Source organism: Asterias amurensis, chromosome 6 (genome assembly GCF_032118995.1).
Source record: "Asterias amurensis chromosome 6, ASM3211899v1".
Taxonomy (NCBI): domain Eukaryota; kingdom Metazoa; phylum Echinodermata; class Asteroidea; order Forcipulatida; family Asteriidae; genus Asterias; species Asterias amurensis.
This window is the reverse complement of record NC_092653.1, coordinates 24280326-24415241: the sequence shown is the minus strand read 5'-3', so window position 1 is coordinate 24415241 and position 134916 is coordinate 24280326. Positions and strand designations below refer to the sequence as shown.

General features: G+C 38.6%; 4 protein-coding genes, 1 long non-coding RNA gene and 1 pseudogene across 6 annotated transcripts; 4 read left to right on the top strand and 2 right to left on the bottom strand.

The window, feature by feature from the left end:
• Positions 1-57999: 57999 nt before the first annotated feature.
• LOC139938616 (trafficking protein particle complex subunit 11-like) lies at positions 58000-88772 on the bottom strand. Of its 2 annotated transcripts, none has more exons than XM_071934210.1 (29): positions 88687-88772; positions 86926-87318; positions 85582-85754; positions 85388-85458; positions 85016-85130; positions 84300-84399; positions 83514-83587; positions 83299-83395; positions 82640-82773; positions 81651-81792; positions 81083-81253; positions 80594-80672; positions 79778-79832; positions 79167-79247; positions 78719-78783; positions 78443-78504; positions 77809-78017; positions 76784-77015; positions 76013-76197; positions 70795-70920; positions 67721-67770; positions 67129-67223; positions 66092-66289; positions 64858-64965; positions 63006-63054; positions 62330-62438; positions 61617-61842; positions 61074-61241; positions 58000-59789 (listed from the first exon to the last, which is right to left on the bottom strand). In XM_071934210.1, the coding sequence occupies exons 2-29, from the start codon at positions 87262-87264 to the stop codon at positions 59760-59762; spliced, it is 3543 nt and encodes a 1180-aa protein (XP_071790311.1). In that variant the 5' UTR covers positions 87265-87318; positions 88687-88772; the 3' UTR covers positions 58000-59759. The 2 variants fall into 2 exon arrangements, with proteins under 2 accessions (XP_071790311.1, XP_071790310.1); XM_071934209.1 differs by having other exon boundaries at positions 86926-87315.
• A 777-nt stretch (positions 88773-89549) lies between these two features.
• LOC139938667 (inositol oxygenase-like) lies at positions 89550-101064 on the top strand. Its single transcript, XM_071934274.1, has 11 exons — positions 89550-89984; positions 91052-91162; positions 92848-92943; positions 93493-93585; positions 93733-93802; positions 94952-95019; positions 95523-95632; positions 96528-96595; positions 96966-97015; positions 97968-98080; positions 98808-101064. The coding sequence occupies exons 1-11, from the start codon at positions 89973-89975 to the stop codon at positions 98914-98916; spliced, it is 900 nt and encodes a 299-aa protein (XP_071790375.1). The 5' UTR covers positions 89550-89972; the 3' UTR covers positions 98917-101064.
• An 861-nt stretch (positions 101065-101925) lies between these two features.
• On the bottom strand, positions 101926-111916 carry LOC139938123 (integral membrane protein DGCR2/IDD-like). Its single transcript, XM_071933503.1, has 8 exons — positions 111725-111916; positions 111093-111188; positions 110558-110980; positions 109933-110163; positions 109186-109305; positions 107914-108034; positions 107324-107508; positions 101926-106869 (listed from the first exon to the last, which is right to left on the bottom strand). Exons 1-8 carry the CDS (start codon positions 111768-111770, stop codon positions 106706-106708), a joined length of 1386 nt encoding a protein of 461 aa, XP_071789604.1. The 5' UTR covers positions 111771-111916; the 3' UTR covers positions 101926-106705.
• A 377-nt stretch (positions 111917-112293) lies between these two features.
• LOC139938122 (peroxisomal membrane protein 2-like) lies at positions 112294-119284 on the top strand. The gene is made up of 5 exons (XM_071933502.1): positions 112294-112511; positions 113948-114049; positions 114765-114927; positions 115765-115884; positions 117084-119284. The coding sequence occupies exons 1-5, from the start codon at positions 112405-112407 to the stop codon at positions 117153-117155; spliced, it is 564 nt and encodes a 187-aa protein (XP_071789603.1). The 5' UTR covers positions 112294-112404; the 3' UTR covers positions 117156-119284.
• Positions 119285-121823: 2539 nt separating this feature from the next.
• On the top strand, positions 121824-129949 carry LOC139937968 (uncharacterized). Its single transcript, XR_011786106.1, has 3 exons — positions 121824-122018; positions 129401-129492; positions 129861-129949. It is a non-coding gene; the product is annotated as an uncharacterized lncRNA (long non-coding RNA).
• Positions 125218-128232, top strand: LOC139938106 (uncharacterized; annotated as a pseudogene).
• Positions 129950-134916: the final 4967 nt, after the last annotated feature.

The following is a 134916-nucleotide window of genomic DNA, read 5'->3' as shown; positions in this document are numbered from 1 at the left end:
AATTCATCACTCCAAAAACCGTTAGATTTTTATAACAGCTCAGTAGCGCAGCAGTGAGAGAGAGTGCTTACAGAGTGGAAGGTCCCCGGTTCAAGCCCTACCCATTTTTACTAGAATTTAAAAAAATTCTTTATTTTAATGGTAAAAGGGTCCTGGAGAGGATTTGAACCCACCCGGCTCACAGCCCCAGGATTCTGGGGGCTGTGAGCTAGCCCGCTGCGCTACGGCGGCTCTTGAAAAAAATCGCTCGGAACTAATATTTAAACCTTAGGATGGGGGGTTCCAAAAAAATAAAAAATTTAAATGAGATGAGACCTATGAACTTTGACATCACCAGAAAAGCAAATGAGAGAAAAAGGAAATTTGAAGACATTCAATACTTTTAAGAGGATCTTTATTCACCAATGATAAATACAAATAATTAGAAGTAAAGAAGATACAAATAATTATGGGTAAATTTAAGCATTTATACAAGTATTTAAAATAAAAATAACTCTCATTTTCTTTAACGAAAATTAATTAATTAAATAATTAATTAGTTACTTAGAAATGCTTAAAATTTAAGGCATCAGTTTCCAGCCAGCCTACTTTTCAAAAACATTTTTAACCTTATTCAAACGCAAGCCATGTTTATACTTGTTCTACAAATTTAAACTGATTTTGGAAAACGTATAAAGAAATTGTTTCTTTCCAGTACCTCATTGAGGTTTTTATACAACACTGTATGATACTTAATGAATCGTGTACATGGTATAAAGATGTTTTGCATCCTTCACTTAATAGCACGCAAATCAACATAAATAAAGTGTTTAAAAACACTGATGTTTTTTAACGTTATAGTTGCCAATGTTTTGGTAGAAACCCATGGGATAATTAGCGCTTATAGATTGAATACATGGCTCTCTTTAATATATAACTTTTATTAATATTTGTCTACATACATATTCTTAATGTGACTACTTCTACCCTTGCGATTAGCAACAAATTGTTCAGCTTGACACATTGGGGGGGGGGTCATACTATTATCATAAGGGGCGTCTTTTGGACACCTTAATTTTGAAATCTCGGCTTGAAATTTGTACATGTTACTTACTGTATTGTAAGCAAACAATTTTGTCCCCCTGTTGTTAAATTTCCAGCATATTTTGACACATTTGTAACCAACTGTTTTTCGCTAAAACCTTGGGGGGGGGGGTACAAGGGGATGCATCATTTCTTTCTGGGGCGCACTTCTGGTAAATTGAAACCATTTATCTTCAGTAAGCCGTTGTGTTAGCATTATTTGTTTTTTCTCAAGATAACCTGAGGTGGAGGTAAATGGAGTGTTTTAAAACATTAAAGTTACTACAAATATCGAGTTTGCCAACTGCGACATTTACATCCAGGAATTGTTTATTTCAAAGGCCCAGAGTTCAAATGGGGAAGGGGAGTTGCATTGACACCAAATGAGGGAGGGGGCACCCCACCCCCTTGTTACACCACTGTAAACCACAGTTTGTTTAATTAGGCTAATTAAAGTGTACACAAAAATATTTAATCATAGTGACTGTATACAATATCCACAATGCTTACAACATTTTATTGTGTTTATCAATTTTATTACAATATCGTGGGCCATCATGACAACATGATCACACAGACTACCCTCACCCATCATAATACCTAGGGGAGGAAGACTCGCCCTTGGTCTTACTAACAATTTCACATACATTATGTTTCTTTTATCTCTATGCCTAAATCTTGCTAGATTCTGATACTCAAACGTGCAAATCATAAATTTTTCTCAACTTTAAAATGAAATGTACCCCTCGTTCCGGAGCCATGCTTGAATGACAGTGAAAGAACTGCAGAGCCGTGGGCTCATGACAGTGATAGAACTGTAGAGCCAAGGGCTCATGACAGTGATAGAACTGTAGAGCCAAGGGCTCATGACAGTGATAGAACTGTAGAGCCAAGGGCTCGTGACAGTGATAGAACTGTAGAGCCAAGGGCTCATGACAGTGAAAGAACTGAAGAGTCGAGGGCTCATGACAGTGAAAGAACTGTAGAACCAAGGGCTCATGACTGTGATAGAACTGCAGAGCTGAGGGCTCGTGACAGTGATAGAACTGAAGAGCCAAGGGCTCATGACAGTGAAAGAACTGTAGAGCCAAGGGCTCATGACAGTGATAGAACTGCAGAGCCGTGGGCTCATGACAGTGACAGAACTGTAGAGCCAAGGGCTCATGACAGTGATAGAACTGCAGAGCCAAGGGCTCATGACAGTGAAAGGACTGTAGAGCCTAGGGCTCATGACAATGTAAGAACTGTAGAACCAAGGGCTCATGACAGTGATAGAACTGCAGAGCTGAGGGCTCATGACAGTGATAGAACTGAAGAGCCAAGGGCTCATGACAGTGAAAGAACTGCAGAGCCATGGGCTCATGAAAGTGATAGAACTGTAGAGCCAAGGGCTCACGACAGTGAAAGAACTGTAGAACCAAGGGCTCATGACAGTGATAGAACTGTAGAGCCAAGGGCTCATGACAGTGAAAGAACTGTAGAGCCAAGGGCTCACGACAGTGAAAGAACTGCAGATCCAAGGGCTCATGACAGTGATAGAACTGTAGAGCCGAGGGCTCATGACAGTGATAGAACTGTAGAGCCGAGGGCTCATGACAGTGAAAGAACTGTAGAGCCAAGGGCTCACGACAGTGATAGAACTGCAGAGCCGAGGGCTCATGACAGTGAAAGAACTGTAGAGCCGAGGGCTCATGACAGTGAAAGAACTGTAGAGCCGAGGGCTCACGACAGTGATAGAACTGTAGAGCCCAGGGCTCATGACAGTGAAAGAACTGCACAGCCAAGGGCTCATGACAGTGAAAGAACTGTAGAGCCAAGGGCTCATGACAGTGATAGAACTGTAGAGCCAAGGGCTCATGACAGTGATAGAACTGAAAAGCCAAGGGCTCATGACAGTGATAGAACTGAAGAGCCAAAGGCTCATGACAGTGAAAGATCTGTAGAGCCCAGGGCTCATGACAGTGATAGAACTGTAGAGCCAAGGGCTCATGACAGTGATAGAACTGAGGAGCCGAGGGCTCATGACAGTGATAGAACTGCAGAGCCGAGGGCTCATGACAGTGATAGAACTGAAGAGCCAAGGGCTCATGACAGTGAAAGAACTGTAGAGCTAAGGGCTCATGACAGTGAAAGAACTGTAGAGCCCAGGGCTCATGACAGTGAAAGAACTGTAGAGCTAAGGGCTCATGACAGTGATAGAACTGAGGAGCCGAGGGCTCATGAGAGTGAAAGAACTGAGGAGCCCAGGGCTCATGACAGTGAAAGAACTGTAGAGCCAAGGGCTCATGACAGTGAAAGAACTGTAGAGCCCAGGGCTCATGACAGTGATAGAACTGTAGAGCCCAGGGCTCATGACAGTGAAAGAACTGTAGAGCTAAGGGCTCATGACAGTGATAGAACTGAGGAGCCGAGGGCTCATGACAGTGAAAGAACTGTAGAGCCGAGGGCTCATGACAGTGATAGAACTGTAGAGCCAAGGGCTCACGACAGTGATAGAACTGAAGAGCCAAGGGCTAATGACAGTGAAAGAACTGTAGAGCCCAGGGCTCATGACAGTGATAGAACTGTAGAGCCAAGGGCTCACGACAGTGATAGAACTGAAGAGCCGAGGGCTCATGACAGTGATAGAACTGTAGAGCCAAGGGCTCATGACAGTGAAAGAACTGTAGAGCCGAGGGCTCATGACAGTGAAAGAACTGAAGAGCCAAGGGCTCATGACAGTGAAAGAACTGTAGAGCCGACGGCTTATGACAGTGAAAGAACTGTAGAGCCGAGGGCTCATGACAGGGAAAGAACTGAAATGCCGAGGGCTTATGACAGTGAAAGAACTGTAGAGCCAAGGGCTCATGACAGTGAAAGAACTGTAGAGCCAAGGGCTCGTGACAGTGAAAGAACTGTAGAGCCAAGGGCTCATGACAGTGAAAGAACTGAAGAGCCAAGGGCTCATGACAGTGATAGAACTGCAGAGCCAAGGGCTCATGACAGTGTGATGGAATTGTAGAGCCGAGGGCTCATGACAGTGATAGAACTGCAGAGCCAAGGGCTCATGACAGTGATAGAACTGTAGAGCCAAGGGCTCACGACAGTGATAGAACTGTAGAGCCAAGGGCTCACGACAGTGATAGAACTGAGGAGCTGAGGGCTCATGACAGTGAAAGAACTGTATACCAAGGGCTCACGACAGTGATAGAACTGCAGAGCCAAGGGCTCATGGCAGTGAAAGAACTGTAGAGCCGAGGGCTCATGACAGTGATAGAACTGAAGAGCTGAGGGCTCATGACAGTGATAGAACTGTAGAGCCAAGGGCTCATGACAGTTATAGAACTGAGGAGCCGAGGGCTCATGACTGTGAAAGAACTGTAGAGCCAAGGGCTCATGACAGTGAAAGAACTGTAGAGCCAAGGGCTCATGACAGTGATAGAACTGAAGAGCCGAGGGCTCATGACCGTGATAGAACTGAAGAGCCAAAGGCTCATGACAGTGATAGAACTGTAGAGCCAAGGGCTCATGACAGTGATAGAACTGAAGAGCCGAGGGCTCATGACCGTGATAGAACTGAAGAGCCAAGGGCTCATGACAGTGAAGGAACAGTAGAGCCAAGGGCTCATGACAGTGATAGAACTGTAGAGCCAAGGGCTCATGACAGTGAAAGAACTGTAGAGCTAAGGGCTCATGACAGTGATAGAACTGAAGAGCCGAGGGCTCATGACCGTGATAGAACTGAAGAGCCAAAGGCTCATGACAGTGATAGAACTGTAGAGCCAAGGGCTCATGACTGTGATAGAACTGAAGAGCTGAAGACTCATGACAGTATAGAACTGAAGAGCCAAGGGTTCATGACAGTGATAGAACTGTAGAGCCAGGGCTCATGACAGTGAAAGAACTGTAGAGCCGAGGGCTCATGACAGGGAAAGAACTGGAGAGCAAAGGGCTCATGACTGATAGAACTGAAGAGCCAAGGGCTCATGACAGTAATAAACTGTAGAGCCAAGGGCTCATGACAGTGATAGAACTGTAGAGCCAAGGGCCCATGACAGTGAAAGAACTGAAGAGCCAAGGGCTCATGACAGTGATAGAACTGCAGAGCCAAGGGCTCATGACAGTGTGATGGAACTGTAGAGCCGAGGGCTCATGACAGTGATAGAACTGCAGAGCCAAGGGCTCATGACAGTGATAGAACTGTAGAGCCAAGGGCTCACGACAGTGATAGAACTGTAGAGCCAAGGGCTCATGACAGTGATAGAACTGAGGAGCTGAGGGCTCATGACAGTGAAAGAACTGTATACCAAGGGCTCATGACAGTGATAGAACTGTAGAGCCAAGGGCTCACGACAGTGATAGAACTGTAGAGCCGAGGGCTCTTGACAGTGATAGAACTGAGGAGCCGAGGGCTCATGACAGTGATAGAACTGCAGAGCCAAGGGCTCATGACAGTGATAGAACTGTAGAGCCGAGGGCTCATGACAGTGATAGAACTGTAGAGCCAAGGGCTCATGACAGTGATATAACTGCAGAGCCAAGGGCTCATGACAGTGAAAGAACTGCAGAGCCGAGGGCTCATGACAGTGATAGAACTGTAGAGCCAAGGGCTCATGACAGTGATATAACTGCAGAGCCAAGGGTTCATGACAGTGATAGAACTGAAGCACCAAGGGCTCATGACAGTGTTAGAACTGTAGAGCCAAGGGCTCATATGACAGTGATAGAACTGTAGAGCCGAGGGCTCATGACAGTGATAGAACTGTAGAGCCAAGGGCTCATGACAGTGATAGAACTGAAGAGCCGAGGGCTCATGACAGTGATAGAACTGTAGAGCCAAGGGCTCATGACAGTGATAGAACTGTAGAGCCGAGGGCTCATGACAGTGATAGAACTGTAGAGCCAAGGGCTCATGACAGTGATAGAACTGAAGAGCCGAGGGCTCATGACAGTGATAGAACTGTAGAGCCAAGGGCTCATGACAGTGAAAGAACTGCAGAGCCAAGGGCTCATGACAGTGATAGAACTGTAGAGCCAAGGGCTCATGACAGTGAAAGGTCTGTAGAGCCGAGGGCTCATGACAGTGATAGAACTGAGGAGCCGAGGGCTCATGACAGTGATAGAACTGTAGAGCCAAGGGCTCATGACAGTGAAAGAACTGTAGAGCCAAGGGCTCATGACAGTGATAGAACTGACGAGCCAAAGGCTCATAACAGTGATAGAACTGAAGCGCCAAGGGCTCATGACAGTGTTAGAACTGTAGAGCCAAGGCCTCATATGACAGTGATAGAACTGAAGAGCCGAGGACTCATGACAGTATAGAACTGAAGAGCCAAGGGTTCACGACAGTGATAGAACTGTAGAGCCACGGCTCATGACAGTGAAAGAACTGCAGAGCCGAGGGCTCATGACAGTGATAGAACTGTAGAGCCATGGGCTCATGACAGTGATAGAACTGAAGCGCCAAGGGCTCATGACAGTGTTAGAACTGTAGAGCCAAGGGCTCATATGACAGTGATAGAACTGAAGAGCCGAGGACTCATGACAGTATAGAACTGAAGAGCCAAGGGTTCACGACAGTGATAGAACTGTAGAGCCAGGGCTCATGACAGTGAAAGAACTGTAGAGCCGAGGGCTCATGACAGGGAAAGAACTGGAGAGCAAAGGGCTCATGACAGTGATAGAACTGAAGAGCCAAGGGCTCATGACAGTGATAGAACTGTAGAGCCAAGGGCTCATGACAGTGATAGAACTGTAGAGCCAAGGGCCAATGACAGTGAAAGAACTGAAGAGCCAAGGGCTCATGACAGTGATAGAACTGAAGAGCCAAGGGCTCAAGAGAATGATAGACCTAAAATGGAGCCAAGACCATAACAATCACAGGTTTTGTATATGGAAGAGAAAATTTGATTTTCCCATTGTCTTTTGGTTTACGTAGTATATCAGAATCTAGCAAGAATCCTTAAAAAATATTTTAATAAAAAATAGCACATTATGGGATTTGAGGCATGGTGAGGTATAAATATATATACTTAGTATACACTTGGTATAATTTGCACATTTTCTTTAACAATTTTTTAATGTTTAGTTTCAGATCTGAAGACAGTAAACCAACCTCAAAATGAAAACACAGTAACTCACATTGTGTAAATAGAACATGTAAATATCACGCCTATATTTAACACTAAGAATAATATACCAAGCACACTCTTGTAATGGATAACAACTGATGACTATAAACCAACCTCAAAATAAAAACAACATAGAAATTCACATTGTGTGAATAGAACATGTAAATACCATGCCTATATTTAACACTAAGAATAATATACCAACCACACTTTTGTAATGGATAACAATTGTTAATTTTCAGTCAGTCCAAACTTGTGAACAGCTGATTATAAATAGAAGTACCCAGTTGATTCAAGAGGGGAGAGGTTACCAGCACTTCACCCTCAGCCAAGATCCTCAGCATCTGGCTGTGAAATTAAACCAACAAACTTCAGTTTTAACACCAAATGAAAACATGACAACAAGTTCTAATTGGTCATTAGAGGGGAGAGGTTACCAGCACTTCACCCTCAGCCAGTATTCTCAGTATACGGCTATGAAATAATACCAGATTTTATGTAGCATGGTTTTAACTGCCAAAAATGGGAACATAGGGACCTCACGGTGATATGCGCTATATAAGAATGGTTTTTATTATTATTACTATTATTATAACATTGTTATAGTCATTACAGAAATATACCTTGTACATTTAGGAGGGGAGAGGTTACCAGCACTTGCACCCTCAGCCAGTATCCTCAGCATACGGCTTTGAAAATAAACAAATAAACTGGAGTTTTAAGATTCAATGAAAAAAGTAACCCAGAAGTTCTTATTGAACATTTGAGGGGAGAGGTTACCAGCACTTCACCCTTAGCCAGTATCCCAGTATACAGCTGTGAAATAAAACCAATTAACTTGAGTTTGGAACAAAAACAGAAAACAATTGTTATCGAACATTTGAGGGGAGAGGTTACCAGCACTTCACCCTCCGCCAGTATCCTCAGCATACGGCTGTGAAAGTAAACCAATAGTCTGGAGTTTGAACACCCAGAACCAAAAGGTTATAATAATTGATTCTTTGCTGGGAGAGGTTACCAGCACTTCACCCTTAGCCATTTTATTCTTCAGTGTACGGCGGCTTGTGAAATAATACAACTAAACATTCATAATTTAAAAACAAAAACAAAAAAACAATGAAGTTCTAATTGACCTTTGAGGGGAGAGTATCAACACATCACTCTAAGCCAGTTTTCTCAGTATTCGGCTGTGAAGTTAAACCAACATAACTCAAGTTTTGAAATCAAACTGATGCTGCATGCTGCTTCACTATTGGTGAGAAGCTTGAATGATGCACGAAGGCGGGAAACTGGAGTTCGATGATGTGTGGGAATGTTGGATCCTAATCCGTGTCAATAGGAACAAACATAGGGATATGGAGCCTAGGGGGCTGAGGGTATAGATGACCCAAAGCAGTCTAAATGGTGGGTGACAGGAGGAGACTAAAGGGAGGGGGTACCTAGGGAGTGACCAAGGATATAGGAGATCCATTGGTCAGGAGAAGGTGTAGAGATGTCACTAATGTGGAAGCTGATGCCTTGAAGTACGATGCCTAGGTGACTGAGGGTATAGACGACCCAAAGCAGTCTAAATGGTGGGTGATAGGAGGAGACTAAAGGGAGGGGGGTACCTAGGGAGTGACCAAGGATATAGGAGATCCATTGGTTGGGAGGAGGGGGAAAGATGTCACTGATGTTGAAGCTGAAGTCTTGAAGTACGATGCCTAGGTGACTGAGGGTATAGGCGACCCAAAGCAGTCTAAATTGTGGGTGACCTGGAGGAGACTAAAGGGAGGGGGGTACCTAAGGAGTGACCGTGGATATAGGAGATCCATTGGTCGGGAGAAGGGGGAAAGATGTCACTGATGTTGAAGCTGAAGTCTTGAAGTACGATGCCTAGGTGACTGAGGGTATAGACGACCCAAAGCAGTCTAAATTGTGGGTGACCTGGAGGAGGCTAAAGGGAGGGAGGAGTACCTAGGGAGTGACCGTGGATATAGGAGATCCATTGGTCGGGAGAAGGGGGAGAGATGTCACTGATGTGGAAGCTGATGCCTTGAGGTGTCGTGTTTGTGGATCTAGCCTAGATGCTTCTCCGATGGTCTTTTATGAGTGAGTGTTTGATGATGGCTCCTCCAGTTAGCATTTTCAGTAGAAGGCGAGATGGACTTTAAATGCAACCTGTGCAGACACTCGATGTCATCCAAATCAAATGAAGTCACAATTTCACCAAAGATTTTAAACAGGTGCAACACAAAATATGCACAAATATTGAAGCAGAATTTAAAATTTTGCTGTGAAATTAAACCAATAAACCGGAGTTTTAAAACCTAATGAAAAAGTGGCGACTTTTAATTAAACATTTGAGGGGAGAGGTTACCAGCACTTCACTCTCAGCAAGTTATTAAAGGCTATGAAATTAAACAAATAAACTGGAGTTTGGAATAAACACAGAAAACAATTCCTAATTAAACATTCCTAATTAAACAAAGTGACTAGCACTTTGCCCTTGGTCAGTCTTCCCAGTATACGGCTGTGAAATTAAACCAATAAACCCAAGTTTTAACACCAAAAGAAAACATGACAACAAGTTCTAATTGAGCATTTTGAGGGGAGAGGTTACCAGCACTTCACCCTCAGCCAGTATTCTCAGTATACGGCTGTGTAATTTAACCAATAAACAGGAGTTTTGGAACAAAAGAAAAAAAGAAGTTCTAATTGAACATTTGAAGGGAGAGGTTACCAGCACTTCACCCTCAGCCAGTATTCTCAGTATACGGCTACGAAATTAAACCAATTAATTGAATTTTAGGATGCATCATACAGTATCGAGTATACAATGCTAATCACACATCAGTGTTAGGGGTTAAACCAATATTCTGTTTCCCAGATTCAAAATTAACATCTCTTAAAATAGAAACATAAACAGAAGGTCTTTTTAAACATTTTGAGGGGAGAGGTTTCCAGCACTTCACCCTCAGCCAGTATTCTCAGTATACGGCTGTGAAATTTAACCAATACATCGTACAACGGAGGGAGAGAGAGAGGTTACCAACACTCAACCCTAAGCCTGTTTTCTCATACCACTCCTTAAGTGTCCTAGAAGCAATAAGATGTAATTGCATAAGAAAAGCGAGAGGTTACCAGCACATAACTCTCCGATTAGTATTGTGTTGAGTTGGGATGATTCTGACTCAACATTTCGATCACTATGCTGTGATTGCCCTGATGCTGCATAAGTACAGGTGATGTGAATAGCTTGATGATGCTCTAAGTCAGGAAACCGGAGCTCAATGATGTGTGAGAATGCTGGATCCTGAGCTGTGTCAGTAGGAACAATTATGGAGCCTAGAGGACTGAGGGTATAGACGACCCAAAGCAGTCTTAAAAAGAGGGATGACCTGGAGGAGACTTAGGGGGTACCTAGGGAGTGACCGTGGATATAGGAGATCCATTGGTCAGGAGAAGGTGTAGAGATGTCACTGATGTTGAAGCTGATGCCTTGAAGTACGACGCCTAGGTGACTGAGGGTATAGATGACCCAAAGCAGTCTTAAAAAGAGGGGTGACCTGTAGGAGACTTAGGGGGTACCTAAGGAGTGACCGTGGATATAGGAGATCCATTGGTCGGGAGAAGGGTTAGAGATGTCACTGGAAGCTGACGTCTAGATCGAGGTTCGATGTGGAGGAGACTAAGTAAGGGGTTATCTAGGAAGTGACCATGGATATAGAAGATCCATTGGTCGGGAGGAGAGGAGGCCCGATGAGTTCTGCTGCTCGAGTTCTGCTGCTTTCCAGTCAACTTGTTGGTCTGTAACGATGGCTCAGTCACCATTCTCAGTAGAAGGATGGACTTCAAATGCCGCTCAAACACTTGATGTCATCAAAACCATGAAGACACAATTTCACCAAAGATTGTCATTAGGTGCAACAAAAAACATGCATAAATACTTTTTACAGTTTTTCCCCCTTAAGACCAAAGTATGCTCATTGACATAATGAGCTGTTTCATCACCTGCTCTTCATAGAACCACAACTTAAATATAGACAAATTATTTACTATAAAATGTGGTGTAACCATAAACCTTATTTTTTAACTAATAGGGCCATGTCACACAAGACCATTTACAGGCAACCTGTTCCAGGCAATCTCCAAAAAGAAAGGCATTTTTATTTAAGATGTTCAAAGATTTCGATTGGTGAGCGTAAGACATTGTTTGAAGAAAAAAAAACTCACGATGTGCTACCAAAGTGGTCATGTAGCATGCACTGCAGTAATTGGTTTCATGTTTTTAGGTTTCAGGATTATTTCTACCATAAGGTAGTACAATAATAAGGGAAAACTACTTGGTTGCCTCCAAGTTGCCAGGAAAAGTTGCCTTGTGTGACAAGTCCCTTAGTTCAAGATTAGTGTTCTTGTAAGATGAGGTGATACACACTGGAGCAGCTCTATCTCTTGCACAGCATTCTTCTGAAGATGATCAAATTCATAACATTGCATCTTTAAGATGCACCACATCTCCAAATAAGATTTATAGTTGTACGCGAAAGTCTAACCTACAGTTTCTCTCTATCTCTTTCTGATGTACTTCGGTAATGTTCACACAGTTCTCTAATACATGATGACTGTTGATCACACTCTGTCTTTGATGGTCACTCTTCTGCCGTCACTTGATTCTTGAATGTCCAGAATCATTACGAAAATAATAGTTTCTTTCCATCTCTGTTTGCTGTGCACTAGTCTAGTGTCCACACAGTCCTCTGAAATATGCGTTGTCGATCGTTAATCACGCTGTCTGTGACTTAAAAAGTTCCGAAATTGTTCAATGCTGTACTTTGATTCTTGAATGTCCAGGTTGTCAATGAACTTGAAAAAGTTGATCACAAAAGCTCTCCGTGAAAGTTGAATAATTCCAAAGAGTTCATCAGTGTTCTGAAAATAAATAATTTTTGTTGAAAAAAGTCAATACAAAAATCAGACTGACACATAAAATACAGTATTCACTAAAGGTTTGAACAAGAATAAATTACAAATCATCGAGCTTAGTCACATTTCATGGCTCTGTTTATCGCTGACATTCTGCGCTTATGATCACCGTTCTCAACTTATTGAACAAGCGCAAAATTTCTGCGCTAGCTCTTTATGCAAAGAATGCTTATAAAGTAAAGTATGCACTCGCACAAGCAAACATTCACTGCTTTCCAGTGAATATGCTTGGCGTAAGCACAGAATTCCCTGCCTCTGTGAGCACCGATTCTTTGCTTATGCGGTAAGCAGATACATGGAATTGGGCCCTGATGACATACAGCAGCAATTGTTGGAGGTTCATCATTTCTCTAAATAGAGCCTCCTTTACTTTTTGTTGATTTGTAAGGCATAATTAAATTAAGTATTTTTTTTAATTAATTGTTTCAGGGATCTTGGAATTTAAAATAGAGAGAGTTTTTTCTGAAAGGACAATTTTTTTTTTAACTTCTTATTAAAAGATCAGAAATGATTACAACAACTTTCCCAGAAAATTCCATTTTGTTGCGGAAAAAGGGGGACAATCCTCTAAAATCTTACCAGTGTAACTAGAGTCCACGGCTCCATATACCCATCACTAGTAATAAGAATACATCCAAACTGTCTTTACGGCTTCTGCACAAAGTTGGTGACAAAACATCTTATATTAAAACTGAAAGAAATTTCATTCGTATGAATTTGTTGGTGTCAGAACCACACTAGTACCCAAACTATCTTCATGGCATCTGCACAAAATTGGTAACAAAACATCTCATATTAAACCTGAAAGTGATTGCATTCATATGTGTTAGGTGTCAGAACCACATGCCTCATATAAACTACATGTAATGAGATGATGCCTGTAAGGTTTGTCCCATCATTCTTTGCCACTGTTTCAGCAAAGAGAATATTTAAAAGGAAACATGTCTCGCTGATGCCTGTGGGATCCAAAACATCCACAAGGAAAAACACATGTTGTAGACAGGTTTTTAAAAAAGGTAATTTCTTTTGAACTTGGTCAATTTAAACTTCAAAGGAAGGTAAAAGAACTATACAGTAATATGAGGCTTGTAAGATTTGTCACGTCATTCTTTGCCGCTGTTTAAACAGAGAAAAGAATCTTTAAGCAAACATGGCCTGCTGCTGAATCCAAAATATCCACAATGCAAACCTACACATCATCTTATAGACAAGGTTTAACAAAGGGTAATTCTTTAAACTTGGTCAACTTTAACTTTAAAAGAAGGTAAAGAAATTCCACCAAGATCAAAGTACTTACTATGTCATTCAATGGCTGTTGCCCGACTAACACATCACAACTGGTGCCTCATCATCATTAAGTGGAGCGCCATGTTAGTGGCTCGGTGTATCTCGGGTGTTGCATAAATTGTCTAACTCAAGATGAGGAAGAAGTACTCATTGTCAATTGTAGTAGCTCGGTGAACCTCAACTGTTGCGTGAATGCTGCCTTGTCTAACTCAAGATAAGGAAGAAGTACTCATTGTCCATTGTAGTAGTCAGTGAACCTCAACTGTTGCATGAACGCTGCCTTGTCTAACTGAAGATGAGAAAGAAGTACTCATTGTCCTTTGTAGTAGTCGGTGAACCTCAACTGTTGCGTGAATGCTGCCTTGTCTAACTCAAGATTAAAAAGAAGTACTCATTGTCCATTGTAGTAGTCAGTGAACCTCAAAGGTTGCGTGAATGCTGCCTTGTCTAACTGAAGATGAGAAAGAAGTACTCATTGTCCTTTGTAGTAGTCGGTGAACCTCAACTGTTGCGTGAATGCTGCCTTGTCTAACTCAAGATTAAAAAGAAGTACTCATTGTCCATTGTAGTAGCTCGGTGAACCTCAACTGTTGCGTGAATGCTGCCTTGTCTAACTCAAGATGAGGAAGAAGTACTCATTGTCAATTGTAGTAGCTCGGTGAACCTCAAAGGTTGCGTGAATGCTGCCTTGTCTAACTCAAGATGAGGAAGAAGTACTCATTGTCCATTGTAGTAGTCAGTGAACCTCAACTGTTGCATGAATGCTGCCTTGTCTAAATCAAGATGAGGAAAAAGTACTCATTGTCAATTGTAGTAGCTCGGTGAACCTCAACTGTTGCGTGAATGCTGCCTTGTCTTAAACTCAAGATGAGAAAGAAGTACTCATTGTCCATTGTAGTAGTCGGTGAACCTCAAAGGTTGCGTGAATGCTGCCTTGTCTTAAACTCAAGATGAGAAAGAAGTACTCATTGTCCATTGTAGTAGTCGGTGAACCTCAAAGGTTGCGCGAATGCTGCCTTGTCTTAAACTCAAGATAAGAAAGAAGTACTCATTGTCCATTGTAGTAGTCGGTGAACCTCAAAGGTTGCGTGAATGCTGCCTAATCTAACTCAAGATGAGAAAGAAGTACTCATTGTCCATTGTAGTAGCCGGTGAACCTCAAAGGTTGCGTGAATGCTGCCTTGTCTAACTCAAGATGAGAAAGAAGTACTCATTGTCCATTGTAGTAGTCAGTGAACCTCAAAGGTTGCGTGAATGCTGCCTTGTCTAACTCAAGATGAGAAAGAAGTACTCATTGTCCATTGTTGAACATCCTGATGATGGTGAAGAAGTCAAGCATTGCTCGAAGAATTCAAGATACCCACCAAGTGCTGTTAAGAATGTAAAAACTTTCGGTCAGAAATGATAACTATTTACTAACATCCTATCTATGAGCCTATCTTTTTTAACTCTCTTTTTAAAACAAAGAGCAATTTGAAGCAATAATGGTTAAGTGTCTTGTTTAAGGACACAATTGGCAAGACCAGAACTCCGAGCCCACACTCTGTTGTTCAAAGAGTTTGGGCCAATTTCAAGGCGCTGCTTAATTACTAAAGAATTCTGCACTTAGGCCCCCAAAGAATCACACATTACACGGTGCACTGTATGCAAGGACAGTTTGGATCAAGTTTGAATTCTGCACTTTTGGCCCTAGCAAGGAATGACACACTACAGTGTGCCATAAGCACAGAAGTTTGTGGTAAGCTGTATTACATTGCGCCCCGGTTGGGGGTTGGGAAAGGAATATACGGGTCACCTGTTGGAAAAAAAGGCCTACATGTAGTAGGGAGCAAGGGTTATAAACGATGTAGGCCTACATTAATACTCACTATGGTAAGTAGGCATTAGGTACAATATACAGCTCTCCATGTGTCCAGACCTCCATCCAAAGACACACACTCAGATGGCTTCCTGCAAAACTGACAAAACAAATTGTGTTAATCACCATTTCAAGATATTTCTTTAGATAGTTCCCACTTGACATCACACAGAATGAAATGTCCATTTTTATAGCCAATAATTAATCGTTTGAAAGCACATTAACTGTGTACCAAGCATAAATTTTGCATGGGGTAGGCCTATTCAGGAGTTCAATCAAAACTGGCTAAAAACTGCTCAAATTTGGCATCTATTAGGAACTAATCATTCACAAATTTGCCATTTGTCATAAAGTGCTAAAATAAAGGAAGCATTTAACAATGTTTTTTCAATGGCTCCGCAGAAGAATTATTATAAGCTATAATATAAAAGGAAGGTCATAAAAGTATTGATGTATTTTTTCAGTTAACTGTTTTTAAGGATAACAAATTGTACACAAAAAATAGAATAATAAATTACTTTCAATGAATTTCATTAATTCTGTCAGGGCATTAAGTCTTAAATTGCTACAAATCAATGTTTTATGTTTTGATGTCTTGTTTTATGTTTTAAGTCTTGATAGAATGCAACCCAAATCCTTTTCGTAAAAATTATAAGCTCATGCAACACCCTTAAAACAAATCTTATGTCTAAAAAATCTATAACTCATTATATGAAAGGTAACCTCTATTTGAGTTATTGGATACGCCCACTGCAACTCTCATTTGTAACCTTTCAATTAGTGAAGAAAAAAGAGGAAATAATTGGCTAAATACATTCCCTAAAAAGAAAGGTATATGTTCGATAATCGCTCCAAAATTTATAACTAATTATCACTCCTAAATCTATAACTCATTATATGAAAGGTCATCTGTACTTGAGTTATTGGACACGCCCACTGCAACTCTCATTTTTAACCTTTCAGTTAATGAAGGAAAAAGAGGAAATGTTTGGCTAAATACATTCTCCCTTAAAGGGAAGGTATTTGTTCGGTTATCACTCCTAAATCTATAACTAATTATCACTCCTAGATCAATAACTAATTATCACTCCTAGATCAATAACTAATTATCACTCCTAGATCAATAACTAATTATATGAAAGGTCATCTCTACTTGGATTATTGGAGTGACTTTCATGCACTTAAGCAGGGTCCCTGACTCCAGTATAATAAGGTGCATTCAATAGAGTTACAGGTATAGAGCTACAGTGTGGTCATACCTGGTGCAGAACATGAAAGATGAAAATGGCATATGAATCAAGTCTCACTGCTTGAAAGACCATCAATCCATCATTCACCAATAATAAAGACTATACTAGAACCAAACAAATCCTGCAGGGTTTAGTTTCCAAGCATTTGAAACTGTTTGATGATAACTTGCAACAATGGCATCAACACTCTGGTACATGTACATCACCGTATTGATAATTTTGACCAGTTGTGAAGCTAATGCAGTGTCATGCAGCCGTCGCCGTTTGCAGATGAGAGAATTTCACCCGGCCGGAAACAAAGCCTTGCAAGGAGTGTCCTATCGGCAAATAGTCACTCGATCTCATGTGCTGTGTGTGAGTTACTGCCATGCTGATCCTCAATGCCAATCGGTCAATTATAGATACAACACCAATACTCATCTGTGTCAACTCAACAGTGCTACAAAGACCTGGTGGCCGGATGCATTCATCACATCATATGGAAGCATTTATTTTGATGCTGATGTGAATACACCACTTTCTTCAGTGCTCTGTTTCACAAGGCTAGTTAGTAGCCAGAGTACCAGCCAGAGTCCCAGCCAGAGCCCCAGCCAGAGTCAAAGCCAGAGCCCAAGCCAGAGTCAAAGCCAGAGCCCCAGCCAGAGCCCAAGCCAGAGCCCCAGCCAGAGCCCATCCCAGAGCCCATCCCAGAGCCCAAGTCAGGCAGCAGTCCCCATCCCAAAACTACAGAGCAAGTTTAGAAGCGTTAAGCAGTATTCTACTTGGTGTGAATAGAGTAAAGTGCCGACCTTCTCAGCCATCTTCAGAAACTCTGATTCTCATCGAAATCTCATTTTCAGGAACCTCCATTTTGCTTCAGCAGCAAACACATTGCAGAAGTATCACCAAATGGTGAGAGTGTAGACACTAGCTACATGCAAGTTGAAGCAGCCTATAACTCCTCTGGATGAAAAACCTCACCTTGCATTAAAAGCACTTGGATTTGGTGTTCCATTAAGCGAGGATATGAATCTGTGTTCATCGTGAATCGTAAAACCTCGACCTTAGTCACTGCTGATCATCTATCATGGTATGTGGGAGACTTGCATTCCAGTATCATCGTCCCCTCCTTGTACAAGGAGTATTAAGTTCTTTGTAACAGTGTTTTAATATCCATTTTGCACACAACTGGTTATTACATAAGTATGGGGGCTTTTTTAGACATAAAAAGTGCAGGAATGCTCCAAGGTATGACAAACAGAGTAGGTAATACATGGTGAAACAGAAAAGAAAGTCTTTAACAGGGGAGATTTATTTTAAAAACTGCATGTTTAATATCAATTGAACAAGAAGAAGTTCACATATTTGTATCAGTTACATGATTTATTAGTTTAATCACTTTGACAAATTATTAACAAGAATGTCTTTTAAACATAAACAAGCCAACAAACTTTATCAATAACTTTTTTTAAATTTTGTTATTTATCACACAACGTCTCATTCTTGTTCAAAATCAGTAATTTTTTTAAACGCAATAAAAACAAATGTAACACGGTTATATTAAAATAAACAATGAACAACAACAAAATCAGAGAAGACTCAGACAGTGATAAAGTCCATTTTTATTACTAATTTGATTAACTCAAGTAGGTAGTTTACGAAAACAAAATATTTTAGTTTGAAACAAAAAAAACTATTCAAATATATACATGACTAGAGCAGTAGAATTATATTGGTATAAATCGGAAAACAACTATTTAAAGGAAAACAAAGAGTTTATTTGATGGAAAAAACATTGCTTCTTTCATTTTAAGATAGCATATTTGTGTGTACAGCAAAACCTTAAAATCTTAATTTTACAGTCCTTCGGTATAAGCTATTCCGATGAAAAAATAATGTGACCAATGACCTGCCAAAATTTTCAACATTTTTGAAGACACATGATTTTTGAGGCCATGTACTTTTTCTTTCAAAATGTATGTACATTAGACACCTTACAAAGTTATACATGAAAACTGACTGACTGAGTAAATGTTTAATACATTTTAGGTTCCAACTAAGCTAATTAATAAAAAGACTATGCAGAGAACATGGCATACAAGGGCTATATTCTATTGGTGTTTATTTTAGGGTTCACTGTTTACAAATACAGCACAAGAATTATTTAACTAACACATAATATTTAACAAGGCACACTTGGCAAAACTTCACACATCATATACATTTTAATATATGTAATTTATTCTTTAGCAGGTTGTAACAAGCGAAGCATTCTGGCCATTTCAGAAACATAAGATATATAATTTGAATACAACATCTTACAACTCTTTTCACAGGCAAGAAAACAATTAATTTTGAAACAGAACAAAGACAAGAACCTCAAAGAATTACACTCAAACACTCATCGGTTAATGGGTTTATTTGAAGAGAGATAGCACATAATATACAAATGTAAAAATTGTAAACATGTAAAGACCTAGTGTTTAGGGTACAGTTCTAAGACTTTACGTGAAATAAATTTTAAGGTTTCGTTGTGTCAGGGCAAAAAAGATTTATCTCATGAAAAAGCACTTGTGTTGCACAAGTCAAAATGTCGCATGATCTCACTTAATTATAGAGCCAGATGTACACGCCCATATAAAACATTTTTTGCACAGAGTATTTTCATGCACGAAACAACTTTTGGCAAAGTCAAGATATAATAACAAGGTTTTTGCACTGTCATGTCAATAAGACACATGTAGAACTCTTTCATTAAATCCAGTCTAAGTTTTGCACTGTATTTTAACATTAAACCTGGTTGAAATGAGTACTGAGTTTGTCTGAATCATTATTTGTGTTACTAAGTGTTGATAAGTCTTCAATGGTAGATGTATCTTAATCACTGAAAATGCAAGTAACTTCATGAATGTGCCTAGTTGAGATGACAGTACACAATTGAAGCCCAGGGGTCTCTTTGAAGTCTTGGCAGGACGTTCAAGGGTTACCAGAATACGCCTTTGTTATCAGAAGTGGTTCAGGATAAAAATGTCAGCCTTTGATTTGTAGAACAGTCCTCATCCAGGCATCCGTGGTATTGGCTGTCTAAGACATGAAAGCTGCCACTCTAGATTTACGTGTCATTATGCATAGAAGCATAGTTCGCCTCAGGAACACCCTTAAGCAACAGTAAGAGCCGTAACTGTAGCCGCCCATTCAGGAAGAGCCTTTCACTGTTGGGATGTGAAAACTGTTCTTGAAGATGACTTGACGTCAGGAATGCCAGTCATGTGTGTTGAGGTGTTGATACCCAAGCTGGTGAAAATGAGTGAGCCTAATGGTAGTAGTTGAGGGAGAGGTTGTCTTCCGCCGACACTTTCTCGGGAACCTCTGATGGTCGCCTTTCACGCATCCTGCTCCAGCATCAGTGTCCTCAGCGCAGTGGTTTCTCGTTGTGTTGCATCGACAGGGTAGAGGCCCACCGGGTGCCTTGCTTTTAAGTACCATCTTACTACATCGTGGAGCAACACCAGCGAGTTGTGCGAGAGGTTGTCTTCAGCTGACGCCATCTCGAGAACCTCTGATGGTCGCCTTCTACGCATCCCACCCCAGTATCATCAGTGTCCTCAGCTCAGTTAGGCCTATAACCCTTTGTGTCCAAACGTAACGAGGTAGAGGATGTCATCAACCGATTTCCTCATCACCGACACACGCTCCAGTTTATATTAGATGGGGGTAGCATGGGGGAGGGGTGCACAACTTGGGGAGAATAGTGAAATACACAACAGACAAAACAGGACAGAAAAGCATTTAAAACAAACCACAATTTAAAATAAATTTGTCATGGTTTATGGTTTATCCTTTATTTATTTTACAAAAAGACATAGCAGCATACCGCTGAGTTGTGACATACTTTTACAATTGTTAAAAACATAACAATAAAAAAGGCTTTGGATAACACAAATTGATTGTTATCCAAATAACATCTAATGGAATACGAATAATCTACAATTAAAAACCAGAATCAGAGAACAGTAATATAATTTTTTGTTATTTAAAGGTTCAGAAAATTAGTGAAATAGTGCAAGGGGCTGTTTCGAAACCTGCTCGTCCTGCATTGAAAAAGCCAAAATTAGGCTGTAGGTGAAGTTTCATCGTTGAACTGTACTCTGACACAGAACACCGCCAAGAAAATCTCACAGAAACGCTCGGCATATTACTCGAGTGGGATTCAAACCAATGACCTTTGTAATTCTAGAGCAGTGTCATACCAACTAGACTCATGATATAGAAATGGTTTACTTACCAACATCCTTGTATAACCAGTCAGCTTCTCTGAGAGATGAAGACTCCAAACGGCACCACTCGAATTCCCTCTTCACTTGTGGCAACAGGTGTAGAAGGCCCAGCTCAGCGACGACCTCTAGAGGCAACTCTTTGTGGCAACAGTTGAGTCAATGCTGCTGTACGGCGCTGGAACATGGACCTTAACTGTACAGCAAGTGATATCCCTTGAAGCTGTGGTCTATACCAGGGTGCTGCGCACGGCACTTGATGTCACCTAGAAAAATAGTCCTGAGTTAGTATAGGATAGAGACACATAATTGTATTAGAGACACAACATGCCCCTTACCCAGAGAAAAACCCTTGGTGGCCATCTCTTAATGAAGTCTGTCCAATGGGATGAGGCAATTAAAGCCATTGGACCCTTTCGGTTCAGACAAAAATAAAAATGTTCACAGATTTACAAATAACTTACAGGGTTTACAGAAGGCAATGGTGAAAGACTTCTCTTGAAACATTATTCCATGAAATGCTTTACTTTTTGAGAAAACAGCAAAACAATATAAATTCTCGTTAACGAGAATAATGGATTTATTTGAAACACATGTCATGACACGGCGAAACGCATGGAAACAAGGGTGGGTTTTCCGTTGTTTTCGCCCGACTCCGATGACTGATTGAGCCTAAATTTTCACAGGTTTGTTATTTGATATAAAAGTTGTGGTACACAAAGGGTTGGCCTTGGACAATACTGTTTACCGAAAGGATCCAATGGCTTTAACATGGGCTTGAGGGGGATTCAAAAGAGGGCACTAAGTTTGTAAAAAGTTTGCCGAATGGGGAACAGAATCACCTGCCAAACCCAGTTAATTAATTGCCTTTTTCAAAAATAAAGCGTGAGGCCTTACAATATTTTGATTTTTGTTTTGAACAATGGCAGGGTATTAAAGGATTTTATTGAGATAAATGAAATATCTGGATACATTATGTCTATATCAACGGCCTGTAGGCCTATGCTTTGTTTGGCAAAGGCCACCCTATGTGAAAATTGTACATTTCTACTGGAGCATTTTAAAGGCACCAAACATGGAGGCAATCCCCTCTGTTCAGTCCTACTACTTGCCGTGAACTCGCCATCAACTCACTTGTGCCGTCAACTTGCCGCTACTGGTATGGATTAGTCTTGACCCAAGTCGTTAGCGATCAATTTACACGAAGCGCAGTACATAATACACTATGCGGTACCAAAAATTGACGTCTTGGGCTAAGACTAAATTCCGTTTTCCAGAAAGCGCCCTCTGTTGTCCGTGTTGTACAAGCTCTGTGAAAAAGCAAGATGACAGCCGACGGCTTTGCTGCTTCGCGATAATTTTTTCACGAGAACAAAAACTAAATTAGTAGTAAAATAACCGAAATGTAGCCTCAAACTTATGAAAATTATCTTTTAGCTAATACTTTACAGTTTGATGCCTCTTTTTTGGGATTTTAAATGTGTATTGGTTGAGTTGACAGCGATTGACGGCGCCAAGTGAGTTGCAGCGCCAAGTGAGTTGACAGCACGTTGACGGCAAGTAGTAGGACCCCCTCTGTTGCCTCCTATTATGATACTTACTTTGTCAATGGAGTTCCTCCTGCCAGATGCAAAGAAATTGAAAGGATCCAAATCCACATCCAGCATCAGTTAGTTTAAGTCCACTCTCGTGTCCTCAGTTGATCCTTATCTAATGAAATTACAGCATCTCATTTGGGTGGTGACTGAACCTAAAATGAAATTCAGTTCAAATGTTGATATAAAGATATAAACCTGGTCCCAAATTAATAAATCTGTTTAGCAAAAAAAATAATGCTTAGCAAATTTCTAAATGGGTTGGGCACCATTCATAACAATCAAGACACAATTTCAATGTTAACTTTAATTTTGAAGTTAATTTTGAAGTTCAGTTCCACCCCCGTGAAGTGGACAAGTTTCTGTATGGCACCACTCTAATATACCTCAATAAGGTATCCCTTTTTGTAAAAATGTGTGAAGAAGTGGTGGCGTGATAAGGAAAGTTATCCGACTTTGTCTTACTAAATAAAGGCTCTCATATTAAATCGTACACAACAAATTCAACCATGGAAAACCACGTGAGTTTTAGATAAAACAAAAATCACAGTAATTTCCCTTCCCAGTTTTTACAACTATTTACATTGAATTAAGCCGACTTGATAACACACACTGAAGAAGAAGAATCATTAGCACAATCTTATCATGCCAATGTGCCGATAATTTATTGACAAAGTGACAAAAACTTACCAATTATTTTGGCCATTTCTGACTCAAGGATTCCATGTTTTCCGCAACTATAGCGCAAGGCATGCTGGTCTTCGTGAAGAAAGACAGAGTGACGTCACAAACTGGCCGTTTTCGAAACCACGGTTTCCGCTTTGTATTCAGGCTCCATTCTCTCGTCTGAAGCCCTGAGCACGTACGTATAAAGCACGCGCAACTGTCTAAACAACCGCGGGGCCAAGCTAGCCTGAACCGAGTCTAGTGCTGGCTGAAGCCGTGGTTTCTCAAGGGCCGCAGTAACCGAAACGTCTGCGCGGTAGTTTCGAACATACTATTTTTAGGGCGGCCGCCCCTCTCTGTATGCCCGTAACCACTGTGTAAAACGATGCATCGAATTCGTATCTCAAGGCCGGGGGTGACACTTACGAGAAGGTCCAAGGTCTGTAAAGATGTTTATCGAGCAGGGGTGCTCATTTGTTTACTCCAAAAATTTGTCAATATTTTGTGGTGTTGTTTTGTAGACTTTTAAAATACTGTTGTCTAAAGTTCAGAAAATAATCAAACATTATGAATGAATGAAATGCAAGGCCTAATGACCGAGTTACTTTTATAACTTGATGTGATGGGCGTGTAGAATGTTCGCCTCAAGAGGGCGCCACACTGGTGTACTCAAAGGCAAAAGGCCCTTTTCGAATCCACGGCTTCGGCTCCAGATTCGGTTCAGGCTCTACTTGGGCCCTCGCGGAATTGTTGTGAAAAGTGCGCGTGCTTTGCGTTGTCGGCTTTTCAAAAAATATCCAGGGTTAACTGAACTCACAATGATTTTCATGTAAATTCAATTAGAGACAGAACTCATTTTGCCTGTAGTGTAACCATATTTTCGTGTCTTTTGACAGCGGCGTCTACAACCATACAACTCGGGGTATCAACATCGTCGTTTGCAGTAAAGAGTATCTCTCAAGCAGCCGTCATCAATACTGCCCTCTGTTGCCAGAAGCGTCCATTTTCGGCCAAAATTATGGTTTGGGAAAAAAATTCTGCCCTCTATTGTATTTGTACAATGAAACGGCGTTTTTTTCCGGGACAGTGATTGCTCCGATTGGCTGAAGGTGGGAACTCAATATGTGAACGAAAGAAAAACAATTATTGGTTTAAAGCGGCACGCTGAAAAGTGGGCTCCCTCTTCGACAAAGTGTTCGTGAGATGGCGACCCTCTGAAGCGGAAACTCCTAAGTACTAACAATTATTTTGAGTAATTAGTGTCAACTGCTGTTTGGTAGTTGTGGAGTGGAATAGGCCCTGCTCTCCCCTCTCCCGATGGCGAATAGCAGTCTCATTTTCTTAAAGGAACACGTTGCCTTGGATCGGTCGAGTTGGGTCTTTGAAAAGCATTTGTAACCGTTTTCTATAAAATGCATATGGTTGGAAAGATGTTGTAAAAGTAGAATACAATGATCCACACAAACATGCCTCGAAATTGCACGGTTTTCCTTTTACCTCGTCGACTAACACGGTCGGCCATTTATGGGAGTCAAATTTTTGACTCCCATAAATGGCAAAGTTGTGTGCTTTCAGATGCTTGATTTTGAGACCTCAAACTCTAATTCTGAGGTCTCAAAATCAAATTCGTGGAAAACTACTTCTTTCTCGAAAACTACGTTACTTCAGAGGGAGCCGTTTCTCACAATGTTTTATACCTCTCCCCATTACTCGTTACAATGTAAGGTTTTATGCTTATAATTATTTTGAGTAATTAGTAACAGTGTTCACTGCCTTTAAAACACAATCTAGTCATCACGGAACTTATGCGTGATTTTAATGATAAGAAGATGCCACCTAGCTAGATACCTTCTTTAGATCATAAGGAACAAGAAAATACATGCTGGCAACTCTTAAAGGCAGTGGACACTATTGGTAATTAGTCAAAATAATTATTAGCATAAAACCGTACTTGGTAACGAGTAATATGGAGAGGTTGATAGTATAAACATTGTGAGAAACGGCTCCCTCTGAAGTGGAGTAGTTTTCGAGAAAGAAGTAATTTTCCACGAAATTTCGAGACCTCAGATTTAGAATTTGAGGTCTCGAAATCAACCATTGAAACGCACACAACTTTGTGTGACAAGGGTGTTTTTTCTTTCATTACTATCTCGCAACTTCGATGACCGATTGAGCTCAAATTTTCACAGGTTTATTATTGTGTGCATATGTTGAGATACACCAACTGTGAAGGCTGTGAAGGCAATAGTGTCCAGTGTCTTTAAAGTGTGTCAGATGGCGGCCCTGACTAATCACGGTGCATTAAGAAGGGACTGAAGTATCCAGAGATTTCAGTGCCGTGTTTGTGGATGAACCAATTTCAAAATGGCGCCAATGTTGGCTTTTATACAGTAGTCCTTGACCGGATCTTCAAATCAAATCATCTCCATCAATTTCGATCTGCCTGACCATTCCACCTGATCACAACACATCCCTCTTTTATACAAGGTATCTTATCTTAGTTTTTATCCAGGTGCTCGTTTCAATCATGTAGTTTTTCAAGATCTCTATCAAAAGACTACTGCCAGATTGTAATCAACATGGACGACCAAAAGTACCTTCAAAAACGCTTGAAGGCGCAACATGGGGCAAACATATTTTGAGTTCTTACGTGCACCCTTCCTATCATGTGGCACCCAGTGGCACCTTTTATTTTAATGACCTTTCTCTTGAATTAAATAATATTTTTGCTTGTACCTTGCTGATTTTGTTCTTTACAGATTTCAGAATTGCAAAGATTTCCCCTTACTCCAAAGTTACAAGTAGTTCTCCTTCCATCATGTGGCACTTTGTGGCACTTTTATTGTTTAATTAGCTGATTTTAATTCCCCTTATATAGAGTCAAACAATAAAATTTTAAGAGAAACGTGGTTTATTTGTATAAAATTTAATTCTTCCGCAGGTTTGTGTTTGTACTGATTTTGTTCTTTGAATGTTTCAGAATCGCAAAGATTGTCCCCTTATTTTAAAATTACCAGGAGTTCTCCTTCCGTACCATGCATCTGGCACCTTGTGGCGCTTTTTTTTAATTAGATGATTTTAATCAAGAGAGCCCTCTATCTTATTTGTATAACATTGCGTTCTTGTAGCAGATTTTTTTGTAACCTGCTGATTTTTTTTTCTTGGAAGATTTCAGAATTGCAAAGATACCCTTCCATCTTCAATCAGTGGTTCTATAATTATAGAAATCCTGATGTTCCTTTGTGGCAGTGTCACATGTGCTTGTATGTTGCTGATTTTGTTCTTTGCAGATTCCAAAATTGCAGAGACTGTAGCCTTACTAATTCAAAATCACCCGGTGGTTCTATTTATAGAAATCCTGATGTTCCTTTGTGGCAGTGTCTACGCGTCTATCGTCTGCAAGTTCTATCAATGGTCTGCCGTGGATGCACAGCCCTTGCTGAACCCCTGTGTTATTATACTGACTGCATCTGTCACACTATTAACCCCATCTATTTCCATCAACCCGCCCATGTGCAACCTAACCTTGAACCACCCTCTTACCATTCAACAATCTGCAGAAACAAAAAACCTTCCCTAAAAATCACACTGTTCCTACAGGGCCGGGGTTTCTGGAGGGCCCCTCGTGCCACGGCAGCCTACCGTGAACTCGTCATTGTTCCCCCGTGAGTGGACAATGCGGGGAGACGGCCCCGTCGGAAGTTGTCCGTGTAATTCGACTAATTCAAGATTACGGACGTTAATTCGCGATGACGCCATGGTATACGTAGTGTCATGTTCATTTTGGGCTATCATGACTGCATGCCTTGGGCGCTGCCAGTGCATCTACCTGACGGCCATGTCTTTTGATAAGCGTGTTGCACCCTGTTATTGATATTAAAAATTCTAAAGAAATTGCCCCCCTTCTTAGGCCAGCCAGAGTCTTGCTGGCGACCATTCTAATTTTTGGGCTGAATTTTACTCCAATTAATTGCGATTACTAGACTGCGGTTTTGATGCATGTCTAAGTTATGGTCTTGCTGATGATGATGCAGTGGAAAATATTATTGGGTGACTTTAATGATGACAGTGGTACTTTATCAAGATGAACGGGTAGATATTAGGGGATAGTGGTGATGGTATAGGTGTTGGTGAGATGTTGAAAGATATTAAGAGATGGGGATGATGCAGAACCTGGGATAGCAATAGTTATGATGGAAACTCAGGTTGAGGTGGTAGTTATATTGATTTGGGATTGGTAGTGGAGGTGTTGACAGATTTGGATGATAATGGTGATAAATGGGGCTATGGCGATGATATGCTGCTAGGGGGTGATAGCTTATGTGGTGATGGGAGTGGTGAAAAATTTGATGGTGGTGATATTCGGTTAGTGGCAGAGATATTATGTGCTGGCAGTTGTGGTGAAAGATTGGGTAGCGGTGGCATGATGGTGATGATTATAGATTAAGTGGTGTAGGTGATGGTGGTGATAGATTGGGTGAAGATGGTGATATATTCGGTGGTGTTGGTTGTGATGGTGTTGGTAGTGATACTTGGGTGGTGGTGGAAGTGGTAAAGGGTTGGTGTTTGTTGGTGGTGATAGTTTGAGCTAAGGTGGTAGAGGGGTGTTAGTTGCTATTGTTGTGGTTATGGTCATGAAGGTGATGAATATGAAGATGATGTTGACATCTGGAGAGGAATCAAAGAGGGGTGTTTTGGTGAAGTGGTGTATGGCATGATGGAGACTAATAGAGAAGGCAATGAGGTTGTAAATGATGGCAATGGTATGGCTGTGATTATGGAGGAAGCATTCTTATTAGTCCATGATCGCATCCTCCATGCTGTGATAAACTGATCCGCATAGAACTAGAGGAGAAGGTTGGTGCGGTTGATCCTCAGAATAAAGATCAGTAAGTTGGTTGTAGTGGTGTAACTTGTGGTGGTTGTGGTTGGGTTGGGATAGGGTAATCTGGCAATTGTGGTTCTAATAGTTTTGTAATAATACCACAATACAACAATCAACGTCGAGTTGAAATCAACGGTTCTGCTCTCCAGAACCATCCCAACTCATTTAGAGATAGTCATTAAAAGGTGTTATCGCAAACCTTTCCATATTCAACGATTTACTTCACTCATAGTCATAGTCACAATTTTGTAGCTAAGAACTAAACTTCCATGTACATCATGATATTATCCAAGGTCTTAAAGTTTGGTAAGCATTTTGATATTGTACCCCATTATTACCTACCCCATCTGCAGCTTTTAATGGATTTCTTCTGATTCGCTCCAACATGCTGTAAATAGCCAGACATGCCAAATAAGTTTTTCCAGTGGCCCTAATTATTCTGCGGTCGTGTAGGACCTTGTGAACCAACCTGCACTTGTTTTTCAAGTGGTTTTTGTGTAACGAGTGCAAGCGACAGCAGCAGTGCAAATCAAACGACTGGTAACAATTACATGTGTAATTATTTCCAAGCGTCCAATATTTAGCGGAGTACATTTTTTTTAATTCATGTAGTTCCACCCATTGACAATAAGTGATTTGTATAAGAACCAAGGCTTTGGCTGTTTGATTGGGTCGTACAGTATACATTCAATCATGGTCTATTGTTTGTCGAGAAAAATATTGTACTGTTACAAGAAATTTAGTTGTGTGTATATATTTGATCTCATGGGCCGCATCCCTTATATAATAGGGTTCACAGCAAGAGGTCTTGAAAGAATAGGCCGTGTCAGCCGGTCTGTTGTAGGGGGGGATTGGGTACGAAAGAGCCCGTACACAGTAAAATGGTAGAATGAGCTAGCAATCTGCTGATTATGATGTAGAATACAATAAAATGTCTTTTATACTCGTTGGTACGATTCCTGCTGTGTGATTCAACGGTAGAGACGGAAGTGTGGTCGGACGAGCGCACCGAACACGCGCTGGCGACCACAGCGCCTCGCCAGCCCAACCGTCGCCCGGCATATCACTGCACGCCTCACAGCATCTTGTCACTGTCACCGCCAGCGCGTTATTTTTGTTGCACGGTTGCTTTCATTTTGTTCTCTATTCCCCTTGTAATACAACAAACAAAATATGGCAGCCAGGGCTGGTTGTTGTTGTCTGACTAGCAAGTTCACCATTTTCCAAATGCTTTTTTAGTCTTTAGACGTTAATCAAGACACGAAGTTGGTTACGTTGTCCTGTAGACAGGACATCTTGTAAAGGACGAGGCGCTATGGCAACGTCTGAAGTACCAATTCGAAGACAACCTATCGTCACACACCCTTGTACTTCATGGAGACTTGGGACAAAAGGGTTGGTCCACCGCTGCACAATAAGGGGGAGAGAAAAGAAGAAAGACCTTGTATGGCCGTGGGAACAACCTGGACCGGCACGGACCATCAAATGCTGTGAAAATCGTCACTTTCGAGTCGCTCGATTTATAAAACGGCTGCGATTTCGTTCGACCATAATGGAGTGTCAAAACAGCCCCGACCTACATAGGCTGACAGCCTGAGCATTGGCATGCAGTTGTGTGCCAACCTCCAGGAATACATGTATCAGGGTGCTACTGAACCACATGGTGGAGCACACGATGCTATAACACTACACGCATCCTCTTTTAGTTACAATCGCCCAGATGATGTGGTGAAACAATGTGGCCAACAGATGCTGAGTTCGATTTTTTCCTTCGAAGGCGAATTCTTGGACAGAGTTTTTATTCCATATAACAAAATAACAAATCTGGACACCTGGAAGCTGAACAAGTCGCACCTGATGCTATAAAACGATGGGATTCGTACAAAAATGCATCACATACGCCCGAGCATCGGCATGCTGTGAGGACATCTGTGGCCACCGTGAGGAGGCGATGATTCCCCCACGAGCCGTCTGTGCGTCACGCGGTGAGAGTCCAAAGCCGGCAAACCTCGTGTTATCCCGTGTAATTGCAGAAAACCACCAACAAAACCCCATTTCCTCTCAGTTTACGTGGATTCATAGTACTCAGTAAGTTATATTTCATTTTCTTTTCAAATCAAGTCCGTATAATTACATACATTCTTTTCATCTCAACCACAAAATCAAAACGAGATAAAATTAAATTTGCTTCGAGGAATTTTTCCAAGCTGACTCCATCTTGTTTTTGAAATTGTCGTTTCAATTTGACATTGAAGCACACATACTAAACCTTACGTATGTGGAAATCAAAATAGAGTGTTTGCTTTTTCGTATACAGGCTTATGTCTTTCGGAGGTTGGATTTATCCCATCCTTATTCATTTTAGGGAAAACCTTGTATCTTTAGACATCCTATGAGAGAACATTTTCACTAGGAACTCCAATTCATTATAATTAAATGAACAAGTCAGTATTATGTGTTCTCCAAGTTCCGTTAAATGGTTATCATTTACATCCAAACAACAACAAACATGCGTACTGTAGACTTGTGTAGATGGCACAGTAATAATTATATTAAAAAAAAAATCCTCATTCCAATGATTTTAAAGGCAGTGGACACTATTGGTAACTACTCAAAATAATTATACGCATAAAACCTTACTTGGCAACGAGTAATGGGAGAGGTTGGTAACATTGTGAGAATAGGCTCCCGTTGAAGTGGAGTAGTTTTCGAGAAAGAAGTAGTTTTCCACGAATTTGATTTCGAGACCTCAGATTTAGAATTTGAGGTCTGGAAATCAGGCATCGGAAAGCACACAACTTCGTGAGACAAGGGTGTTTTTTCTTTCATTATTATCTCGCAACTTCGATGACCGATTGAGCTCAAATTTTCACAGGTTTGTTATTTTATGCATATGTTGAAATGCAGCAAGTGAGAAGACTGATCTTTGACAATTACCAATAGTGTCCAGTGTCTTTAAGCGATCTGTTTGTTTCAGCATCTAACAAATATATCACTCCATTTAGCGTTAGTTTTAATAGAAGGATAAACTAATTAAAACCATCAGTGCAATAGCTTATTGAATACAACATATATTTTCACGGCTGGCTGCATTTTTATTCCCCGGTTATTGTGCACATTTCACGGATGAAGTTAACAAAATTTACATGTTGTAATACAGGTCGTGATAATCCGACGCCCCATTTTAAATTAGGAGGGGAAAAAAGAGTTGAATCCTTTGATAACTCGCTTTTCTAAACCAATAAAATGACATAATCGTTGTGGGGTAATAATGTAGTACTCGTGTTATGAGGGTATATTTTATACAATCGGTTTATGATGTAATGAAGACATACCATGTGTTGTAGTTTTCCAAATATGTTGTGGAGTATAAGGTAGGTTGATCAATTCGTCCAGCTATACGACCAAGGTTAATATTTTGCTATTTTATACTTTTGTTCAAAATCCATTTGGGGAGTTTTGTGCCACAGCATTTGAAATGAAGGTTTTACTAACTTTAGTCTGAAGTATGATTTTTGAAATCAGTTTCCAGACGATCTGGAAACTGATTTCAAAGGGTACAGTGCACATACACTGAATTTAAAACAAGTTATACTTATAAACTGTAGCCAACGAATTATACTTACATTCCTACCAGATACAGGTTGGTATTGGTAAAACATGCAACGTGACTTTTCATTACATATCACAATTTAACACCCTTGTTAAAATTATAAACCAAAACTTTTTAGACTTAAACTTCTATTTGCAGCTTCAGTTCATCTTTTTATATTGATATTATGATATCAAGTGAGTAGGGTAGATCGCCTTAGCTTTCGATCCAAACCGGACCTTCTTCAGAGGCATTGACAAAACAATATCAAGATTTTTGAGTGAAACACCAATGCCGAACATGAGGTGAATGTTATGTGAGATTTCTCGTCAGATATTTTATCATGAGTCACAAAATCTTGTCTTCTGAAATAGATTCAAAACAAACAATTTATCAAGCTCGTTATCTTCGCTTGAGTGGTTTTCACGCATGGTTACGATTTACCGGTGGTTTGATTAACGATCAAAAAGAGGCTGTTTTCGAGTAATTTATTGAGATGTTATTCAAATCAATCATCGTTGGATACAAAATTATAAATATATTTTATGGAGTGCGAAATCTCGCATTCAACATGAACGAATGGGCACCCACATTTACCACGGGTTAAAACGAAATATTGAAATTGAAAATTGAATAATGCTGTATATTTGCACAATTTTTCACCAAAGATTATGTGTCTTTATATAAAGTCCTTTTCGACCACATGTGGTCTGTGCTTCGCCCATTAATTCCTCATCTATCAAATGTCAAAGACAAGTATACAAACTGTTATTGAACAAATTCTGACAATTTGTATTCAACAATATAACCATCAAATACCTTTCCTAACACCATGGCGTTAAGTTCGGTTGGGGAATTTTCTTTTTAACTTTTTGTTGTTGAAAGTTCTGTCATAAATATAGTTGCCTGTTCAAGCTCTCCTCAAATTTATACAAAACGCAAATTCGTTTTACGCTGTTTCATTAAACGACCACATACTATGACATAATGCGCACATGTTTATCTTAAAAATGTTGTTTAAGTACCACGAAAGTGTGAGTGAGGTTTCCAGAGCGAATATTTTGTCCCTTGGTAGCAGAAACAAAAAAGGCATTAAAAAAAAAAAAAAAAAAAAAAAAACGGAACCGTTTGAGGAAGGAAACTTGTAGGATGCGAATGGGAGTGAGAATTATTTAGATGAATTGAGGACAGAGTTCTCAGGAAATGGTGAGCATCTTTTTATAAAGTGCATTATGGTATTTTGAGATGGGCTGTGCAAGAGCAAGAACCGACAAGGGTAAGAATTTAATCAGTTCTGTTTTTAGGTTTCATTATATTTTGTCAAATTGTTTGTTTGTTTTTTTGCTAGGAGAGGTGAAGCATGCATTCACTTTTACTCCGTAAAAACGGTGGGTGATACAGCGATGGGTAAATTATAAAAGAAATGGTCAGTATTTATCACAAATGTTCGCTTGTTTGTGAAATGAAAGAGACAGCATTGGGATATCTTTCTTGGGATTTAAATAAGAAGAAATAACTTGTCAGAAAAAAAACGATAACAGTCATGAAACGCCGAGGAAGAATGAACACGTGGTTCTACTTGAAACCCGGGTGTGGCAAGTCGAAAGACTGGCCCCCGCTGGAACGTATAATGGGCAATGATTAGAATACGTGGGGGTAAAAGTGACACAAAAATGTAACATTGATGAAAATTAAAAAGCATTGAAAAGTGGGGATGATTTAATGTTCCCTTTTGGTATTATGAAGACAATAATATGTATTTTTTTAGTAAGAATGTAACGGAGGCATTCATTTGAACAATTGGAATATGGTACAAAACGAGAGGCTGTTTGTAAAACCTATGTGCGTCGTCGAGTTACCAGACTGCTTTTTAAACGGCTTTAAAAACGCACGACTCTTTTTGGGGGTGTCCTATGAGTTGATTATTTTTAAGTCCAGATAAATACTGGAAAGAAGCGTTTATAGACCACCAAAATCGCTGTTGCTTGTTTTCGATTGCCACGATTACAGGAAAGCCAAAGAACGTGCACAAAATCCCGGTTAAAATAAAAGAGTTTTCCCTGTTTTCACTCATCATGGTACAGAATTTGATGTCATTTTCAGAGGTTGGTTGTGTGCCTTGAAGTCTATAGGATGTAAATTAATTAATTTAATATTTAAACAAAAATCAATAATACTTTTAATTTGGAGTAACATGGTCATGCACTGCCGAGAGGGGATGTAGTAATGAACTACTTTCGTCTTCGTAAACACAGTGTCAAAAAAGTTCATATAAACTGCACTTAATTATGATATGCCTGCTGCTTTGTGACAATAATACTTTTAAGGAGAGGTTCCGGGCTTTGGGACACACAGTCAAAAATTGCAGTGCTTAGTGATAGGGGAAACTAGCTGTCTGGGGAGCGGAGGGGTTAGTTGATGAAACATGGAAATGATAATCGGAGAGTAGAGATAAGTGTACAATACGGTAGCCATATTGACGTGAACATGGATATGTGAGAGTGTTATTTTATACACTCCATGATATAAAGAGGAAAACCCTATTTTGAACAACATGAGAGTCTTTAATGGCTGTGTTCATTATTTTTTATCAACAATATATGTAATGGGAATAGTAACATTTAAGTAAACAAGACAATTTGAGTTTTTTACGTTTGGACAAATGGAATGCAATCGTTTGATTTGTAGTGGAAACAACACAAATTCTGCAGCAAATACAAATATCTCTGCACTGATTTTCTCCTTTCTTGACCAATATGAAAATAAATGTTGATTGATTGAAAGAGAAATGAAAAATTCACCCAAGAAAAGGAAATTTAAAAGGAGAGCGCACTAAAGTGTGAAGGCTTGATCAAGACATATCCATCACTGCTGAGATAAGCGAATAAAGTCAAAATCTAAGACCACGCTACCCTGACTGACAATGGTTGAGTGTTATAGACAGCCTTGGTCCCATGGGAGATGAGTAGTGTATTATAAGACAGGCAGGACTGAGGGAGCAAGAGGAGTGAGGAGGAGGATTATAGAGGAGGGGAGGAGGAGGAGAATTGCGGGGAGGTGGATGGTAGGAGGGGGAGATGGAGTCACTAAGGGGGAGACACAAAGACATAGTTTCTTTACAAGATTAAGCAGAAAATATTTTTTCTTTTAAAGAATGGATGTGGATGTGTGTAGCATAGGTCAGGATAATGAGTGTTGTTCCTATATAGAAAGAAGCTGTTCAATTGTTTACAGTAAGATCAAGATACCGTCCAATGGAACCCGTTCCATCTCCATGAAGAACATGCGTTCACATTTTGAAAGTTCACACATTTTCTTGGGAATTGAAGACACTGCTTGGAAAATTACTCATGTGCTACCATAGTGATCCTTAGCATACACTGTAGGTTGACTATAAAAACCTCCTCGTGTGAGGTAGTCGCTACCCTCGGGAGGAAAACTGGTGTAAAGTGATGGTAGAATGTTTGTGAAGTAGAAGTAGTAGAAGTAGGCCTACATTTATTTCAACCGTCATTGGTATGAACTTAGACTTGAGAAACATAAGGCGAATCCGTGAAAAGTCCGTCTAAATAAATTGTCGTGATTTTACAGGACAGTGGTATTCACTGTAGAAACCTTTGTGAATGTCCAATGTCAAACTGACTTTATTGTCATGATTTGAAAGGACGATGGTATGTGTATAAATGATTTTCCTCCAGGTAACTGTTTTTATGTGTGCAGTGTAGCCAACAATAACCTATTTTTCTGAATTGAACACACGACATTTAAAATGTGTCGAGCATCCCCTTCTTTTGTTTTTCGTGAAACGACCTTACCCTCAAGTATTTGTATAACTATACTGATTGCATCTTTGTGTTCATGGCTAAATAAATTTCACTAATTAATTCAGTTTCCATTGAGGTTTTTTATATGATATCACAGACAATTCGTTTACCTTTGTGAAGGGTTACACTATTGTTCACAAAATGAAAGATCTTTGTTGCGTGGGAAATAGGTTTAAGTATCAAACAAAGACAATGATGAAACGTGGCCGTTGAAAGGGTAGAGAAATACAGGAAGAAAGCCACCGACTCGCTCTAGAACACGTATCCACGGCTTTTGCAATCCATGACAATTTATCCCGAGTGGGTGGCGGACATTTTGAATTTTGACTGAGTGCATCCCATGGTCAGCAACGCTAGTGATTTATACAACACGTTTAAAGTGCCTGTCTGTTAATTTACATCACATCGATCACATAAGTGTATTGAAACGAAAACAATATGGCGGCACGCCACGTCAATTTCAATTTCATGGATGTACATTTTGACACGGCGCAATTTTAAAGAGCACTACAAATTTAAGACAATTTTGAAAATTGTGTGCATGTTGACGTCTGTACAGCAATGTAATTTTCCTAACAGTATTTTCAAACTAAATTTGTATAAATTGATGTCGATAAAGAGACTTTGGGAATTAATGCCAACTCAAAACACTGCAATCAATATCCACATCACATTGAGAACATCTTGGTCGGTGTAGCCTCAAACAAAAATGTTTTAACGGCACCTAGGGAAAACAAAAAAAAGCCGGCCAAAACACCCCAAAATACTCTCTTTTAGATACAATTGGGAAACACGGAGGCCTAGCCCTCACGTTTTTGTCGAGCATAGACGATGAGTTGCTGTTCTATTTTTATCTCAGCCATTCAATTAATATTTATTCGGGCAATCACATTTACAAGCACATGTTCATACATTAAACATATTTAAGAAAACAAAGTAAAACAACAGTGGGGTGCCCAGTCGGGGCATAAAAGTAAAAAAAAATAATAATAACTATCGCCAAAAGGTGTATGTCTGAATTCATTCTTCTCGTCCCCTTTATCACAACACAACCATATTGTGTTTAAACCAATTCAATTTTACTATTATTCTCCCTAGCCAGGTCATCTTATTGTCTTCGTTTTCATTGTATTAATACATTGTAAATTAGTGTGTAAGTTTCAGGAAAGTTGGAGGTAGGCCTGCCTACTAAGGTGAGTGAAATCATGGCCCCCTCTTTCATAAGCCTCGGTTGGTGCTCCAGCTCCCGGGCTCGATAGCACAACAAATTAAGATTGATCTTAACTGTGAATCACTCTCAATTGCTAAGCAAAGTGTGACGTCATAATAAAAATCTCTATGGTGATACTGACAGCTCATCTTGAGATGAACTTAATACTTTGTGAAATCGGGCCACTAACTAAAATGGAGTCTCACATTGTTGCATGACGTCATGAAATGTGCGTCATCCAAGTTGCCCACTCGAGGGAGTGGTTCGTGATTAGCAGGTTGACGTTTTCTATTTTTCACATCGTTACATTTTTCAGTTCAGCCTTAAGGTAGAAAAGAAAATTAAATAGAACAAATATATGGTAAGTAATTACATGCATGTGGATTGAGGCCCTCAACAAGCATTGCTTGTCACGTGAGGACCCACAGGAACATACATAAACGTTAGTGGAAAGCTTTATTGTGAACAATATCTTATTGAATAACAACAAAAACAACATACATGACACAGTCCAAGTCAAACCCAAAAGGCAGGTTAATTGCATAAAAACATGTATAACTTAGACAGCCATTTGGTGCGTTCTTCCTGAAATAGATACGCTCTACATTGCTATGCTGTTATTGCACAAGACACTACAGCCGATTTACTTTCGTGTGTCGTGATCCATTCTTGACGTGACGTCATCAATACGTCAGTGTGATTACAGAAACCCTAAGAGACCCGGTATATTTGCCATGACAACAAAGTCAAGCGGATTTACCAAACATCGAAGTGCTTTTCATTAACCTTCTGGGGGATTTTGTACTACAGCGATGATACTGGTCTTTGACAATAAGCAAAAGTATACCCCGCCTTTAAACAAAGGGAAATAATAATTTATTTAATTCCATATGAACATTTAAGTCTTTTCGCTTACGATGAGAGAAAACACATTCCAAACTTACAGTCGTTGGTAATTTGTATTTGAACATTTTTGGTCGACATTACAGTATCAGTTGTAATGGAAAACAAACAACCGGCTTTGTTAAGTCATGCGCATGGACACGCCCTTTAACGGTTCAAAGTTCAAAGTTTTCATGTATTATACATGAAGAGCCACGCTTCTGCTTATCCTTATAATCATTTCCATATTATGCAAATGATCACTGGTATGTACACAGCATTTGCATGACAATAATACAACTGGTATGCAAATCAGATAATTAACATGCGTGACATTGCAACTTATTGTATCCGCATGTGAACGCACGCGAGCATGTTCACCGGTTCGGTTATCACATTGAAATTGGCATGGTGTGGAGACGTTGAACCAAAACAACCAGAAGTGTGCAGTTCTATAGTCAAACAATTGTCATTATTTAGCTGGTGCAAGTAGTACAGATTATTTGAAAAGAAACAACCAAAAGGGTAAATTTTTAAAAACAAACAATAAATTGTCATATTTAGCTGGTGAAAGTAACACAGATTATTTGAAACTTCCCTCTGGAATATAGGAGTGAAATTTCAGTTGATTATTAACCATCAAAATCCATTTATACAACGAATGGATTTGGGTAATAAATTGATTGAACAAAATAAGTAATTTCATTGGGAAATGGAATAAGCTTTTGCAAACTGTTTCCTAACAAAAAGGACCTATAGTCTAACATTAGTTAATGGCCTGACGTTTCGACACTAGCAGAGTCTTTCTCGAAGGCTAAATCAAGAAATAAGTTGCAAGGGTAGAAAAGTCAGGCCCAGACAATGTATTGCAAGTTTCATGAGAGAAAGGGTTTTAGGGGGAAAAAACTTAAAGCGATTCGCAGAATCTGTTGCGGGTTGACATGATTTATTTATTTTATTACACACCCTACAGCACAAATAGCGCCACTAAAAGGGTGGGAAGGAAACGAGAAGAATGGTAGGTTTTTAGATGTGGGAGGAAAAAATACAATGGGGAAAACCCACGTAATAGGTAGGGACTGATAGAAAAATAAAATCCATATGCAAGGCTTGTTCAATAGTAAACAACAATGATAAAAATAGGTCTAGCAGAAGTTGTAGCTGCTCATAAAAAATACAAAAGGGAAATAGTTACATGAACATAAGAGCAACCCAATTTTTTTTTAAATATCTTTATAGGCGAACCATTTACTTCGAAGAATGATTTATTTAGAAAATAATTAGTAAACCAAGCTTTTGTGAGAATTTTTATACAAAGGCACCTTTGAAGTAAATTGTAAACAATATGTGAATTGAGATCTTTGGTATACCCGTTATTTAGATGAACATCTTGATTACCAACATCATGAAAACGTTCCAAATGAATTGATAAACAATTCCTATAACTGAGAATCGAAATAATACATACTTCTGATCAGAAATTTGAAAGGCTTGATTTGAACAAAAATCATACCGCTTTGAAAATGACCATCCTGAATCTATTTCTTGTCAACTAATGAACAGCAAAATCGCCTGCAGTAATCTACTATTCTAAACAGTAATTGCAAAACATTATGTACCGTAGATGAATAACTTTCTTAAAGAATTGCGAAAGGGAATCAGCAGAAAATTCAGCTTTTGTTGTTCAGTATCGCTGGGATTCGCACAAAACGATAAACTCATTAGAAACAGTTTTAGTAAAAACTGTCAATGTTTAAATCAAATTAGACTCCACTCAGTCATTACAGCGTTTCTTAATTCATTTACTCCGTAAACACAATTGTCCATGTTGTGTTTTGACTCCCTCTTTGCGTCTATTTTAAACAATCGACTTGTATACTCTCTCATCCACCTCTCACCTGACTCCCTTTTTCTTTTCTTTCCGTTTTAAAATAATCCAACTTGACCGTTTCCCGTGGTCTGCAGGGGAAGGCTGCGTTGCCATGGTAACATGGCGGGGAAATAAAAGGAAGTAATGTAATTATGAACACGACAGCCACGTGACCCTCGGTCAAGTTCACGAGACTTGGAAGAATGCGAGTTTTTGCGACGGGATACTGTGCAGCAGTGACAAAGCTATTACGATAAAGCACGGCGCGCTCTTCCAAGAAAACATCGATTGCGGGATGGAGGTGGTCTATATCTGGATGTAAATGAAATGACAGGTCGAATCTAAAATACGGTAAAGCGTCTGCAGAACAGACAGAAAAAGAGTAAGGCATTTCTGAAAAATGTCATTATTTTACGATTACATTTCGACAGTGACCTCATTCTAGTTGAATTTACGTTAAAAAAAATCAAAATGCATTTTAGCGTGGGCCAGTTACTGAACATTGATTTTCTGCAATGAGAAGTAGTCATTATGTTGTTTCAGACAACTGTTCTGAAGTTCCATTTTCAGACGTTCAGGTACCAGACTCAAAGTAATTTCGCTTATGTAAAAGTTGTTGCTTTTACGTTCTACATGGAATAGACATTTGACATTTTATTTTACAATCTTTGGGCTCGTGAATGTGATTATCTATGCTCCTCACGATTCTGTGCTGTCAAATCACCTATGGGTTTAAATTTGATTACAAGGGGGAAAGGTGATGAGCGAACAGAAATTGTTGCTGTGGTTTTTACTGCAAAATGATGTGAGTTTGAATCACACATCACTGTCCCTGTAGAACAATTGCTCTAACATAACTCGACAGACCCTTATTTTATACATGATGTACATGTACATGTGTGTACATGTACAGTGTACACATTAAGCCCTATTCACACCAGGGCAATTTAGCAAGGGTCTCTTGCTAAAATTGAAGCATAATTGTTAAATTTTACAAAATGTACCTCGTGTGAAAGGACAAGACTTGTTCTATTAATTTGTTTTTTTTTTCTACTGCCCAAGTTCTCTTGCAAAGTCTTGTCAAACATTGCTACATTTTACAACCATGCTAAAATTATGCACCCCAGTTAAATTGTTGTTGTGTGAATAGCACTTTAGCTGACAACTTTGTCCTGCATTAGACCTAGGTCTTCCGTAACAATGCATAGCGTAAGTCACCACTGATTTGGAGAAACAGATATATTTGTTCCTGTCCTTTCTCGGGTTTTAATTAATAATTCCGATTTCCTTTGAGAAAGGCAAGTTGGCACACCTATATAAATATATAAATATATACACCACATATAAATGTATATAAATGTATAAATGGTTGATACTCCATTTTGAAAAGAAATTATTGAATATAATTCCTTTGGGTGACTTAGTTCATTGTATGAATCGCGACAATTTCTACGAACCATGAACACTTCAAGCAGAACCATTTCCAGTTCGCAGGATTGGCAATTTAATCCACTTTGCAAGCTTTTTAATTCAGTGAATTGTAGATCTAGTTTGGGGGATATGGTTGAAGCACGACGAGACAATGTTAAGAATGGTACAATTGGAGTAAATGGGTCAAGTCGCAGTAGGATTCCTACATGGCCTTGTAACAATAGTCATGAACCATTCACGAATTCACTTCATCATAAATTCTCTCTGGCCCTATTGGGGATCTAGCCCTATTGAGGATTCCTACATGGCATTGTAACACTAGTCATGAACCATTCACGAATTCACTTCATCATAAATTCTCTCTGGCCCTATTGGGGATCTAGCCCTATTGAGGATTCCTACATGGCATTGTAACACTAGTCATGAACCATTCACGAATTCACTTCATAAAATTCACTCTAGCCCTATTGAGGATCTAGCCCTATTAAGGATTCATACATGTTCTTGTAACGATAGTCATGAACCATTCACGAATTCACTTAATAAATTCTCTCTAGCCTTTTCAGGACATAAATAGATGAGAAGTCGTCAACATCAAACGATGAAGGAAACAATTCAGTGCTATTTTCAGATGGCAGTCTAACATAAAACAAAATGCCTCCGAAAGTTTTGAGGTTGAAGTCTATTCAATTCAATTCAATTCAAGAAACATTTATTTCCATCCTGACAGAGTGCATAACAGAATGCAGGAGACAACATTGTGGAGACACGATCCTAATAAGCCAAGGCTTGTCGTGGAGTGCCTGTGTGTTTGAAGTATTGCGTGGTTATTGAGGCATTTTTGATGAATCTGTTTCAGTTGGTATTTGAAAAACTATTCACTTGCTTTTTACAACACTACCTTCTTTGATAATCCAATTTCAGGTAAATGGCAATGTGAAATACGCGTTGTTATTTCAATATGTTTATTAAGCCTACACCTTTGAAAATTTGTGTGGTTGAAGTCCTGTGGTTACATGAAGTCTTGCGTGTCGGAGTTTTTTTTAAATAATATTTATTGAGGTATTTTCTTGAATATATGTTTCAATTGGCAATTGAATACCATTCAGTGCGTTTTTACCACACTACCTGCCTAAAGCCCTGCAGCAGGTTACAAGAGTCGACCGTATCCCAGGCTCATTCTCGTTAGCAAGAGCAGCGGGCAAACAGTAGTCACGCGAGCCCTAGAGCTTCCCCAGCAAGTCCCCCCGCTAGCAGTGTCACTTTCCCTCGCACGCCAACCCTCTGAACACACAAATCCACGTTTAAGCATGGTATAAGTCTGTGGTCCAATCATTATTATGTCATCGACTCAGTAACAAAGAACCCACAGGCAAAATAAAACAGAAATTGCAGACATAAATAAACGCCTCTAACCCTTTCTCCCTACAAAATAAAAAGCCCTACGGTTATTTCCCCCTTGTTGTTCACCCGTCAGGGTTTTTAGCTTCACCGAAAACCGCAGGCAACAAAAGAAAATTAAAAAACAAAATCTTGAGAATGGTTACTCTGATGGGAGAAAAAAAAATGAAAAGACGTTAATTCGAGGGGAGAGCGAGCTTAGAATAGCAGGGTAGGACTCACCGACGCACGGGCGGTAGTGCTGGAGGGGCTGTGGCGCCATGAAGCCCGGCCTTGACTGACCTTGTGAGCTTGGTGAGTCATAAGGGAGGAAAGTAGGGAACAGAAAAGGAAAAAAATACTATTGCGTCAATTGCGCCTTAAACAGGCACGAGGGAAAAGCATGCTAAGAAGATGGCATGGAAGAAGATGTTACATCTTATATTTACTGTGGAGCTGGTATCGCTAAAAAACAATACAAAGGTTGAACACAATGGATGCGAATTATTTTACTCTCTAAAATTGTTAAAAAATAATTCGCAATAATAAGACAATGTAAAAGCCATTAAGAAAAACACACATCGTACAGGTTCGTTAGAAGGTCAGGGCTAGTCGTGGTATGAAATGCAGTAATTTTATTTCTAGAAAAAGCCTACTTTAGAACATTAAAAAAAATTGCATTTGAAAGTAGCCTATAGAACCTAGTAAGATTAAATTGAGTCACATCTCAATTTGGTAATAATATAAAGTTGCATAATGGGATTTGAAGAATTTGAGGCATACACATTTGCATTTCCACAAATAGAGTCATTAAATAGGTCTAAAAGGACTTTCATCAACTTCTCGTGAAAACCAATCAAATACTAAACCACTCTGTTCTCCAACCAGCGTTTTTCTTTTTTTCTTGTGGAAGTTTGTGACTTCTTTTTGTGAAACAACATGGGAACAATCATACATCGTCACCATAGACTCAGTTTTGAGAATTACTCCAGCTTTATGGAGCGGTTAACATATAACCACAAATGAAAATGTGCCAGAGACAAATAATTAAGACAGGAAACCTACAATAAATCTGAACGAGAAACAACCAAAAGAGCCTGAGAAGAAAATATGTTAGACTTTAACCATTCCCGCCAATAGCTGCCCACGAGTTGTGTATTTAACCCCAATAACGCCGCCGAAGGACAAGGTCAAGTTAAGGGTCTAACTACTGTGCAATTGCAATGAGTCACATTTGCATAACTATAAAAAAAGGGTTCTGTTTTCTGTTTTGAAATAACAAGTGCATACATTGTGTTATTCAAGTAGTACTAGCAAAATAATACAGACTCTTTTATACTAGCAAAATAGAACAATAATCGTCTATAGAAAAATTTGTATCCAATGTGTATGGATTGTCCCCTTCATTGCATCTGATGGAGTTATTGCTACAAACGCCAATGCAGTTTTTTCATAAAATAAAAGTAACTTTTCAATTGCTTTCACATCCATTCCTTGTTGCATCCAAAAGGACACCGGTGTAACTGCTGGAATGGCAAGAGATATTTAAAATTCCTGAAAATATGCGACAAATATTTGTTGTGTTTACTTCCTTTTACAATTCTGTTTCACTGAAAACTTAACTCGAGGTAAGTAGATGTCTCACGAAACCCAGACGGTGTGCCCATGTGTGGAGGACCTGTACCCCGTAAGGTATACCTCTGTTTGAGTTAATCATTTCAAAACTTAGATACATAGGCCTATAAGCACTCGCATTGAACTTTCTCTTTGTGATTTTTAGATATCTGATTAGGCATGAAACAGTTAACATTCTGACCAGGTAGTTTTTACTAAACAACAACATGTGCAAAGTTCCATTGCTGCTCACGTTTAGGAGGACGCGTATTACGGACCGGGTAGTTTTTACTAAACAACAACCTGTGCAAAGTTCCATTGCTGCTCACGTTTAGGGTGACGTGTATTAGATTCGTTTAACATTTAATGTTCTCTTGAACATGTTATCCTCCTTCACTGATTCCCCTCAGAGATTTGCGGTAGAACCATGTGTAAATCTTTCTCGAGTTGTGTTAGTTCTCAGAACAGCAAAGCCAGTGGTTGAGATGCTAAAAGACCACCTCTACCCAAAAAGAGATTTCCATATGGTGCTACTGCAAACCTCGCCTGATTATACCCCCACCATGCCAAGTTTCAAATCCTATAGACACTATCATGTGTGCGTTTGTGGCCCCACATAAACTTACAAATTGGAAATAAGGTTTACCTCAAATGAGATATAGGCCTTGTGGTTCTGTACAATTTGTGTGTGTTTTCACTAACCTTATACCTACGTTTTCCATTTCGTGATATTCCCTTAGAAGCAGTCAGTGATTTACGTGAATCATTCAGAAATAAAACTCATCTAGAATTCTATATATATATATGCCGCAGATAAATTCTCAAGGTAAGATGGGTGCGGTATATGACTGCGCCGATTTGGGGTTGTTTTTAAACAAACACCAGTGATGTTCCCAAGGTGTCTGGTCCACGTAGTGTTCTTCACCCTGTCATGGGACCACGTCTACCTCACAACGCATAGTCAGAGTTCAAGTACAACATCAACTCAGACTGTTCCGTCTTTTAGAATGAAAGTTTCGCCAATCGGCTCCCTTATGACAGATCGGTGGGACTTTCGTTCGATTAGATGCAGCACAAAAAACACCGTGGGACTTCACGATGGGGACAGCGAGCAGAGCACAGAGTGAGCATCACCGGGGCGACAGAGGCTACAAGACGGCCTTGGGAGATCGATGAAACACGGTGCTGCTTGTTCGGAACGGGAGAGGACAGAGATGTTTCGAATGGGAGTATTCTTGGATACAAGCACAATCTTCTGTGCATCAAAGTGTCTACATGGACGTAAATCATCCTTTTAGTTCAGATAATCAGAGTCACAAGAACATGTTGAAAAGCAATTACTATTTTCAATCGTGATAAAACTATTGTTTCACTCATTTCTCAAAAACAAGCATCGCATACAGAAGATATTTCAAGGGAGCTTTTTCACAATACTACGGTATCCTTAAGGTATGTGTAAATCTGTGAAACCTTAATTTGTTTGTTTCGATCTTATCATTGTTTAATGATCATGCTATACTTAATTAAAGGAACACGTTGCCTTGGATCGGACGAGTTGGACTACAAAAAGCTTTTGAAACCGTTTGTTATGAAATGCATATGGTTAGAAAGATGTTTTAAAAGTAGAATATAATGATCCACACAAGTATCACTCAAAATTTCACGGTTTTCTTTTTACGTCGCGAACTATCACTGTCGGCCATTTATGGGAGTCAAAATTTTGACTCCCATAATTGGCCGACCGTGTTATTGGACGAGGTAAAAAGAAAACCACGCAATTTCGAGGCATACTTGTGTAGATCATTGTATTCTACTTTTACAACATCTTTCTAACCATTATGCATTTTATAACAAACGGTTATAAAACGCTTTTCAAAGACCAACTCGACCGATCCAAGGCAACGTGTTCCTTTAACAAGTAAACGGTTCCCGAGAGATAAACACACACAGCTATTGCTGATAATGATTGAGTGTCACTCTGGTTTATGATTGACAATTGCAATATTGTATATACTTTTATTTGAATTGGTTTGTTCATGTAATGAATCCCTAAATACTCCCTAGAAAGATGTGCATGTTTAGCTTTTATTTAAAGGCAGTGGACACTATTGGTAATTACTCAAAATAATTATTAGCATAAAACCTTTCTTGGTGATGAGCAATGGGGAGAGGTTGATGGTATAAAACATTGTAAAAAACGGCTCCCTCTGAAGTGCCATCGTTTTCGAGAAAGAAGTAATTTTCCACGAATTTGATTTCGAGACCTCAGATTTAGAACTTGAGGTCTCGAAATCAACCATCTAGACGCACACAACTTCGTGTGTTAAGGTTGTTTTTTTTTCTTTCATTATTATCTCGCAACTTCGATGACTGATTGAGCTCAAATTTTCACAGGTTAGTTATTTTATGCATGTGTTGAGATATACCAACCGTGAAGGCTAGTCTTCGACAATTACCAATAGTGTCCACTGCCTTTAACCAGTGGATTTTGGGGTTATGTTCAGCAGCCTCGAGCTATCTGGTGACTATGGGCGATTTATAAACGCTGGTATTTGCTATCATTGAAGCACACGTCCATATTCAAGTTAACGGTTTTAGCAGTGGCTAAATTAATGTGGATTAAAAAGGCATATTCTTCAAGTTGTCACATGCAACGGTCAAAGCTGTAGCCAAAGTCGCTTGCTTTTTGCACTGCCAACTAAAACATTGTATTGGAAAACAAAATGGCGGCACCACGAACAACCCGTCAATGTTTTCAAATACGAGTTCCCCTCAAAAGAAACATGTTTAAGTTTTGCTGTATTTTGTTTAAAAATACTTTAAAAGATGAGCACGTGTTAGAAAAATGTGCACAAAGAAGCAAAAAACACGTGTTCCACTGTTCGTTGTATATACGTAGGCCCTATGTCAACGGTGGCACGTACATATTGAATATTCATTTTTTACAATAATGGGCTATTTTAAATATTAAATGTCATGCTAATATTGGAAAACACAGATCATTATTCACATTGCAATTGGCAATTTACTTCGATTGTTATAAGATTTGAAACTTAGCATGGTGGGAGTATAATCAAGTTAGCGGTATGTGTAAATCTCTTATGAGAAGTGTTTCTTCTGAAAAGAACCGTTGGTTTACAGTTCAAAGTTTCCATCAGTATGCTCTGATCATCCTACTGTGAATGTTTGAATTTTGTATATCAGTTTGATTTATGAATAATTATGCCCCAAGCCCCTTGAAGCCATTATACACTTTCGGAACAGAAAAAAAAATTAAGTTCACAGATTTACAAATAACTTACAGGGTTTACAAAAGGTAATGGTGAAAGACTTCTTTTGAAATGTTATTACATGAAATGCTTTACTTTTTGAGAAAACAATAAAACAATTATCAATTCTCGCTAACGAGAATTACGGATTTATTTTACATGTCATGACACGGCTACACGTGCGGAAACAAGGTATGGGTTTTCCCGTATTTTCTCCTGACTCCGATGACCGATTGAGCCTAAATGTTCACATGTTTGTATTTTATATATATGTTGTTATACACGAAGTGTGGGCCTTCGGACAATACTATTTACCGAAAGTGTCCATATGGCTTTTAAAAAGCACCGTAAACAAGTAGTTTTTTAAATATTTTTTTATATAATAAATTGTGTATAAATACACCCCATTTAAACAGTGTTTCTATTTGTGTAAAACCTATAAAAACATGTGATAGAGGGACTGTTTTGTGCATGTTATCCTAAGCTATTTCTAGATTATACTCGATACTATAATCATGATACAAAAACCACACAAAGGGATCCTTTACAGAAGCCTAAAAACATGTTGTGTTGGATACAATGGGCGTTCCAAACATTGTACAGTGATATTGTATTCGCCTGCGTGTAACAGACAGCTGTGGCTTTGAAAAAAAACATGGAGGCTTTACATGGGCCAGGCGCCAAGGACATTACACGTGGGAAAACTGATGTAGTATATATATTATTAACAACTGAAGGAACTATAATACGGTTAGACAGAAATAGAAATGCATCAAAAGGAATTTGAAGTAAGGGCACACCCCGATTCTCAAAGCATTGCACGCTATTGTAAAGAACACGAATAAAGATGTTACAAAATCAGAACAATATGTTTTAATTACTCCGGTGCTGCTATATGGAACAACTTGGCCCAAAATGCATCGTCTATTGATGGTTTGATATCAATTTTAAGTATATTTTAATCCTCTTGCTGTTCTTCTATTTTCAAATTGTAAACTCTTTTTACTCTGACTGTCTTCTGTATTTTTTTAAAGTAATGTTTTCCTCCCCCTTTTTATAACACAGGACCATAATGTAATACACTCCCTCTTGTGCTGATTTTTATATCCTGTATAAAGATCTTTAAAGGGAAGGTACACGTTCGGTAATAACTCAAAACAAATATTAACTTAAAAACTGACTAGGTAACGAGCATTGGAGAGCTGATGATAGTAAAACAAAAATGTGGGAAACGACTCCCTCTGAAGTAATGTAGTTTTTGAGAAAGAGGTGATTTCTCACTAAAATAATAAAAGACTTCTAGCTAGAAGTCTTTTATTCTTATCTGAAAGCACACCAATTCGTCCAACGAGGGGGTTTTTCTTTCATCATTTTCTCCCAACTCCGATGACCAATTGAGTTCAAATTTTCACATGTTTGTTATTTTATGCATATGTTGAGATACATTAAGTGAGAACACTGGTCTTTGACACTTACCAACAGTGTACCTTCCCTTTAAATAAATAAATAAATAAATAAATAAATAAATAAATAAATAAATAAATAAATAAATAAATAAATAAATAAATAAACAAATAAATAATAAATAATAAATGGAAAACTCTTGGACTTGTACAATATTATTGTAGTGTTTTGTTTTCAGTTTACTTATTTTGTTATATTTTTATTTGTAATTTATTATTAGTACTTTACTATACCGTGAAATGACAATGAGGATTGACAAATACGTATTATTATGTAAAATAGAGACATATTAGTAAAAATATATACAATACAACTTATCTCAGCAAAATGTACCTGCTACTGTATTGTTTATTTTGTATTTTAATGTGTTAAGTGTGTTAGATTCAAAGTGAAAATAAAACAATGGTAACTCATTTTGTATCGATGAATGGCATTGTCTCTTTCTTCTGTTATTTGGACTTTTATACATTAAAGTCTATGGACAAAAGTTGAGACAAAGAAATGTTTGTCCTTTTCAAAACGGATCATTGAGTTTTATATTCTGCGTATGAATACGACCCAAAAGTGCATGGAGCTAACTGCCTTCAGAAATTCAGGCGAAAACAGAGCAATGTCAGGCACAGCAAGAAGACACATAAAGCAACCTTTTTTACCCAGTATCAACAATTGGTGTCAGTGTCTCTGTACAATTTTAAGCAAATCAAGTCTTGCCCTCCTTAAGAGCCCCCATATGCCCACTTTACTCTGAAGAATTGCAAACAGTGTGTTTCTTTCGGATATAAAATATTAATTACTAGTACTTAAATGTAAACAACTAATTACCAACAATTATGTATCGACTAATAAACCTAACATTTGCTCTGGGAGTTGCACATAAGGTTTAAAGCAAGTGCCGTCATTTGTCACAATACTTGCACCATTTGATGACTTAATATTCAATATTCCTTCAGGCCTGTCCTAAACAAGTCCAATAAATCATAACTACTGGTGCTGCCGGCAGCTTCCCTTGTTCCGGGGTGAACAGAGGAGGCGTCTATCCCAGACAAGCTATACCGTGTTCTGTCACGCAAGCACCGGCCGGCACCACCGCTCGCTCACGCTGCACACAAACCCCCGCCGCACAATGAAACTTTTTCTGCTTCCTCTCCAACATAATTGCCAGTTCACCGGGGCTCTTGTATACCGAGAATTAGGCGTCAATCGAGCGTGTAACTTTTAACAAATGACGGGGTAGCTTATTGCAAGCGATTCGGCGGAAATGAAGCTCTAGGCACCTGGCCTATTTACGTGAACCATGTCGAACAAGGCCGTCTACAAACAGAGACCTTTTCAAGACATATTTCTTTTGCAAAGCAGGTAAGAACTTACGAAAACACACAAACAAGTTAAACCGCATAAGTTTGTTCTAGGTAGAAATCGGGTAATTTAGGTTCGTGGATAGGCCACGCACGCCGCCCGTATCCAACCGGTTATGCAATTTATACCCAAGGGCGCTTTAAAGGGGTAACATGATTGTTGTTGGTTTCACTTTAATTTTCTTATGTGCACAGCCACAATCATGGCTACACTTGTTGTTACAAATACATAAAACGAACAACACATACTGAGTAACTCTTTGCAGATTGTTTTCGACAAACTTAATAACTTTTTACTCAACGTTGGACACAGCGATTGTTAAGTGATATAGAAATAACATTTAGATACTGCTAAATCAGTGGTTTTCAAACTGTTCATAAAAAATGGACAGGGCAAACATATAAGCCTTGGCCATACACAAAAATGCAGCTGGGCACTTCTCCAAATTGATCTGTGAAACACTGGATCTAAATACTGTAGTTTTAAAACTTTTGATCCATTACTGTGGGTGAGATCTTCAAATTGCTTGGAATTAATCCCTATCTAAGTTTTTACTTCTGAAAGGTCATTCTTAGGTCATTTTTTTAATTGCCTGTTTAGTAATGATTTTCTACCAAGTTGACATAAGGGACACGTAATGGATGTTTATGTTTTAATGGCGAGTAAAATATGTACCAGATTTGTTTAACTAAGATACAATTTCAAAAAGTAAGTACATTTTAAACTACTTTATAAACGGTGAGCTCATAATGACAATGCAATATTTTCCCTGCTGAATGGTTGCATGTTGTAGATCGTAAACGATAAACCCTATTAGGGATTACTCATTCTGAATTTTTTTTATGCAGACAAAAACCTATAAGAACCTAACCACAAACAACAAAATACTATAAGTTGACTGACTGAACAAACAATTATACTCAGTAAACACAAATTTGGATTTCAATCAATGTTATGCTTCATCGGCCATGATATTGCGTCTGGCTTTTCCATGACGTCTCAATCTGCTCATGAATATGCAAATTATAGAAGTCTACCAACCGCCAATTGAGCATGATTAGTACAGTGTTGCAAGTGGTACTTGTTGTCACGTGAGGTGGATTGGGATAAGTGTGAATTGTTCCAAGTATTAATTAGTTATATATATCACACCACAATATGCAGTTACATTACAGTATAATAAAGTATAAACTCGAGGTTGATGAAATGTTCAGATATAAATAATATTGACGACCGCTTTCAAACTGATACTTGGGGAAAATAGAGTTAGCTGTTGCAAACTCCTTGCCAACCAAAAGGACCTTTGGTTTAGATGCAAAGCAAAGGTTCACTTTGTCTTTACATTTGGAGCAATGCTAGATGGTACAATAACATATAACCGGGTTTTTATATTCTTATTTTGTGCACATCACTTTCACACTGAAGAAGACGAACTGGGGTAATGGTCGAAACGTCGTGGTGTTATTCCACCACAAACACAACTGCTACACATTGTCCATAGTGGCAACCGAAACAACCATACAAATTATATTTCCATCATGCAATTTTTTAAAATCTTACTTCCATTATTTTTTTCTTCTTTTCTGAGATGACGCTTTTTGCTATGATGATGTACCGGAACGATACAGCACTCGTCAATGTAGGAATCCACTCACAAGGTCATTTATTGTTAGACCCTCCTAGGCCAGGTGTCGCCCTGACTGTCTATCCACGATTGTTTTCTTGCTGTCTGCTGTTATTATTCAACCCAAAATTCATAGCCATTTTATCAATGAAATAGAGCAGAAATCACCGGGGGTTTCGTATATAACACGCACAAAGAGAAACCCCTTTTGTTTCGCCTTAAAAAAAAAACGCGCCAAAAGGGTCTTTTGTTTTTGGTCGTGGTGTCCAGCAGTTCAATTCATTGATGAGGTGAATAGGGTTGCATCTGTGGTTGCGCCATGTGCGTCAAAAACAACTAAAGCGACTGGAAATGAGGCTAGTCAAAGTGTGGGAAAAGACTGCCAATGTAAATCAGCAGCAATGAATGGGAAAAACGTATTTTTGTTTTTGTTTAGAATAATGTGAAATACAGTTCAAACAATGGAACAGAAATAGAATAGAACAAATTCTCCACCGGCCAAAAACAACACAAGAGGATACCTTATAAAAATAGGCATTTGCCTCTCCTATTATTTTCAGTTTAACCTTCAAAAAGGTTTATAAACCTTAAAATCAATATCCTTGTCTCACAATGTGGTTTATTTAGCAAAGCAAAATGGAAAAACAATGGGCTGTTTGTTGTAGGTAAATTAGGCTTAACATTTTGTCGAATTTGTTCCTGTTCGTTAACTGACCAGGGCAGGAGTCTATGGGAATTACTAACAAAGGGACAATTTATTGAAATTGAAATAGATTCGAGTCTGAGCCGACTACCTTGAAAAATTGATTGCATTTTTGATATGGAATTTTTGTTCTCTATTTTTTTGCTAACAGTGGCTCAAAACCGTATTCTGAGTTGATATAGACATTGGCAATGTCAAACCAAACTCCATGGGACGGTTAGTATATTGAATGCGGTGTAGGCCTATAGGTGATTTGATTCTTTTGAAGTTGTGGATGTCCCATTTTTTTCTCTTAACGAATTATGACAAAATGCATTTTAAAAACGAAAACCATAACAAAATGTTCGCATGATATTTCACGGGAAAGTAAAAAACTACATGTAACATGCAAACTTGTTTTGCATGGCTGATGGACGTGAGATTATGTTGAGATCCCGACAACTATTCAATTTTTTAGTTTCTAATAAACTATTTGCGGTTTCGTTTTCTACAATACCTTATACAAAACTTATAACATTCAATCTATCAAAATACTGAACAAGTTCAGTTTGAACGATGATTCTACGTTATCCCTTTTGCAAATATGGTGTAGACCGGTGAAGTATACCATGAGCTTGTAAAAAAAAAAAAAAAAAAAAGAAAAAAAAAAGGATATAATAATAATTTTTTATACAAAATAATATTTTGAATGAAAGAAAGTAAACTTGTCCCTACAGTGTTATGCGAGTATGCTACTGTACTGCACCATGCACTAAGACTTCATGCCCATGCTTTTGAGATAGCGAATCTCAGATGTATGAAATGACATGCACTCAGTTCTTCCACAAACACCAACTAAATCTGGCAACTCGTAAAGATGGCTCTGTTTTGAAAACCGCAGACCTCCTTGAATGTTTTTTTGTGTCCGCCGCCCAGGGTTGAAAATACAGTGGGAGGAAGCTGTGTAAGAAAATGTCTATACGAAGATATGGGTGTGGATGAGTTTTTATAGCAGATGGGTTGATCGGGTAAAATAATGTCAAGGTTGTGAAGGTTTCTACTTATCCAGAAAAACAAAAAAATCGATCGTAGAGCCTAAAATAATCCCCTAAAGTAAAAAACACAATACCTTAGTGCCCATGACATTATTCTCCCGTCCACTTTAAGAGAAATTACGTATTTTGATCAAATTGTCTAGAATGCAAAAGGAAGCGCCAGTGCACGATTTTGTAAAATGACGCTTGTCTCTCGAAAATGTGGGAAAGGTTGAGGTGTTGGAGTTCGGGAGGTAAAGCAGCCTGGGGGCCGATTTCATAGAAATGCTATACACGAATATTTGCTAAGCATGATTTTTCTTCCTTGATAAAAACAGGATTACCAACCAAATTTCCATTTGTTGCATATTGCTTGTTTCTGGTATTCAGCTGTTGTTTGCTTATCCTGAAAATGACGTGGAAATTTGGTTGGTAATCCTGTTTTTATCAAGAAAATATTTCATGCTAAGCAAATGTGTGTGCTTAGCAGCTCTATGAAATTGGGCCCTGATCCTTTGATCTTTATGTATCAAGTAGTAAACCACAAGAGAAACCGGTAAATTTTGAATAATTATGGGTCGAACAGAAAACATTTTACCCGTGTGTGTGAAAATTACCTCTTTCTCTAATCTTAATCTGCATTACTTCAAAGGGTGTCTTTTCTAACAATGTTTTGTACATTCAACAGCTCCCGAAATGCCAAAACGATTCCAGTGTATTTTGTTTAAACTTGAAACATTCTCACTTATGATATATATGAGCGAATACTTCTACTCTATTATGTTTTTCTCTTTATTCATGTTCTAATTAGGATATTACAGTTCCAATGCGATTATTTTCCCCGTTCAATAAAATCATTACCAGTTCTGGATCTGTCTTTGGGCAGATTAAAAAACTGCAAAATACCACGTCACCGTTTAAAGGTCAGTGAACAAAAGGGTCACCACGGAGCATGGACAAAGTAAATTTATCAATAGTTTTAATGGTTCATTTTTATTTATAAAATGGTCCCTTTGTTGATTGCTTTTTTTTATGTCTTATTTATATATCTAAAGGGATTGCTCCTTTGGATGGTGATTTGGTTCGCTTTTGGGCAATCCCTAGCCTACTGTTTGCTTTTAAATAAGTAAATAAATGAATTCTCCATTTTTCGTTTTTGTAATAGCCTACATTGAAATAAATACTCTATTACTTTATTTTAAAAACATTCGTTAGATTCGATGGTTGAACCAGGTTGTTCATTAAACCACGTGCAGAAGTCTTAACAGTGACGTCACGCCACACCATTTACTGTCATGATGTATTGTACTCCATACAAGGAGCTTTATAAGTCCTTGGTGGTAGAGATCAGTGTAAAACAATTGGTTATCGTAGGCCTATCGTTATTGTTCAATACATTTCGTTGTGATATACCAGAATATGCGAGGGAGAGTATTGTACACATACCACAGCTCTCCTTTCACAAAATCCTAACAAATATGAAAACCACATAGTCGAAACGTCGGGCATTTTGCATTTATACCATAGGTCATTTGGGTAAGCACTTTGCAACAGCTAGTTCCACTCAAAAATTAGAACCGCTCGTTTATCAGAAGAAAACATGGCTACCTTATAAGCGTTTTTAAAAATAAGTTTGTAAATTTTTCTCACAAAGTTTTGATTGAAAACTGAAATAATTTACTCTTTCCCACAACCCAATGACGTACCATACCTTTAACACATACGACCACCCGGCCTCAGGCGCAGATCCTTGGCCTTTACACAAAATCCACAAATATTTTTCAAAATAACAAAAAACATATTTTTCGAAACCTGTTTGAAACACCTCAATGATGTCCCTATTGAGCAGGGTTTGGATAACAAAAACATGAGCAAACAGTGTAACAATGTCCACAAAAACCCGCAGTGTTAAAAGAGGTGAATAGATGTAGAATTGGAACTTGGCTTCCCACTAGAAATCACTGAAGGTTCTTAGAATATACGGACGTGTTAGATAGACAGGTGAAAAGGACAGCGATGGTATATTAGGCCAAATAAACAAAAATATCAGTTGATCGTCCCCTCTCCCTCATCCTTTACTGTGAGCCGCATCCTTTTTTGTAATTTCTTATTTTTACATTTTGTTTTCAAAAAGACAAATTGTCTGTGTATTTCTCATTAAACTGACTCATCTTTTAAGAACATTTTACTACATAAAGTAAGAGGTTACTGAAGAATTGATGGCCAGTCTTGATTTAAAATGTTTGGCGGCCGCCTATGAAAGCAAAAAAGAAAGAAAAAAAAAGGCCCTCATCCTCCTTTTTTTTTGAAAAAACCTGAACGATCATTTTTTTTTTTCAACCTGGCCTTATTTCTCTGAGGATGGACTGCATTGGGATGGAGTGAGGCCGACCTCATTACACATTACAAACAAATATACCTTGCGCATTGGCGTCACACCACCGTCATCTTCAGAGGGCAAACCGTGGCCAAGTCCAATATCGACCTTCTGTTGACCGCCATTAGAGGGCGCCCTAGCCCATGACGTCAGAAGCATTATTAAGGTCTACGAAATCATCGTGTAATACAATGTAACGAATAGTCTTCTCCTGAAGACAATCAGAGCAAACTGATCGAAACGTTGATTTATTTAACCACCTGCTTTTCTCAGAACCATCACCTCTAAATAAAAAAAGAATTTTTAATTGTTAAAACTAATTTGTGTAATAGTATTGTATTGTAATTGTATTGTTTTGTTTGTTGTATAATGAACTGTCTTGCAGTCAGTACTTGAGGTTTCAACTTTCCCTTGTTAACTGTGATGAAATAAATATAATTTGTTTGAATTGAGTTAATGTAAGAAATTATTAATTAGTGACATTCACACCTGCTACCAGTACTCCACGAAGGGAGTAGAGACAATTGCCTCCATGCCCCTCTAGCCAATGCCTTGGTGCCCTTTGGAATATTCTAGTTTCAGGCCTGACACTTCACCCTCGATGCCCCTGGCCACTACCTTGGTGTTCCTTTAAAATGTTCCTGTAGAATATTCATTTTGGTTTTTACCCATACACCGATGTATGTTAGCATTGCATACTCAGTACTTCCCCCCCCCCCCCTCACAGGCATGTTACTCGGGTGGGATTCGAACCCACGACCCTTGCAATTCTAGAGCAGTGTCTTAGTTCCTGTAGAAGTTTGAATTTCCATCACAGAAATGCCCTTTACTTAGTAAAACCTGCCTTGCACATGCCTATAGAACAACCTTCCAGATTTAAACTAATCTGTTTTGTCTCAACAATTACCAATCCCCTACTTTGTCTAAAAGCATTCAGAAATAATGGTAGCATCAACATCTGGTCTCCAAACTAATAAACTTCACAGCTGTTTGCAAAAGCCTATTGGGTCTCATGAAAAAAAGATTACCAGTAAACAATTGTTTCTATTGTTACACTCTAACAATTTGCTTACACATTACCAAATGCTCTGATTGATTTATGGTATTTATTGATATTTTTTGATGAAAACAAGACTTAATATCATATGTTTATATATATATTAATTTGTCTGCACACCACAGATCATTTACAAAAGGGTTTTACATGCAAGCTGTGAGGAAAAATCAATGGGGTTTAATAGGATGAGAAATTCCTTCAATTCGAGGTTGTTCTGTGTGCAATTGTAACAGCTGTACATGGTGTTTATTAGAGCATTGATGACTCATTTAAATCATTGATAACTAGAAACTGTAGTTATTTATTTGTAGGTGTAGACTAAACTAAAAAATAAATTACCCATTATCTGATGATGAAGTGGGCCAAATTTCATAGAGCTGCTGAAAGGGATATGGTTTACTACTTTTGGTATTTACTCCAAAAATTTATGACAATAGAAAATCAGGGATATTTTGTACTACAATCAACATCATGGAGGAAAAGTCTCATAATCAGGGATATTTTCAAATTTGTTCGTCAGACTATGTGTAGCGGTCATGGTTTTACTCTCTGGGGTGTCATCACATGGAAAGATTTCTTCATTTTCAGGGAACCTTCTGAGGTTAAGGCCACCTTGAGTACCTCGTTGGTAGATACGTGCGCTTTATAAGACTTTGATATTATTATTATTATTCTGCAGAATCAGACAGAGCTGGCAGCAATGTTTTCCTCATCACTTCCAAAGTGGGGTGATCTGCAATTATTTTCAACTGATTCACATAAAATGTGTTCACAAACAAAGGCATCGTCCATCCCTCTCTACTACATGGGCTCAAACTCAAGGCGTCGCTTACCCAAAACCTCTGCGCTTACGACACAATTACAAGCTTAAAGGAACATAAGAGAATTGGTTTTGGTAACAAAACAGTTGCTGGCAGTGTAAGCGCTTTATGTACCATATACATAAACTGACAAACCTGTACAAGTTTGAGATCGCTCGGCCGATTACACATTTCGCATGTCATCGATGCAAAAACAAAAATGAATAAAACGCTCACTGAGCGATAAACTCCAAACACGAAATTAGACTATTTGTTTCTCATCAATAATGACATTTCAGACAAACATATTTCAAGGGATGTTTTCTACTATCATCATCATTAGACTGTGTAAGTTTTATGTAAATCTGTGATCTTTGTTTGTGTTTCTTACCAATTCTGTAACGTTCCTTTAACAGGGCATCGCTATGTGAGAGTTTCATAGTAAGTTCTGGCAGTACCATGAAACTGGGCCAGCAATTCATCCTGCTGAAAGTTTTAAGCAAATCAAGCAAATTGTTACTACATATAAATCATTTGCTGTTCAAACCGAGCTTACACACACAAATGCCATAAGACTCCACACAAGTTGTTTGGGATGAAACTATAAATTTAATATGTACACATCTGCATGCATTTTTTAGGTAGCCTAAAGTTATAATTTATGTATATTTTTAAACAAAGATATTGACAAAATAGGGAGACTGCCAACATAAAGGCTAGAAAGCTCATTTAGTAGAGCGCCGGCATGTAAATCCGGAGGAGGCAGGTTCAAGTCTTGCTCTAGTCAACATTTCTTTGTTCAACCCAAAATTATATTCATATATCATTTATAGCATTATCTATTCATTACAGGAGTTATAATATACATGTGTCCACATTCAAAGCAGACAGACAATGCTCGAGCTTTACTAAAGCTTTTTTAGATCACAATTGAAAACACTACATCCAATGTTTAATACAATGGTTGAGATATATACATGTAATAGCAATCTCTCAGTCGACACGTGAGGCCAAGTGTATCCTTTCAATTTGTTATTTCATAATATTATAATGCATCTGGAATTTTTTCGCTCAATATAGAAAAGGATTTCCTTTTACAGCTGTGTATGTTTTATAGCGATATTAAGTGGATGTTTATTTAAGGTAAGGTTGTGGGTACCAGGTCTTTAATAAAATGGACGCATACAAGGCCAATCATAGACTGGTCCCCCGTCTCTATCTGCCAGGATCAGGCACTGGTCTCACAAACCAAACGGTTTCATTAGATGGAGATATACATAGAATGGTGCATATCTACCAAGGCTAGTGACTGCCATTTTCTAAAGGCAGTTATCCTACGTTATTCACAAGCCTCAAAGTGTTATACAGATGTCTGGGCTAGGTCACTCATTTATTCTAGCAATACTAGAAGCATGACCACAGAGGGCGCTATATCTGCACAAACCCTTCTACCCACATGATGTGTTTGTACTGTTGTTACTACATTAAGATAATGCATTCCTTTCTAATTTTATAAACAGCCAGGCAGAGGCGGACAATCACTGCTTTAAAAAGGTCTAGGTATGATGAAATAATGGCATTTTAGAATGTTGGTAACCCCTAAGAAGCATCTTGGATAAGTACTCCCACCATTTGGGTGTAACAATCAAAGAACATGATTTCTATAGATTATGACGAAAGTCACATTTTTCCACCAGACAGGGACATAAAATTCTAAATTAATTTTTATATTTTCATCCATTTGTATTTGATGAGGAAGAGATGGGAAAAGGCTATTTATACTTTGTAGAATGCATTTCACATTATTTCCCACATCTATGAAATTGAATAAAGCTCCTCTTAATTAAATTTAACTTTTAGGTATATATCTACAAATAAAGGTCTAAGTGCGTGTTAAATTTCACGTGTACATGTATGCGCTTCAGTATGGAAACATACCTGGACACGAGTTTATCGTTAGAAAGTGAAGAGGAAAAAAAGGAAAAGAGCAATTTCAGCAGATGTTCAGGTTTCGAGCACCACAAAAATCACATTAATTTTTGAGTATTATATAACATTAAATCGTACTATTTACATTACTTTTTGCTTGGATAGTGAAGATTTTAACTATGCCTATAGATCATAAAAGCGTTTCCCCACGGATAGCAGCAAATTGGCTCACCTAAAACCCCAAACTGTTTATGAGCACACTATGGGTGACACTCTGTGAAACTGTGTTTTGGTCGTGCCCAACATACCGAATCTATACCTGCTTGATTCTTTCACACCCTAAAAACTTCCAGGTCACAGCTTGTATTGCACAAGTGCTGATATTTGGATAGTACGACGTTCACATCCAGCTATAAAGGCAACTGATGGTCAATCAAGTCGATATCACTTTCTTTCCCTGGGGCTGTTGATAGAAGATGACATAATATATTAATATTGTTGTTATGACTCTAGAACAACAATGATAAAATAAATATAATAAAATAATAATCCCACCCGAGTATTATGCCTGTGATTTTGTTCACAGAACTCGGGTACTGAGTATAGGCCTACAGTGATAACACACATATGTGTATATTATGGGTAAAAACCAAAATAAATAAGAACATAACAGCAACAATATTTATAACGGTACAAATACTAAAATTGAAATAGGAAAACAAATTTGTAAATAACTGTATTAGTATCCTGAATTTAAATAAAAAGCAAAAACAAAACAATAGAAACTACACTTAGGCCTAAACACATGAGATAACATTACTGATATAAAATAATTCAAGTTGAAATCTTTATAATGTAAAAACATACATGTCTATAAAAACGCACATGTATAAATAAATAAAAAACACATGTCAATAAAAACACACATGTACTGTATATAAAAAACAAAACACATGTATATAAACACACATAAAGACAGTCATATAAAATTCAATTCATTACACACTTGTTGCACTTGGCAACAAAGAAAACAAGATTGTGTTAGAAAGAAACAGTTATACAAGGGTTTTACACAAGATCATTATTACAAATTGAGAAGTTTTTGCACAAAACCTCTCATGAGCAAGATACAATGTTATTTATGCACAATTTAAATACAAGTTCAGACAAATATTTTGCACAAATCATCTCTTGTGCAAAACACAGGAGTTTACAAAAATTATAAACTGAGAAGTTTTTGCACAAAACCTCCCATGAGCAAGATATATTGATAGGGGAGGGGGGAGCTATATATATACAGTTTTATGCACAATTTCAATACAAGTATAGAAAAGGTATTTTGCACAAATCATTTCTCGTGCAAAATACAAGAGTTGTCACAAAAATTAAGATACAATGCTTATGTAATGATACAAAATAATTTGCGATGAAGTCATGTGAATAAATCTATTTTGAGTGATGCCGATTCTGATAAATATTCTGAGGACTCAACCTTTTGGACAGTACACTGTATACTCTGTCCTATAAGCCTTTTTGAGGTATTGCGGACGTGATACGCGCGATACTGAAATACTGAAAACCTGTTTGAAACGAATGAAATTTCAATTTATCTTTAAATGTGTCCACGGTGCCACTATCCCGAATGTGTGAGGGGGAACAGTCCAGCGTGTGCAAAGGACCTGTCCCCCCAGTTAGTAATAGTTTTGGGCACAGCAAGTTATCCGGAAGGAAGTTAAAATATAATTACCTTGATGTAGATGTGCGAGGGCAACATTGCAGCAACTACAGGCTTGGTCATGCTAGGAGCATGGGGGATATTTAGCTGTAGTTCAGGTAGCTGCACATACCCAGACATCAAGGGGTGTAGGTTGTAGGAGAGTGACTGGCTAGAAGAGGGAAGAATCCTAAAGAATATCTGCAAGGAAAACAGTTTATTTATGTTTGTTAACTTAAAATCCTTGAAAAAGGTAAAGTTGGTGCAAACCAAAACAGTAGTAATAATCTGTTTTATACAGCATTGCAGAGACACTATATAGTGACTGTCTATTAATGAGTCTTACTTAATATTCAAAATAACTGGGTAACAAAATTACTCCACCAGCAATCATATTATAACATTCACAATGTTCATAAATTATAAAACCAGGCAGGGAGCATATAATATTAAACAAATAATAAAACAATGCATAATACACTATACTTAAATGAGCCTTATATGAAAAGAGGCAGACCACTTTGGAACGAATCTCTAATTATCACTGGTAAAAAATTCTTAACTGACGTCTCTTACCTGTTTGTGCCCAGAGTACATGAAAGCCTCACTGGCTTGTATACTACCCTCGATAGTCTGCACGATGGATGTATCGTTCGTAATAGTAAACTTGACCAGCAGTGGTGATCGAACCACCCCAAAGGCTGGGATCTCTGTCTCTATGGACAGAGGTAGGGGCTGAATGCTCACTTCTGGGAGGGGTAACGTGGTCTTGACAAATGGAAGGCTCTCATCTTGGGAATTCCTGGAGATGGGTGATGAATTTCGTTTTTGTTAGTTTTGTTACCTTTATTGCACAAACATCAAAATATGTGTACATTGTGGTTCAAAAGGGAAACAAACCCCAAACAGTTACGCAGGCACACTAATTGAGGACCCTTAGTTGATTCTGTGGGCTGAGTGCTACAAGCACAGACCTATCAAGCTCAACTTATGGCCCAGCAAACATGTTTCAAACCAAAGTTCTTGCCTACCCAAATCTGATACCTGAGAATGTGGATTTTATTTCAACTGAAACGCAAAATAAAATGAACAGTGTATGTATACCTTCCAGCACAAAGATCAAAAGGATACAAAACCTACGCATCAGTGTTGTAGGTCTCGAGACGAGACGAGAAAAAGAAAGACGAGACGAGAACAGTTTTGATGGTCAAGGTCAACAAGCTTAATTACCAGACCCCATTCCTACCCCTGCCCCATCCCTACCTTTAAACATAAACTAGCAACTGTACCTTTTCCATTCTAGTACACAGCTTCCAAGGTTGATGAGCCCAGTCTCTGCATGGCCAGCTGCCTGGACACAAACGCACTCACTGGCATGCTCCTCATTCTTCAGACAAACTAATCAAACAAAACAAAATTGCATGGTTTAGACAAATATGCTTCAATTCAATCCACTTTTTCCCCCAAATCCAAACAAATAAACAAAACACTTAGGTAGTGAATGAAGAGTTATGTTACAAGCAAATGGAATAATGATAATACATGAAGTAATACAATAATTCAACATTTACAAGCAAAGGCAAAATATAAATTACGGAAAACAAAACAAAAACCAATACAGAGCACAAGGTGATGGAGTTGGAGGGGGCCCATAAATAGCAAAGCTTGTCGAGTATGGACCCCCAAACGAAAAAGCAATGAAGCTTACACACAATCAGTCTAGATAACCTTCTATAAATTTATTTTAAAAGGCAGGTACATAATATCCCTGACTTTTTTGGAAAGGTACATTTATATATTTCCCTTTCTCTAGTTCTTAGACTACACAAAACAACCTGTGAAAATTGTGTCGTCAAATAAGGTGGTCACTATGAAAGAAAACAACAAAGAACAATTCAGGTTATCTCATGAACATATTCATATCAGTTTTAAAAATAAAATGCCGGCATGGAACTGTACACTTACCGTCACTAACTTGGGATTCAATTGTGTCAGTCGGCCTAACATCACCAGACTACATTGAAAAAGGCCAGAAAGAAAACATTAAAAACTAAATTATTAACTTTTACTCAAATGAAGACAGATCTCTTCATGTATCCATGGAGGTACAGTACATGATGTACATGACACACCCTAAATAGAGAGGGATTATCATTGTGGGGTTAAATATGGACAAAGAAAAGCAGAGCAAAGTATTACAATATGAATCAACAACAAATAATAATATGGTGAATAAATACATACAATGTAAGGTAAATGAAAGGCAATATGAAATACAACAATGGTTCAGGAAATAGCAGATATATAAAGGCAGCAACATTTGTTGAAAAAATACACACACATAACACATTTTAAAATGCACAGAATAGAAGAAAAAGGTTAAGAAATAAGACTGGTCACCAGGCCAGTGCTCAATCCACATGGGGAAACTTATGTTCCACATGCAATGTAAGGTATGTAAATGAAGGGCAATATGAAATGTATCAATAGTTCAGGAAGTAATAGGATAATATAAAGGCAACAACAATTGGGGGAAAATTACACACACATAATAATAAAAAGCGCATAACACATTTTAAAATGCACATGCATAGAAGAAAAAGGTTAAGAAATAAGACTGGTCACCAGGCCAGTGCTCAATCCACATGTGGAAACTTATGTTCCACATGCAATGTAAGGTACATGTACATGTAAGAAAGGCAATATGAAATGTATCAATAGTTCAGGAAATAATAGGATAATATAAAGGCAACAACAATTGGGGGAAAATTACACACACATAATAATAAAAGCACATTAAAAAATACATTTTAAAATACACAGAATAAAAGTAAAAAAGACTGGTCACCAGGATGATGCCCAATTCACAGTATGGGGATAAAACAACAATCTGTTCCATCAACAGAGAATGAATACAATGTTAAAGAGACCAAATTTCAGAAACACTAAAAATAATCTTGATTAGCAAATGAATGCAGAGGAAGGAAAATGGATGATAAATATACAATGATAAATTGAAAAGCAAGTACAATAACCAGTAAAAATGATAAAATGAAATGTTTAATCCATGGAATAATTATAGAAAATGTATCTCCATGTTTACAAAGAGAGGGACCTTGTGCACTCCAAGGATTTCCTGGCAGGCAAAGTGCCACACTTTCCACTTGTAATTACCACAATCAGTGTGATTTTGCTCATTTAAGTTCATTAATGTTTTGAAGAGCATACTGATTGAACTGATTTGGTTTTCGCTCTTAATGGCAAGAATTAAAAACTCTTTGTTAGATGCCTACGGCAGCTTTCAATAGAATGAAAGCATTTTGAGAAACATTCGACTTTGAAGTAGTATGGTTATAGTTTTTATGCCCCAAAATTTGATTGTTTAGGGATAATTCTTCCTGCGTGGACATATTCGCTCTGGATTTTCAGTGATAACTCAAAAACTCAACCACCTTAGATAGTTTTATTGTAATAATAATAATAATAAAGAATATTTATAGGGCGCCAAAATCCACCAAAATGAGGTGCTCAAGGCGTACATCTAAATTAGGATTCAAACAATCAAACACTTTTAAAGACCAAAGGTTCAATTTGCCCTTATATATAGAGGATAGGGGGTGGATTTCACAAAGAGTTAGGACTAGTCTTATTTCGAGTTAGGGCAATTTACTTAAAACTAGCCTTAAGTTTTTAACATCTCCTAGGACTAGTCCTAAACTTAGGACTAGTCCTAACTCTTTGATAAATCGACCCAATTCCTAAATAATGTTTGCTTGTAGGATTTTCGTTGTGGTTGAAACAGATATATGTATCTTACCAGCTGGAGTGTGGTATTTGAGATCATGATAGGCCAGGGTGATGTACATTTGATGTCTGTCATTAGGAGGAATGGGGTGCCTCCAGATACATGATCAATCGCCTCAAACTGTTGGTGAAAATGAGAAAACAGAATAAGCTGTTGCAAACTGCTTTCCAATCAAAAGGACCTAGGGTAATTAGCCTTGCTCAAGGCAGTCGCATTATTCGCTCCGAAAAGACGCAGCTGTAAACCCACCCGCCGTATACCCTGTGCATGGTGTGTGCGATCACACCGAATGACCCACCCGTATACACACTGTCACATCGCACGAATACTGTTCACACAAGTCATCGCACTCGTACACCACTAACCGCATGCGGAGGCCGTCAGGCCGACAGCCTTGTCGGGTCTGTATCTTCCCGTTTTAATGTGTTGTATTGAAAAAATTCCAATAGTGGACGAAATTGGGGGGGCTCGAGGATATGCTAGTATGCAGCTCATGAATATGTATATCGTTCGTCAGACCTATCAGACAACACAGGATGTGAGGCAAATGAATTATTCATTTTGACGTCCAATCACGCACTTCCCTTATCACGACCTTTGGATCCTATCATGAGTCCGTGGTGGTGGTGTGTGAGGTAAACATGTCTCGTCTTTCGCGGGCATTATGGTAATGAGCTGACCGTGGGAACTCCTCGCTTATTATAGTAATGAGGTCAGTGGCCTCAACACAGATCCTACAAGGCTGTCGGCCTGACGGCCTCCGCATGGGATGTGGATAGTGTACGGGGGCATCGTGTCGTGTGATGTTAGCACAGTGAATACGGGTGGGTTTTACGCACAGTGAATACGGGTGGGTTTTTATACAGCGGCGGTCTTTTTTCGGAGTGAATAATTCGACTGCCTTGAGCAAGGCTATATGGTAATGGGAACATAGTTAACGGCCTGACTTTCGACGCTGTATGGCGCTTGTACATGTAGAACGCTATGTGAAAATGCAAGTATTTTGACAGGATTCCTCTTCAAATGAATCGCGTTTTTACACGGTCATCCATTTCAAAAAAGAATAATAGGGGAACATGACATGATGCCTCCTTTGTGTGCGACCATACTTAAGTGGGGCGCGTAGAGTGGATAGGTCATGTGCTATTTTAATGAACAAATTCAAGGAGGTTATGATTGAGTAAGGAATGCTAGGGAAAAAGGTCTATCGTCCCAGGGAACGAGGTTGAAGTTGAAGGGGTCTTACCTTGAGAGAAGACAGGTGTATTGAGACATTAAAAGGTAAGATGGTGTGCATCGAGACCGACTGTTCCTCATAGCAGGTACAGGATACCGGTGGTAGAGAGCTGTTGCTGGATATCTTCACTTCTACATTGTATACGACACGTACACTGATCACACGACTGCCTAGCTGGGTGCAGTGAATATATACCACTTTCTCTACCTGCATTTACAGAGCAGACAGTCGTCAAGTTGTAAATCAATCTATGCAAAAACAGTTAGATGGTTCAACTCTAGCAGAGTCTTTCTTGTTGCCACCTACTCCTGGGGATGAAACAGGGTTATCCCCTTCACAGTCTGTTTATGTAGGCATGGGTATCACCCACTAGGAGCCTGGCTAGTAAAGCAGAAGCCCTACCTCCCCAACTTTTAAAAAGCACTTGTGGTTAAAGACAGTGGACACTTTTGGTAATTGTCAAAGACTAGTCTTCTCACTTGCTGTATCTCAACATATGCATAAAATAACAAACCTGTGAAAATTTGAGCTCAATTGGTCATCGAAGTTGCGTAATAGTAATGAAATACAAAAAAACATCCTCGTTACATGAAGTTGTGTGCTTTCAGATGCTTGATTTTCGAGACCTCAAATTCTAAATCTGAGGTCTCAAAATTAAATTTGTGGAAAAAATTTTCTTTCTCGAAAACTACATTACTTCAGAGGGAGCCGTTTCTCACAATGTTTTATACTATCAACCTCTCCCCATTACTAGTTACCAAGTAAGGTTTTATGCTAATAATTATTTTGAGTAATTACCAATAGTGTCCACTGCCTTTAAGATCCTTGCTCAAGGGCACAAGTGTCATGACCAGGTATCAAACCCACACTCTGCTGCTGAAAACACCAGAGTTTGGGTCCAGTGAGCTAGACCCCTCGGACACGACACGCCAACCATTATAATCTGTATTACAATTCAGTCTTTGGGCTGCGACAGGCAGATGTTTTGAATAATAAACCAGTAATAATAATTATAAGGCTTTGGGTTTAGGATTAGATTAAAGTACCTTGTTGGATTGCTTCATGGTACCTAAAGGTATGTTCTTCAGTCTCGAAGGGCAAGACCCCTTCAAGAAAGATTCTGGATCAAGACTAACTCCCGCTGCAAGGACAAGGAATAAATTTATAAGTACATAAGAAATCTAATTAAGTACTGGGTGCTCTAAGTGCTTTGTAAGGATCCATTATTATTAATATTATTATTATTATTTAATTGGTTTGACTTTTCTAACAATATTTAAGTAATTAACATCGGTCCAGGTGATCTGAAAATTGATACAAGTTACACACACTGAGAGCACCAAACCTCAAGTCTGGTAAAATCTGACTGGCATCCGGAATAAACGATATTGCAAAATAGGGAGACTGCCAACAAAGAGAGCTCAGTTAGTTGGGCCCCAGCTTGTTAAACTTGAGGTCATTGTTTTCAAATCCTGCTCTAGTAAATTTGTCTTTGTTCAACCCCAGGTTGGGTAAATTAGTCATGTTAGACCTCCCAGTAACGACATGAATGACTCTTGTACACTTATCCCCATGTGCAACTGCAGCCATGTTGACAGGATTGTGAACAGTCTAAAAGAAACAAGAACATAAACTTACTAGTCTTCTCCAATCCCCCATCTTGTCCTTCTTGTAATCCGATTGACATGCTGTTAATTAAAATACAAAAAATAGTCTAAAATTAATACTCTTCCTACTCTCTGTCTTTTTGTAGTTGACAATAAGCTTAAAGACACTGGACACTAATTGTAATTGTCAAAGACCAGTCTTCTCACTTGGTGTATCCCAGCATAAGCATAAAATAACAAGCCTATGAAAATTTGGGGTCAATTGGTTATCGAATTTGCGAGAAAATGATGAGAGATAAAACACCCTTGTTGGACGAATTTGTGTGCGTTCAGATAGGAATAAAAGACTTCTGGCTAGAAGTCTTTTATTTTTTTAGTGAGAAATTACCTCTTTCTCAAGATCTATGCTACTGAAGAGAGAGCCGTTTCTCACAATGTTTTATACTATCAACAGCTCTCCAATGCTCGTTACCAAGTCAGTTTTTAAGTTCATATTTGTTTTGAGTAATTACCAGACGTGTACCTTCCCTTTAAGTGTTTTGTCATTACCAGGACTAGAACCCACATTCTGCTGATCAGAAACACACCACAACACGGCACAATGGTGGACACTGCGCCTTGAACACCCAGCAGGGTGGATATGTGCCCATTACAAGTCTTATAATTAATATTATTGTTATTACAGTGGGAGTGCACTGTTTTCTTTGGGTGTACATATAAATATTTACCCAACTGAATATTAACCAGTTACAATATATATCTCCCCCAGATACCAAAATAGCTTAAAAGTCACTTTTGCCCTAAATGTATAAACAAACTGAAACCTGAAAAACGTTTTTGAAAAAAAAATACTACTTGTAGCCTGCTACATGTAATGCAATAAAACTCTTGTAAGATTTTTAGTTGCTCGTCATGTTAAAGGAACACGTTGCCTTGGATTGGGCGAGTTGGTCTTTGAAAAGCGTTTGTAACCGTTTTTTATAAAATGCATATCGGTAGAAAGATGTTGTAAAAGTAGAATACAATGATCCACACAAACATGCCTCGAAATTGCATTTATGGGAGTCAAATTTTTGACTCCCATAAATGGCCGACCGTGTTAGTTCGCACAGTAAAAGGAAAACCACCCAATTTCGAGGCAAACTTGTGTGGATCATTGTACTCTCCTTTTAAAATATCTTTCCAACCATATGCATTTTATAAAAAAGGGTTACAAACGCTTTTTAAAGACCAGCTCGTCCGATCCAAGGCAACGTTGGCCTTTAACAGAACATGCAGGTCCTAACACTATGTCAGAGACTTGCAGAGACTTGTCAGAGACTTGCAAATTTTCTTAACCATCTTCTCAATATTTGAATGGACACACTTTCTTTTAAACTGTTGATGATTTATAGGGCATTCATGCCCGATCCAAGGCAACGTTGGCCTTTAACAGAACATGCAGGTCCTAACACTATGTCAGAGACTTGCAGAGACTTGTCAGACACTTGCAGATTTTCTTAACCATCTTCTCAATATTTGAATGGACACACTTTCTTTTAAAGTGTTGATGATTTACAGGGCATTCATGCCGAATCACTCCATGTGTCAAAGCACTGAAGAGGGCATGAAGCATGTTGATTGTTTGATAGCGCTATTTATTCAGATAAAAGATGACTAATTGCTTCCTGACAGAAGTGGTGACAACAAAGAAATGTGTTAAAGGAACACATTGCCTTGGATCGGTCGAGTTGGTCTTTGAAAAGAGTTTGTAACCGTTTGTTATAAAATGCATATGGTTAGAAAGATGTTTTAAAAGTAGAATATACAATGATCCACACACATTTGCCTAAAAATTGCATGGTTTTCCTTTTACTTTGCGAACTAACACAGTCGGCCATTTATGCGAGTCAAAAATTTGACTCCCATAAATGGCCAACCGTGTTTGTCGACGAGGTAAACGGAAAACCCTGCAATATCAAGTGATACATGTGTGGATCACTATATTCTACTTTTAAATTATCTTTCTAATCATATGCATTTTATAACAAATGGTTACAAATGCTTTTCAAAGACCAACTCGACCGATCCAAGGCAACGTGTTCCTATAAGAGAAGCCATGTATCATGAACTGACTACACTGTAGAGGCTTCATTTTTACCAAGGCTAGAAAATGGAGGGGGTAAATAAACAACCAACGGCAAAATTATTGCCAATTACAGGATGAATAGGAAACGAGAAACTTTTAAGTTTTAGATGTGGGAGGAAAATCCCAAAGCCCACGCAATAGACCGATCCATCGCCCGAAATAGGCAGTAGTGTAGTTTCATATGACCTTTGTTATATTGGTGGGCCAACATTATCCCAATTATTTTTCAGTTGAAATCTGTTTAGGAACACTCAACTTAACCAAATACAAGAACAAATTGATGGGATCTTGTTGGCACAGATACTAACAGTGATGAAAAAAGTGAATGTTGTGCCAATTTAGGCCAAATGTGTGGAATGGCAATACTTTAGAAAATTTTCAAAAAATCTTTCGACACGCAAGTTACAGAGATCCCAAGATTCTTTTTTCATTTGTCATTAGATGAAAACTGTTCTAACACCCGGTTGCCATAAAACAACTTTTTAATGTTGGCGCGCAAGGTTACGGAGGTGCGAAAACGCAATATATTGGTAAAATTTTAACTTTGACCTCTATTATTTCTCTGCGCCAACGAGATCCCACGCACTTTGCACTTCAATTTGTTTTAGGGATGCAAGCTCTTTCATGTGAACTTGTTTAATTCATGGGATCTTATAGGCACGTTGAGTTATGAGGCGTTGAAAATGGCATGAGGGCACTGTTCATCAAAGGTTCAGGTGCGCGTTTTTAAGAGTCCATTTTTGTGTTTACAGGGAATGTACTATTCATTTCACGAAGGCTTTTAGGCCAAAACTTTGGTAACTGATAACTCCCAAACCGAAAGCGTCAGCAAACTAATATTTTGGATTTATTTGTTTGGTACGATAATGTATCACTCTAATTTTTTAGAAGAAGATCTGAGAACCCATGAATCACCACTTGGTACATTCTTACAGGCAGGGACTCTTAAAAACACACAAACTTGAATGTGATCTTACGTGGGTTGTGTTATAGGTTCCTCCTCATTGTTGGTGACAGTCAACTTAATGCAGTAATATTCATTGACTAGACATGGGGGCTGATGCTCCAACTTGATGCTGATGTGTGCAGGGCGTGGGAGAATGCTGCAGAGAGAATTAAGATGAGAAGAAAAACAGAAAATAAATTCACTGTTTTAAAGGAACACGTTGCCTTGGATCGGACGAGTTGGTCAAAACAAAAGCGTTTGTAACCGTTTTTTATAAAATGCATATGGTTGGAAAGATGTTTTAAAAGTAGAATACAATGATCCACACAAGTTTGCCTCGAAATTGCGTGGTTTTCCTTCTACTGTGCGAACTAACATGGTCGGCCATTTATGGGAGTCAAAATTTTGACCCCCATAAATGGCCGACGTGTTAGTCGACAAGGTAAAAGGAAAACCACGCAATTTCGAGGCATGTTTATGTGGATCATTGTATTCTACTTTTACAACATCTTTCTACCCATATGTATTTTATAAAAAACGGTTACAAATGCTTTTCAAAGACCAACTCGACCGATCCAAGGCAACGTGTTCCTTTAAACTATTTCTGTGAGGTCACTCTATTATTATGATTGTGTAGATTGTTTTTAAAAATCTATACTTGTGGCATAGGTCTGTAGGAGGGAGTCAATGCACAACCCATTAACATTGTCCATTAATATTAATGTGTGACACCCAGGTACAAACACCATCTGCTGTAAAACTAGAGCAGGGCTCGCCCTTAACACTAGCCCGGTGTACATTGTCTAGTAAAATCTGCTATCGCACTCTCGCACATCTAGCAACGGGGGAAATTCTGAAGACTATTAAAGGCAGTGGTAATTACTCAAAATAATTATCAGCATCAAGCCTTTCTTGGTGACGAGTAATGGGTAGAGGTTGATGGTATAAAACATTGTGAGAAACGGCTCCCTCTGAAGTGCCATAGTTTTCGAGAAAGAAGTAATTTTCTACGAACTTAATTTCGAGACCTCAGATTTAGAACTTGAGGTCTCGAAATCAAACATTTTTATCTCGCAAGTTCGATGACCAATTGAGCTAAAATTTTCACAGGTTTGTTATTTTATGCATATGTTGAGATACACAAACTGTGAAGGCTAGTCTTTGACAATTACCAATAGTGTTCAATGCCTTTAAAATCCACTTAGACCTTGATGGCATAGCAAAGTCTTTACTACTTTGAGAACGAAAACAAACTGTTTGACTTCAATATGATTTATGACGTTAACTTTTGTGTCAACTGCTGATAACAATATCTTGTTTGCTCACCAAACACTGGGCACTTTAAACAAACCGGGAATGGGGGTTGGAGAATATTTGATATGGATACAAACATCTTAATATTTAACTTTCGTTTTATGGAGGGCACAATTTCAGATGTGAAGAGGGAGAATACAAAGTTCTTTTGGTTCAGTATTAGGATATTCGTACGGTATGAGAGAGGAAATTATTAGCTTGTTCATCTGAGGAAATGATGATGATGGAAATCTGCAAATTGTGTTGTAAAACAGTTGGATTCTAAAGCCAGGCGAAGTGCCTACTTATCGGACCATTTTTCAGCCAATTTGGTTATTAGCAAGAACTGGGCCACCCTGTGATTTTTTTTTCCAGAAGTTAAAGAGTTACCAGTTTTCCTAAGGATCTGTGCATGTAAGTATTTGGTTTTCTAAATGCAAATTATTTTCTACTGCACGGTAATCTTGTCTTGGTTACAAAATCTATGTTGAAAGCTAATGGTTTCTAGCAGCAAATATCTGGTTTTGGCATGAAACACCACATACATGGTTGACATGGCATGGAGCACAGGGTCGACATAAATACAAACTGAATTTACTGGAATTTATTTTTAAAAAGTTGACAACCCTTAAAGACGCTGGACACTATTGGTAATATTGTCAAAGACCAGTATTCTGACTTGGTGTGTCTCAACATATGCATACAATAACAAACCTGTGAAAATTTGAGCTCAATTGGTTGTTGAAGTTGCTAGATAACTATGAAAGAAAAAACACCCTTGTCACGAAGTTGTGTGCTTTCAGATGCTTGATTTTGAGACCTCAAATTCTAAATCTGAGGTCTCAAAATCAAATTTGTGGAAAAATACTTCTTTCTCGAGTACTACATGTACTTCACTTCAGAGGGAGCCGTTTCTCACAATGTTTTATACTATCTATCACAACCTCTCCCCATTACTCGTTATCAAGTAAGGTTTTATGCTAATTACCAATAGTGTACACTGCCTTTATACAAAGAAAAGAGACAATAGCAAGATTTGAACTTGTGACCTACAGGTTTAGATTCCAGTGCTCAGAAAAACATAGGAGATTGAGCCTTTGACTCTATAATTTCTTTCTTTTCTTGAAACAGAAAAAAGATGGAGTACAAAGTTGTGCATGTCATCATCCACATCCTGGTGTTTCTCATTGGGATACCAGGGAACCTCCTGGTACTCTGCGTATACTGGTCCAAACCGGTCAGAACCAGTACCCATATCCTGATCAATGCTCTAGCAGTTCTGGATCTCTCGACCTGCGTCTTTCAAACTTTCCATTTGCTCTGGGTCTTCCGGATTGTTCAAACGCCAATAGTGTATGAGATATATTACTGCTGTCTGGACATCCTTGTTTGCAGCACTCTGTTGGTCACAGTCGGGATCGCGTTTGACCGGTTTGAGGCTATCAGCCGACCCCATCGTCGCTTCTTGACGACCTTCAGGACAAGGATTTTTATAGGCACCACATTTTGGGTTGCAGTAATGATTTTTGTACCTGTATTCATCATCAACATCCTTCCCAATCGATCACATCTTGAATGTAAGCTTTTATGGATAATTGTGTATGACATTTCCATTGCTGTTGGCATAATTTGTTTTGTGGTAATTATCAGTCTCTATGTGAAGATCTATATGAACGTTCGGAAACGTGGACGGGTTTGTGTCGCCAAAATCCATCATCGGAGTGCCACATTGCAACTCGCCGATAAACAAGAGGGTCTAAACGCAGAGTTGCTGGAAGGAAGCCAGATTGGACAATTGGGACTGTCATGCATTCTTGGTAATCCAGGTAACAAAGAACCATCAGAGACTAAACAACCAGTTGTCATCAACGTCATTCCTTATCAGGGCAGTCTGGAGTCAGTGGCCAGCTCTATAAACTCAGCTCCTTACAGAGTACCTCTTCATGGGGATTCTCTCCATACCCACAAGTCTCAACAACGTCCATGGAAAGTCCAATCTGAAGTTTCAAAATCAAGCAGCAGTGACAAACAAGTGGCAACTTCCATCTCATCACAGGACAGAAAGGAGTTTGGACTTCCTCTCTGCTCTCAACAGTCTCTTCAGTCAGACTCCTGTAGCTCTCTAAAGCCTTCAGACAGCATTCGACAGAACTATAACTTCACAAACCCAAGAGAGAGCATCAGAGAAGTTACGACTTCTGTCGAGGCAAAGACAAGTCACCAGCTAGGTCACATAGACCTTAGAAGCATTTCAGAATCAAGGAAGGGAGGACCTCATTCTAGTGAGACAAACAAAACTGCGTCTTCAAAAGGTCATGAACAAAACTTTGCAAACCCGAGAGACAGCATCAGTGACAGAGAAAATATGAACCATGTTGAGGCCAAAACAAGTCACCAGTTAGGGAGTCCTCTGGCAGTTGCACTTAGAAGCATTTCACAACCAAGTAAGAAAGGACCTCAACCCATTGACACAAACAAAAACATGGCCACTAGTCCAAAGCCTTGGACAACCGCAGCAGAGCCCAACAGACCACATCAAAGACAGCACCATCAAAGAGCATCAAGAGTCAAGTTCAAGACCACAGCGATGCTGATTGCTACAACAGCCGTCTTCTTCACCATATGGATCCCCTTCACAAGTCTCGCCATCAGGGCTCAAGTTGTGTACTGCACACAGGAGACAGATGATAAGAAAGACCTCTTCGACCTACTGTCCCACATCATCTTCATGAACAGTATCGCTAACCCTTTCATCTATAGTGTCGCCAATGCCAATTTCAGACAGAATAGCGCCCGTGTGTTGCACAAGATAAAAGTTGCATGCTGTTGTTGTTGTACAAGTTAACTCTTTCATACGCCAATGGTTGAATGAATTTCAGAAAAATTCAGATTGCATAGCCACCAGTTTTAAGAATGTGAAAGACGACCCTTGAGGGTGCCATTTTGACCTGTATTTTGGGGGGTCACTAGTTGAAAAACCCAGAGTTAAATGTTAATGTGTCCATTTATCACTAAAGAAAATGATGCATGAAAAAGTTAAGACTGTTGTCAGAGCCATAATTTTCTTCAAAAAATAACCCTTCTATACACTGGTACCACAGACTGCCACAAAGTACCACCGTCCAGGCTAGCATTGGGTGCATGGGTTTGTTCTGTATACACAGCTGGTAGAATGTGGGTTGTGTACTGTTGACTTAGTCTCTACAGTCTCCGTGAAATTGTGTGGCAAGGCACAGTTAATAATAATAATAAGAAATGCTTATATAGCGCAATTCAGTACTGCAAGTACTCTCAATGCGCTTTACAAACAAATAAACAAGTTTATACAAGAGAAAGCAACAAATAAACTAAACAATACAATATTTCAAAAAAGATTGAGTGAATAAGTGAGTTTTGAGATGGAATTTGAAGAGGTCAGTTGGGGGGGGGGGGAGAGTATGCTGATGCGTAATATGGGTTTATAAAATGGTTTAAATAGCAGTTTTAAGGTTTGAGAATAAACATTAGCTAGTGCTAGTCTCGGAAAAGCTTATATGTTGTTATACATATTAGATAGATTTCAACTCTCGGTAAGTTACTACTGTATTTGTCAATTTAAAAGTATTCCTTAAAGGCAGGAAATGAAGATTTTGAAGATACAATTAAAAAAATCTACCAACTAATCTGTTAAAGTTTTATCAAAGAAATGTACACTACACAATAAATGTCAAGAATCTTTTTGTGAGTATTTTGGTGCATTATATAACACTTTTCTCTCATTGTGCGCAATTTATCTGTAAACAATGTTTTAATTCAGCCTCCGACTGTGATGAGATTTGATTAATAACCAATTTTGATTAAATTCAATTTACTTTTGTTGGTTGGTGATAATGAACCCAAAATAAAAGAAATAAAAAAGAAACAAATCAAATACAATTTTGTATCCAGCTGTATCTACACGCAGTGTTTTTTCCTACCTTATGCTTTGCTGAATTGAAATCCTATCCCACACCAGCCGGTCCGGTGAGGGTTGACCTCGGGTCAGGGTCACAACTTCTTGAATGTTCATGAGGGAGGCAGCGTCAGCTCCGCCCCCTTGCCAGTAGAGTACGGCACAGCGTGCGTTTACCTCATCACCAAGGGATAGACACACTGAGGAGATCTGATAGGATGGGAAAGTAATGAACCCCAAATCATTTAAAAATAAAATAAAAAAAATTGAAAATGTTTAACAAAAAAGCTGCATCCCCTTAAGGTGATCCCTTTGCTGCCGCTTCCCAGGTAAACCTGGGTGTGATCCCTGGCTTTACGCCGTTTAACCTGTGTATGGCTTTTGACTGGAACACCAAACAAAGATATTGACAAAATTGACAACATTGGTCTTGATAACTCAATTGGCAAACTTAAACACTGTACTAGCAAAGAACCCTTTGGATAGACAATGAAGGAAGTTTAAATGTTTAATGTGGGAGGAAAACCCCAGAAAATGATTCACTAGGCAAAACCCACGCAGGCACTGAAAACCCAATCCACATAGTGCCCCATGTGGGGATTTGAACAGGGGTCCCAGAGGTGAAGTACACGGCAAGAAACCCCTACGCAACCTGAATGCCAAAGAGTATCTTGGGCATTTGACCCATTATAGGGCTAGAAGCTCAGCATCATAATCCGGAGGTCATTGGTTCAAATCCCACTCTAGTCCTGGGGTGGTATAACTGCAGCTATTTGAGCATTCAAACTTTTCATACCTCTAGTTTCCGTCCGACATCCTCGGGCAAGACGGCAAACTGAAACTGATGCATCTTGACCTGTCCTGGCATGAGGTACAAATCACCCTGGGCTTCGGGCGCGGCGATAGCAGGCACGCCTTCTGGAGAGGATAACGGACGACCATCGGTCACAACGCACTGGGCGTTGTAGGCTGGGTTACTCAGCTGGAGGGTGAGCTTGGAGAACTGGATGGGGAACTGGCAGGAGGACCTGGTAGTGCAAAGATGGGAATAATGTCAAAAATATTTCCGAAATCATTCCAACGTTTTTCAAAATGAATTGTACAGTCTTTGAATGTTTCGTATTTGAATGGACACAGGTAAATACCATATACAGTACGACTTTCGAAGATATGGCTTTTCACCGGTTCCCAACTTTCACAAGCATGCTTCTATGTCTTAAAAACTGAAAGATATGAGCACGATTGCAACAAGAACACAGATAATACAAAGTCTTTAAGCAGCTCTACGATGACAAAATAAAAATGCATTTATCATTGATATTTTTGTGTACAAGATGCTCGTAAGATCTGTTCTCTGAAGGAAACTGTTCCGTGGTAGGTCAGCGTAATACACTGTAAATCATACATGTGTGTAGTGCATAAACTGGCATTTGTATTATTAGTGCACTGGTTCAAGACAATGTTCAGATAATTCAAGAAAAAACGACCAGTCTGGCGGACCTCGTATTAACTAGAGTTGACTGTATGTATATTTCATATACATGAATTAAAATGTTATTAAAATTGACAAACTTTGTGACCCGAAGGTCAAATTACAGAGTCATTGCAATAGTTAAAAATAGATATGACATATAAAATATCTAAAAAGTACAGCTAAAAAAACCAAAAGAAAAACATGAAATAAAAACAAAAAATTGCACCCACACCTATAAAAAAAAATATTAAAAAATTACTTAAAAAGAAACACCTTACTGTAGTGAAAAGGGGAATGAATTTATTAAAGGGGACATATACATACTTATGTATTGATCCAATTATTACCTCAGGCACACTTCCAGAGTGATCAGCTCATCAGCAGTGCATTTGAGGCTAGAGAACCTGGCCTTACACTCTACAAACGGCACCAGGTTACGCATCTCCACCTTGAACACTGTTGGTGTATTCTGGGGGTTACATTTGGTCTTCCAGAGCTGGCGAGCCTGCTCAACGGCATCGGAAGCACAACCGTGCTCAGGTTCTGGGGGATTGTTCTGGTTAGAGAGGTATAGAGAGAAGATCTTTTCAAATAAACCAATTTGTTGAGCTCCACCCTTAGCAGAAACTGTTTATCAGCAGTGCCTACATGGGTATGGACACACATCCCATGGTGGTAGAACGAGGGTAGCAGAATGAGAGTAGCAGAACAGGGGTGGCAGCTGCCCTGGGAAATTATGGTAAAACAGTGGGGACAATTCAGGAAGAAGAAAACAAAGTTGGCAAGAGAAAGCAAAACAAATTTCTATCAAATTTTAGAAATTGGTACTTATGTTTGTACCTGTGTAAACAATTGTGCAAATCACTCCTAGGCCCCCTTAACCAAAGAGCCTCCTGAACCCATGTAGATGGGTAATGCACTCTTGTGCAGTTATCAGATATATTATGTAATATGTAAGATATGTAAATGAGAGCTACTTACTGATAAGACTCTGATAAGGTTCATCTGCACACGAGTTCTCTCTTCTGGAATACTTTGTGAAACTGATCGAAAACACTCAAGTCAAGGTCAAAACAATTGACAACAAAAATTATCTTTCCCAAACCTTAATATTTATCAAATTATACACTCAGCTTAATATCCCAGAACATTTAATTTAATCTTATTAAATTTATCTGACATCAAAGTAGACACACAGCCCGAGTCTGCTGCCATCTAGCATTCTAGAAAGCTTAACTTGATGTTGATTAAGGATACACCTCCCAAGAATCTCCAGGCATATTGTGACATATTCCTCTATGCTTGCCACAAGGTACGCACATCTAAAAAAAAAAGACAATTAACATCACAATATATTGCTTTAAAGTGAATTATAAAAAAGGCATTGGCTAGTTTCAAAATTGCAGAGCATGAGATGGGGAACTTAGGATGAAATGTGAAATGCGCACTGGACGCCATTTCACTAGGCAAATCTTTAAATGCGAAAATAGACCAATGCAGTGATAACAAATAACATAATAAAACATTTGTTTTGCTTTAATGGTGCCCACAAGTATTTCACACAATGGATAGAGCTCCAGTTCCCCATATTGCACCTTCAGTCCTCTATAAACTTTGGTTTTAATCAAAACCTCACTACTTAATTTTTCATTTATTAATTACAGTAGCACAGTAGTTAAAAGAGAATTGTTTTGCATATTCTTACCTCAGTGAAGTACCAAGTATTGATGTAAGGAGTGGCCACCATCTTTCCAATCTGTAGTCCCATGTCACACGACCAAGCAACCTTAAGTAAGATATACAATTAGGTATCAAGTTTATCAATATAAAGATAAGACTTAACAATCACAACTTTCTAAAAAACTTAAACGAATGAGAAGATTACATTCAGTCAGAACGCATGAGTAATTACAATTTTCATACAAGTATCAATCCTAAAAAACAAAAAAGTTTTTCGTCCGAAAAAGCATTTTGTCTGAAATATTGTCAAAGTTGAGAAAAATCCCATTTGCATACCTCCAAAATCACTGCTGTTTATTACAGCAACCAAAAGGATTAAGAATGTGCACAAACTCCCAAACAAAGAAAACACTGTCTAATAATAATAATGATTACATTTATATAGCGCTTTATACTAAAAATAAGTTTCTAAGCGCTTCACAAAGAAAATATAAACGATTAAGTAAGCAAACAGGAAAATTAAAGCTAGAAATATACACTAATAATACAAAAGGTACACGAAATATACAATATAACAGGCTATTTATGTAGAAGAGACAAAAATCATGGGGCAATGGTTGAGCTGATTGGACTTACGTAAGTGCCTTGCTGTAATCCTTAGCATGGTAATACTCCTCTCCCATCTGGACCACTACACAGGTAGGAATCAAAACAAAATATTATACAATGGCTTTACATGAGCTATTAAATTTGACCAACAGTTGACAGACCCTATTATATAAATTTTTACACTATACATTAACGAGTGGAATGCTTGCAAATAACCCTGTATACTTAAAGGAACACGTTGCCTTGGATCGGTCGAGTTGGTCTTTGAAAAGCGTTTGTTATAAAATGTATATATGTAGAAAGATGCTGTAAAAGTAGAATACAATGATCCACACAAACATGCCTCGAAATTGTACGGTTTTCCTTTTACCTCGTCGACTACACAGTCGGCCATTTATGGGAGTCAAATTTTTGACTCCCATAAATGGCCGACCGTGTTAGTTCGCACAGTAAAAGGAAAACCACGCAATTTCGAGGCAAACTTGTGTGGATCATTGTATTCTACTTTTAAAACATCTTTCCAACCATATGCTTTTTATAACAAACGGTTAAAAACGCTTTTTTATAGACCAACTCGTCCGATCCAAGGCAACGTGTTCCTTTAATACTAAGATAAGGGGGTTAACCAAGGGTCTCCTGGCTTGGTTGGCAGTAGAGTGCACCATATCGCCTCTGGGATAAAGAATATTATTTTATTTTTTTAACCATACACAGATATGTGTTAGCACTGTATACTCAGCACTTTCTCGAGTCCTGTGATTTATCTTAATAAAATATACTAAATTACATGTAGTTTAATATTAAAGGAAACGAACTTCATAAAACATATATCAGTAGACTTACTGAGAGAACGTTTCATGCGGGCAGATTTGTACTTCTTGAACTGCGCCACAGCACTGCTCAACAATGGAATGATGATCCACTGTACACGGACGAAGATAAAAAGCTTACATTGAGAAAGATGCTTTACTATAATTAATACTTCTCTTCACACAGGAATATAAATGGGTACTTTGGAGGGTAGAGGTTGATATTGGGCATGAAACAGCCTTACGAGCCAGCACAGGGCTGTATACTCCCAGGGAGCTGAGAAAGGTTAAAGGAATATTATATATAATGACCAGGGTACTAATATAAGGCACATTAAAATGTTTTTACCCTATATAAAAAACTACTTGTAATAAATAGATGTTAAAATTGCATCGAAATAAAGAATATTCATTATGGTTTAACCCATATACACAGATGAAGAAGGAGATATGTGAAGAAAACATCACAGGCATATTACATAATGTCACATGCATTTAGTAATGAGAGGGTTCATCTACTCACGGAATGATCTACTTGCGATTCCAGAAACTGCAAGGCTAGGATTCCCTCTTTCTCCATCTGAGGGTCTGGTGGGTCAATACTCTGATGACCCTGTCTCCAGGGTCGCTGACCGTAGAACTCTAGATTCTCACTATCCTCTAGAGGATTGGATGAAGGCATGGCGGTAGCTGCCTGTAAGCGAACCCGCATAATATAGTTTAGATCTCCCCGGACAAAAAAACAAAGATTACTGGAATTCAGGCTCGAAATCTCCCTGTTTTGGGTTTCTTTTTTTTTTTTTTGGTGGGGGGGGGGGGGTATTGTGTAGTACACTATTCAACATCCTCTGATGCCCCAGAGAGCAAAATCAGGGCTGTGTACCGCCTTCGCATTCACATTCACATTCACATTCGCATTCCCAGGAAGTATGAACCTGGCTTAAGGAAGCACCAAGAAGTTTAAAAAAACAAAAATTCCTAGTGGTTTATAACTAGACATCTTGTAGTTAACTTGATAACTTGTGGTATACCTTGTTGCTTATAGTTATAACTTAGGAACAGTAAAGATTTTCATTTGAAACTTTGCTTACATGACATAGTCCCCTGCAGAGTTGTTTCCTAGCTATAGCATGATTAGCCGCCACCTGATAATAGAAACCCGGATGTTGGGTCTGAATAGCTGTCAATCCAAGCTTGATTGCCTCCTCAAATAACTCACCAAATATGCTAAACCTGAACAAGAAAGACAACAAAACTCGCATAAAATCTCAGCTGGTGTGTTGTGGTCGAGCAATCTACATGTAGGTCACCGGACCTAAGCTCAGGAGCCAATTTCATAGAGCTGCTTAAGCAAATAATTTGCTTAAGCACGAAAATAGCTCACTTATTTTACACATGTTACTGGCCAACATTTTATGCCATATACATTGCTTGTGACTGGTATTAAGCTGTTGTTTACTTAGCATAACAATTGAGTTGAGTCTTGGCCGGTAATCTGATTTTACTAAGCAAGGACTTTTTTGCCTAAGCAAAATTGTTTGCTTAAGCAGCTCTATGAAATTGGGCCCTGGTGTTGTCAGCAGCAGAGTGTGGGTTTGAATCCCAGTCCTAGCTGTAGCTGTATCCGCCAAATATTGGACTACATTGTAAGTACATTGTACACAAGCCACTGGGTTTCCGCATAATACCAGCTGTATTTAAACAGAAGAAACTCATCCACTGAATGCTAGCCTGGTCGATCTGATACTTAGAGGCAGTGTATACACGTACATGTAGGAGGGTAAAGGATTCTTATTTTTTTGTGAATCAAGCAGCACTGTACAGAACTCTTTCAGCTTCTACATACTATAACTTAGTAAAAACTTGTCAAGTAAGAATTTCATTGTGGCATCTGTGTTTTCTAAGGAAATGATGACTCCAGAATCTCCAAAAACTTTCAGAAAAATAAAACCGCAGGTGGGCGTAGAAAACTGTATCAAAACACCGACCTGAAGACCGGTCTATGACAAACCTTTAAGTAGAGAGACCTTTAATCATTACATACCACAGGCCTGATATATGGAAATAAAATTGGACTTACTGTTTGGACATCCATGCCGAGTGTTCAAACGCCAGCTCAGCACATCCCACTTTGTTCTTGAAGAGATCTACATGCTTACGGAACTGGCTGATGGCATCCAACGGTGTATTATGAAAGAAGCACAGACGACACACCTTCCAAAGAAAATACATTAACGCTTTCAAAGGGATACATTTGGCAATCACTCTTAACATTAAAGGCATGTTAAAGTATTGGTTAGAAGAATACAGCAGCTCTCGATTCTTCAAAGCATTTTGAGAACTGTTTTTTTTTTTACTTCTTACGTCCCCAAATTTGAACCCGAGAAGCGTTACCGCAGTCATGCTTCTCAGATTGTGTTTTCCTATTAGGGATTATTCTTCCCGCATGGAAATATTCGGTTCGGATTTTTGGCAATATCTCAAAAAGGTGACCAAATTTTCACATGTTAGTTTTATGTATACATCTACATTTATATGGGATTAAAACAATCAAACGATTCCAAAATCAAAAGGTATACTTTGCCTTTAAAGGGAAAACTAATCATTATTTTTTGGAATATTCAATTTAATTCCCTTCTTAGTTTTGTACTCGTACTTGACTAATACTCAGCCACCTTTGTACTCCATAGTACTAATAATACAACACTGAGCAATTGTAAGCTATGATAAATATATTACCTTGTAGTTGATGAATCCAGCAATCGTCTTGATTTCTAGCATGTTGGTATCGTGTGCTCTGAGCTCAGTCAGATGTGTGTAGGCTACCTTGTACTGTCTGTAATAACAAACATATGCATGTAGCATCAGTATTTGCCAAGTGTGATGCTCATGGTGTATTTTATTATTCTCAGAAAAGGAGAATAAATACTGGATTAGGTTTGGATATAACTTACTTGAGTGCTCCATGGGTGTCCTGTTTCAGCTCACTGAAGAAAGCAAACTTGAAGGCGTGTCGCACAAACAATAACTACCATGACAAAAAGACAAATGTATTTAAAACGTCTTGCATCCACACTAGCGCAGAGTCTCCGCTCACAATCGGTTATAAACACTGGTCATTATCAACGGTTTAAACACCCCCACGTGACGCGCTCTCCACCAATAGGAATAGCGAAACTGTCTGAGGTATTACTGAATGTTTATTAATCCCTTGTCACATTAGTGGTTTACTTTTATGTACGTTTACCCAGCTTGTACAAAGATACAAAGATACGACGACAAGACAGTGATGTTTTGAAGGTAATAATAATAAAGAGAAATTTATAAAGCGCAAAAACAATAGCAGAAAGAATCCGCCTCAAGGCGCTGGAAAAGAATAATTAGTCTGGACCAGACAAAATTTATACAAAGCAAAGTATTACACAGTAAAATAATTTAAGGAATCTAGAGAATACAAAAAGCTGGCAAAATAGGTGGCAACACAGATGCCACAATGAAACTCTTACTTGACATAATTTTACTAAATTATAGTTTGTAGAAGTTGAAAGAATTCTGTTAAAACAACCAGTTTAAAAAGATAAGACTTACAAAAGTTTAAAAAAAATGTCAAAGTCATAAATACTGATCAAAAATTGACAATACAAAACAGCATGATGTGTTATTTAACAGGAAACCAGTGTGAAGTACTGGAGAAGTTTAAAGGTGTATGTATATGATGAGATCATTTCTTTCTATCTAACCTGATGGGTGGTTCTGTTGAGGAATTCTCGATGTGCCTTGACTCTCCTTGCCTCTGTGTAGTAATAGCCCTGTGTCAACTCATAAAATGCATTCTCAAGTCTGTGGTTAAAAACAAGAGACATGATTGGCGAATTACATTTAAAGCCATTATACACTTTCCGTACAGACAAAAACAAAAAAGTTCCCAGATTTACAAATAATTTACAGGGTTTACACAAGGTAATGGTGAAAGACTTCTCTTGAAATATTACTCCATGAAATGCTTCACTTTTTGAGAAAACATTAAAACAATTATCAATTCTCGACAACGAGAATTACGGATTTATAGTAAACACATGTCATGACACGGCGAAACGTGCAGAAACAAGAGTGGGTTTTCCCGTTATTTTCTCCCTAGTCCGATGACCGATTGAGCCTAAATTTTCACAGGTTTGTTATTTTATAATATAAGTCGTGATACACAAAGTGTGGAACTTGGACAATACTGTTTACCAAAAGTGTATAATGGCTTTAACGTGATAGCTCACTGATTGCAAAGTTTATACCAGTACCCAGGGCTCAAAATTTTACACTGTAAGTAAGTTGTTCACATTGTCTTAGTGATTTGTATTGATATTATTAAAATAACATGGGATCAGGAAAGCACCCAAAATCTACATGTAGGGTTCCAGAATAAACTCCCTAGTATCCTAACATTTTGTTCATTCCTTCTTACCTTATGGTGTATCCCAATAAGTGATCAACACATGGTAGAACAAATAGTGACTTAGCTGAGAGCTCACAGGCAGCACACAGAGCAGCTGGCCTTTCAGCTGTTTTCCCATCCTCACCTGGAGTAAAGAATAAAGCCCAAAACCAAAGTTTGAAGCAAATTACGTGACAAATCGTGAAATATTTTGCAAAAGTTAATAATAATAATAATAATAATAATAATAGTAATATCGAAGTCTTATATAGCACACGTATCTACCAAACAAGGTACTCAAGGCGCTGAGTATATACAAACTTTCAGAAAGATATGTTATTGCAGTGATGAATTTTGAGACCCAGTTTAGTTAACTTTGTGTTCTACTGTCTTTGAACTCACCTGGTGGTAGTGGAGCATTCTTTTGAATAAGAACGACCGCAACACGTGTGCCTCGGCCATGCAGGCTGGTTCTAAAATAGGAACAATTTGCGAAAGAAACATGTAACAAATTAATGTGTTCATCAATCTATCCCTAAATAAATTGTGTATGGAAGGGTTAGAAAATCTTATTATTAATAGTGATGCTCTCCTACCTGACGACTTCTACTCTAGTAGCACACTCCATCTGGCGTTCCTCCCACATTGGTTCATCCCAGTCCAGATCAAAGAAAACGACCACCAGAGCAGGGACCTCTTGAAGATGTTTCTTCATCCAGCTGCCCTTAATGATCCCCTTAGGGATGTACCACTCATAAGACGTCCTTTGCTGTGGTGGATTGACAAGGAAGAGCATTTTAAAAGCAATGGACACTATTGGTAATTACTAAAAATAATTATTAGCATAAAACCTTTCTTGGTGACAAGTAATGGGAAGAGGTTGGTGGTATAAAACATTGTGAGAAACAGCTCCATCTGAAGTGCCATAGTTTTGGAGAAAGAACTTTCCATGAATTTGATTTGTGACCTAAAGTTTAGAACTTGAGGTCTCGAAATCAACCATCTAAACGCACATAACTTCGTGTGACAAGGGTGTTTTCTTCTTTCATTATTATCTCGCAACTTTGATGAGCGATTGAGCTCAAATTTTCACAGGTTTGTTATTTTATGCGTATGTTGAGATACACTGTGAAGGCTAGTCTTTGACAATTACCAACAGTGACCACTGCCTTTAATAGAGTGACCTCACAGAAATAGTTTAAATGTAGGCCCAATTAACTCATAAATGAATATTAAAGGTTTGGGTTCAGCCATTGTGTAAAATCTCTCTCGAACAGTGTTGTCTCTGAAAAGAGCTGAGCAGTCTGGAGCTGAGTGGTCTCAAGGTTTCCAACAATGTGAAGAACAGGGGTTCACCCTGACGCTTCTGACATGGTCGGCCGCATTAATGTGCTGCATGTCATGTACGTGTTTAACAACACATGCAAAATGGGTCGTGTAATTTCAAACATAGCGATGCACACCTAAGAAAAAAATAGCACAGTCTGACGACACTTCAAGTGTGAAAAGTGCTATTATAAGAACTGCATAAAAACACCAGCTGTACTAAAAGAAGAACCCCATGTATCCAATGCTAGCATAGAATGTATGGTATATAGTGTGGAAGTCTGTGGTACCTGTGTGTAGGAGGGTTCTGATGTAAAGAAAGAAACAAGTTCATTCATTTCAGTAACAATAGATCGTTTGCACTAGCAGTACCCGTCGCTAAAAACATAGGATTCAAACTGCCTCTAGCTACTGGGCAACCTCGGTAGTCTAGTTGGTAAGACACTGCTCTAGAATTGCTAAGGTCGTTGGGCCGAATCCCACGCGAGTAAAATGCCTGTGATTTTTTTCACAGGACTCGGGAAAGTACTGAGTATACACTACTTTACACATCGGTGTAAGGGTAAAAAACCCCAAAATTAATATTCATTCATTCAATTAATAGATCAACATACCTTTGACCTGCACTTAGGATATTCATGATCAGCAGGTAGTGCCTTAAAATACAATGGCACTCTGTCCGGGCGTCGATTAGCACTGAAAGAGTCCCAGATAGCCCGATGTACAGCGTTATAAGTAGCATCCAGTCCAGTCAAGACAACCACACCAAGGGGTCTGCACATCAGCTCACTGGGCAGGTCCCCGGGGCCGTTGTTAAGCTGGCGGGGACTGCATGATGAACCAAGGCTACTGGAGCTACTTGCTGGTTGTTGGGAGATGACTGTCGGGGCGACAACACTGCCGCTGCTGTTAGCATCGGCAGCGGATGGAATTGAAGCGCTTTCTGAACTCATGATTGCGTTTTGTGAGAGCTGTTAAACACATCCCAACCAAGGCTAAGGTCACTACTGACAATAAGAGAAAAAAATTTATAATTAAAAAAACTCATGGTTATGAGCTGAAGGCATGGAAGGTAGGGATTGATATTCCTCTTAAAGGCAGTGGACACTATTGGTAATTACTCAAAATAATTATTGTCATAAAACCTTTCTTGGTGACGAGTAATGAGGAGAGGTTGGTGGTATAAAACATTGTAAGAAACAGCTCCCTCGAAGTGCCGTAGTTTTAGAGAAAGACATAATTTTCCGAGAATTTGATTTCGAGACCTCAGATTTAGAACTTGAGGTCTCAAAATTAACCATCTAAATGCACACAACTTCGTGTGACAAGGGTGTTTTTTTCTTTCATTATTATCTCGCAAGTTCGATGACTGATTGAGCTCAAATTTTCACAGGTTTGTTATGTTATGCTTATATATTGAGATACACCAACTGTGAAGGCTAGTCTTTGACAATTACCAATAAGGTCCACTGCCTTTAAAGTAGATTGCAGGACGGAGGAAAACTACTCCTAGATCTAGAACTAATAATTATATATTATGATGTTAATTCCACTATCGTCTCTGTTAATGGAGACCATAGCGGAAAGAACCTCATCCTCATAGTTATAGATAGGGAATATAGGACTCAGGAGTACAGTAGAGGGAAACATGCACCATCAGACGTGGTATACTACATGTAGCTATTCCAGTATCTGTTCCCTGTATAATTTTCATGTGTGCTGTGCATGCTGTGTACAATACAATACATTCGATATGAAATAATATATACAAATGCAGTATTTAATTTACAATTACATCAATGAGATATCCCTTTTCGTAAAAAATGAGTGAAAAGGTGGTGGCGCCATACAGAAAGTTATCCAAATACAAATTACAAGGCATCATTCCACGCCGCTTCATTTCTGTCATTAATAATTTCCCCAAACCTTACATTTACAATTACAAATACAATGTTTTGTTTGTTTCATGTTTGGGAATTAACTGAAAACATTTGCATGAGATTGGGAAGTCGGCTTTATTGTTTGGTGCTGATTAAAAGAGACCCAAACATGCCAAATGTCAAAACAATGAGCACTCTCTGTCTGAAATACAAAACTTTTCCCAAATTCCGCTCGCGCTCTGGCTATTTTATATAGCTCCATGCATGGAAATATGGACGGCCAGTTGGGTCCCGCCAGTTGCACGGTATTAAATAAACTCGTCTGTTCGTCTCGTCTGCTGCTGACGTTCAGTATTTTCTTCACTCTCCTCCACCAACCACGGCCCAACCATTTTGGTTTTAACACAATATTAAGAGCAGATTATTGGGGTTTTAATGCTCAATGAATTCAAAGGTCGTTATTGATTTAATACCAGAAGAAATAACAATAATTACCTGAGTTACCTGACGCCCATTCACTGGATTTACTGTGTCTTGTTTTTTGCGCAAAATGAAAATGTGTACAAAAACACGGTGGCAGAATCTAGCGCCCTCTTTTGAAACAATTTAATAGTGTTGGATCTGAAGGGGCGTGGTAAGGTGGTGGTATAGAAAGGGGATCATTTCATTTACAATTTTAGAGTAGTTTCCTATGTTTTTATATCAAAAATAATTATCTTTGCCAAACGAAAATTATAAAATGTATCATAGCACAATAGACAGTGATAAAAGTAAAGGTGTAACTCTTTATCAAAGTTGTATACTTATTGTTCTTTGACACTTTGTATCTGATGTTTAGCTGTCTGTGTTACATTTTTAGAAATTTAGGGGAACATTTTTAATAAAGTCTAAAGGTTCAGTCTATTTCTTCCTGATCCTCCATGGTCTGATCAGTCAATTATTTTCGCAATTATTTAACAATGTACATGTTGTCTGACAAGAAATACATGTAAAGTCACTCCCATTTTGCATTTTGCAAGTTTATGGATTGGGGGGGGGGGGGCAGAAATTGCATGGGTCACCGCGCTAGCTAGTAGTGCGTTGACCCCATTATCTTGACATTCTTGCCTTGCTAGTGTTCGCTCAAGTATTTAATATAGTGACTTTTAGATAGAGAAGTTCAAACTGCAAAAGAAGTGATTACTAACACTTTTTGTTTCAACGAACTACTGTGGAAGCTCAAACTTTTTATATAATATTTGTGCCATCGGCAGGCAAAATATTTTTAGAGATAATAATCATGTTGCTTTAGTCCGGCGTTGACTTGAAAAGAGACTAAAATTCCAATCACATGATTGTGTACGTGAGAGAGATGTGGGTCACTTTCGAACACAATCATCAACAACACACAACATCAACAAAAGATTATCGGACGGACGATCGTGTCCTTCATCTAGCAAGATTAACAAGTGTGTGGAAATCATTTGTAAAGAGTTAAAGTGGGGAGACCACCTCCTCAGACCATCCTATATCAAGTTTTTCGTGTCAACTTTGACGTTGTCTTTCTGAATCTGCTGAGACTGGAGTTCAAATCAAAGTCCATTCTGTCTGCTGCGGTTTTGTGCTGAACTGAAGGTTGTTCTCGAGTCCACACACGGTCTGCAGTCTGCGGTCATCTGACGTGTGGTGCGCGATTGGAAATGTGTTGTCTCTTCTCTGCTGTTTGCTGAAATAACCCCTTGTGTGTATTGTGAATCTCTGACGTTAGAACCGCTAGATTTTACCCTGACGCATTGGTCAAGATGGAGAATCAGGTAGTTATTCTTATTCTTATTCTTATTCTTTATTTGGTCATAAAGTAAAACAATAACATACAAGCAGTCATGGCAGTAGACAGTATGTAGATATTACTACTAATAGATTAAGATAGGCTTAGTTTACAGACATTGACTTGAGGTTAACTCTACTTATTATATTTTATGAGAATGAGGACGCCCTTCATGCGCTTTCATTCATTCATCATCAGGACAGGGCCGTGAAACATGGGAAAATGTCAAATATGTGTGAAGGTTATGGTTGGTTGGGGTATTAAGTGTGAACTGGTCATTGGGGTTCGGATTAGGTTTAGTAGGGATTAGCACTTTTTTCTTTCATGAGCAGTTTTTGGAGAGTTGTTCAAACTACTCCTAAAATCGTAGAATGATGAGGTTCGTTCGGCCATGGATGGAGGTAGACTACCTCCATGGTTCCACTAGTGTCTCCACGTACCTCAGTCCACAGTGAATCTTACAACACAAACATTTCGTTCTGCGATTCCTATTCATTGTTTTTACAGGATTTTTTAAAATCACAACTTGTCAAAATTAGGCTCTATATAGACCCAGTAACTGGGGCGCTGTATTCCTTTTGATATTTTGACATTTATCAATAATGTAGAAGAAAAAAAGGAATACAGCCCCCCCCCCCCCCCCCAGTTACTGGGTCTAGGCTCTGTGTGTTCTTACTTAGAACTCACATTGAGCTTGAGGGATGGGTCCAGAAAATCTACTCCGCAAACTCAAAATTTATAAAAAGTATAAGCGTAATTCAGATCCCATATCCCCACCGTTTTACTGTTGTGGGGCAATTGTAAGACAATCTTTGTTCTGATGGAATGAATAAAAGTATAATGATAAATGGTTCTGTTGCTGACAAAGTTTGGTGACCCATTTATATTTGTGTATAGTTCATTTCAAGTTATACTATTTATATACCCACTAAGTAAATAAAACTGGTTTGAACCAGATTAAAGTGTGTTCTGTCACTGAACTAATTACACATGTAAGTATTTGTTCATGAACAATAAAGTGATTAAATGTTTCTTATCTTATCATTATTGCAGAATAAAGTTACAATCTTGGACCCATCGGAGATTTACAGGCCAGAAATCAATCGAGGGATTGATGGCACAATGCCTTCTCCAAAGGAGATCAACTTCAGAAAATTTAACGAGGTAAAACAAATTAAGCAAAGTTAACTAATGGACTCTTTCCAAGAAATATCCTTATTACATTCACGCATGCGTACAGACCCTGTTGGTTGGCAAAAGCCATATAGAGTTGTGCACTAAGCAGACACACAATCGCATCTGCGTCACACAGCCATTAGCTGTGTACAAAACAGCGCGATGTTCCCTCATTTTTGCCAATCGAAATAATAGTACGCACTTGCTATGTGCAATTTACACATTTTATGAAAAGGGCCATTGTTATGGTTTTTAAATCACACTATACTGTGCATTTTGTCAAAACATGCAACCAAGCTGTCAAAATATCATAGAGTTATGTATAAGAACTAGAGCGCGCACTGGCCTATATACGCGCCCTGGTATGCGAGCAGGCGGCCATTTTCTAAGTTGACAAAACAGCTATCTCACAGCGTGTGTTTGTGCGGCCATTTTGTAAGTTGAACAAACAGCATCGCGTGAGCGTTCAATAAAAAAAACCTCAAACGTGTATTTCATATTCAACGCGCGTGCAGAATGACGCGCTTGTCATCTTGCGGTCCCGTGGCGTTTGTGCACGAAGCATCACTCGTGCGCCCTCTAGTTCTTTTATATAACTCTATGCAAAATATCAATAAACTAGATGGTCACGTTTGAGTGAGAACAGTGTAAACAAATTGTTTTTGCAAGGATTTTGTGCTCATTTATACTGGTCTACTTATAATCACTCAGTGAGATGTGTCCTTTCAAATTCACTGGCTTGGCCTTGTGCAATGAAATGGTCCAGATTTCACCTAATTGTTTGTCATCAACAATGGAGGACATTAACCAATGCAGCCATGAACTGTCTGTTACTGTCATAGCTACTGTAGACATTTCCTCCTGTCCTTGAAAATTGCTGTTATGAATGCAAAACGGGATGATTAAAGGTAGAGTTGACAAAATGTACAAGTTCACAGTGCACACCAAGTATGAACTATGGCAGTTTTGAACTGTTCTTCCACTGGTATTTGCAATTATGATTATTATCTTAGTCTTTTATTGGCTAATAAAATATGCAGAAAGGTTAACCAACAAACACATACATGTATATTAATTTTTGGTTTTTACCCATACACCGATGTGTGTTAGCACTGTATACTCAGTACTTTCCGAGTCCTGTGAAAAAATATCACAGACATGTTACTCGGGTGGGATTCGAACCCACGACTCTTGCAATTCTAGAGCAGTGTCTTACCAACTAGACTACCGAGGTTGCCCGGTAGCTAGAGGCAGTTCGAATCCTATGTTTTGGGAGCGGGTACCGCAACGATATAATAGATGTTAAATTTGCATCGGGGATAAAGAATATTAATTAATATAAAATTAATATTCTGTGAACAGCCTTTAATATTAATAAAATTAATATTCTTTATCCCCGATGCAAATTTAACATCTATTACACATACATGTAATTTCCTTAAAAATAGCTTTAAAAAACCATAGAGAAAGGAAAAACTAACCAGGCTAAAGTTACACAACAACATAAAAGCACAAACAGCTGTAGAAAACATGGACATATGAACCTATAATAACATTATTTATATAGGCCTAGTGGTGATAAATCGATTGTCCAATATGATAGTGTGCCATGTGCATTGATGATAAGCATACATACATCATGCAGATAACAATTCTGATTGATTATTTTGCAGGAAAAGGGCACTGAAGACAACCCTCAAATTCAGAGAGTCAAGAAAACCTACAAGTTAATGCACACACACCAGACAGTGGAGTATGTGCAGAGCAAAGTAAGTTGGAAGTGTGGATTTCTTAATTATATAGCTGTGCGGAGAGGGAAAAGTCATACTTTATTTCATTTTTCTAGAACCATTGACTCCATTTTATGTAAGCAACCCTGTGTGTCGTTCAGTATTGCCCTCCACTGGGTGGGGGCTACCAGTGCACTATTTCATAGAGGTGCTTCTAAAGGCAGAAGATTCTGCTTTTAAAAATCCTGCTTAGCAAAAGCAAGCAGGATACCAGCCACAGAAAGTACATGTGAGATGGTAGTTTGGCTGGTAACCTTATTCTAGTAAGCATAATTGTGTTGTGTTGAGCTACTTTATGTGCTTATAATAAGCAGCTTTATGAAATTGGGCCCAGGTGGCCAGAATGGAGGAGGCTTCCTCCATGATCACACATGCATGTACAGTCAGAGGCAAATATCTTCTTGGTGGGATTTTTATCTAGATATAATAAACCCAAATCTGTTGAAAAATGAAAGAATTCCTTATCCTTGAACTTTTATTAGTGAAAATAAAACTAGTTTTATACTTTGTTTGTCATTTCCTTTACAGCACAAGCAGTGGTCAACATTTGACCATGCAGAGCTGACCATCATGGAGGCGCTAGAGTTTCTGAATAATGTAATAGACGAGGCTGACCCCGATGTAAGTTTTTTACATTTTCACATTAGTTTTCTTCTTCTTTTTTCAAACTAGAGGAAGAAAATGCATTGGCTGTGACAAACAATGTTTGATTGTCAAAAACGATGTATCTCTTAGCTTTTTATTTTTTGTTTGTTTGTTTTACCATAGGTCAGTGTGCCAAACATTTACCACGCCTTTCAGACTGCTGAGAGAATTCGCGAAAAACATCCTGATAAAGGTAAGACAACTAATGTCCATCACATTTTACACTTACTTTGTCAATTTTTGTGAACAATTTAAAAGCTCAGTTTCATAATTCTTTGTAATAAAAAAAAAGTTATGACATGATGTTTTGTCTTATAGTTCCTACTAGTTTATGTTAGTCTGTTGCTGTGTTTGTTGGAGTGGCTGTTGCTTCACCCCCATGGCTTAAATATCGTCTTGTTTTGTGACTGCTTATCCAACTTCTGTGTAAATTGTTAGTGTTAATAATAATAATAATAATAATAATTAAAATTTATATTGCGCCCCTTACATACAAAATGATCAGAGGCGCAGAACACTTGTTAAAAAGCACAGAGTGGAAGAAAAAGACAAAGAAAAAAGACTGGTCACCAGGCCAGTGCCCTAACAAAAGTATGGGGATACGTCTGTCCCGCCAACAGAGAACTAATTAATTACTTATTACATAGGCCTATCTCTGCTGGCATCAGTAATGTTTTGACCTTTTCAGGAGACAGACGCCTCTAACCCTAACTATGCTATTACTACTTACTAGCTTGCCATATGTTTGTTATCATGTATCTACACTTTAGCGATGTACACACGTATTAAATTATAGTAATATTGAAATAAGTGTATTCTATCTCATTGGCTCATAGTTTTCATACTCCAAAAATACCTGCAGCTGTTTACCTTAGTAAAGTTTGTGCAATATACATGTAGTGGTACTTAAACCCTTCCCTTACATAACAACATAAGCCACCCAAGGTTACTGCAATTAAGCACTCGAGCCTGATGAGCACAATTGACAATCTTGGCTTATAAAATTGTAGTTTTATGGATGTCTACCCTGAAATGGCAGAGCTAACAACAGTTGGATGGAAATTTGCATCGGGGATAAAGAATATTTACATTTTTTTTTTACCCATATACTTGTACTGTATAAACACCGATGTGTGTTTAGCACTGTACACTCGGTGCTTACCCAAGCTCTGTAGGAAAAAAATCACAAGCATATTACTCTGGCGGGATTTGAACCCACGACCTGTGCAATTCTAGTGTATTACTGAAAACAATAGATGTTTTGTTAAAGGTGGTGAAATAAAATATGTTTGCTTATGAAATCCCATTGATTGTTTTTTGTTGTTCCATTGTTTGTTTTCAGACTGGTTCATTCTGACTGGGTTGATCCATGATCTGGGCAAAGTGATGGCTGTTTGGGATGAACCTCAGGTAATGAAGCCTGGTTACCAGACCTTTGGCTTGCCTCACACATTTGTATACATTTTATTTGAAGTGGTTGTAACACATTGACTTACATCTAAAGCTTTTTGTAATTTATAAGTTTACATTTTGAAAGTTCCTGCAACTGGTTTGAAAGGTTGGGTCATAGATTTGTAAATACTCCATCGAAAAATTAATGACCTTAAGCACTGCAGTTGTTGATAGTATTTCCTATTTTTAGAAATAATTCCCTCGGATCAGTTCATCCAAAAGTATTTGAACATTTATAAAAAAGATAAAAACAAATTAGCAAATGAATCATTTACTGGAGATACAGGTGAAACAAGGTTGATTAAAGCATTACAGTAAATGTCAAGGATGATTAAAAACCAAGATCTTGGCTAGCAGATTTTAGTATTCCAATTCTGCTTGTCGTGAACCTTGCTTATTAAAACAAACTTGACTTTCAAAAGCATAACTATTGTAAATTTCATCTGTTTCCTTCTTTTTAGTTTTCCACTGTTGGGGACACTTTTGTTGTAGGCTGTGCGTTTGCAGATTCTATTGTTTACAGAGAAACAAGTTTTGTGGACAACCCAGACGGAAAAAACCCTGCCTACAAGTAAGTAACTTTTGCAAATGTAACTGTTTTAAATGCCCCCATTTTGGGAGTTTTTACATGGTCACCCAAATTGACATACAATTGGACATGTCATAAGATCAATGAAGAACATAGAGTTATATATTTATAGAACTAGAAGGTGCACTGATGATACTGCTTGCACAAACGCGAGGGGAACGCAATTCTGTACGCGTGTTGACTAAGAAGTACACGTTGGAGTAATGTACACTACGCGCGATGCTGTTTTGTCAACTTACAAAATGGCCGCACAAACACGCGCTGTGGGATGCTGTTTTGTCAACTTAGAAAATAGCCGCATGTGCGCATGCCAGGCCGCGTATAACGGCCAGTGCGCCCTCTAGTTTTTATAAATAACTCTATGATATAGAATGAGAGGGGACCAGTTGCTCTTAGACTTGATTCCGGGCTACATACTTCCACACTTGTAGACTTGATTGGACACAGGCCTCAGTAAAATGTGTCATAGACCTTTCTATTGCAGTATCACAGACCAAGTTTTTGCCAACCGAGGTTGGGAAACTATAGAAAGCCATAAATCCAAAACGAAAACGGATAGCTACTGTTTTAACAATTTTTCACAAATATTCAAACAAAGGATTAGATTTGTTTTGAATTTGGTTATCACATTTATTAACAAGTTGAGTGTTTTAACAACATGTCAGTCATCATTGCCAACATGCTTAGTTTATTAACAGCGATGGAAAGATCTATACTGGCACACAGGCACATTTCGCTTTACCAAAACTAGGGGTTATGAGCGAGCAGCACGTACTGGAAAAAAATGGCACAGCAAGATTGATCACCCTTGAGAACAAGGTTGCGTAAACATTGCTCCGGCAGGTCAGAGCCAATTATATTTTTTATTTTCCCTCAGCTCCAAGTTCGGCATGTATGAGGAACACTGTGGCTTGGATAATGTGTTGATGTCATGGGGGCACGATGGTAAATGAAGTTTGATTTAGAGCCTAGGAGTAGATTCTGCTGAGCCGTCCTCATGTCTATTAGATCACTCGTACTATGATGGATATTGGACAAAGACCACTATACTTTTCTGTAGTCCATGAGCACGCATGTAATAACACAATTTGCGTATTTTCCATGAAGTATGTTTAAGAAATAACTTTTACAGCTTTCCAGAACAGTTTTTATGTTTATGTTTACGGACAAAGTTTTGGCAGTTAAACTGGAATGTTGAAATAATCGTTCAGCTGACTTCATCCAATTTTGTTTGTATTTTATAATATTAACAATTATAAAATGCTATGTGTTTAATTATTTGATGACAATTTTCACCTTGTTTCCCTTGCAACAGAGTACATGTACAAAGTGTTGATTGAAAACAAGTGCACCCTTCCTGAAGAGGTAGGCACACTGGTTATTAACTTGATTACACCCCAGTTAGATTGGATTCCATTAGTTGAGTCCTTGTGACATAGTCTGAGTCCCTATAGACCGTATTGAATATGACGTCACCGTTCAAATATTTGCCCTACAAGATGGCGTCTGCGAGCGTGTGTGTGCGTGTATGCGTGTTTCTGTGATGCATGCGTTTAGACGCGCATACGGTTTGACCTACAAGATGGCGACTTTCATAGCAAAAAAAAAGGGTTATTCAATACGTTCTATTGTCGCAGTACGAGTCCAAACCTTCCCCATCGAGGCTGGGTCCGTTTTTTCCCAAAACTGAGTCCAAGTGCTCCGAATTGAGTCCCAGTCTCCCCAGTCTCCATGTAATGGAGTTAATTAATGAATTGTAGTAGGACAAAAAACACAATGTCCACAGATTTACACTAAACTTACACAGTTTGAAGATAAAGATAGTAGAAAGCAAATTAGTGATCTTTCTGAAAGTTTGTATATATATTCTCTGCGCCTTGAATACCTTGTTGGTAGATACGTGCGCTATATAAGACTTTGATATTAAGCATGGTATGACACTGCTCTAGAATTGCAAAGGTTGTGGGTTCTAATCCCACCCGAGTAATATGCCTTTATGGAAAGGTATGTGGTAACACCATGTAATGACTATCTTATGAGTTGCGGTGGTTCTGAAAAGTACCGTTGGTTTAACTCGACGTTTCGATCAGTATGCTCTGATCGTCTTCTGGAGAAAGCTGTACTCTGATGCTGCATGCTGCTTAAGTACTGTGGAGGCGGATTAGCTTGCTGATGCACGAATGCCTTTGATTTTGTTCACAGAACTCCGGAAGCTACTAAGTATACAGTGCTAAGACACATCAATGTATATGGGTAAAACCAGAATGGATAGTCTAAGCTAGTTTAAAAGTTACATGCAGTTTTGTTTATTATACAGGCGATGTACATGATTCGCTATCACTCCTTCTACCCATGGCACACTGGACAAGACTACATGCATCTTTGTAACAACAAAGATCTGGAGATGCTTAAATGGATCCGGGAATTCAAGTGAGTTGAAAGATACAGATTTCAAAATAGAAGAGACTGTCTTTAGGTAACTGCATGGTTGTATTTGCATACGGTCTACTTTTGTTGTATAGATTTTGACGCGACGGGCAAAAATTCCCTGCTGACCCTTGAAATACGTATGACGTGAGGCGGTAATACCTGCTTCCATGAGCGACGATTTGTTGCTTACAGTAATCAGACCAATGAAACTTGACCGATTCTGGTGTCCCAGGAAAATCGGTCCGCCTGAGATTCTGTTTCAAATAAGGGCGATATCAGAAGTAATTTGTACACAGCTTGCCATATTGGGACAGAATATCTGGGTGACAGATTCTCCTACCACACCGGCAACCCCAGGAACTCCCATAATGGAATGTGCTGAGCGATAGTGATGTAATTTCTTCTGACAAAGGTTTTGACAAAATAGGGAGACAGCCAACATAGGGCTAGATAGCTCAGTTTGTAGCGCGCCAGCACGTCAATCCGGAGGATGTTGGTTCGAATCCCACTCTAATTAATTCTTTGTTCAACCCCAAAATCTTCTTATTTTATTCGATGATTAGGCCGTTCCAATTTTATAAGTTGGTTTACGGATTGCGGCAACCGATTTTTATGAAAACTCGAAAAGAAAAAAAAAAATCGGCAAAACACAATTTTGTTATTATTTAGTCTTCCGGCAACGAAGTCAAACATCAGTCTGTATAAGTTTTTTGTTTTGTTTTTGCAGCCAATTTGATCTGTACTCCAAGAGTGATAAACTGCCGGACATCAAAGCCTTAATGCCGTACTATCAATCCCTAGTGGACAAGTACATTCCTGGTACCCTGAAGTTTTAGATGTTTAATGTGAACCTGGTTAATCCCACCGGTGTACGGAAATCCCGACCCTGTTCTAAGCACAATCAATGCTTTTCTATATCATGTGTAAATTTTTAACAAAACTAACTTTTTGATAACGATTGTATATTGATTAACTTAAGGTTGAGGTTGGATTTTTTAAATCTGAAATTATAAACTATAAACTACAAATTTTTGAGTGATATTTTGAAATATAGTTTCTGAGAAACTTATTTAATTATTAAAAACTCCAGCTCTAAAATTGTGGCATGTAGTTCCAGATAAACTATTGAAGGTTTTTATCAATTTATTTTTGATTTATAAGCAAAGTTATCAAGAAAAGTAAAACGAAAGTCAACTGTGAAAGTTTCAGTTGAGTACAGTGTCCATTTGTTGAGAGTCATAGTGTTTCCATCAAGATCATGTAAAGTCCATCCACATTTAGGGCGTTTAAGAGGAAATAATTTCACAGGATGCTTACTACCATTGCAACCCTTTGTAGGTAGACCTAAAATCAAAATTTCGCAAATTCTTTTTGGGGTCATTACCATAAGCAAAGTATGACTCTATATCTTTAACACAGGACTAGTTTTCTGGATGGGGATATTAGGAAATAATCCCCAAGTGTTGTTCCTCAAGAGGCTGTGTTAAGATTAAATAGCGTGTATAAGTATATGAAACAAAGAACAAAATTACATTTAGCCATAATTTGCCAAAATATTATATTGCACTTTTTGAAGAGACAGAAAGACTCAATCTTTTTTTGTGATGCAAAATTCGTACATGGTGTTAGTATGAAATGTACATGCAAGTAACAACAAAAAAGTCGTAGAAATTGTAAGGACCTTTCTTGCTGCGTCATAACTTCATTCTTTGCCAACCAGGGGCATGTTATTGCATCCATGCATGGAAACTTGCTTGAGCTTTGGTCAGTGGTTAAAAGTTTTTACGAGAAAGGAAAGGTCTTATACAAATGTCTGAACAAATGCTTTTAATAAACGAAAGGGAAAGCTCACTTGGTTTTAGAGTTATTTACCTAACTGCACTTTTATTATGTTTCGGCACAATGCAATTATAGCCATGCTTTCATGTATATGTTGATTTGTTTATAGCCATTTTTCTAAGGGTTTTCAGTGATTCTGCTTTACCTACTAAACCACAAACTTTTAAAGAGTGATAATTTATTTTTTGATTTGACTTGCTATTAATCCAGGAAATTTGTTAATCATATTTTTTTGTATATTTAACTTAAGTATTAATTGAGAATTAAATTGTGTTATCACTAGCAAACAATTCTGATTTGAACTGTTTGGAACAGTTTTACATAAAATAATAAAAACTGTGGTACTGCCCTAAAAGGTATGCCTATTTGATCTTATTCAGGTTGTGCCATTTTGTTAGCCAATAAGATTAGCTGTTGCAAACTGTTTACATACCAAAAGGACATACAATGGTATAAATGCAAAAAATGGGTAAAGGCATTTAGCCTATGAGTGAGACTCTGCTATTGACCCCTTGCACGCGTATCACATGCGGCGACTGGTGCCACGCTCACCATGTTGGTGGGCAGTTAGGTTTACGTGTATTAACGCCGCGTCGCCTAAAACGCACACTTCACTGCATAACGCACAGCATACTCAATGCATAGCGTAATGTATGAAAACGCACAGTGAAATTGCCCACCAGTATGGCACATTCAAGATTTTTCTGATGATGACGTCAGGTGAAATGGGTCAATAAGAGATTATCATTACATGGTGTTACCGCAAACCTTTACAATATCAGATAACCACCATGCAAAGTTTCAAACACTACTTGACTCCGCTATGGTCAAAACGTCAATCCATTAAATTTCTTAGGCATTTTGTGAGTCAGTTATTGTGTAGAGCGCCTTTTTAGGCAGCAGGTTCAGATGCATAACTGTGAAAGTGTAAGCTCAATCGGTCATTGGAGTCATAAGAAAAAAGTTTAAAATGAACACCGGCCCTTTATGATTTCTGTTAAATATTGGAATAGTTATTGGTTATTAACATTTTTAGATCGTAAAAAGAATATTTAAAATACTGGTAATTGCTTATAGCAGGGTAATGGATAAAGTAGTACACAGAACCTTAAAACTGAATAAAAGTTAATTGACAATTTTCATAATTGCTTGGATTTGTTGTGAGTTCTCTTTGTACAAAACAATAATTTCAGTGATCGTTATTTTTAAGATCCTTTGTACATGTTGCCGATGCTGAAGTCATATACTATAAGTGCATGTGTTTATAATAATAATAATAATACTTGATTCTTATATCAAAGCGGTCAGTATTATTTCCTGCAAGGTATGTGGAGCTACATATTGAAGTATGAGACCTATTCCTTTGTAGCATCAATTAATGGTTTACAAGGTGCTGTGGCGCAATATGCAGCCTAATAGACCAGCCGACGATTACACCAAACTCTTCCTAACTTAGAATTAATCTTAGGACTTGGGACGATTTAAGTTCTGTATCCAAGACGTTAGGACGCATTGAACCCATTGAAGTTAGGACGGGTTACTCGTCCTAACGCGAGATTAATCCTAGCAGGAACACCGAGGCGAGCCCCTTCTCCTTTATACAATAAGTGCACTGCCGTCGATTTGACAAAACTCTTGTTAACTTAAGACTAATCTTAAGGACTTGGGACGAGTCCCAACCCTGCACTGTAGCATGCAGACCTCAAGATTAATCCTAAGCTAGGAAGAGTTACTCGTCCTAACTGGAGATAGGACAAGTCCTAACTCTTTGTGAAATTGGCCCCTGGGTTCTTTAACGTGCATTACACAACACATGGGACCATCGGCTTTATGTCCCATTCAGTTAAGTGTCTTGTGACTTTATGATGATGTAAGTGAAAGGGAAAACAATTTGAGCTTGTGATGTCTAAACAGAATGAGGATATTATTTCTGATCTGCAAATTCATAACAAAAGGGTCTTTATGATAATGACTACCAGGAATCAAAGGCCAATGACAACTTATTCTACAATACTACTAATCAAACTTTAATTAGTCGATGCAAGTACAGTCTGTATTCACAAAAGCTAACATCTTACAACCCTTATAGTGCCAGACCAACCAAGGACTATTTTTGTCTATATAGTTTCAACAATGTATTTATTTTTTAACAATGAAAGCAAAATGTCTGCATTTTTTAAGATAGAAATAAAATAAATCTATAACAAATAAACATTGTTCAACTATAATCCCTCAAACCCAAAACAATGGAAAATTGTCCAAGTGACCTTTTAGCCCACAGCTAACATGGTTATTTAATCCAATTAACTATTTCTGAAGAGAAAAAAAAACTTTACAGTGCTAAGGTTCAAGAAAAGAAATAGTTGATTTTGTTTAACAATTATACATTTTTAAGGTCCTTTTGATGGAACTATAATTAATTCAATAATTTTAACCCTGTGAGCTTAATAATATCAAATCACACTATCCGTATGAGGGCAGCTCTTGCCTGCATTTGAAAGTAAAATACTTATCAAAAACATATTTTTTAGATCTATTTAATTTCTTTCAGTTTTCACAACCCTCCTCCCAAGCATACGAATTACAGTCATGAAAATGATAATTGTGAATGACCCCTCAATTTGAACAAGTTCTATAGTTATGCTTTTATTATGTAATACACCACTATTCCTGCATTATTCATGAATTACATGGCAATGAATGTCTTTTGATGATTAGTTGGTGAACCATTTAGCTGCATAGAGAAGTTAAAAAGCTTGGACACAGCTCAAAGGCAAAACCCAAGTTGCCGATAACAATGGCGTCTATGGGATTGATATACATCGTAGACGTCAAATACATGCACAAGTACATAGATATACAGTAGATGGTCACAAAATTAATAAAGAAAGTACATACAAGGATTTATTTAGTATTGGCTTGAATGTGATTAATGTTTTTTTTTATAGGCAGACGTTTTTATATTGCTGTGTTTTGGTTTGTTGATGAAGAGAACATAACTGCAGTCTTAACCGTGAACTCATTATTTGAAATGAAGTCTAGGATTTATTGACTGGCAACTAAATAACTGATTTATGAAAGTCTCCCTTTTCCTCAATGATTTATACATTTACTATTATAAGAGCAGCTGCAAAAGCTTTAGAGATATGCCTGTTTTTTGTCTACATGCTCTAAACTTTCAAATTGATCGATTAGTTAAAAAAAAAAATTATTTCCACTTTATGTACACTTTATGCCTCCCAACCTTTGACCCAGTGTTAATAGCATAATACGTTATGAATTTACACTTTCTTTAATCATTACAACATGAGTACAACACCCACACTCGCCCTACCCAGCTACAAACCCTAACTAAGCAACTGCCGGTTGTTTTTAGTTTTATCATAATTATTGTATGCGAATGACTTTAGCGAGTAAAACTGTAACTATTTTCGGCTGATGGACAATACATGTATACTGGCCGAGTTCCGGCGGTGTGTTCTTGGCCCGAGCGCAGTGTTCACACGCACCCGACAATGAGAACACAACTCGAGAACAATACACTCGGAACAAGATCACACGCCCCCTTTCAGCAGGGATCAGTCTAGAACAACACTGTACAAAATGGCGCTACATCATCATCGTCTGGTGGAACATGATACATGAAAAGCAACCTACATGTATGTGTTCTAGAGCATCCAATAACACACCGCATAAACTCGATCACTGTCTGTCTCGCACGCATTACAATATTATAGGGCACATTTCATCCACTTGCATTGAGGCAATGTGCACACAAAAGTGTTGTACATGTAGTACTTATAATGTACACAGAACTCGAACATGTAATCAAATTACAACTCAAGTACCATTTTGATTGTGCTCATACCGCCTAGCAAGATGCCTGTACCCCGGTTACTGAAAGCATTCTATTGTGCTACATGTGTACCATCTTGGTTATGTTCCCTGTATATCCACAACAGTAACATATTGTATTCATTGCACTGAAAAGGAACCAGACTACTTTTTTTTCCAGCCTTGGTTAGGTTACACTGGTGCTAGATTTCTGTTGCTATAGGCAGTTGCTAAGGTAAGGTAAGGGGGGCTTAAAGGCAGTGGACACTAGTGGTAATTACTCAAAATAATTATTAGCATAAAACCTTACTTGGTAACAAGTAATATGGAGAGGTTGATAGTATAAAACACTGTTAAAACGGCTCACTCTGAAGTGATGTAGTTTTCGAGAAAGAAGTAATTTTACACGAATTTGATTTCGAGACCTCAAGTTTAGAATTTGAGGTCTCGAAATCAAGCATCTGAAAGCAAACAACTGCGTGTGACAAGGGTGTTTTTTCTTTCATTATTATCTCGCAACTTTGATGACCAATTGTGCTCAAATTTTCACAGGTTTGTTATTTTATGCATATGTTGAGACACACCAAGTGAGAAGACTAGTCTTTGAAAAACACCAATAGTGTCCACTGCCTTTAATAGATTGGTAAAATTCAAGCCTTGTATTGATTTATTGCTTCAATCTATATCGATTATTCCAAAAACTATTGATAGTTCTTCCCTCAACATAAATTAAATGCAACCAAAAATACTAAATACTGTACACGCTTTCAAAATCTTACAAGCTTAACAAGTGGAAAGACAAATATGATGCTATTTTTTTTTAACAAAGAATAACATAACACCAAAAGCACTATTAATAAAACAAAACAAAAGTTGAGGGGAGAAAGGAATTACAGCAGTTTTAATTTTTACAAATTCCGAGTAAGAAATTCATTGTGAGATAATAGTGCATTATAAAATTGTTAGAGATTGCTATTTACTAGTTATTTACATCCGATGTGAATGACTGTTTGATTGACAATCATATATTATGCCATTCATGTCAGAGTTGTCTACAGACCACCAGGGCCCAATTTCATAGAGCTGCTTAAGCACAAAATTCATTGCTTAGTAAAATCAGATTACCGGCCAAGACTCCACTCAATTGTTATGCCAAGTAAATAGCAGCTAAATACTAGTCATAAGCAATGTATGTGGCATGAAATTTTGGCCAGTAACATGTGTAAAATAAGCGAGCTATTTTCATGCTTAAGCAAGTTTTTGCTGAAGCAGCTCTATGTGATTGGCCCCATAATGTACAACCTTTAATCAGTGTATACCACCTTCATGTCATATAATCAGGGATACTACCATTATACATCTATAATAAGGTAGGCCTATACCTCGACATCCATAATCAGGTATTATAATTAGGTAGACCACTATTATACATCCATAATCAGGCAGGGGTCGAAATTGCCACTAGCCCGCTAGCCCGGGACTACCAGATTTACAGCCGGGCTACTCATTTTTCCAGTTTGATAGCCCGACGGGCTAGTGGAAAAATAATGCAGAAATCATCATCACAAACAATAAAGAACTATGTTATTGGTGTATTGTAAAGTTTGAGCCGTGACGCGAGACATAATGTGTCTTTCGGGCTACCAAAATCTAATCAGGGCTACTAAAAATTATTGGTCACTAGCCCTGCTGACTACCATGGAAATACACTTAATTTCGACCCCTGTCAGGTATACATGTACCACCTCGAGGTATTAGGGAGGTTTCGCATGCGAACAGATACGGTTAGTGCGACGGATACGTATGACGTCATACGCTACTCGCTATCCGCTATACGTGCAGACGACACTGATAACCTGCTTGCTACATGTAGGTAGGTTACGGATAGCTAAATGTTTGCGTATGCGTATCCATTTGCGTGTGAAACCTCCCTATAACAATCAGGGCCCAATTTCATAGAGCTGCTTAAGCAAAAAATTTTGCTTTTAAAAGCAAAAAAACCTTTGCTTTGTAAAATCAGATTACCGGCTAAGACTCCGCTCAATTGTTATGCTAAGTAAACAACAGCTAAATATTGGTCACAAGCAAAGTACATGGCAAGAAATTTTTGCCAGTAACATGTTTAAAATAAGCAAGCTATTTTTGTGCTTTTGCTGAAGCAGCTCTATGAAATTGGGCCCAGGTATAGCACTAACATCCATAATGAGGTATACCACCACAATCAGGTATTAACGTAAGGTATTGTAATCAGGTACACCACTATTACACCGCAATACATGTAATCGGGTATAAATCAGATATATCACCTTCATCAGGTACACCACCACAATCAGGTATACCACATTCAGGTATTATAATCAAGTATTGTAATCAAAAACGTGTTGATCGAGTTATAAAAGTATTGTCCACTGTTTGGAACTGTAATAACATGGAAATAATAGGTGTGAGTTGGTTAAAATAAAAAGGATGTACTATTTTGGCCTTTTTTGTTTAAAGCAGCTTTAGGGTAATGGGAAGCCAATATCCCTGTGCTATAAAGTGTGGTGCACATCTTGGTTTTACCTGTATTTGTAATAAAAGTTAATAGAGCACAGTGGTCCCAGATCATACATAGAGTAGAAAACCAGTCCTCAGTGGTCTCAGACCCGCAAAATAATGCAAGAATTATTAGCGTCAGTGTCCTTATTACAGCTACTGACAGCTCTACTGACAAAAACTTTACATCAATACAAAAAAATAAAGTCAATCTACTTAAATAATTAACAAATAAAATTTTAAATTATAGATATTTCTATCCTATTGACTTTGTATGCATCCTGCCACCTGGTTTATGACTTGAACACAAAAGCAATAAGGATGTCATAAGTTAGTGTGAAGGACACAAAGAAAAAACTTCTCCACTCAGCTTTACATTATTAACATTTGTGCTAACGTTAATACAAGAAGTCTGTTTCACACAGTAGTGTTGATGGATGGTAGTATCATATGATGAGAGGGCGTTGTGACAACTGAACTTTCTCCCCCTGGAGTGCTTTGCTCTGTCTGAGGTGACGACACATTGCTGTTTTCAGTACTGCTGGTGTAGGCAGGGGGGCTAGGTAGAATTACTGGAACACCTACAAGAAGGGAAATAGAGAATTAATCCAGGGAAACCCACACTCAGGTAGGGACTGAAAACCCAATCCACATAGTCTCTATGGTGGGATTAGAATTGGGGTCCCAGAGGTGGAAAGTGGGGAAAGACACAACTACTCCAACCCATGGAGTAGTCTAGGGCAGTGGAATCAAGATTATGTGATTTACAGAATGTGGGTTCGAATCCTGGCCTGGTCAATCCTTAGAGGCACTTTATCATAACTGCTTCTCTCCAACCAGGAGTACAAATGGGTAACTGTGAGAGATGGGGAGTAAACTGCCATGGACTGGCATTCTGTCAAGCTGGAATACTAGTATTCCCAGTCACTATGCCAAGGTTATTAACATCAGCCTGATCAGCCATCTTGGCTAGGGACAGACTTTACTTTAGTTACGCCAACCTGACTGCTGTTTATTCTCTAAGAAAATCTGTACCTGTAACGAGTGTGGGTGTGTTTGGTTCAGAGCTGACGGAGCCCTCCAGTAGAGCCATGGCGTCGCTGTTTTGAAGGAAACTGCTCCTCCTGTCACGATTTCTGTTGATATCCATTTGGAGACCCACCGTGGAAATGTAAGGCGGAGGTTGTTCTACTGGAATGTGACGCTCATCTTTTAAAAATCTAAAGACAAGAAAAGAAGAAGAAAAAAAAAAGGAATAATCAAAATGCAGTTCCGAGATTTGATGAACAACCTACAGTGTTGAATCGCTGAGTAGCCTTGTGGATTTTGTTCTATCTAGAATCCATTTCCACTCTTTTGATTATTTTTTTTGGCATGTAAATAAAAACCACCTCTACCAACTGACCTACAGTGTATCTAGCCCTACGATAGCGGTCTCCCTATTTTGTCAATATCTTGTTGCCAGTTTTCAGAAGCCATACAACTGTAAAAACTGCCATGTAGCCAGGGACCACACCCAAGTCTATGATATACATGTAGCCTAAGAAGTGGCAACCAGGGGATGCAACTTTTTAGTCACAGTAGAAAAGTTACAGTAACTACTGAAGTAGTTTTTTAACTCTTACGAATATGGTGGTGGTGGCTCTCTGAAGACGGCACCATCGAAGTCGTCCATGTTGGGTATTGGTGGTGGACCACTCCCTGGCTCAAAGTCCATCATACTACCCTCTCGCATTTGCTGGGCCCCTGCGAACAAACATGTCATGTGTACTGGTTAAAGGAGGCTCAGTTTCATAAAAAAAGAGTTTCAGAAATTGACATTTACTACAATATTTAAGCATTTTGTTACAGCGACACATTGTAAAATCTTTATAGAACTACACTTATCTGATATAAAAAACATAAGAAATTACAGAAATTGTATTCCATACATCTAGGCCTATATTTTTCATAAATTTAAACTTAATAAAATAATGGAAATGTTCTTCAGCTTCCTAATACTGAACAATCGCTAATAAGATTAAATAGGCCTAATACTTTTTTAATAAAGGACGCAGTTAAAGCAACATAAAAGAAATGTAATGTATAAATACTGACAGAAATAATGAAACTATAAAATTTCACCACCCCATGTGCAATTCATTTCAATGCATCTCGATCTGGGAATTTAAGATGCATTAGTTATCAAGTTTGATTCAATAAATAAAATGAGGACATTCTACATGTGAATATGGTTAGGAATATCACAACAAATATAAATCCATAATGTATGCAATACACAGAGACAATGAGTTTAAACACATTTAAAATATAGCAATAACATTTGTAAAAGCAATTGGCATGTGAAACCATTTCATGTTGATAAAAAAAAAGTAAAATCAATATAAAACCATTTATATATTGATGTAAAAATGCCAATGTCACGAACATACGATGAGGTTAAAAAAAAATGCACACTTTCTGAGAATTTAAAACATGAAAGTTTCAAGTTCAGTGAAACAGATGTTTTAATATGCAACACACAAATAGCAAACAATAAGTACACAGAATATAGTCAAAATATTTGTTACTAAATGACAATGTAAAAGCAATTGAAATGTACAGAGACATATACTGATAAGAGCAATACAAGTCATGTCAATGCAAACTTTCTATTTGAAATTTAAAACATAAAACACTCAAGTTGAGTCAATATAAGGTTGGGACTATTCTATCGGTAAACATGGTTTTAGAACATTGAGATGTTCTAGCATTGCAAAGATCATGGGTTCGAATCCCACCCGCTTGATTTGCCCGAGGATTTTGTTCATAGAACTCGGGAAAGTACTGAGTATACAGTGCTTAATGCACATTGAAGTAAGAGTAAAAACAAATTTACATTCTGATGGTGTACTTACTGTATCGGAGATAAGCAATTCTCTTTTGGCGCATTCGATACACCATGAAGAGCATCATTCCTAAGAGTATGAAGGATGTCAGCATGGTCAATACCCAACGCATGGTGTCGGACATATCCGCTGCAAGAAACCACAGTTGAAGGAAGACATTAATGTAAGTGTTATGAATGTCCAATCGAGAACACCTCAAGGTTTTACCGAGTCAAATCTTTACTTTGCAGACACACAAGGAATAATAGTATAATTCAAATATTAATTTACTTTGCTCAAACCCAATTCCTTCAACTGATTTACACCACACAGCAATAGACCCTTCCCTTGAAATATGTAAATTGCACATAGCACGTGCGCACTAACATTTTGGTTGGCAAATTGAGGGAACATCGCGCTGTTTGTACATGGCTAATGGCTGCATGACGCATATGCGATTGCGCGTCTGCTTAGTGCACAACTCTATAGCATTTGCCAACCAATAGGGTCTGTACGCATGCGTGAATGTAATTAGTATATTTCATGGAAAGGGTCCATTTACATGTAACTGCGCCAGGTTTTATACTTGTGTATCGCATTGCTTCAAAATCAGCACACCAGAATGTTTGCCAGTGTTGTTGGGATAGGATTTCACCAAGAATCCTCTGTGCGTCGATCATGTGCATTGGGATGCATGCATATGGGCTTGCATTGCGGAGAACAATCCACAAGACCACAAAGTATGTATCACAAATTATTTACTAGAAATATACTTACACTTGGGTTTATCGTCTGCATCTCCACCGTCTTTGCAGATATACTCACAACATTTGTCTGGGTCTGGTTGGTAGTTCTCACATGGGGGCTGTTGACACATAGAGGTTAGACACATCTCTGGTTTGCCGGCAACACAGCGGCAGGATGTGCAGGAATCAGATCCTGGAGGGATGTATTTTTCACCCTCCCAAATCTCATTGCCTGAACGATCTAAACACACTTTATGGGCATCTGAGGGACAAGAAATACACAAGTACAAAAAAGTTTTAAAGGCACTGGACACTATTGGTAAATACTCAGCATAATTGTTAGCATAAAAACTTACTTGAGTAAGGAGTAATGAGTAATTGAGATCTTTTGATAGTATTTAAACATAGCAAGCCTCAAAATAACCCAGTTCACTCACAGCAATTGCCGTAGTGCCCTGTGCTTTTGCTTTGGTGCCCTGTGCAAGGTTCCTGAACAAATAAACATTTTCCTCATTGATGTGCCCCTTAACTGAGGAAAATTGCTGTGCCCCTTCAAGAGTGAATTGCAAGGCCTGTAATTGGGCAGTTGGATATGTAATCAAATAAAAAAATAAAGTGAGAACATATGCGACAATGTTGTTCAATAGCCAACTTACCTTGTTTGCACAAGAAAGTTGACTTCTCTGTGCACGACTGTAAATGCCAAGCTGACTGTTTGGTGTCTGCTTCAAGGGCTAGTAAAACACACAGTTTTATCTCGTCTGTTTCAACAGTCGGAGTTTTCAGGCCGATCCAGCCCAAGTCACCACCTTTATCGGCCACGTCCACCAACTGCCACTCTGTGGAGTTGTCCCCGACCTGACGCATCTCATACCCCATCCACCATGTCTGAGACGATTCCTGACCCACCCACGACAAGGCAGCGAGGTAGTCCAGCTCAGGCTCCGTGACGGTAGCCAGATGGCTTTCTGCCGTTGTGCAGAAGTCTAACGCACTCTGCTGTACGAAGACTGACCCAAAACTTTTAAAGCAAGAGAAAGTGGGCTGGTACATGTGCCATCCTTCTTTACAAACTGCACCTGTGAAAAATAAATAGGTAAAGAACTTGAAATATGCAATTCATTTGAATGAAAATCAATAAGGGATGCGTCAAGCTAGTGTAGCAAAATCTGGAATAGGTTGTTTACTTACTTGAGTGGGGCACATCCCAACTGTTTGGCTCATGATGGATGGGTGTTGAGTTGTTTGATCGCCCTGGCACAGCATTTATTCTTAGAAGCAGAACAACTGTAAACAATAGTACAACAATACAAAAATGAAACAGGTATGAAAACTCACTTACTTGCACAACAAACGGAGACGGATTATAGTTCGACCAATATTTTGTTTGGTCAGACTTTTGTTTGAAACTTTGTTTGGTGACCGGCGTGAGTGAGCTTTTTTTTATTTTATTATTATTTTGGCAAAATATCTTCTAAATCTAAGGTAAGTTCTAGTTCAACAACTAGTCTAAATCTAATGGCTGCCTGTCAATGAATACTCTTTTGAAGTGTAGTGTTTCTACACAATGAGCATTCACTACGTACATGCATGACGGGCACAGCCTCAAAATGTCAGTCCTGTTCAACCAACCTATTTCCCTTCTGCCATTACTTGATGTGTATGTTGTGATGATGCTCACTAACTAAATTACATGTAAAAATCATTACTGTTACAATTATTAAAAGCCTACACAGTACACATACATGCTGAGAATTAATTGTCACTTGTGTTTTGTTTATAAAAAAAAGGTGTTTTTGTAAATACGTCAATCGCAGTTTTACCTTGTAAAAAGAAGCATACGAGGAACCGGTGTACCAAACTGTCCATGATGTGAGTCTCCCACTTATTTCAATTATACAAATAATATCATTTACATGATTAAATGTACACAAATTGTGTACAATTCTTGTGAGAAAAGTTCACTTCCGAGCTGCAAGAACGTGAGCAAAATTACGTTGATCAAACATGGCCGCATCAAATCACTCAGATCGTATTATGTTAATCGATTGGAACAGTTCACTCAAAAGTAGGTAGAATTAGAAGGTTTAAACTTTTGGGTTGGTATTATTTTTTCTAAAAGTCAATTACAAAAACATGTATTTAAATACAAGAGCTCATTGTGACAACTGTATGGTTTTTTTTTGTTTTTTTTATTTACTTCGGGACCATTGCTAAATATTTTGCAACCAAGCAGTGAAGAAGCCATACACTTTAACACCACCCTAAAACTAAAAATGGACTGGCCTTGAAAGAAGACTTCCCAGATAAAATAGACAGGTTGCTAAAATTATTACACGTTAATTATTGACGAGTTGATAAAGGCGTCTAGGACAAGACATGATCTCGTCGCCGTCAAAACAAGTTATGAGTGGCTAACTTGTGTCATGTGTCACAAAACTGTAAATAAACACGAGTTTATCAACCCACCACGGCGAGAGCAGTAGGGGAAATTGGGTCCAAAATGTCGGTTCAACCACCAGAAGAAGACCAACCAATACACAAGAAATTGTTCATTCAATATCTGAGACTTTTACGAACTTATCCAATAGCTACAAAGTCAATTACGAGGTGAGTATTTCTCTTGCTTTAGGCCGCCGGCCGTGTGGCACTAGCGCCCCCTGGCTGAGCGCTCCGGCGGGCCTTTGCAATGCACCAATGCACAGGCAATGCAAGTTGCTTTGCCTGTGTGCATTGGTGCATGCATGGGTACGGATAATCATACGTGGGGCCAGAGAATTGCACAATGTGGTAGGCGCATAAATGTAACTAAAGTAAAAGGGGCGTGTTTATGGTTGAGGTTAATTTGACCACTGGCCATCACCACCAGCTAGTTGCAGTCAGTCATGACAAGTTGTTTATAATTTAGACTATTAATTATTCATAAAAATAATTACATTTACATAAATAATCCACAGCATCAAATTCAAATGACCATAAGTTACTATTATCTTTTATTTAACTTTTTAATTAATATTCATTAAAAAAGAAAATGTATCTTAATTTCTACCTTGGTATTGTAAGAACGATAAGATGATGCGAAAGTTTACAAAACTATAGCTTACATATTTATCATGTCTATATAGTTGCGATAACGTAACCCTCCTCCCGACGGCCGCCAGGCCGGAGGGTTACAAGATTCTTTTGATTGGAAACGGTTGGTCTGGTCCAACACGTACAATTTTGACAGCTAGTCACCAGATTTGCCCCATTTTTACCACTTTCAAAAATCATGACACAAATTCTGAGGGTAAACTTAATCCGCTAATGTCTAATGCAGCCTGCCATAATACTCAAAACACCATTTAGGAAATATTTCGAAGAAAAATGGACAAAAACTTACCAGATCCCGGAGCGAAATCCCAGGTTCATATTTTCAACTTGTCGCATCGCTTTGCAAACGCATTATTTTGTTATTGGGCTAAACCATTCTGTAAAAGGGGTGTTACAATGTTGCAGTGCTACAGTGCGTGCGCGCCATTATGAGTCAACGGCGTGCAATGCAAACGGACAGCGCGCACGCGGACTGCAACATTGTAACACCCCTTTTACAGAATGGTTTAGCCCAACAACAAAATAATGCGTTTGATGCGACAGGTTCAAAATATGAACCTGGGAATTCGCTCCGGGATCTGGTAAGTTTTTGTCCATTTTTCTTCAAAATATATTCTAAATGGTGTTTTGAGTATTATGGCAGGCTGCATTAGACATTGTGGATTAAGTTCGTACCCTCAGAATTTGTGTCATGATTTTTGAAAGTGGTAAAAATGGGGCAGGAGGAGGGTTACGTTATCGCAACTAACATATTTATAGCATTAGCACCCTCTTTCTTTGATGATTAGCTGAAATTATGAAGAAAGGTGTTCCGATATGCGTTTATTTATGGCATTGGCAACACTATAAAAGTAATTGTTATGTGAGGGCTTCATGCCTTGTGTATATTCATTGCCACTGCAAGTGTAGTAAACAACAGAAACTTTAAATTATTGTTTATTATTTACATACAGTGGAACGGTATCATCATGTGCCAACATCCTGGCACAGAAGTTGATGGGTGGTTGGGACGCACCGATAGCATGGAGGACAATAGGTGCATTTGCTGCCACAGGGTAAGAATAACAATAACACTTTTTAAAGATTTTATTTTCTTTACATTGTTTGTAACTGAATTGATACTTATTTAGATACAATTTGAAACAAGTAAATATTCTTGCAAAAATTTACAACTAAAGGTAGGTGTGAAAGTTTCAGCTGATTACAGTGCTGACGTAAAGTATTCACAAAACAGACACCAACCCTCACAAATCTGACGGGGACGTTTCAGGCCAAATACAAGATTACACCATTACCATCTTACAATGTGTAATCTTTCAGATAGAAGTTACAAAAAAAATGGGGGGGGGGGCCATAAAAACATATGACTTGGTAACAAGCAATGGAGAGCTATTGATGATAGTATAAAACATTGTGAGAAACGGCTCCATCTGAAGTAACATAGTTTTTGAGAAAGAAGTAAAATTGAATTTTCAACTAAAAATATTTTAATTTGATTTTGATACCTCAGAATTAGATTTTGAGGTCTCGAAATCAGGCATCTAAAAGCACACAACTTTGCGTGACAAGGGTATTTTTTCTTCCATCATTATCAGTATCTTGCAACTTCGATGACCAATTGAGATCATTTTTTTACATGTTTGCTATTCTTTGCATATGTTGAGATACACCAAGTGAAAACTGACTGGTCTTTGACAATTAAAAAAGGTGTCCAGTGTCTAAAAGTAATGAGCTCTCCATTAATTCCCCTTTATTGGCTTTCCCATGTAGTGTCTTCTACACAGGACCTGTAACACATCATTTCTACCGATGGCTTGAGCGAATGGTACCAGGCAAAGACCAAGGCTCTAAGGTCATGAAAGTGATTGTAGACAGATTTGTCGTGGCTCCACCATTCCTGTTGGGTTACTTCTATCTGATTACAATGTTTGAGGTGAGAGAAAATAACAATAATTAATTATAGTGTCTTGGCCTAGCAGTTAAGAGCATCGGACTCAAGCTATGCAGCCGATTTCACGAACTACTAGGAATAATCCTATCTCGACTTAGGACGAGTAACTTGTCTTAACTTAGAATGTGTTCAATGCATCCTAACATCTATGGTTACAAAACTTAACTTGTCCTAAGTCCTAAGATTAACTCTAAGTTAGGAAGAATTTGGTGAAATCGACGGCTGGTGTTTTTGATCAGCAGGGTGTAAGTTCGAGTCCCAGTCGTGACACCTGTGTCTTTTACCATAATGCTTGGTCATGTTGAATGTTGATCCTGTGGGTTGTGTATTGCACCCAAAAGAACCCAGTGCAATTATTGAAAAGAGGAGGGGTCCGCCCTGGTGTTCCTGGTTTGATTGGCTGCATATAGCACCACAACACCTTGTAAACCAGTACATGTATTTACATAAGTTCACTACTTAAGTATGAACCCACCTTTAAAAAAAGTGACACTGTCATTTGGAAAAAAAAACTGCGAGTGGACAGTAGAACAGTGGTTTGTACAGAAAACACAATAAAAGGTGTACAGCTCATGTTTTCTGTCATTAACTAGTACACCACCCATCAACACGCAACTCTTTTAATTCTTTAAAAATCAAAGGAAAGGATTGGCAAAGTTACATGTACGAAGGTAGTTCTTTCTCCTGTTCACTGCTCTGCAAAGTGCTGGTGAATGTTAAATACCTCATTCCACAAAGTTCTATTCATAGAACTTTGTGGAATGAGGTATTTGAGCTATTTATTTGAACCTTTTTATATTTTGAACATCTTTTTAATAGGGCAAAGGTCATAAAGCATCAGTGGACATTATCAAACACTCTTACTGGACAGCTCTGAAGATGAACTGGAAAGTCTGGACCATTCTCCAATACGTCAATATAAACTACGTCCCACTTCAGGTATGTAATGCTTAAGTATTGAGTCTTGTTTTATTGTACCATTAAGTATAACACAGGCCTTGAGTTAAAGGAACATTACTGGCAGTGTAAGCACTTTATGTAATCCACCATATACATAAACTGACAATTCTGTAGAAGTTTAAGATCGATCGGGCCTTCTGGGTCACGAAAGAATAGTGAAAAACCGATTACAAATTTTGCATTGCATCGATGCCAAAATAAAAATAAATAAAACGCTCACTGAGCGATAAACTCCAAACGCGAAGTTAGATTATTTATTTCTCATCAAATATAACATTTCAGACAGAAATATTTCTGAAATACTATCATCATCATTAGTCCGTGTAAGTTTTATGTAAATCTGTGATCTTCACGATTTTTATTTCTTACCAATTCTGTAACGTTCCTTTAACCCACAGCACCCGCAGCATTTGCCGTGGTGCACTGTGCTTTTACATTTTCCTCAAAGAAGTACCCCTTACCAACTGGAAACTGCCGGGCCCTTCAAGAGTGAAGTTCAAGGCCTGATAAATAATAGTGGCTTCTCACAAAGCACTCAAATCTGTCACCCTGGTCACTTGGTCATTTATTTTATTCCTTACCATCTCAGTTTCTTTGGGACTATACAGCGAGTGCTGCCAAATATGTAGCGCTCCAAGCTAATCAAACAAGAACCATATCTGCCCTCACAAGTCTAAATGGACCGATCCGGCCTGTCAATCAAACTGTGCGTGTTCACCCATTTGACCAATCACAGCAATGATTGTGGTCGGACAAACTCGGTCATGCGTGCGCGTATATTTGACACGCGCGGCAGAATCGTGCAGAATGTCATTGGGAGTGCTCGTACACGTGTCTTGCTCACCAATCTAATTTTATAAAGTTTCCCAGATTGTGTTAAACACTTGGGTGTGATCCATGGCTTCACAGCAGTTAACGGTTGTATGGCTTCTGACAGCACCCCAAACAAAGATATTGACAAAATAGGGAGACTACCAACATAAGGGCTAGATCGCTCAGTTAATAAAGAGCCAGCACTTTTCCTAGGTAATTGGTTCAAATCCTGCTCTATTCAAGTAAATGTTTCTTTGTTCAACTCCAAATTGTTAATATAGTCTTGCACTTACTTTCAGTCCATGAATAAGTTTTTTTATTATCTCATGAAGAAAGTTAAAAGTTACTTGTTGTTTTCTTTTCAGTATCGAGTGCTTTTCGCCAGTGCCGTTGCTTTCCTCTGGACAATATACCTGGCCATAGTGCGGAGCAGATAACTTTACTAAAAAATGTATTCATTTTTTGGTATCAATTTTGGAAGAAATTGTTCTAGTAATTTAATTGTAAGTCTGTCAGTAACTTATGTTTGTCATAAATCGATGGTCTGACATTGGTGCATAAGTGAAATTAATTGCATATAGCAACTCAATGGGGATCAGGTTGGCAAAGTGGTAGGTTTATTTCCCTGCTTTTCACCTCAGACCAGAGCCCAATTTCATGGCTCTGCTTACTGCCGAATTCTGCGCTTACGATCACGATTCCCCGCTTACGTGCAAGCGCCGAATTTCTGCGCTAGCCTTGTAAGCATAGAGTGCCTAGTAACACGGAGTACGCACGCGCAGAAGCCAAAATTCACTGCTAACCCGTGAATCATGCTTGCCGTAAGCACAGAATTCCCTGCTTCCGTAAGCGCCGATTCTGTGTTTACGGTAAGCAGAGCCATGAAATTGGGCCCAGAGCCTTGCTTGTTGATTGGGTTTTCTGTCCCTACCAGGGCCCAATTTCATAGCGCTGCTTAACGGTAAGCAAACTTGCGTGCTTACTGTAGCAGAAAAATTTGCTTAAGCCTTAGCGTATTTCACAGGTTAGCAGAAAAATTGGGCGGCCATATTGTGTGTTTACCGTGGGTTTGCATTGTGACGTCATTGATTTTCGTGCGGTAAGCACCGGAAGGTTAGCATGCCTTTTCGTGTGCTATACGGTTAGCAGCGCTATGAAAAAGAAATTGCACAGTAAGCACAATATCGGCCGCTAAGGAGCGCTATGAAATTGGGCCCTGATTGCAAGGGTTAGTCCCATTGGGGTTTTACTCGCACAACTGAACATTTTTTATAATTTCTTATTCCTATTCATGTATTTGGCAATAATGGTGCTGTTGGAAGTGTAATAAAATAAATAAATAAATAAACTCGACAGCTGCTCTTTTTGATGAAAAAAAAGGAAATGAAAATTATTATTACTTGTTTTAAAATGTCGCCTCCAAAAAAGAATTTACCCAACTATTTCTTCAAGTTGTATAGGGAAGTAGATTAAGCTCTATTTACAAAAATTGCTTTGAGATGACTTCTCCTTTCTGATTATTTCGAATCAGTTATTAATTGCTTGACCGTCAATGGAGTAAGACTACATTACAATATTTGTTATTTACTGCCTTGCAAAGAAACAATTCCCCTGCACAGGACTATATATAAGGTTGTTAGTTTGTTTTGTGTGGATTTCATCAAATTGCCTCTTGCGTATGAATGTTTATTGATCAAGAGTGGCCTTCAAAGTATTTGGTTGGCGAAAAGAAACATTCTTTTTCTAAAACAAATATTTATTTGTTGATTTTGATTCATTCTTTTCAAATTCTTTTGATCATTACAATTATGAAGATGCAATCAATGAACTTATAGCACTACAAACCAACAAGTTGAAGGGCAAACTGTAATCCCTTGGAGAGCACATGATTATTGTTAATGTGGTAACATTTGTCAAGTTTTTAAATCTGATACCACTTGTATGAGTGATTGTATAAACAAATACACTAAGTTGGTGGTTTTTTTTCTCCATTGACAGCATTAGTTTTCTATGGGAAATATGTCAGGCAGTTTCTGCATTTTGTTGCTGCATTAAAGACAGTGGACACTATTGGTAATTGTCTTGGTGTATCTCAACATTTACATAAAATAACGAAACCTGTGCAAATTTGAGCTCGATCGGTCGTCGGAGTTGCAAGATAACTATGAAAGAAAAAAACACCCTTGTCACACAAAGTTGTGTGCTTTCAGATGCTTGATTTTGAGACCTCAAGTTCTAAATTTGAGGTCTCGAAATCAAATTCGTGGAAAATTACTTCTTTCTCCAAAACTACGTCACTTCAAAGGGAGCCTTTTCTCACAATGATTTATACTACCAACCTCTCCCCATTACTCGTTACCAAGTGAGGTTTCATGGCAATAATTATTTTGAGTAATTACCAATAGTGTCCACTGCCTTCAAACTACTTAATTTACTTTGTAAAAACCGAGGGTTGAAAAAAGATAAAGGAATTGTTTTGAAATGTTTTGATTGTAATAATGTCAATACTATGTCAAATTATGAAGTTTCAATTTTTTGTTTAAATTATACAAGATTTGAAGGTGAATGGATATGTTTTTTAACAAATAAAATTTGTATTTAAACTTATACTTGATTGTGTTTGAATTTGTTTAATAAGGTTCGTTTTGTTTGCAAAGCTGAATACAGTTAACATTCAAAATGATGCTGAAAGGAAGAACATGTAGCTTATGTGAATTAATGTCAAAGAAAATAATTGATTATTGTCTTGTTATACTTATTTTCAACATGATTATTTAACTTTACAAAATTTATTTTCAAGTAAATAAATGAGTCAATTTTTGTAGGCTTCCTTTTGTAGAAAGACCTGTTATGACGACCCCCCCCCCCCCCCAATCAACAAATGAAAAAACAGACGGTAAGACTAATTTTTCCATACCCCCCCCCCTTTTTTATGGGGGGGGGGGGGCTTCGCCTATGATGCAAATATTGGGATCAGCGACTACTATCAAGTCTAATAATATGTCATTCGGCCTACGCCAAGCAAGACTGAATTAGTCTGGTCCCCAGTTCTAAGATATGTACATTACCTACGAGTGTAACGCCCTGAACTAGTCCTTCTAATCGTGGTGTACATGTGGCGGTAAGTTGAAACATTTTAGTTCATCGAAAAAGTATTTTGTAACGTGTTTTTAGTGTGTTTTTCATTAGTTTACATAAAATTAAAGTTGAGGGGTAACTACTGTACAATTCGTAGCTCATGATAGCGCTGCAGAATGACCTATATAGCCTTAGGGAAAAGAAGACCGAAGAACATTTCGTTCCCGTATTTTTCACACGAGGAAAGTGCTTTTATGAACTTTCAGTTTTCACATGCTTGAGCCAACGAACGGACGGCATTGTTGTACTAGTCTAACGTAACAACATTCTTAAAGAAACCAAATAATTTTGAACTGACAGCTACATGTAGGCCTATACTTCCCCTTGTTTTGAGGTGGGTCAGTCCATTCATTGGTCCTTTTTGGTAAAATAATTTTTTTGGTAAAATACTATTACATTAGTATTAGTATTGAAAACTTTTGGGACTGATAACTGGCTGGGCTGCGAGCATGACAGTGGCGTTTGCACCATTGAATTTCTCCTGAGGATACCTAGTTAATTTGATGTAAAATTTTAATAAATATTTGGAAAATGTTTTTTGGGTTGCTATAACCATGAATCCTACCTCCATGCTATAACAATGCTATTAAAAGGCAACAGAGACAGTTCCTCTTCATTTTGTTTGCTTTTGAACAATTCTCAGCTGATGATAGTGTGTGCTTTACCAAACAGTAAATGTGTTATTATTGAAGAAATAATTGATACATAATTGTTTGTAACATGTACAGACATTTTGTTTTGGTAACCAGAAAGTGATGAGACAAATAATCAATTAATTTATTTATCTCAAAAGTTAATTGTAGGACAATGGTGCTTAGACCTGTTGCCCCCTTCTGTGGTCATCTATAAAACAAAGATAACTTTTAGGTTTTTAAGACGGTATGAATTTTGTTTGTTGAACATGGACAGACAGTGTGACACATGGGCCTATCTGTCCGATATGTCTTCCAAGATAATTCTCTATAGTTTCTTGAGTACCCACACAGTTGCTTTGGTTTTGCCTGGAAACATTCCTTACTGGGATAGCATTCCTTACTGGGATAGGCCCAAGGGGTCAAATTTGTTGCACTCTTTTTATATTAATATGCCTTTCCTGCAATTTATGGATGAAATGTCTGTCCAACATTCCTATGCTACAAATACAATTATAGGCTAATCATCTTGAAGACGATCCCTAGTTATTACATACAGTGCCATTTGTCTTGTGCTCTTTGCAAAGAAAATTCTGCCTGAAAAATTTAGAATGTGCATGAGGAAAAAAGCCTAACAAAACTCTTCTTTTTAATGTTTGCCATGCACCCTTTTTATATTAAAATGTCACACCATTAAAGCCCTATTTATTAGTGTGCACAGACTGTCCTCACTAATAGGGCTTTAGTGATGGTATGATGTTTTTATATAAAATGGGTGGCAAACATTAAAAAGAAGCGTTTTCCAGTTATGGTATGCCTACATGTATTAGTAGAGAAATGATGCCCATTTTTTTCATTCAATGTAAGTGACTCATTACTAGACACTGATTGATGCTTGTTTTGATTACTAAAATGTTTTTAGCCCGTCCGACTCAATATTTTACTTTTAAGTTGAGATTACAATTGGTGATGGTGTGCGTTAACACCATGTGTGTGTCTACTTGCCAAGTAGAGTTTGTTCTTTAGAGAACTGTCTTGCTATATATTCTACTACCAATGAAAAGAACTACATGTCCTGCTTTTTAACTACCTGGGCGGAAGGTAGAAAATCAGCTGGGTCTAAGTATATAGCTTGTAGGATCGATATTAACTGCACTACCGTGGAGTGAGTTCTTAATTGGTCTCAATGTTTTGACTAGCTTGCTCTAGTCATCGTCAGTAGTGGTCGGACAGTTTCTTTTGTACTCTTTTTTCCTTTTATCTATTTGTGAATTTTAGGATGACTGATAGAGTGCTGGAGAGCAAAGGAGAGAGGGCAGGAGAAATATAGTTGGGGCAAGGGCTGCGTGAAGTTTTGACCATAAAGCCAACCAATGTGCACAGCTGTAGACTTTAAGAAGCAAGATTACGTTTGAACTGCACTGTTTGAGGATCCTTGATAAGTGCGATTATTAAATAGTGACAACACATGTGCAACCTCAACTGTCTTCATGATTATCGTTGCTGAGAAAGATACCATGGAGAGTAATGGTAAAGTAAATGTTTTTTGTTGTTTTTCCCATCATATTCCTTGCTTTGATGTTTGAGGGAATGAGTTTACATTTATTTCAAATATTCTTCTGTCATATTTTCAAATTAGTTATCAAACGACGTTATGTGTGGTCCCCCACCTCCCAGAATCATAAGTGTGAAACAATTATCACACATGATTTTTGCTTCAAAAGTTGTTTTCATACGTAGGTCTCGCCATTTTAGCTTTTCGTGTTATGTTGGTGGCCTACATGTACCATGCTTGTATTATAAACTGCATTTAACTTGCCCCCAGGATTGATAGCCCAGATTTTAAATATAAATTTTCATAATTGTATCTTTCTGAAGTAATAATGGCAGCGATCACAACAAGTTGAACTTACTTTCACACACTCATAAATAAGGTACAATTTTTTACTACTTACAACTAAGATGAAATGTAAGCACTGTACATCCATTTCAAACTCCTCGTTCAATTACATAGCCATCGATGGCCTTGAGCCAATAAACATCACCTTTCACATCGTACACCTTTCTCATATTCTTTTCTCAAATTCCTGGATAAAAATGGAATAAAATTTATATTTCCCCCATGCATTTACAAAAGTGCCATCTGTGTTTATGGAATGAGAGTTTTTTTGAAAATACTCAAAATACATTGGTTTAGGCATGTAGTAAGTAACATGTCTTTAAATTGTACAACTTTGACTAAGTGCACTTGAACATGTTTTTGATGGATGCAATTATCTATTTTGATTAATTGATAAATGTCTATATGCACAAACATTGCAAACATCTAATCAGATGTGAAGGACGGTAGTGCAAGCCATTCAGTCCAGATTACAAACACCCACACATTGATGTTGGAATCAACCACAGCAAAGAAAATAGGCCTACCTACAGGAAAACAAAATGTAGATTCTGCTGTGGACCTCTGAAAAATCCATGTGGAATAAGCTCCACTTGGTATACTGTGGAATGATGATGATGATGTCGTATGCTATGCAGATCTCATTTTAGTCCGTAAGCCAGGAACCTTTCTAGCTAGATCCTCAGCCAGGTGAACGGCTTCGATGCCACCATCAAGGTGAGAGAGTGGGCAGTCATCTATCATGTGGCGCATCGACTGGGGTTCACTACAATCACAAAGTGGAGATGCAAGGTAACCCCACTTGTGTAGACTGCTGCGACATGGCCCTGCGTCCGTACGGAACCGGTTCAAGAGGCACCATCTGCTGAGGGAGAGGGCCATTCCCGGCAGCTAAAAAGTGGGGTCAGCGACCAGGAACTTATGCGAGATGTTGGTATGGTCTTGCCACAGTATGCGCCATAGATCTTCTGCGGTCTCTGCACTGTCCAGGACAATGGACCAGATTGGATTTCTAGATTTAAGTTTAGGCCTATGGGTAGAAGTCAAGGTCTCTGAGGAGAGGGAGCTCAGGGTTGGATCGGATCTTTTGACCAACCTGGATGTGGCAACTTCTCTTCGGATGTCTGGAGGGGCATGGTACTCAGAACTGGGAGCCAATCTGTCCAGTTGTACTTCGAACGGCGCCAGTGATGGTTCTCATGGTGTTGTTGAGTTGGACGTCGATACCGTGGAATGGCAGCCTTTTATGGCATGTCAAGATAGTCTTGAATGCAAACCCCTTCTCTTTTCGATAAGTGCACTGGGTTCTTTTACATGCGTTAAATAACACATGGGACCAACGGCTTAACGTCCCATCCGAAGGAGGAAGCAATGGTGAAGTGTCTTGCTTAAGGACACAAGTGTCACGACTCGGGATTCAAACCCACACTCTGCTGATCAGAAACACCAGAGTTTGAATTCGGTGTTCTTAACCGCTCCGCCACGACACTTCCAAGGATTCAACCAGGAATCTTCAGGATTCAACCAAGAGTTATCATAATTCAACTAAGAATATTCAGGATTCAACCAGGAATCTTCAGAGTTCAACCAAGAAACATCAAAGTTCAACCAAGAAACATCAAAGTTCAACCAAGAAACATCAAAATTCAACCAAGAATTATAAGAATGCGACCAAGAATTATCAGAATTCCATCAAGAATCATCAAAATTCAACCAAGAAACATAAAAATTCAACCAAGAATTATCAAAATTCGACCAAGAAACATCAGAATTCGACCAAGAAACATCAAAACTCAATCAAGAATCATCAAAGTTCAACCAAGAAACATCAAAGTTCAACCAAGAAACATCAAAATTCAACCAAGAATTATAAGAATGCGACCAAGAATTATCAGAATTCCATCAAGAATCATCAAAATTCAACCAAGAAACATCAAAATTCAACCAAGAATTATCAAAATTCGACCAAGAAACATCAGAATTCGACCAAGAAACATCAAAACTCAATCAAGAATCATCAAACTTCAACCAAGAATCATCAAAATTCAACCAAGAAACATCAAAATTCAACCAAGAATTATCAGAATTCGACCAAGAATTATCAGAATTCGACCAAGAATCATCAAAATTCAACCAAGAATCTTCAGAATTCATTCAAGAATCTTCAGAATTCAACCTAGAACCTTCAGGTTTCAACCAAGAATCTTCACTATTCAACCAAGAACCTTCAGGATTAAACCAAGTCGAGTCGTCAGGATTCAGCCAAGAATCTTCAGGATTCAGCCAAGAATCTTCAGAATTCATTCAAGAATCTTCAGAATTCAACCAAGAATCTTCAGGTATTAACCAAGAATCTTCAGGTTTCAACCAAGAATCTTCAGGATTCAACCAAGAATCTTCACGATTCAGCCAAGAATCTTCAAGATTCAGCCAAGAATCTACAGAATTCATTCAAGAATCTTCAGAATTCAACCAAGAATCTTCAGGTTTCAGTCAAGAATCTTCAGGATTCAGCCAAGAATCTAGGATTCAACCAAGAATCTTTCATACTTCATAGCAAACATGATATCATCTGCTGGTCCTCAAACCCAGGTTAATGAGAGGATAGTTAACAGTGATGCCCATAAAAAGTGGCATTACTCTGTGTAATTCTACTCCAGAAATGAAATTCAATGAAATTTTCCCGCTTGCTGATCAGACATTGCTCTGGGTCACCTCACAAGCTTTTTGTTCCACATCGTTATCCAGACAGTAGACCCAATCTTGAACCTTGTCACAGATCTCTGTTGAATCCGATAATAACTACATGTATGTCAAGCCAGAGAACTCATGTTCCAGAGAGGGAAAGTGGTCGTCCCACAAGTGAGTGAAATTTTGCAGTTTCCTCCCCGTTGCCTAAAGAGGTCTCCTGTATTATATTTGATATCAATAGTACATGAAGTCACCATGATGTAATCTTACATAATATTTAAAAACAACAGCAGCAACTGCTATAAATAAAGGTGTTTTCTGAGTAGTACCTCAGTCTGACATTGACTGACCAGAGTCAACATGAAATCTCGAGACGTATGAAGTTTACAGCAGAGTTTAAGTAGAAGTGAAACAGGGACATTTTGTCAGCTCATTGATGGGAAAAATGAAAGAAAAACAAACCAAGAGAGCTGAAAAAGGGAGCGAAGAAGGTACAGGGGAAAGTGAAAGAAGAAAAGGAAGGGGAAAGTGAAGGCATCACTTTCACAATTAGCCGTACTGCGCTGAAGGATAAACTCAAAAGAGAGGAAGAAGAAAGCGTGAGGAGTGCTTTAAAAAATAGTGCAATTGAGGCTGGTATCAGCATGTCCAGAAGTGTCAGGGCTTTGGTTGAAACAATAGAGTACGAGAAGGAAGATTTCATAGACATGCCATGGCCCAGGCAATTAGAGAAAAGTCACCAATGTGTGAAGGAGAGGAATCAGCCATAGAGGATGTGGGGGAAGATGAGGGGAATGACAGGCCTGATACTTCACGGAGGCAACATGCCCCCTGGTCATTGCCTTCGTGCCCTTGAAATGCTCCAGTAGAAATTTACCAATTCCTCATAGGGTGTCCTTTTACCAAGGACAAAATGCCTTGGCGCCCTTGCCCTTTCAAAAACGAAGCATACAGGCCTTGAATGAGATACATGTAGAGCACATGTAATCAGAATAAGAGGCAAGACCTGATGACACAGGAGAGGAGGACGAGTGAGACAGTGAGGATGAAAAGGGGGTGCTGGACCCAAGAAACCACAAAATCCACGGGAAAGAAACGACCAAGAAAAAAACAAAATCAATGAGCCAGATTCGGACAATGAGCCAGACCCTCCATCTGTGTACCAAGCTGATCATGCTCCAGACAAGGAAGGCTGGACACAGAACCTGGTAAATATAACAATCAGAGATTTCAAGGGGAAAAAGCCACAGGAGCCAACTGTCAAGAAAAAGAAGTCTCCAATCAACTACTTCCTGAGGTTTTTCCCTCCCTCCTCATAGTGTGAAATGGACGAATGTCAACGGCACTACATCAAAGACTACAAGCACTATACTGGTCATCACATCGCGGGCTTCAAAACAAACTCATATCAACACCGATAAAATGGAAATCCTTTTACCTTCTCAATCAACAGATTGCCTGCAGTGACCCAGCTAGAGATCCCAAACTCATCCGCGACAACGCCCATCGGTACATGTACCTGGCAAAGAAAAGCAATCCACTTTACCCCCTCCAGCCTTTGTTGGACAAGATTAGAAGACGATGTCTCAAGAATTATCGAGCCAACTGGAACTTTTGAAGCGATGATATGTTACAGAGGTTTTGAAGCCAGCGTAACAATTTTTGTATGGCATTGAAGCCGATTCGCGCTAGATTTAAAATCCAGCTCTGGCAGAGTCGTCAACCGGCTACTTCCTGAACGTCATGATCCATCCTCATGTTGAGCAACCAGCCATTGACCGACAATGCACTGACCATTGCACAGCACCACTTGAATGTGTACCACCATGTATTCACAGACAAATGGTTCACATCAGTGGGCCTTGCACGGTCGTTGCACGCCGAACGTACTTGCCTGACTGGAGCTGTCAGAGGTAGTAGCATGGATAGTTCACAGCAAAAAATGGAAACCTGAGATTAAAGCGACTGAATAGGGCACCAAGAGGCACATTTACACTCGGCAGAATGGCCAACTTACTGCCACAGTGTGGAAGGATAGTCAGGTGATGATATTACTCTCCACTGGACATCAGGGCTGGAGAGACCAAACAACCCACACTCTGTAGAGGAAATGTGCGGATGAGGCAATACTCACTCACTCACTCACTCAGTCGACCCAAGTTGTCGCGTTGCCGCATGTTTGAGTCTGGCTCAATGTCTGACACGCCACACAATTCTATCCTGCATACAGCTGGTTAGCTCCTCCTTGTTGACTACTCCTGCATCCTCGATCAGGGTCTTGAGCATGGATGGTCTTGGTGGGTCTTCCGGGGCCACGCCTGCCGTGAGTGGGCTCCCACACAATGACTCTATTGGCTGGTAGCTCTGGGTGCCGTAGACAGTAACCAGCAAGGCGCACACGGCGCTCCTTGATCTTCTCACTCAGTGGGGGGATGTTGCCATAGAGCTCCAGGTTCCGGATGTGATCCCTCCAGGAGACATTCTGTGCAATGAGGCAACAGGCTGACTAAAACGCACGACCATCCCTGCTCGTTGTTAAGCTTTGGATTATACAAAGTCAATGGGCGGCGTGGACAGGGGAGATTACCTGCGATCATACCACGCGTGTGCTTGGAAGTGCCCAATTGTGGCGTTTCATTCTGTTTTTCCTAATCGACATTGCAAGAGTCAACGCTTTGCTGTCGTATAAGCATCACTACCCAACCATTGACAGCGACACTAAAAATCACGATCAAGACCATCCCCATAAGATGACCCATGCCAAGTTTGTCCTTGAAGTGACGACTAATCTAATCCAGGGCTACTCCAAAGGCATCATCCCATGGCCGTCCCGTGGCTCATTATGAACATGTACCAGCCCACAACATTGGAGGCCACTACCCCACCAAGATGCCTGGCAAAAATGCGAGACGGTGCAGTGGGGCAGGCAACAGAACATCACAACCAAGTCAGGGCTGGCAAAAACAACCAGAAGAGGCTGTCCAGTTTGTGGGGTCAACCTTTGCCCAGTGCTTTTTGAAGTATCAGGCCCCAGGCATCACAGAGACAAACACCACATCAAGTTCAACTGAGTAGCATTGAGCTTTCCTTCAACCATTTCAACTAAGCCTCATTTCCCCCTCAATCATCCACTGATAAATAAATAAAAAATAGATTGTGTAGGTCTACTATTCCAGTACGTAAACTGTTGGAGTGCGATGGGTTGGGTACTGTTCTAATAAGTAAAGTGTTGGAGTATAATGGGTTGTACTGTTCTACTGTTGGAGTATGATGGGTTGTGTACGTAAACTGTTGGAATATGATGGGTTGTGTACTGTTTTAGTACGTAAACTGTTGGAATATGATGGGTTGTGTACTGTACTGTTCTATTATCGGCAGTGTACACTATTGGTAATTACTCAAAATAACTATTAGCATAAAACCATTATTGATTACGTGTAATGGGGAGAGGTTGATGGTATAAAACATTGTGAGAAACGGCTCCCTCTGAAATGCCATAGTTTTCGAGAAAGAAGTAATTTTCCACGAATTTGATTTTGAGACCTTAGATTTAGAACTTGAGGTCTCGAAATCAACCATCTAAACGCACACAACTTCGTGTGACAAGGGTGTTTTTTCTTTCATTATTATCTTTCAATTTCGATGACCGATTGAGCTCAAATTTTCACTTTGTTATTTTATACATAATGTGGAGATACACCAACTGTGAAGGCTAGTCTTTGACAATTACCAATAGTGTCCACTGCCTTTAAGTAAACTGTTGGAGTATGATAGGTTGCGTACTGTTCCAGTACGTAAACTGTTGGAGTATGGTGGGTTGTGGAAGTTTTTGGTAGAGGTGCTTAGAGTATTAGTAAATAGTCATCATACTGGAACCACAAACTTGATTAAAACAGTCTCCTGACGCAACTCGAGCAAGCTACATGTTGAAACGTTGAGAGCAAGAACTCACTATACATTAGTGCTGTTAATAACGATCCTTCACAAACTAAAGTACCAGCCGATTTTCGACCTTCTGACCAGGTAATACTTAAAAAGCAGGACAGTTCTTTTCAGAACTGAGAAGTCTCCCGAAAAACCCCCAAAATCTACTGCATGGTTGGTAGTGCAAAGCAAGACAGTTCTCTACAGAACAAACTCTACCTGGCATGTTGTTACCGCAAAATTATTAACTTATTAAAAACTTAAAACTTTCCATCTATGGACATTTGCAATAGTAAGAAAAGTTTGGGATTAAGGATTGTGTTAAAGAACAGTCCATTGTTATCTGGTTACAACTATTTATTTTATGTTGGTAATTTAACAATGATTGTGTTGGCAGTTTTTAAATGCAGTAGTTCTTATCTTCAAGAGTTGACATCAGTGCAAGAACTCTTTATGAAGCTGACTTGCAGTATTATGACTTGCACACAGGTTTGTGTTATTTTGATTATTCATCATAGCTTAATATTCATCATATTTGAATATTCATCATACTTGAATATTCATCATACTTGATTATTCATCACGTAATTGATTATTTATCACAATTGATTATTTATCACACTCAATTTCTTTGAGTGCTTTCATTATTGGTTGATAAAAGTACATCATTTCATGTGGTATAACTAAAACATGATTCATTATTTTCAAAGCATTGTTATATTTAATTATCATGAAAGGTTGATTATTTTGCCTCTAATTAACACTTTGTCGGACACTTTATCTTAACACTTTATCTGGCAGACTGCATGCAGACAATTGTTTTCAATTAACTTAAGTTTGCCTTGTTACTCGGTCAGACACCATGTTTACAGACAGAATGCAGAGACTATTCCACCCACCTTTGTTGAGGGCTGAGTAAGCCGGGGCAGCTACTCCACAACACTCACAACACCATTGGTGATGGCATCCAAGATGAATTTTTCTTTCAAGAGAAAACAGGTACTTCTTTATAATATGCATGCAACTTTTCCTCGGATCAGCTGAATTCCTCTTTTTTTATATTCTCCTTTGTTTTGTTCAAACGTGAAAAAACACTTTACAAAACCATTTGAATTTTGTAATTTCTTCTTTGGTGAAGTTACAGTTGCATGCTTGATATAAAAATAATCTGTTATTTGGAACAGTAAAAAAACCAACATGATTGTAGATAATCAGATACAAGTATTCAATTTTCTCAGTTTTGTCTTCAACTATCTGAAAATGTTTATATTGAGATTAACATTTATTTTAATCGTGGTAGAAACATTATTTTTGATTTCTGCTGTACTCTGAGTATCCATCAAATTACCCATACATGTATGATTTGATATAGGTGGGCACTATAAATTTACAGCAGCACATCTTTTAAGTTTGCAGTTCACCTATGATATGCTGTGGATGTCATCGGCTCTTTCTGGTGTCCGGACAAGGAAACCCATCTGCCTCAGGTATGTGTTACTACCATTATATTAGGTACATGTGTAAATGAATTGGAGGTTGGCACCTTGGCCCAATTCCAAAACCTTTGGGCTTCTTAAAAAGAATTGTTCTGTTCCTTTGATCACCTTGACTATGTCCCCTTCATATTGTTCTTTCTAGCCAACAGAGAAGTGCATGTGTTTGGACTCTTGTAGATGTTCCGACAAAGAAAAGAACCCCTGCATTTGAAGATATAATAATAATATTAAACATTTATATTGCGCCAAATCCATTAAAAATGCTCCCAGGCGCTTGACAGCTGTCATTTTTCACCAAATGGCTTTCCTTGATGTGAACTTCTCATAGTGTTCCTCATTTGTACTTGATGAGGGTACAAGTTTGTGCATTTACATCATTTTTGTGCACCATTTATTTTCTGGATTTCCTCACAGAGGAGTTAACTGGTTCATTTAAAGAAAAGAAATGAATTTTCTTACTTATCTTTTTCCGTTCTCACATACCTCCCTAAGTTTCATATTAATTTTACTGTATCAGTATGGAAGTCGTAGATGTATCTATTTTATGTAGCCAAAAAGTATCATCAATCATACATGTACGACTGATAGTTTAGATGTTTTTGAGTCACCAACTTTTTGACAACAACATTAATCTTTGTGCTTCTTCAACAGCATCATTCTGATTCATTGTTCACCTTGACCGAGCCCCTCTCATAGTATTGTTCTTTCTAGCGAACAGGGAGCTGCACACATCTTGCCGATATTACTTTACAGTATTCTGACGTAGAACCCCTACATTTGAAGACGCCCGACAGTATTGTTGCTCTTGGGAAGGCAACTATTCAAGTTTTTACCAAATGGCTTTCCTTGACCAGAACTATTCATCCTGCTTTTACTTGATGAAGGTATGTACGAGTTTGTACATTTACATCATTTTTGTACTTCATTTATTTTCTGGATTTCGTCACAAAGGAGTTAACTGGCTCATTATGATTTAATGAAAAGAAATGAGTTTTCTTACTTATCTCTTTCATTTCTCACTTACCTTCCTGAGTTTCACATTAACTTTTTCAGTACCAAGGTCATACATGTATGAGCTATTTTATGTAGCCAAAAAGTGTCATCAATCGTACATGTACAACTCATGATATACATTTTGTTTTAGTCACCAATTTTTGAGCAACAAAACTTTAATCTTTGGGCTTCTTCAACAGTAATGTTCTGTTCCTTCGATCACATTGACCACGTCTCACTCATATTATTTTTTCTAGCGAACATGTGCGTGCACGACTTGGACCACTGCAGACTTTCTTCACAGCATTCTGACGTAGAAAACAACCCCTGCACTTGAAGACGCCAGTATTGTTGCTCTTGAGACGGCGACATAATCTCTACTTTCAAGTTTTTCACAAAACGGCTTGCCTTGACGTGAACTACTCATTATGTTCCTGCTTTACTTGACGAAGGTATGTTTGAGTTTTTGTTTAAATTACATCATTTGGTAAACCATATATGTTCTGGTGTTCATGACAGAGATGAACTGTCATTAGAGGAGTTAACTGAGGAATTACACGCCGGTCACGGAGGCCATAGCCTCAGTTGCCCCTGTGGTGGCCTTGGTGCCCTTCAAAAGTTTCCCATTAACTTACGGTATTTCCAATGGAAGTGCCCTTTGCAAAATAAAATTGGCCTTGCCCTTTCAACATGTTAAAAAAATGAAATTCCAGACCTGCCTTGAAATTCTTTTGAACATTGGGTGTGTTCAATTAGCTTCTCTATGTCGACCCCTCAGTTCTCACTTGGGTGAGTCCCTGACAAGAGCTAATTGAACGATCACTCGCCCTCTTGTGGTGACGTCATGCACCCGTTCCACAAGCAGGGCACTTGGGGGTGACCCGGGTGAGCCCCTGGAATGTAGTCAAAGCTATTTAAACATACATGTACCGTGGCCAGACCGGGGTCGACCCGGGGGAGCTAATCGAACGCACCCAACAAAGTAAAGTCTGTCTTGAGGCAATATGGCTCATCGGGCTGGTGTTTACATGTATATCTGAATTCCCTTAGCATTAAAGACTGAGAGTATACCTGTTCCATCATGACAGGATGTGCGTCCACCACAGGGTACTCCCCAGCTCTCACTGGTACCCATTTGTAATCCATGGAGGAGAGAAGCAATAATGATCAAGCCTCATCAATTGTTCTTGATTCCTAAAATTCACTTTGTCGTGATATCATTGTTTGAAAATCTTCATTCTGCTTTTTAATTATACGTGTTTACATCCATGACTTAGTTCTGGGACACCAATGTAAAGGTTTAAGCCCGGTTCATACTTTCGGCGAATGCGATGCAAATTTGACGTCAATTTGACATTACAACTCTCCTTTCACATCGATATTTGCAAGTGAGTTGAGTAGAGTTGAACTGCTGTGGATTATTCGTGGCGAATTTGTGACGTCAACATTCGCTTCGCATTTGCATTCGCAGGAAGTATGAACCGGGCTTTACTCTTCATGTACTCGCTTATTGTGAGCACATATTTGAAGAAATTCGATTAAATCAAATATTAACCTTCGGTTTTTTTTCTATTGAATTACTTAATACAGGATGATGTCAAAGAAGATGCTTTCTACTTTCATTTTTGCTCACATGGAGGGCAGAACATGAACTTGTCAAACCTAATACGGGGAGGATTCTGGCTGTTATGTGGACACTACAAAATATAGAATTAAAGGTGAGTCCAATAAACTTGTTTCTTCTCTAGAGGGTCATGACTTGATCTTTCCGGGTCTTTTTCTCCGTCCAGTCTTGTAGAGTAAGATCATCTACTATGAAATAAGATTGACCTTGGAGAGCTTGCCTCATTTTTTCCTGACTCTGACTTTTTCTTTGGTTATCGTGGGCCGGTCTATCAGTGATGTCCTTATCATTCCGGTGAGCCCATCGATATTCCCAAGTCGAAGTGGGTACGTAAAATATCTGCAACTTTATCGGCACAGTTTTTGTTGACGAACCACTGTACCCCCAATCTTTGGAAGATACGGCTGATAAACTGCTCCTGCTTGTTAATGTTGTTATATGCAGCCTGGCCAGTTGATTCTTCAGGAAAGGGACCTCTGAAGTCACGATGTTAAGAGATTTTTGCAGAGCGTCTTTGGAAATCTCAAGCTCGATTATTTTATCACTCTTAAGTTGGATGGAGGCTGCAAGCTTCGCTTTGAGCTGCCGTTGACCTTCAATAATTTTGGAGAAGGCAAATACAGGTCTTTAATGAAAGGATCTGTAGCAGTCTTTGAATGGGAAGACTTCACCACTGCCTTGTCTCCAACGGCCCGCAGAGAAACGGAGATTGATCTCTTTTTCAAAGAGGGTCTTGACTTGATCTTTCCAGGTCTTTTTCTCCGTCCAGTCTTGTAGAGTATCTACTTTGAAATAAGATTAACTTCGGAGAGCTTCCCTGCATTTTTCCCATGACTCTGACTCTGTCTTGGTAAGACAAGAGCTTGAAGAGAATGTGGGCTGGTCTGCTGTCGATGTCCTTACCGTCCCAGTGAGCCTGTTCGTTGTTCAGAGAAGTTTCCCAAACAAAACACGTTTGTAAAATATCTGCAACTTTATCGGCACAGTTTTTGGAGATGGACCTCTGTACCCCCACGACTTCTAGGAAGAGACCTCTGAAGTCACGATGTTAAGAGATTTTTGCAGAGCGTCTTTGGAAATCTCAAGCTGGATTATTTTGTCACTATTTATTGGATGGAGACTGCAAGCAAAGCTTATTGTATGGAGACTGCAAGCAAAGCTTTGAGCTGCCGCTGACCTTTAACGATTTTGACAAAAGCCTCAAAATCTTTGTCACCATTGTGCCGGCCATACGGAAGCTTCCTCCCCAGACTAGGCAGGATTCACCCTCACATGTGCTGCCTTTGGTCACATTCTTTTTACCCCTCGTTGTTTGGGTGGCATGGTCCCGTTGCTCGTATTGATGGGTGGTGCACTTCCTTGCTTGGGTGATTTTAGTCCCGTTCTTTTTACTCATTGTTTAAGGTGGCATGGTCGCGTTGTTCGTATTGATGGGTGGTGCACTTCCTTGCTTGGGTGATTTTAGTCCCGTTCTTTTTACTCATTGTTTGGGTGGCATGGTCGCATTGTTCTTATTGATGGGTGGTGCACTTCCTTGCTTGGGTGATTTTAGTCCCGTTCTTTTTTACTCATTGTTTGGGTGGCATGGTCGCGTTGTTCTTATTGATGGGTGGTGCACTTCCTTGCTTGGGTGATTTTAGTCCCGTTCTTTTCATTCATTGTTTGGGTGGCATGGTCGCATTGTTCTTATTGATGGGTGGTGCACTTCCTTGCTTTGGTGATTTTAGTCCCGTTCTTTTTACTCATTGTCTGGGTGGCATGGTCGCGTTGTTCTTATTGATGGGTGGTGCACTTCCTTGC

What these genes read in the sequence shown, in the direction of transcription:
- LOC139938616 (XM_071934210.1), bottom strand. Translation starts at nt 87,264, where the DNA reads ATGAGTTCAGAAAGCGCTTCAATTCCATCCGCTGCCGATGCTAACAGC. An exon ending in ACTAGAGTAGAAGTCGTCAG is followed by an intron (nt 85,459 to 85,581) that starts GTAGGAGAGCAT and finishes TTCCTATTTTAG; the next exon opens with AACCAGCCTGCATGGCCGAG. An exon ending in ACTCTGGAAGTGTGCCTGAG is followed by an intron (nt 77,016 to 77,808) that starts GTAATAATTGGA and finishes TTGCACTACCAG; the next exon opens with GTCCTCCTGCCAGTTCCCCA.
- LOC139938667 (XM_071934274.1), top strand. An exon ending in TAGACGAGGCTGACCCCGAT is followed by an intron (nt 93,586 to 93,732) that starts GTAAGTTTTTTA and finishes GTTTTACCATAG; the next exon opens with GTCAGTGTGCCAAACATTTA. An exon ending in GATGTCATGGGGGCACGATG is followed by an intron (nt 96,596 to 96,965) that starts GTAAATGAAGTT and finishes CCCTTGCAACAG; the next exon opens with AGTACATGTACAAAGTGTTG.
- LOC139938123 (XM_071933503.1), bottom strand. Translation starts at nt 111,770, where the DNA reads ATGGACAGTTTGGTACACCGGTTCCTCGTATGCTTCTTTTTACAAG. An exon ending in TGCAGACGATAAACCCAAGT is followed by an intron (nt 109,306 to 109,932) that starts GTAAGTATATTT and finishes GGTTTCTTGCAG; the next exon opens with CGGATATGTCCGACACCATG. An exon ending in GAGCCACCACCACCATATTC is followed by an intron (nt 107,509 to 107,913) that starts GTAAGAGTTAAA and finishes TCTTGTCTTTAG; the next exon opens with ATTTTTAAAAGATGAGCGTC.
- LOC139938122 (XM_071933502.1), top strand. Translation starts at nt 112,405, where the DNA reads ATGTCGGTTCAACCACCAGAAGAAGACCAACCAATACACAAGAAATTG. An exon ending in GCTACAAAGTCAATTACGAG is followed by an intron (nt 112,512 to 113,947) that starts GTGAGTATTTCT and finishes ATTTACATACAG; the next exon opens with TGGAACGGTATCATCATGTG. An exon ending in TAAACTACGTCCCACTTCAG is followed by an intron (nt 115,885 to 117,083) that starts GTATGTAATGCT and finishes TTTTCTTTTCAG; the next exon opens with TATCGAGTGCTTTTCGCCAG.